The 102,874-nt window shown below is 34.7% G+C and overlaps 4 protein-coding genes and 2 long non-coding RNA genes across 8 annotated transcripts; 2 read left to right on the top strand and 4 right to left on the bottom strand.

Moving 5' to 3' along the window:
• Positions 1-23,627: 23,627 nt before the first annotated feature.
• LOC128559925 (uncharacterized) lies at positions 23,628-26,436 on the bottom strand. The gene is made up of 3 exons (XR_008372770.1): positions 26,240-26,436; positions 25,466-25,633; positions 23,628-24,973 (listed from the first exon to the last, which is right to left on the bottom strand). It is a non-coding gene; the product is annotated as an uncharacterized LOC128559925 (long non-coding RNA).
• A 1,138-nt stretch (positions 26,437-27,574) lies between these two features.
• Positions 27,575-38,050, bottom strand: LOC123561609 (uncharacterized). Its single transcript, XR_006688464.2, has 7 exons — positions 35,312-38,050; positions 31,942-32,077; positions 31,407-31,517; positions 30,712-30,914; positions 30,100-30,304; positions 29,282-29,624; positions 27,575-28,846 (listed from the first exon to the last, which is right to left on the bottom strand). It is a non-coding gene; the product is annotated as an uncharacterized LOC123561609 (long non-coding RNA).
• A 241-nt stretch (positions 38,051-38,291) lies between these two features.
• Positions 38,292-41,020, bottom strand: LOC123561608 (uncharacterized). The gene is made up of 4 exons (XM_045354099.2): positions 40,883-41,020; positions 39,903-39,992; positions 38,957-39,058; positions 38,292-38,521 (listed from the first exon to the last, which is right to left on the bottom strand). The coding sequence occupies exons 1-4, from the start codon at positions 40,913-40,915 to the stop codon at positions 38,345-38,347; spliced, it is 402 nt and encodes a 133-aa protein (XP_045210034.2). The 5' UTR covers positions 40,916-41,020; the 3' UTR covers positions 38,292-38,344.
• A 4,093-nt stretch (positions 41,021-45,113) lies between these two features.
• LOC123561612 (toll-like receptor 4) lies at positions 45,114-77,631 on the bottom strand. 2 transcript variants are annotated; one of them, XM_053553059.1, is made up of 5 exons: positions 77,522-77,631; positions 49,744-54,276; positions 47,792-47,881; positions 45,940-46,041; positions 45,114-45,335 (listed from the first exon to the last, which is right to left on the bottom strand). In XM_053553059.1, the coding sequence occupies exon 2, from the start codon at positions 54,258-54,260 to the stop codon at positions 51,471-51,473; it is 2,790 nt and encodes a 929-aa protein (XP_053409034.1). In that variant the 5' UTR covers positions 54,261-54,276; positions 77,522-77,631; the 3' UTR covers positions 45,114-45,335; positions 45,940-46,041; positions 47,792-47,881; positions 49,744-51,470. The 2 variants fall into 2 exon arrangements, with proteins under 2 accessions (XP_053409034.1, XP_053409032.1); XM_053553057.1 differs by lacking the exon at positions 77,522-77,631 and adding an exon at positions 57,185-57,342.
• A 431-nt stretch (positions 77,632-78,062) lies between these two features.
• LOC123560315 (toll-like receptor 4) lies at positions 78,063-81,242 on the top strand. The gene has a single exon (XM_045352527.2). The coding sequence runs from the start codon at positions 78,077-78,079 to the stop codon at positions 80,846-80,848; it is 2,772 nt and encodes a 923-aa protein (XP_045208462.2). The 5' UTR covers positions 78,063-78,076; the 3' UTR covers positions 80,849-81,242.
• Positions 81,243-84,809: 3,567 nt separating this feature from the next.
• Positions 84,810-96,357, top strand: LOC123561613 (protein Flattop homolog). Of its 2 annotated transcripts, XM_045354106.2 has the most exons (6): positions 84,810-84,966; positions 86,961-87,023; positions 87,822-87,851; positions 90,051-90,186; positions 91,309-91,418; positions 93,359-96,357. In XM_045354106.2, the coding sequence occupies exons 1-6, from the start codon at positions 84,940-84,942 to the stop codon at positions 93,728-93,730; spliced, it is 738 nt and encodes a 245-aa protein (XP_045210041.2). In that variant the 5' UTR covers positions 84,810-84,939; the 3' UTR covers positions 93,731-96,357. The 2 variants fall into 2 exon arrangements, with proteins under 2 accessions (XP_045210041.2, XP_045210042.2); XM_045354107.2 differs by lacking the exon at positions 87,822-87,851.
• The last annotated feature ends 6,517 nt before the right edge of the window (positions 96,358-102,874 follow it).

Below are 102,874 nucleotides of genomic sequence, written 5' to 3'. Positions count from 1 at the left end.
CTATTTCATACAAGAAATATTCAGTTAAATATCAATTAATTGATATTCCTAAATAAACTGGTTAAAGACCCACCACAACCTAGAGACCTACTTTTTCCTCCAACATGAACTTCGTGAAAATCATTCTGACAATTCTGGTATAACACAGCTGTACTGCAAGGTGGTAGTTTGAAAATTTAGGACCTCCATGGATTAATATGTTTTCACAAATTAATTTGCAAACTTATTCAGTCAATCTCCTTTCAGCATACATGTAGTTTTAAAAGCAAAGAAAAATAACTATCTTACCATGTAGAAACAAAATGTGAGTTAATCGTAGCTTCATACATGAAGTTCTGTGCATAATACTACATTCGTCCGATAAAATATTTACGACACTGGCCTAATATATGTTACTGTCAGATTGTTAGTAGATATTTTTATTTTTTCATTCTTATTGCAAATCGTGTATTATTACCATCTTGGAAATACAAAACTTATGAATTTGACCTTGTTAGTTGTCGAATATGATGATGGGACGATTACTGAAATAACACCCGAGAGTCAAAATTGCTATGACATATTAGAATGGGCACGGTCGCGTCAATCAAACCTGAGTTATGACCTTGGAATTACTCAAATTCACCCAATTTCACATGTTTAACAAAATGGTGACATCATTTCGTTACTTATCTTCACGAAACTAACACAGACTAGAAAACCACAGACACTTTTGATAATTAGCAAATCCCTTAATACCGCACCGAGTTATGTCCCTTGAATTAGTCAAGATCGCCATATTATAGATATTCTCACGAAGAATGCGTATGGACAAGTTCAATAATTGGCTCAAATAAGAATAGGTTAACGGCCAATGTTTAGAAATTTTACAGCGGGCGAGAACGGGCTTTTACGGCCCTCTTTTTTTAATTTCAGGACACCGCAATATTTACAGTAAACAGTCTTCTTCGGTGTCGGTCGTTGTAGACCGATATGAAGATGGATGAGCGACAAAAATGGGGGATTCCTCATAGATTTTATTAAATGCAGTGTCTGACACTTAAACATTAGATCACGTTTTCATTTCTTTCATTGTTTTAGCTCCCATGTGATTGCCCTTTGTCCTTTTGATCGCCCATCGTCGGCCGTCAGAAAAAAATTAGATTCTTAACACTTTAGAGGTCATATTTTGACCCGTTCTTAATCAATGCCACCTGATCCAGGCGCGTAGCTAGGGCATTCTTCATAGTATGCAGAGGTAATGCTTAGGGGTCTTGGTATCCTCCCCATGATTTTTTTTTATCTGAGAACCGCAAATGGTGCATTTTGGCGTGTATTTGAAGCTAAGAATTGCACGAAAACCTTATTCGTTCTTAATCTTTTATATAAAATGTATTATTTTACTAGGTATACGTGTAATATTGCACGTGCAATTTGTGGTTCATTGATCCATGTTATATGTGTGCAGTATTCAAAACAGATGGTTGGTGGTAACACACTTTCAAAACATCATTATGACTGGATAACAAGAGATGTTTGTATAAGTATATATTAGAGAGTTGTTAAAAGGAATTTTTCCATAACTCCAAGCTAAATACTAGTCAACAAAGACATGCTAAGTTTCATGATATTGTTACAAATGTACCAAATAAGAAACTGATGCCTTGCATAGGGAAAATATTTCGGCGAATGTCATCGACGTCTGCATTATGTCAACTTCGTTAAAATGTATTATTATCTCTTCTTCAACTAAAACAGTATTCTGTAAAATGTTTCCTACTCCTTTTAAATTATTTTGCAGTTTGCCATCGTGATCTTGCGCTTAGCGCTTCATGCATCTCTGTAAAGCGCGAGATAGCGATGGTGAAGCCATTGTGATTTCGCGCTGTGAACACTTCGCGTTGTGAAGCGTGAAGTGCGAAATCACGATGGTGAAGCTAAACACCACGGTGGTGAAGCGGAAACTTTCGAGAAAAAAAAATCTCCATTTCGTGCTTTGTCATTTTGATCTCGCGCTTGGGGTATCGCCTTCCCATGACAGAGAAGCGTGAAAGACGAAGCGCGAGATCACAACGGCGAAGTGCGAAACTATGAAAATTTCAGGCTTAAACATTAGCATTGGGCAGATTTCGTACCAACAATATTGAATCATAAAACAAGTATTTAAACGTAGCGGGATTGTTGATATAATATTATCTAAACGACATCTAAAACCAAGTATTACACTGAAATCTTGTTTTGATGATTTTAAAAAATGTTGTTTAAGGTCTTTCGAAATATTATACATATAATTTAGTTACGTAATACGCATTGAAAATATTAAATCACCAATTATATAGAAAGAGCAAATTTACCTCACTGTGAATTGGTTGTTAAATACTGTAATACCGTATCTATGACCTGTACCGGTGTCAATAGCGTAAGATTTAACTAGGTGTAATGAATGGATTTCTATTGAATTTTATTTTCTATGGAATAATAGTTGATAATTTCATACACAAGTACAATTATAAGATATATCTATGATATCAAAAGCTGAGCATGAAGCTATTATATCTTATTTTTTTATTTATATACCATTACAATAGTTTCGCGCTCAGCTCAAGATAAAGTAAATATTATGCGAGACAAATTACGTCTGCAGTGTTATACAAAAAAGCCATATTCAAAAGCTTTTAACCTTGAAAATGTAATTTTTTCCGATTTCTCAACCAACATTTTATTAATTGTTAACTCTGCATTATAATTTTGTTATAGAAATTTCCTCCTAGACAGCGTATGATTATATTTCACATGGTCATGATTATTACAAAAGTAGGATTATGAGATAAATTGCAAAACTGTACCTAAATTGTTATAAAACTACAAAGACAATTGGTGAATTTCAATGCACGTTAAATCAATTAATCATATAAATCAGCTTGCTATTCAAATAATGTCTATAAGAAACAGGTCCGCTTTATTTTTATTACAAACTCGGGTTATAACGAAAACGCACTTGCTTGTCCCGATGAGTTCGCTAAAACCGGAGTTTACTGTACTTCAAACACAATATGAAGTAAGCAATGATAGTGTATGAATCCATCTCCGTTGCATGACACTAGCCAATTTATTGTGGATGTTTGCCAGATTTTCACTACGCAGCTACGTATTTGCGTAAAGGTAGCTACGCGCTTGTGATCAGAATGTTTTCTTCAATAAAATCTCAGAAGAAAACAATATATATATATATATGCAATGTGCAGTATTGTAGGCAATATGCCTGAAGATAAACTGGTTTAGTCATATTTTTATGCAATGTACGCAATATGCAATTGTGGAGGCAATATGCCCCAATGTTAAAACTGGTTAAGTCAATATGACTAACAGTAGTAAGGCAATATGCTCCAATTTAAACTAGTTTAGTTAATAGACTAAACACAAAAAGGGTACTTTGCCCAACATTCAATGTTTGTAGTCCATATGACAACAATAAGGCAATATACCCAAAGTTGAATACTGCTTAGTCAAGTACTAGTAACAATAAAGCAATATGCTCCAAATTCAAAGTTTGAAACCATTGAGTCAATATGATCAACAAAATGCAATATGACAAAATTTATAAAGTAAATAATTAGACTGTTGTGTCTATGCATAGGCAATATGACTTAAACAATAATGAAAGTAGGGCAATATGCCCACATATCAGCAGTACATAATAAAAGTACTTTGATCACTGGACCTGTAGTCGAAATACTTAAGCTTTTTTTTGCCCAGCTGATGATCATTCCAATATTTTATCATCACTAAGCTCAAACACTAATTATTTTAGTCCGTATGACTAAATGACTTTACAGACAGCATGTCTGACATATAGTATACCATTGTTGAAAGTTTTTATTTTACTTTGCCGTAAAATACTAAATGGACTATGTGTAAGCAAGTCAGTTGTATTGCATTAAGTCCAAATTTAAAAAGGTGGCAAATATTACCTGATTGTACTTTGAAAATGGTTAAGTACTGGTATACCGTCAATGTTTATTCATGAAATCCACTATCCTTACCAATAGTAGTATCAAACTTTTTGTTGCCAGTAGATGTGGATTATCAACTTCACAATGTTCAGCAGCAGTTTTACTGAAAGTCAACAACACATATAAATTATTTATAATTGTACTAAGCCTTTCAAAACTATTCCTCTAACATTTCGTCTCAATTTTTCAAATCCAATGTCAGTGAAATGCAACCCATCTGGTTTTAACTGTTCATGATCTGAATGTTTCATCCCTTTAAAGTTCCAGTAATGAATATAGTCATATCTCAACAGTATATTATAGCACTCTGGAGTGACATGCCGGGTGCATTTTCTTGGGGTTAATTGGCAGAAATATATATTGTTTACTTTAAAACGCTGTACCCACAAGTCACAAATTGTTACAATACGTAACGCAATTGCTTCTGCATTTAATGAATCACAACCCTTTGTATCAATATCATTGCCACCAATTAACATGACAATACATGAAGGATTACACTTTGATATTCTCTCTTCAAACAAAGCAACATGGTTCGATCTGGTTATGCAACCACCATTTATTCCGTAAAATTCATTAGGAACCTTGGAATCCACATCAAACGGGTCGCAATTACCAAGGTAAGTTTCAAATCGGACAATGTTCGAATCTCCGAGAAATAACACAGTAATATTAGACTATTTCAACTAATTTTACACTTGGTCGAATTTGACCGAGTACGAATGTGAAATATTTAACAAACGATACTTATACAAATCCAAAGACTGTGGAATGTTTCACTGCACGCATCCTTCAACTAGATATGATTCTGCATCATAGTGTCTTATAAACTATGAAAGTAAAGCATCACAACGTCTGTAATCACAGATTTATTCGACGAAAACAAAGGAATAATTTTTCTAACGCATGTTTCAGAGTTGGCTATAACTTATCTAAATGCCGTATCGTTCCGGACTACTACCTCTTGAAATAAACCCAATATATATATTACTCTTCGCGACTTACATAAAACTATTTATTTTACAATAAATGTATATTTAAAAACAATTAACGTAACATCTTGCTTTAACATTTATCTAAAAGCAAACAAGTGATCACCAATTAGGTCAAATGAAAACAATGAAATTAAAGAACCAAAGACAAATATTGATTTTTTTTTCGTAAATCATTTCATTTTGAAGCTGTAATTTGGAACAGCACCTTAACATATACGCTCATTAGATACGTGAGAAAAAAAAATCACCAAAGACCCTGCCTTCAGCGCACTTTTCTAATATATAAATTTAGTAGTAAGAATATACTACCAGTACTATTCGGTCCTCATTGTACATAGCAATATCATTGTGGCATGTTGTCAAATTTTGAGTTTAACTTAACTTGGTATATTTTACATCTTAAGCTTAAACATATTTACATAAAATTATTTCATTGTCGTTTTTTTTTTGTTTTTTGTTTTTTTTCTATATCGTAATGTCAAATCGAACAAAGGCAATCACTAAAAGATCCATGAGGCGAGCTAACTTTTTTCATTGATCAGATTTTAGAATGCCTCGCTTGCAAGATATCGAATGAGTAGAATTTGCAGTATCTAGTAACTGAACTGAAGTACAGAGCCACGAACGATAACGTGAGTACAAAGTTCACATCTTGTACATGTGCTCCGTTGTAATAGCTTTCAATCGACGTATTAACTATACATGTAGACACAATATCTTGCTCACAATTCACATTTGCACAAACCCTACTTGTAGGCGGTTAGGCAAAGCGGTGGGTAAAAGTGTAAAAAATACGAACGAAATTAGGTCTTACATTAAGACTTGCGCTTACTCTATGCTGCCATGTTTATGTTAGTAATGAAATGTCCTTTTCCACAGTTTGCAGATGTGTTAGAACATTTTGTCAGGCGTGAATTCTGTAAAAATGCGCCTAAAACTGGTCGAGTCTGCAAGTAGTCCAAGGATTGTTGAAAAAATCTAACAGATAGTACTTTCTGATGAGTACCTACTTCCACATAAGCCCAAGTTCACTTTCAGACATCTGAAAAAAGAAATCCAAGAATTTCATTCTAAATATGTTTTAGTTCCAGCAGACAAGGCGGCTAAAAACATTATCGTCATTTGACGCTTACATTATATAAATGTTTTACGAAACGAACTTAACAGAACTAAAACTTACGCATCGAGTAATTCTGATGAACAACGATTGATCAATGTTCACATCACTGAAGTTTCTATTTTAAAAGTTCGTATAGATGACAAGCAAATTAAACTTCCTACTATGTACTGGATTCCAAAATTACATAAACAACCATATAATGCTCGTTTTATCGCTAATTCAAGCTCCATTATCACCACAAATATTTCCAAGTTATTAACATCATGCCTTACTGCTGTTAAAGCCCATATGAAAAGATATTGTGACAAAGTATACGAAAACACTGGTAAAAACTTATTTTGGTCGGTAAAAAATTCTGGCGAAATCCTGGATAAATTCAGAATTAAAAATTACAGGGTGTCTTCAGTCAGTACTTACGATTTTTCCACTCTTTATACGACTTTACCTCATAACTTAATTTAGGAAAAACTTACTGCCCTTATTCAAAAAACTTTTGCCAGGGAAAATGCTACTTTCCTCGCTTGCAATTTCGATAAAGTATTTTTTACTAGTTGCATTGTAAGGAATTTTACTATGTGGACCTGTGACGGAGTTTGTAAAGCCCTTTTTTTTTATTGAACAATATTTACGTCAGGTTTGGGAATGCAATTTTCAGACAAGTAATTGGTATTCCCATGGGAACAAATTGTGCACCCCTTGTTGCAGATCTGTTTTTATATTGTTATGAAAGAGATTTTATGTTAAGCCTTTCTCAAGATACACATGCAGACATTATTACTGCATTTGATAATACATCATGCTATCTGGATGATATACTTAATATGGACAATCCGTTTTTTGATCAGTTAGTGGAAAATATATATCCCAGAGAGCTGCAGTTAAAAAAAAACTAACAACTCGGAAAATACTACTTCATTTCTAGATTTACATCTCTCTATTACGGAAATTTCATACATACCAAAATTTATGACAAGAGGGATGATTTTAATTTCAGTATTGTAAATTTCCCACATTTGGATGGAGATGTACCATACTGGCAATTTTCCATTTGTATTTAGTAAAGTTATTAAACGTTTTATGAAAAGAGGTTATGACCCAACTGTTTTGAGACACACCGCATGTTTGGTGTTCAACCCTTTTACAGTTGGACGCTACACTTTCCTCTTTGATTATGTCTGACGGATCAGGTGGGGGACTCTATGATTAATAGTTCTTAAATGCCACCAGGACTGAGCTATTTTGATTTCCGTCTTTTGGCCTGTTTCGTCGGGCCCTTAAGGGTGTTTTTCTTGTTGCTCTGTCTTCTGCAAAGGCATTGAGTACATGCGTATTAGGTTCTTAAGGACTGCATTTTTAGATTATATTTACAAGGGCATCTTTGTGTTTTACATATCATACCTTCTGTTGCCTTTACGTATGTTAGGATTTCACCTGGCGGGGATTATTTTTGTTTACACTGGCTTGTAACTTTGGAACATGGTGGGGGTAAGAGTGAGGTTAGGTGCACCATAAACCGGTTTAAACTCCCCAGTGGTGGTTTTGCCACTGACCGTTCCAAGGCGGTGCCCCACTGTGTTCCTATATTTGTTTGTTTTATCCTTTGGTGTTTCATTTTCTGTGTTGTGTGCGAAGGTTGTTCGTGTGTGTCTTTGGGGAGGCTGCGTGTTTTGAACTTGGCTTTCCCTGTTGGATATTCTTCCTTGTTGTTTTTTTTCTGACGCAAGACATACTTCTCAGCACATTGCGGACATGATTGGCATTTCAAAAGCATCTGTGATGCGCATTCTGCGAAATATTTTGAAATTGAAGAAGAAAAGTGCTAGGTGGGTCCCGCATTTGCTCACTGATGAGCAAAAACGCACTGGCGTTAAGATGGCGCGCAAGCTTTTGAAAAGTTTTCCAAGGTACGATAAAAAAACATTTATGAATGTAGTATCAGGTGATGAGTCTTGGATACATTTCATCAAAAACTTAGTTACCGAGCATGGCTCACCAAAAATGCCAGAAGGCCTTGCATTGCCAAAAGGATTGCAAGAGTGAAAACGGTTATGTATGCCATATTTTTCACTACTAAATGTCACGCCATCCAGGTTCCTGTACTTAAAGGCAAGTCAAAGAATCTATAACGGAAGCTACAAAGTCTGTTGTTGCATCTGTTTCAAAAGTGTACGAGGACAGGGTTAGAACTTTAGAGGCTGAAAATCGTACTTTGAGAACTGAGCTAGACGAGGTAACGGAACGAGTTGGGGAGCTAGATGCCCAAATGGACGAGTCCGAACAATATAATAGACGGGATAACGTCAGAATGTCTGGCTTCCCTGTCGTGCCAGGTGAAAATACTGATGATATAGTACTGCAGATGGCAAAAGAGATGGCAGTTGAGCTCGATATTGAAGACATTGACAGATCACATCGAGTCGGTAAAAAAAAGCGATGGGAGAAGGGATACTCTGGTAAAATGTTCCAGTTGCCGCTATCGCAGACAATTTCTTCAAAGTAGGAAAAAGTTAAGAAAAAGTCGTTCATTTAAAATGTCTACATAAACGAAGATTTAACCAAGAGGCGTGCAAACATTATGAAGGAGGCCAGACAGATGGTGAAGACAAACTGTCTTAAATCAGCTTGGACTTATGATGGGAGGATGCTAGTGAAAGACCGTGATGATAAAACTCATGTAATTGTTTCCTTAACGCAATTAAGACGTATTTAATGCGTACATAGTTTCCATTGGTTTTAAACATATTTCCATGTTTTGAAATATTTATGTATTGATGCTGCATAAAAGGCTCAAGGAAATTTCCAGGTTGTATCAATGATCAGTCGGTCTTAAACATATTACCATGTTTTAATAAACATTAATTCTATTTATCAATGCTGTGACAGGCCGTAATATTTGCTTTTCGTTTAAAATATAAAAGAAAATTAGTATGATGCATTCGGCAAAACTACGTACATGTAAACATGAAAAGTAATATGTATTACCTTCATGATGTAGATGATTGTGTGAAATCTATATACTTTCACATGTTTTCATAAATCGTTTTTTTTTCTTTATGTTATTATCATGTACGCGTTACTATAATCTTTGCACATATTTTTGATATGCGTTAAATTTAATAGTACAGTAGTAGTAAAACTTCGTGGGAGATTTATTTCAGGTATCCAATCAAATCTCGATATTAGTATTACCTGAGTTAGCCGTCACGTGATCACATGACTAGATTACTTACCTGTATGAATAAAACACGCGGCAATTGAGGTTATTAGCAATTAGGAGTGACCTGTCGCTTTTATTTTTAGATTTGGATTTTCCAGACTGTTCCATTTATTAAATAATGGTTTGAAAGATATTTGACTTATTTAAAACTATAAATACATTTCCAATACCGAGTAGATTGAAACTGCATTGATAGCTCAGTTGGTACAATTGAGGAATCTTGCTAGTGATCTAACTTTTGCGATTAGGAGGCTGTGGGTTCGAATCCCACACAGGGTGATTTGTTTTATGATTAAATTTGTTTTATTTATATCTTTCATGTTTTTTTTATTTCATTTTTAATTTCATTCATACAATTTCAATACATTTCAAACACACGCCCCCCATGGAGCATCCTCACACTCGCTGGCGTCGTCGGTTTCCTCTGAATCAATCAGTGTCTCAGCTAGTTGAATGACCAAATTGTCAAGAGCTATGTCAACCATGTTGAATAATTCACAATCAAAAATATATTTGAAAAACCTATGTTATATGCGAAAATAGCAAAATGATACAAGTAATGCAATTCAAATTCATCTTTAACATTATTATCATTTTAAATATATGTTACCAAAATATAAATAAAAAAAATATATAAAATGAAAAAAAAAAATATTGATCTCCGTTGGAATTCGAACTCACAAAAGTTAGATTCTAGAGAAGTCACACTTACCACTGCACCACGGTGTCTAATTGTCGAAGAGGCAGTCATTTAAATATTTATTATAAAAATAAGTTATAAAAAGGTAGGATACCCCTTTACTGAAGTGGTTTATTCCAGTAACCTTTCAAATCTATTAATAAAAGCGACAGGTCACTCCTAAATGCTAGTAAGTTATTACGTGTAAACTTATTATTATTTTGTATTAACATAAATTTGTAAATGCGACACCGTGTTTGAGATTCTATGTAAATACACATTTTTTATGCGTCACTATACGGAGATATACATAATGATTTCACACGACTGCATTGATTATTTTTGATATGCGCGTGTTTGCGTAGTTGTAGTAAAACATCCTTAAAATATCTTACAGGTAGCCAATGAAAGCTCCAAAGTCGTTTTACCTGAGTAAGTAATCACGTGATTACATATGACTCGTATATTTACCTGTATGAATAAAATATGAGGCAAATGAGTTTAAGCTCATATGTGAAAACTTTTTATTATTTTGTTTATTACATAGATTTGAAAATGCGGAAATTCTATGCAAATATGTCGTAGATACCAGACATTTCAAAAAGACATTTCACTATATCTTGTAATGTCTAATGATATCTACTACAGTTATTTTACTCAGTTTGGATTATTTTTTTTAAGTAACGTTTATCAACTACAGTTAGTTTACTCTGTTTGGATTTTCTTTAAGTAATGGTTATCGCAATATTTATTATAGGCATATTACTTTATTTGGATTTCTTCAAGTAATGTCTTGTATGATATCTGCTACAGTTATTCCAACTTGTCTGATTTTCCTTAAGTGATATCTAATATAATGTATTACATTACATACTAGTATATCATCTGTTCACATTATACAAAATTGACATGAGAAGTTTTATATTATTGTAACTTGTGTTAAGAATGTTATTTTCAAGTCAGAGTTTTACTATTTCTGTATTAATTAATGCAGTGCATTGGCCACAAACTATAATATCTAGATTTACTACTATTACTTCAATAAGATGTTATTTCTTCTTCTGTCTATCCTTTCTCTTATCACTAATATTAGTTATTCTAGCATTATAGTACAACAGTATACGTCAGCTTTTTGCGCATTCCATGATTTAAACTTGTTGCATAGCCAATGCACCCTAAACTACAGCATTGATTTAATGATATTTCAACCTAACGGGTAATGACATAGTATCACACAGGGTGTCCATTGGAATATTTTATAATAAAACCCACAGGACACAAGTGAAGGAATATTTTAAATATTACCGAATGAACATTGGCCATTTTCTTGTTTACTGTGTACTAACGTCATTTAAAATATGACTCTGAGCATTTAAGTTTTTTAATTTTAATTTTGTCAACTTTGGTATGATTGTATTAATGCTAGTGATAATGGCCGGGGATGTAGAAACAAATCCAGGACCAGACAGTTCTGAATCCAATAGTATACCGGAGCAGTCAAATTCACTTTCGATTTGCCATTTAAATATTAGGAGCATTAGAAATAAAATGAATTATGTAAATGACAATCTTTTAGATTTTGATATTCTCTGTTTTACAGAAACACACTTAAATGATAATGTACCAAATGAAGTGATAAGTTTGGAGCATTTCACATGTCACAGATGTAATATATGTCTGCGCACTCAGGTGGAATTCTTACATTTGCCTCAAATAATCTGTGGTCGAAACGTCGTTATGATTTAGAAAAGCCATCAATTCAGGCGATTTGGCTAGAAATTCGCTGTAAATCCTTTAAAGGTCTACTTTGTAGTGTATACCGCCCGCCTGGTACTCCAGTTATTTTCTGGAATGATTTTAATATTTGTATAGAAAATGCATACAACGTTATGTCTAATTTAACAATAGTCGGGGACTTAAATGAGGACCTATTAAATGCTAATCTAAACAATTTAAAACAACTGGTTATAGTTAATAGTCTTGAAAATGTTATACAAGAACCGACTAGGGTTACTGACAGTTCATCAACTCTCATTGATCCCATATAAATATCTGATGGAATTGAACATGTTTAAAGCGGGGTAATTGATGTAGAGAGTGAAATAAGTGATCATAAATTAACGTTTTTATATATAAGAATATGCAATAAAAATATTACATGTACTCGTAGAAAAGTTTGGTATTATAAAAGAGCAAATTTCGAGTTATTAAATAATTTGATCAGTTCAGAAAATTGGGACTTTATACAAGTCAAATACGGTATCTGTTCACGAAGCATGTTCTTGTTTTAATGAGGTTTTTCTTTCACTTATGGCACGTTGTGTTCCATCCAAAGAAATAGTGATTCGTCCGCGTGATAAACCGTGGTATTACTCGAAAATAAGAAAGTACTCTAAACTCAGAGATCGACATAGATCTAAAGCAATAAAAAGTAAAAAACATACAGATTGGACTAAATTTAAATCACTTAGAAATAAAGTTAATAATCTCAAAAAGTCTGCAAAGGAAAAGTTTTTTAGTAAAATTGAAGAAAATATTGCTGAGGCCAGGATAAATAATCAAAACAAATACTGGAAACACTTACGTTATTTAGTAAAAACAAATAAAAAATCGGAAATAATACCCCCACTGAAAAGGGTTAATGATGACAATTCAGAACAATTCTACTTTATTGATGTTGGTAAAGCGACATGTCATAATGATTACTTCGTATCTGTTTCGAGTATTGATGATAGAAATGTAAACCTTCCAGAAATGCGAAAAAGAACAGAAAATTCATTATCCAATATAATTATTACAGAAAATGACATTATAGATATAATATCTAATCTTGAGGTTAATAAAGCAGTAGGTTTAGATTTAATTAGTCATAAAGTTTTGAAAAATACTAAACATTCGATAACCAAACCTTTATGTTTACTCTTTAATAGGTCTTTAAACGAAGGTATTTTTCCCAATATTTGGAAAAAAGCCATGGTAATGCCACTCTATAAGAAAGGCGATATTCATTTGGTTAGCAATTTCTCTTAAGTTGTGTAGGTAAATTGATGGAAAGAACGGTGTATAAATACGTATACAATTATCTCCACGAAAATAAGTTACTTTATTCGTATCAGTCAGGTTTTTTGAAAGGTCATTCAACAGTTTATCAATTAGTTGACATATATCACCAAATTACTCAATCATTAGACTCGAAAACGAATACTTGCATAGTATTTTGTGATGTTTCTAAGGCTTTCGACCGTGTCTGGCACAAAGGTTTATCATTTAAATTACAAGAAAATGGAATAATCGGAAATGTTCTTAATTGGATTGAAAATTATTTATCAGATCGCTGTCAGAATGTCTTTGTAAGGACGTCTCAATCAGATTTCAAGACGGTGATGGCCGGAGTTCCACAGGGGTCAGTGTTAGGTCCTTTGTTATTTCTCATTTATGTAAATGATATTGTTGACACTTTATTGAGTATTTCCCGTCTATTTGCTGACGATACATCTTTGGCATGTACAGCAGCAAATATTGCTGATTTAGAAGGTATTTTAAACCATGACCTGTTAATTGTGTCTCAATGGGCTCACCAGTGGCTAGTCGATTTTAATCAAAATAAAAGAGAAGCAATTCTTTTTTCAAATGTAATGCCACACAGTGTTAATCTTACTTTTGATAATGTTCCAGTTAAATTTGTTAGTGATCACAAACATCCTGGTGTGACTTTAAGTAGCAATGGTAAATGGCATAAACACATTGAATATATATTATTGTCCGCTTCAAAAATGTTAGGCATTATGCGCAAACTGAAATTTTCATTGCGCAGGAAATCTTTAAATCAAATTTATATATCGTTTCTCCCACCATTGCTAGAATATGCAGCTGTCGTATGGGATAATTGTACAAATTTTGAAAAAGATAATCTTGAAAAACTACAGAACGAAGCTGCAAGAATTGTAACTGGTACAACGCGATCAGTATCGCTAGAAAATCTCTACAAGGAAATAGGATGGATATCTCTGTCCGAAAGACGGATATATCAAAAATTAATATTAATGTATAAAATAAAACGTAATATGGTGGTCCCAGAATATTTAAGTAATTTATTTCCTAATGTAGTCGGTGACAATAATCCCTATAACTTAAGAAATAATGAAGATTATGAAATCTTAAGAAGACGTACCGAAATATTTTCTAGTTCAATTATTCCATCTTCTATCTCACTGTGGAACGAATTACCCATTGAAACAGGACAACTAGAAAGCCTATCAGCTTTCAAAAAGTTATTATTGACCGAACGGTTTAAAGAGCCAGAAGTACCGGAGATATATTCCTTTGGAGACCGAAAATATTCAATTTATCATTCTCGACTAAGAAACAAATGCAGCAACTTATGTTTTGATCTTTTTAATAATCATTTAGCTAACGATTTCAGTTGTAATTGTGGATATCATACTGAAGATTGTGAGCACTATCTTTTTCAATGTCCTAACTTTATAAATTAAAGAATAGTTATGTTCCAGTCAACCAATTTTAAGTACAGATACATTACTTTTTGGAAACCCTTCTTTATCAGTAAACGATAATATTAATATTTTCAGAAGTGTTCAAAAATTTATCAAAGATACTAAACGATTTGAGAATTGACTTTTGTGTCCAAATTCATCTAGATTTAGTTTTGCAACAACAAAACCAACAATAAAAATATACAAAGCAAAAACTAAATTATTTGTATCAAACGAAAAATAAACATTTTGTTGTACTTGATCTAACTAGACTTCCTCTTACTATTCTTTCTTCCCTCTTTCTTTATTCTTTAAGATCATTTATATAAAATTTTGCATATCTTTTTCAAAACACAATTTGTAGCCAAATCTCATGTAAGTGAATTTTGTTAAGGGGAGGGTATGTAATAATGTTGAGAGAACTTGTTACCCAACCCTTTTGCATATATTATTGTTAAGTTTTGTATTTGAGATGTAGTTATTTTGTATATTGATATGCAATAAAATATGTTTAAACAAACATACAATATCTACAATAAACTACAATACTACAGTACCCACTATGAACATATATGCTTAATTCTCACAATTAAATTTTTTAGAAAACAGAATTTCTTGTGAAAAGAATTTATCTCCAACAATTTTACTTATAAATACTGAGTTGCATTTGAAATTAGTTCCCTTCAGTAAGATTCAATAAAACAGGATCACATAATGCAAAAACAATTTGAAATAACATATCGAAAGACTTTGTAGAATTTATGCTGTTGCTGTTATGCGCCATCTTCAGCAGTAATTTAACTTATGCTGAAAATAAAGGTAGATAACCAAATTATGCATAACAGACATAAATGTTGGATTAATGTACTTGTAACATAAATTGATAACTCCATGAAATTAATAAGTACATTAAAGGCGGATACTCAATTTTTCTAAAATTAAAGGTACTGTTTCATTTAAAAACATATCCCTTAAAAGTGCTGTACAAATTTTTTTGGAACAAAGATAATGGACAAATAAATGAAACTGGCTGTAAAAGAAGGTTAAAACAAGATGATAATTGCTACATATATTGAATTATGTGCAACACTATTAACTATTCACAATCTGTAACTTGGTAACACCTGCTCTCGTGTTACATATAAACATTCCTCTTAGATGCCTGAAAATGAATAATCAGAAGAAATGCAAATTTCACTGAAACAAAATATGTAGTTAGTCTGAAACTTAATTATTTAAAGATCAGTACTACAAACTAAGACATCTGAAAAATCAATTTTCAATTACACAGTTTGCACTGAAAATTGAACCCGTGACATTCTCCCCTGTTACACAAAATAGACTTCACCCTGTTGTTGGAGAATATCAACATTTGCATTTATGGGATAAACCCATTCTCCATATCTCATTGGTGCTTTCCTATCTCTCCTTGGTCTCTGAGGTGAATGAGGTTCTGTGGACTGTTGCGAAACATGCCGGCTGGCGTCTGAACCAAGAGTCTCGGACCTATGACCTAAAGATGAAAATTGACTGTGGTTCTGGGCTCGTATTCATAAAGAATCTTAGAATCAACTCTAAGATATTTCTTATCTTATTTTTTGAGACTTAGCTAAGAGAAATTCTTAAGTTCTTATTCATAAAGCGACTTAGAAAAATCTTAGCGAAAAAAGTATAAGAAAATGTTTTTCTTAGTTTCATTGCTATGCCTATATTTAATATGAAATTAGGCGCTACCTATGACGCGGAAAGCCCGTCACAAGTTAAATTAAGCTTGATAAAGTCTATACAGTAAAGATGCAATTCATGAAAAACTGTTAACTGCGGTCATTGGCGTCCATTTTATTTTTACTTTTCTAAGATAATTCTTAAAAGCTAAGATAAGTGGCTACCTGTCTTAAATTTTAAGAGAAAAATCACCTACTTAAGATAATTTCTAAGCCAGATTTCGTTCTTAGAACAATTCTTAGGCAAAAATGTTTCTAAGACACATTTTAAGTCAAAAATGAGAAATACTTAGAAAATGATGACTTCTAAGATATATTTCTATCTAAGATTCTTTATGAATACGGGCCCTGATTAAACAAATCTGAATGTGAAATCCAGTATTATCATGAGACATAGACCTAGAAAAACTTGAGTTATTAAAACTAGGTGTATCCCGCTGAATATCAGAAACAAGGTTGGACCTACCAGTAGAATTATTACTAGGATCATTATTACACACTATATCTGTATCGATATCAACATTTAACAAAGAACAAAAGTCAGATTTCCACTTATCAAGAATTTTATATGGATCCTTTAAGACATTACCGTGCTCATCCTCAACCTCATTAGGGATTGGATTATGTCTGTTATCCCTCACGCCCAATCTACCAATGTTTCTCCAGAAATCAGGTTTATTATTTTCTGCACCAGAGACAAGCTAAGATCGTTTTGCAATTTTACCCAATATTGGCGTTTACATTTTTGTACCTGTTTGTCAAATTTACGCCTTTCTAAAACAAACAAATTCTTAAAATACATTTTTCTTGACCCTTTACTTGCCACCCATGTTTTTTCCGCAATACATATATTATTCCAAAGCATTTGCAGTTGGTCATTCCACCACGGTTTTAAGACACGATGACGTTTTTTGCTATTACTAAAAACAATATGTATAACATTTTTGTTAAGCTTACTTGACATTTCGTGTTTAATACTGTTACATAGTAAGTCATAAAAGCTATCAACCACATTTTGATGGCCAACTTCAGACTCAGATATACATATCTTATCATTTATGGAGGATAAAAATACATTATTGTTAAAACAATCTTCTGGTAAAACAGTTGTGTCATATTTGACAATTTTCCTTTTAGGTAATGGAATAACATGCTCATTTATCTTGTAATCAGTACTACAAAATTTGAAGGTATACAAACATGTTAATAAAGAATGGTCTGGTACAAATCTATTTTCTGAACCATTACTAGCCAAGCTTAGAGCTCTTTTAACATCAAATTCTGAGTACATTTCAAGGTCTTCATATGGAACAATAATATAATCTACCACCGACATTCCTTTGATTGAAATACATGTATAGTCATTCTGTTTACACTGTCTCCCATTCAGTACACCACAATTACTATTAATTAAAAACTCACAAAATAAGTCACCATATTGTGTTTTTACTAAAATCTAAAACTTCCCTATGTGGAATCTGAGCTACGCCTTCAATAAAATCTGGCATATCAGAAATTCGTGCATTAAAGTCTCCGAGAATGCAAAATTTGCCAAGTCTTTGATATTCATACACATTACATAATAAATGATCAAAGAAGTCATGCGCATTTACATATCTTGATGAACCCATTGGCGGCAAATAACAGCAGCATACACTAAAACATTCATTACTTTTCTTACATGTAAAAGACAGCCATAAAATGGCTTCATAATTATTTTCTAAAATCTTTATATCAAAGAGGTCAAACAAAAATTTCTTGACTAATATACCTACCTCCCCCCCCCCCCCCCCCCCCCCCCCGGACCCTGTCCGAGTGTTGACATGTAGATTATTTCTATTATTTCCAAAAAACAAATAATTTTCCAAAAATACATAATTGTTAAAACAATCTTCTGGTAAAACAGTTGTGTCATATTTGACAATTTTCCTTTTATTGTACTACCATAAAACTGGAACCTGACCGAATAAGGTATTGTATCGTATTCCTTTTATTACCCTACCGCTATGTATTGTATACAGACATGGTCATATAGAGGAAAAGTGCTACACCATTCCAATGACATGTTCACAATACCATTCTTTACTGATATTTTTCCTGGTGCCTGTTCGCAATTTATCTTCGCGTCGTTGTGTCGTCTTATAGATGTGTTATACCGCACCTTCGTGTTTTCAGCATGAGTTTGAGGTTTAAAACGGTAACATTTGCATATAGCTTCAACAGGAACATTTAAACGTAACTTTAACCTCACAAAATCACTTTAAGGAAAATGTTCTCTTTGCGTATATGTGTAATTCAACACTTGAATAGGGGGAAATAGTGTTGGATATGATGGAAGTGTTTTCAATATGACTTTCAGATCTCAAACAAAACAAAAACAAACAGAATACTTGCTAAACGCGATAACACGTGTTTACCAATATCACACCTATGTTTTGGAAGAGTGACCATGATATAAATTTTTGTAAAATCAAAACAAATTCATTCGATACAAACGAGTGATTTGTTTTTGTTACTTGTTGTTTAAGCCCTATATTTTCTTGTTTTCAAAGGTATGCGTCATACTTTGGATGAACTGGAATAAGATCCACTTTTCAGTTATTTATACATAAATAAATTTCACAGTTCACGTTTATGCTCCGTGTAAATGCACTTCACAGAAGTAAGCATTGAAAGGGCCAACTCCTGTATTATTCTGAACAAACAGAAGCATCGATAAAAGTATATATTTCAAATAAGGAACCAATCCATTGGAACGTTTTTCACTAACATTCCTTCCAATATTTTTTTCTGATTGTAGTGTGAGGGAGGAATAGTGTGTGGATAAGTAAGTTAAAATAACATATCTAAACATGAGTGTAAAACATAAAATATATTTGAATATAATATAATAGCATTCGATATGTTATTTCTTAGATACTGTGTCATATAGCAGGAGTAAATGGGAATAAAGAAACGAAAGAGCAGGAGGATGCTCGCATGGTATATTTGATTAACAATAAATGCAGTTGATATATGCTCAATAGTTAAGATACAATAGAAGTTTCTTTAGTATTCAAGATACAACTGACATTTCTTTCATAGCTATGATACAATCGACATTTCATCAATTGCTGAGACAGAAAAGACATTTTCTCAGCAGCTAAAACGTGCACTTAGCATCTGTAAATGTCGCGCATTACCCCCTCCAATTCCTATTAAAATAAATTATTAAAATAAATTTTGTATAATAATGACATAAAGGGATTGTAGTACCAGAACGATTATTTGTGTAGCTACAGAAAATTAAAATAACATGTCACAATATGTAAACTTACTTTTCTCGCATTCTGGTGCATTTATATTGTTTGTTTGTTTGTTTGTTTTTGGTTTAACGCCGTTTTTCAACAGTATTTCAGTCATGTAACGGCGGGCAGTTAACCTAACCAGTATTCCTGGATTCTGTACCAGTACAAACCTGTCCTCCGCAAGTAACTGCCAACTTCCCCACATGAATCAGAGGTGGAGGACTAATGATTTCAGACACAATGTCGTTTATCAAATAGTCACGGAGAACATACGCCCCGCCCGAGGATCGAACTCGCGACCCCGAGATCCGTAGACCAACGCTCTTACCTACTGAGCTAAGCGGGCGGGCTGGTGCATTTATAATTGTTCCTTTAACACATTCTCTTATCACCGGCTTGTTACTAGGTCGACCATTAGAGTAATACTCATATCCGTTTTGATATGAAAGGGACAGGTCATCTGGATCACAACGTTCTGTAGAAATTAATAAGAATGATATTAGGTTTCGAGATTACATGGAAGCATTATTTCTTATGACTTAATTATAGATTGCGTTGTATGTCTAAAGTTATGATGCGTGTTGTATTTCAGTATTCACTAGTAAACTAGTAAATAAAGCCTTTGAAAACATACACCAGAAATGGTTTTAAACGCATAATTTGATGTTATAGTGCAGTCTAACCTACTTTGTATTATGCGGTTTTTCACTATCGGTCTTCAATACTCAGAAGAAATAAGCTAAGATCAGTAACGGACAAACAGATGTTTAATTCTAATATGACTTTTTCAGCAGTACAAAGGTCGAAATGAACCTCGTATTCTATTAAAATGTTAGGTAAACTATTAATTTAGTAGTAACTTTTCTTGTAAAAAGGAAAATAACATTAGTTCTAGGCGAACTAAATGGCTACTAACAAGAAGAACATTTCGTCAAACGTTCACTGAGGTAAAATGTCATACAGATACTTTTTACGTTAAGCTGACAAAGAAATGTGTACCAAACAAAGGAATACAAACAAAAATGTACATCAAATATGAAAACAAACTGTACGTGCACGTGGTACGAACGAATGCCCTTTACTAGGAAATATGTATATGTGACCATGACTGAGAAAATGGGTCCAGATGAGGAATTTTGACATTTTCAGGTTTTTGCATATTTAGAAAGTATATTCATTCAGAAATAAATCCTGAAAATTTCAGATGAAAATCTTCAAAATTGTCAATTTTATGACAGATTTTGTAACATAGATATTAACAAGAGGACCATGATGGTCCTGAATCGCTCACCTCTTCCCACATGACCCAGATGATAAACATTCAGACCAACTTTCATACAGATCCCATGAAAAATATGGCCTCTAGAGAGGTCACAACGTTTTTACATTATTTGACCTACTGACCTAGTTTTTTATGGCACGTGACCCAGTTTCAAATTTGACCTAGATATCATCAAGATGAACATTCTGACCAATTTTTATGGAGATCCATTCATAAGTATGGCCTCTAGAGAGGTCATAATTTTTTTCTATTTTTAGACCTATTGACCTAGTTTTTGACCGCACATGATCCTGTTTCGAACTTGACCTAGATATCATCAAGATGAACATTCAGACCAACTTTCATACAGATCTCATGAAAAATATGGCCTTTAGAGAGGTCTCAAGGTTTTTCTATTATTTGACCTACTGACCTAGTTTTTGATGGCATGTGACCCACTTTCAAACTTGACCTCGATATCATCAGGATGAACATTCAGACTAACTTTCATACAGATCCCATGAAAAATATGGCCTCTAGAGAGGTCACAAGGTTTTTCTATTATTGACCTACTGACCTAGTTTTTGATGGCACGTGACCTAGTTTCGAAAATGACCTAGATATCATCAAGGAGAACATTCTGACCAATTTTCATGAAGATCTCATGAAATATATGGCCTCTAGAGAGGTCACAAGGTTTTTCTATTTTTAGACCTACTGACCTAGTTTTTGACCGCACGTGACCCAGTTTCAAACCTGACCTAGCTATCATCAAGATGAACATTCAGACCAACTTTCATACAGATCCCATGAAAATATGGCCTTTAGAGAGGTCACAAGGTTTTTCTATTATTTGACCTACTGACCTAGTTTTTGAAGGCACGTGACCCAGTTTCGAACTTGACCTAGATATCATCAAGGTGAACATTCTCACCGATTTTCATGAAGATCTTTGAAATATATGACCTCTAGAGAGGTCACAAGGTTTTTCTATTTTTTGACCTACTGACCTAGTTTTTGATGGCACGTGACCCAGTTTCGAATTTGGCCTAGATATCATCATGATGAACATTCAGACCAACTTTCATACAGATCCCATGAAAAATATGGCCTTTAAAGAGGTCACAAGGTTTTTCTATTATTTGACCTACTGACCTAGTTTTTGATGGCACGTGACCCAGTTTCGAACCTGACCTAGATATCATCAAGATGAACATTCTGACCAATTTTAATGAAGATCTTGTAAAATATTTGGCGTCTAGAGAGGTCACAAGGTTTTTCTATTTTTAGACCTACTGACCTAGTTTTTGACGACACGTAACCCAGTTTCGAACTTGACCTAGATATCATCAAGATGAATATTCTGACCAATTTTCATAAAGATCCCATGAAAAATGTGACCTCTAGAGTGGTCACAAACAAAAGTTTACAGACGGACGGACGCACGCACAGACGGACGGACGACGGACACCGCGCGATCACAAAAGCTCACCTTGTCACTTTGTGACAGGTGAGCTAAAAACAGTTCATTTCAGTTATCCTTTCTTTCTAGTTTATTTCTCACATACTGGTAATGGCTAACAATTCTGAAATAAATTTATCTTTTGTTACAATTGCAATTGATATAAGTAAGATCCCTTTTTAATACACAAAATGATAATCAATTAAAATCTACAACAATTTCTATAAAAATATTTCTAAAATTGTGTTACCATGGCAACAAATATATTAAAATCCCTTTTCTATGATAAAACTTAAAAAAAAACATGTTAGCTTGAAATAAGGATTTTAAAAATTAAAATATTTTAAGGCATATGTATTTACAAAAATAAACTGAAAATTTCCCATGAAAATATTAAGAATGTTTTGTTTTATGACAGTTTTTGTAACATGGGTAATAACCATAAGAATAAGGTAGATTTGTCATTGTTTCTTCATAACTTGTCTTTTACATGCTGATAATAAATGACTACTTTGGAAAAAAAGAAGCTTCTATTACTATGAAATTTTATTTTTGTGATGCTTACTTAAAACAGAAAAATACAGCTAATTTAAATCTTTCATATTTTCTTTGAAAGCATTATTCAAATTGCGTTACCATGGCAACATATGCAATAAATTGCTTTTTCTACAATAGTACTTAAAAATAAAAGCTTAATTTAAAATAATGTTTCTTGTATTTTTTTTTTTTTGTTGGATTTAACGTCGCACCGACACATGATAGGTCATATGGCGACTTTCCAGCTTTAATGGTGGAGGAAGACCCCAGGTGCCCCTCCGTGCATTATTTCATCACGAGCGGGCACCCGGGTAGAACCACCGACCTTCCGTAAGCCAGCTGGATGGCAATGTTTCTTGTAAGTTGAATATAATGAAGTATATATATTCGAAAGTAAAAGTTAAAAATTATATGTGAAAAGATGTAAAATGTTTGGTTTTATGACAGATTTCGTAACACGGGTAATAACCACAAGAATAAACTATTTCAGTCGTTGTTTCTTCAGTTTGTGTTTTCACTTATTGGTAATCACTGGCTATTTTTAAATAAATGAATCTTCTTTTACAAAGAATATTTAGATATTCACTTAAAGTGCAAAAATCTAGCTGGCTAAAGTCCTTCACACTTTCTATAAAAACATTATTAAATTATGTTACCATGACAACATATGCATTTGATTCTGTTTTCTACAGTAGTATTTTAAAAAAAGAGCTAAATTTGGAAAAGTGTTTCAAATAACTTGAATATTATAAAGTGGTATGTATTCAAAAATATTATCTAAAAATTTCATGTTAAAAAATTAGAATGTTTTGTTTTATGACAGTGTTTGTAACATGAGTAATAACTATAAGAATAAAACCTTTCTGTCATTGATTCTTCATAACTTGCCTTTTACCTGCTGGTAATAAATAACTTTTTTGAAATAAATGAAACATATATTACTATTGATTTTTTTATTGTTTATGCTTATTTTAAAGTAGAATACCAGAAAGTACAGCTAATTAAAAATTTTCCATATTTTCTAGGAAAATTGTGTTATTATGGCGACATATGTTTTAAATTCCCTTTTCCTACAATAATACTTAAAAACAAGAGCTTATTTTAAAAAAAGTATTTCTAATAAGTTAAATATTTGAAAGTATAAGTATTCAGGAAAGAATTCTGAAAATTTCACATAAAAGCTTTAAAACAGCCATGTTCTGTAACAAAAGTAGTTATGTAAGAATAAACATTTCAGTCATCCCTTTCCTCATAATCTGTTTTTTTTACTGGCTAGTTATAACTGACAATACAAGAAAGTGAACATTTTTTTACCATTACATTATATACTGTAGATCCCTTATTGAAATACAAATCCATAATTTCAATGAAATATAATTTGAATTATGTTACCATGGCAACATACATACTAAATTCCTTTTTCTAAAAATACTTTAATAATTAACACAACAGCTTAACTTTTGATGAAGGTTACACTGCTACAAGCTCTGGTGAAAAGTAAATATTTATTTCCAGCCAATACTTTAATGTAGGTAACTGAAATTACAATCTTTACTTGATGTTTAACCTTAACAGCTAAACACATCTATATGAACAGCAAAACAGGCTAAAGTGTTGTGTATTAAAACGTTTGAATTCAACAACAATTTCTATCTTTTACATTCACTTCCTTTTTTTCAGTTCTCAGAAAAATCCTCGCCAATCACAATTTCAGTTTTCAGTTGAAGTGGTTTGGGACAAACAGAATCCTTTGACCTTTCAGACAAATACTATTCTCTTATGAGTTCATACAGGTACCATTGTCAGGCTTGTGTCATTCCATGTCAATAATATTCGTTTGGCAAGGGGGAGTAGATTTTAGTAAGTTAACTGGACTGTCACTTTTAACACTAACAATCCAGGTGTTTCTGCAGACATGATAAAGTGGTAATACTTGGTTATCTTCTTCAAAAGTTTAAAATATTGTGATAAGATATTTCTCCACTGGTAGAGTGTGACAGGATTTAAATCATTGTTGACCAACTGTGCAGTGCTATGACCTTTCTTTGATGACTGACACACTGTCTGTGTCAGCAATATCATGTATTATTAAAGGTCTCAGCATTCACCCTCCTCCACAGATTCTTCTAAATTCAAAAGTGCAAGTCAGATTCAAACTTTGCATGGTCTGTGATCATTGTTGAATATTCAATCGATTTGTGATATCCTGTAACAAATAAGTAAAACATATTATTTTAAATGATTAACTAGGTGTCTCTTTATTTGATAAAAGCAGAGTTATCACTATTTGATAATAGATGATTCTTTAATTTCTTCAACCAATGCTCTAAAATACTGACAAACAGACTGACAACAGCGTGCTGTCAGTATATAAAATGTACTTTGTTTGTAGATTTTGATTACTGCAAATAGAATGTTCTAAAAAAACATTTTTTGCATTTATTGGGTTAACCCTTAACCTGCTAAATTTGTAAAATTGACTACTCCATCTTTAAATAGAGACAGTACCATTTATAGCTTATAGGGGGTTTTCATAGAAAATTTGCTAAGTATCAAGCACTGCAGATCATGATCAGACTGCACAGATGTGCAGGTTGATCTTGATCTGCACTGGTTGCAAAGACAGACATAGATGCCTCATGCAGCCTAAGGGTTAAAAGTATACACTGTTTTAACAGCTATCAAAAATGGTTGTTACCTAGTAAAAGTCTCCACAGACCGTACCACAGCAAGATGTTATTTCTATTCTAGCTAGCAGCATTGTCAAAATGGAATACCAATACAGGTAGTGATGTACCATGCTCACAAGTTGTCTGCCCCTTAACCAACTGAGTTGCTTCATAAACAAGAGGAAACACTTGCCTTCCTGAAAAAAGATTTAAAAGTCTTTGGTAAAAGTATCTGTTATCTTCATGTATCTCAGGAACCTTTACAGTCTTCATTCTAATCTATATTCTTAGTGCAATAAAACTAGTAAAAATTCAATCACATCACAATTTCTAAGTCAGGAATGGGTTAATTAAATTTGAAAATAATCACATTACAATTAAACTAAATTACAATTAATTGATTTACTTCGAATACTTAATTAAAATTCCTATTATTTAGAGCTATATTCTACAAGTTAATGAGATATCAATTTATACACATGTACATGTTGTGTTAAGCATTCAAATTATCCATGTACTTATTTAGTGCCACAGACTTTTCTCAGGCTAATAGCCAATGTAATGAAGACTTTACACCAACTGATCCTCCTCAAAACCATATTGTTGAAATTAAATTTCAATAACGCCAGTTTTGTCAGTTTAAGCCATTTAATAGTCATAGTACATGTACATACATTGTACAAATCATTAGTGTAGAATTAGACTAATTTTGAATTGGCTCCAACAAAACCTAGACAGAGGTATAAATAAATAATATATTGCATTAAAATTTTAATCAGAGCCATTAGCTGCATGTTACTTACCTGATTCCTAAAAGCACATCCAAAATATGTTACATTTTCTTGGGATCTTAAAGTAAACAGACCAATTTCCTGGCTGTTGTAGGGTATATGAACCAGCTGTATAGTGGAATGAACCATCAAAGGAACAAGGAATATTATCTGAAAGATGATACATTACATGTACTGTAAACATCACTAAAAATCAAAAACTTCATGAATACTAAATTAATAATGTGTCTGTGAAAGGTTTCATTAACTTACCACAAAATACTATAAAAGTTATTATACTATGAATCTATTTTTTAAAGGATCATAAATTGTTTTACACACAGCAAGGCTCAAAAATTTCAAAATTAAAAATATTTTCATTATATGGCATAAATTCCCACTATCCAAAAAAAATTATCCTGTTACAAAACATTCTGTATCAACAATAATGGAAAGAAAGTAGTCACCTGACAGAAATAACATGACTTATGAGACCCACAGCAAAAACAGTTACCATTTTATAAATGGAAGTGTCTAGACATCCGATAACCAGAAACCTAGCCGGTGTTCTAGCCAACCAGTAACAGGACGCCTAGCCTATCCAAATTTCTATCCTATAGGGGTTTTCTAGGTGTCCGGTAAACAATTTTAAAATATTGTATACGCCTTAAAGGTGAATATTCAAACCTATGCCAAAAAAATGATACAATAAATTTATTTCCTTACAGTATTCATATATAAAAAGATCGCCGAACAACTAGAAAAACATTCGCGGAGAGGCTAGTCGTATTGTTGCCGGACAGCTAGAATGCAGGGTAGGCGTCCGGTTACCGGACATCTGCATATTTCCTTTTAAAATACCTTGGCTACTACTTGAGAGGGGACTTTTCGAGAAATGATGTGACACAGGCAGGCATCTATAAGTCTGCATCAAATTTATTAATTATCATTGCTACATGTATAATGTATTTTTCCATAATAATGCTTACTATGGACAATGAACTAATTTGATGAATCCTGGTCACCTCGAGTAAGAAGCTGCCTGCCTTCAATAATCTTTGTGATAACCCAACTGGACATTTTATATTAAATACACAGGCATAGTGAAATCATCTGTGTTTAGTGGCCACAAGATAAATTTCATAAATTTCCCTCGGTATGTTCTGGATGGTGACGGGTCAAAACGGCCCAAATCCATGACGTTCCGTAACCAAAACGGTCCAAAACCAAGACGGCCCATACCATGACGGACCAGTTTTCATTAATAACCAAGAATAACCAAGAATTTCAAATAATTCTTTTTATTTATGTTTTATTTATTTACATAGCAAAAATGACAACAAATTTTATTATACATATAACTGGACAACAGGGCAGGACACGAAAAAAACATCTATAACATGAACATTAATTAATTTTTAAAGCAATTTTTAAAGCAATTAAAGCAATTAAATGCCCATAAAAGATAAATAAATATGGATAGGAAGTACGAAAATAGCCATATTTTTTTTTTAACTTTTGTATCGTAATATAGATACGATCATTAGACACTTAAAAAGCAAAATGAATTATTTTATTCTAGCAATTAAGAAGTGAATAGCGATTATTATTAACATTTGTCAAAATTGCTTAAAGAATATAACTTTTTATATGCGAAAATAAGCTCTTTTTTCATTTATATCTAAATTAAATTTATTTCATACCATCATACAGAAACGAGCATTATACACTTATACAGCAAAAATTAATGATTTTAGTCCAACAATTAGGATTAATACTGTACTTTATGTTACTTTAAAGATTTCTTTTTGCCCATACTCGTATAGAAAAATGATTGATATTGTACCAAAAATGATTAAATGAATAGCCATTATTTATTATGTGAGCGTCAAAATCGCTAAAGAAGTAAAGAATTTCAAATAATTTCAAATAATTATTTTTATTTATTTACAGAGCAAAAATGACAATAAATTTTATTATATACAATGACAACAAATTTTATTATACAAATAATTTGATAATTGGACAGGACACGAAAACATACTTAAACATAAAATGAACATGAACATTAAATATTATCAGTATGACTGAATACGATAATACATATATATTGGAAATGCTGATAATCAATAATATACAAAACTGAATATGTAAAACGAAACAGGACACAAACACACTTTATACAAGAACAGATAAAACAACACAATAATTTAAACATATTCAAAGTAACTTCAAGATAATCAGAATAAAGACAAGAAACGAACAACATACAAGAAAACACTTAATATAATAAAAAACAAAAACAGAAGTATTTACACTATAATAACATATATAATCACACATTCATTTTTCAGTCTAGTTTTTAAGTCTTTGTAGTACACTTCAGTTACACTCTGACTCCGTAGAGCTCGCCACATCTTTTGAGGAATTTAGATGTTGTGATGTTACCCTCTTCATATTGGTCCCAGATGGAGCTTAGACTTTTCTCCAACCTCTTGGACCGTCCTCTCATGTTTCTTCCCAGATCACCTGCGCGGATCGCCATTTTCACATCGTCTGCCTCGGTTTGTAGTAGCGGCACCAGTCTGTAGAATTGCAGCCCCATGTTCCCCGCTTTACTGTTTAGACGGTAATGCCAGCCTGAAATTAAACATGTGGAATTAGATAACCGTACATAACAATGTAATCATAATCAAGACAATAAACGCTTATTACACAACAAAACACGTATTTTTTTTTTACAAAACAAAAACGGAACTATTTATAGTATAATAACATATATAACATATAAATGCACTTTTCTTTGTTATCTTTTATACAGACATATACTATTTTACTAGCACTTTTATCAGTGACAAGTTTGACGTCGCGGGAGTGAAATAAAGCCATTAAATAAAAATGATAATACACTAGTGTAATAAAGCTTTGACGTCGACGTCATTTATAGTGAAGGAGACATCGGCAGAGCCCCGTATTTTATTATTTTATTCAATTCGTTTAAGAAATTCAATATGAAAAGACACTCATGTAATATTCTCTATTTAATTATGTTATATTTGCATGTTTTCTACCTACCCTCAACGTCGTTGTTGGTTCTCACAGTCTGTCTGAAGACAGACCAAGACTCAACGGGGAACACAGAGCTGTGTATCCACTGGCGTTCGACATATTCCACTAAACGCTGCGTTGCATCTGTAGTTGCCTGTCCTTGAAGAGCGTCGAATGCCCGACGGATATGCGATGACGGCAAGCTGAAGGGACAGGATCTGGCGTATAAATGAGTGGACACCTGTTCTACGCTGGTATGTTTCGGACAGACCGACATCTACGACCCGACGCCAAACCGCTTGGGACCAATGGAAAGCACATCCCTTGATCTCCACACCAGGAAACGCTTCCCGTACCGCTAACCATGCCGCTGAAAGTTTAAATAGTTAGGTAATTGAAATCCGTATTAGTTAAATGAACATAAGGTGAAAGGTATTTATTAAGAAATATGTACTGAAACAGTAACAGAAATTAATGAATTATTATTTGTTTGCTGAATAGTTTGTACATTTGATTTTCACTTTATGTGTTTACATAAGTGTTCAGGTGTTTCAAAACTGTAACAAAAGAAGTGTTCTGCTTTGAAACACGTGACATGTTTAACGTTGGAACATAAGTATTTTTTAACCACAGCAACACTGTGTATTTCTAATGTAAACACGTGAAAAGTGTTTCAAAAAGTGTTTAAAAGTGAAACGCCCGTTTTTACAGTGAAGTGTTTTCTTACAACCTGGTTAATCACTGACTGTTAATGACATGTGGAAATCTGGACAGCTTCAAAATTCTGAGGTTCTATAATTATAACTTTAACTGCACTTTAGTAAGCTTTTAAGTTAATGTCTTACCTGTCTCAAAGTCAAGTACAAAGCCCTCCACCCGAACCTGACCAACGCTTCATTTCAGAGCCTCGAAGACCTGTAGGTAATCGTCTTTGGTTTTCCTAGACATAAGGACGAATGCTAGCGGAAATTGTTGTGTATCCCCGTCCTTCTCCACGAAAGCTTGGATTGACATCAGCGGGCCCTGTCTTTTGAAAGGTGCGCCCAAGACCTGAATGAAAACACATTTTCACATATCATGCAAAAGGAACTCTCTAACATGAATTGTCGACATTTCGTCGTGTTAATCAAATATCTGGTATTTTTTATTTTGTATTGAATGGACTTGTAATTGAAATCCACAAATGTGCGTCCAGTGTGTACAAGAACTCTTTTGTTACCACTTAAGCGACGAACTTACAAGAAGTCTACTCTAACAGTTTATCTTTAATACATGTTACATACTTTGTTGATAAATCTAAATATGATATAATATTAATGTTCAAGCACGATGGCACGTGCACGCGTACAAAAATGTTATTGTTGTACAGGTTGTACTTCATTTCAATACATATTTTTTTATATTGAACTTATTATTACAAAAAAGAAAACTACCATATTAATTGTTGATTAACTTACTGTTCCTGAATTGGACGAACCGAATCTATAAAGCGCCTGTTAGATATGTCGAATGATATACTGGAATCACTGTTGTCGTCACTGTCTGCATCCATGAAGATCGGTTCGGGATCTGGTTCTGTTGGTAAGGTGTTGTCGTCATCTATTTCGAGGGCTGTAGACTCTGCGACTGGCACCGGAAATAACTCATGGCCTTCTGGAATCTACATAAATATGAAAAAATATAATAATTATTTTTACGGATGCATATATCAAACTTTGAATTATTGTTGTATTCCAGATTTTTATCAAGAAACGACTTCTGACCGGAACCTTCAATATCACTAATGCAGACAGTTGTCGATATTTATATGTATCATTTATAAAAAGAACAAGAGCTAATTTGCTAAAAGTACATGTCAGAGTTATGGGACTTGACCCAGAGAGGTTGGTAATTGACCTAGAAAAAGAAAAAATAAGTTTCAAAGCTATATGCCTTTAATTGATGGTTGTATGTACTTGCATGCAAAAACTTAACCAAGGTGTGACGCCGACGCCGACGCCAGGGTGAGTAGAATAGCTAGACTATTCTTCGAATAGTCGATCTAAAAATGTTAACATACCGTATCTTAAACTAGCTTTATGACATTAGGAAATAAAAATGTAGTAAGAAAAGTTTTATTCATCGGCCTAGCAAATTAATAGGCAACACTTACACTACGTTCTAAGATAGGTGGCTCATCAGACTGCTGGATATCAATAGGAGTACTCAGTTCAAGAACGGAAGGTTGGTCGTCTACCATAGTTTCCATCTCATACACAGGTACCTGGTAAAATAGAAAAAAAGATGTCGGCATGCATTTTACATTTAACTTTAACAAAAGTAAACATCACATGCTTCCCAGATAAAATCCGAAACCGGAAACATAGCGAAGGGGAAACAACTGATTTTGAACGAAATATTTTGCCTCAGGCGTAATACCACTATTTTTTTACAGGTCTGATGTCTAAATATTTTTTCTGTAGTAGGCTGTTATCAATTATGTAACAAGCAGTCGTACATTAACGGTCAAACTTTTGCTAATTAAAACATGTGTAAGAAAGCTGCGCGCGTAAACTTGGCGCAACTTTAAACGTCGTTTCTCGATATCACGTCATGCCGCATCTGGACCGGTTTTCAAAGACAACGTCACATATGAGTACTGTGAAGATTAGCGATTTTCCTTTTCGATCAGATAACACCTCACTTACTTTCCAGACAAATCGGAAACTTTTCCTTCGTCTCACTAAATTGACCATATCTACATTCCGAGGTAAACTCCTGATGCCAGTAGGACTTTGATGAATCTATGTACAACTCATATCTTTTTTTTGCAAACACTTCAATCTAAAAGAAGAAAATGCATAACAGGAAATTGTTTTCAAATATTTACAAGATACAATGTATGTCTAAAATTTTCGTCGGTAGACAGCCCTTGTTTTCCCGCCGCAACCCAAACTGAAGCCAATGTTTAGACCTAAGCAGTTTCAGCTAAATGTCAGATAATCCAATAACTTATTAGACGGACTGCCCTACAAAGCAATTCTCCATAGCTATATCAAAGTAAAACTGAACTATCTACAATGGTCCTAACTGAGCTCCATGCCATTACTATCTTATTCCGTCAAGTTAAAATTATATTTCAATATGTTTTAACAATAGTTTAATTAAAATGTACTGCTTTTCAAACTATCATATCAATAACATTTATAAAACATGACGACAAGAAAGGTGACCCAGAAAACCTAGAAAACTGGCGCCCTATTTCTTTATTAAATATCGATTATAAAATGCTTGCAAGAGTTTTGGCAATGCGTCTACAGAAAGTATTGCCAAAAATTGTTAACTTAGATCAACAAGGTTTTATAAAAAATCGTTTTATTGGTTACAATATTCGCCAAATTCAAGATGTTATTGATTATGTGGAGTTTTTAAATGAAGAGGGCATTGTTTTATTTCTCGACTTCAAGAAGGCTTTTGATACAATAAAATGGAATTTTATGTTTGACGTTTTGCGTAAATTTGGCTTTAAGAATACTTTTGTTACATGGGTTAAAATACTTTACAATGATATTTATTCTTCCGTAATTAACAATGGCTGGAAGTCTCGCTTCTTCTCAGTTACACGTGGTATTAGACAAGGATGTCCATTATCTGCTCTATTGTTTATTTTAATTGCTGAAATTCTGGCGACTAGAATTAGATCATCAGTTTGTTTATCTGGCATTAAAATCGAAACAGGCACACAGATTAAAAGACTTTTAATCAGCCAGTTAGCTGACGATACAACATTATTTTTACACAATACAGATGAAATACCAGTTGCACTGAAAATTCTGGATACCTTTGGAAAACATTCTGGCCTTAAGCTAAATGTGTTAAAAACATAATTAATTCTTATCGGAAAATGCAAAAATGACAACAAAACTGAAATTTATGGAATAACAATTAAGAAATATGTAAAAGCACTGGGTGTCTATTTTAGTACAAATAAGACTGAATGTGAAAAATATAATTGGGATAATAAATTAGAAGACTGTCAGCTTATGATAAACAAATGGAATAGTAGAAACTTAACATTTTATGGAAAGACAACTGTAATAAAATCGTTGTTTTTGCCAAAACTAACATATCTAGTTCAATCGTTACCGACACCAAAATACGTTATTTCAAAAATTAACACAATGATTTTTCAGTTCATTTGGTTAAAATAAAAAAGAAAAAATCAGAAGATCTGTCTTAATTGGGCCTAAAGTTAATGAGGGTTTAGATATACCTAATATTGCATCCTATAACAAATCTCTGAAAATGAAATGGATCCAAGCATTGAAACAAAACAACAATGCTAACTGGAAAGTTATCCCTAATGTAATTCTTAACCAATTTGGCAAAAATTTACTGATTTTATATATGAATATTGACTCTATAAAATCCCTTCCAAAAACTAGATTACTATTGTTGCCATTTTATAACGAACTGTTAGAGTATTACATAGAATTTAATAATACTCTCAATTCTCAAAAGCCAAAGACATATTATGATATTAGAAAAGAAATCATATGGGAAAATAAATACATCAAATATGCAGGAAAACCACTATATTTTGAAAGCTGGATTAATTCCAATATTGTATTTATTAATGATATTGTAAAAGATGGGAAAATAGACGAAAATGTTATTTTAAATAAATTGCAAAATAAAGTGAACTGGGCAGCTGAAACTTTCAAAATAAAGAAAGCAATACCTAGAACATGGCAAACAATAATAAATACTGATGAATCATTAAAGACAAAGATCAGAACAAATTTATCGTGCATAAACTCTAAAATAGATGCAATGACTAATAAAACTATACGTGCAATTTTCCTGGAGAATAAAATAGAGAAACCCTACCAACATAATTACTGGGAGCAGTATTTTAAAACAAAAATATACCGGCAAAGTGTTTACTATATAATAAACAATGTAATCGCCGATAATAGGGTCAAACAACTACGAATGAAAATAATCCATAGAATAGTACCAATAAATGAAAATCTTTATATCTGGAAAATTCTCGATAATCCTTACTGTAACTGTTGTAACAACATAGAAACTGCAGAGCATTTTTTTTTACTGCCAGCATGTAAAACTTCTATGGGAAAATATTCAAAACACTTTCCAAAGGCTACACATCAATCACTCATTTAAATGTATGAAATATCTTGTCATTGGTTATAAACCGACATATCATAAATACGCAGCTATTAATATCATACTCAGTCAGTTAACCTATAGTATTTACAAGTCGTACTTTTTAAGTAACAGGCGTTCAAATTTTATTAATGAGACTAAAATATTTTATGATGACCTCCTTGTATTAGAACAATATTACAAAAACAAAATGTCACGTAATTATCTGTTGTCCAAATATTTGCATCTTTTTAAAGATATTGTTTGAGTATCCACAAAATATAAATACATCAAACAGACCCTTTTTTTTTCGCTTTCAACAATAGGTATGTTATATGATGTCTTTTTATATAGAGTTATTTTTAATTTTATGAATAATCGTCGCATAAAGACAACTTCAAAATTATTTTGAGGCTGTCCAGATAGTGTGCGCAATTTAAAGATACAAACTACATACCGGTTTTGATAATGTTATGTTTATTTTTTCTTTAAATAGTTTGACAAGTATGAGAATATCTTAGAAATTCAAATGTATTATGAAACAATAACGATTGTTAATGATATATATTAGCATACTTTTTTATTTGTAACTATTATTATTGTACATTATTGATGTTTTAAAGAAAATAAACGGACTGCTTCAGTAGTTCCAAAAAGAAAAAAAAACATGACGACAGCGATCAAATATTGTGTGGGATATAGGAGAATTTTTTTTCTGAAAATGAAGTGATTTTATGAAAACCTCGCTTATATTTCCTGTGTCTTATAACTTCGAATCATAACACTGATAGATATGTACAGTGCTTCCAGAAAAAAATAAATGTTTGTTTAATTAATATGTATTGTTGCTATTGCTTTTATATAATAAGTGGGACAGACTTCGAGAGGAATAAAAAAATGGTATAATACCGTTTTCCTTGGATATATGTACTGATCTTCAGCGACTACGCGTTCATCAGCACGGTATACACGATGGAAGGTGTCTTCGTTGCTTGGATATCCAGAAAACAAACACTGAGCTGTAAAATAATTTTAAAATCCTATGTTGGTTTTAATATGCCTCCCAAGGAAGTGTGTACAGACTGCTTTTTTAAAACATTGTCTACAAAAATAATTACTAACATTGTTTAAAAGTTTTGATTATTTCTGTTTAGGTATGCACAACTTATTTAACTTTCAATGTGTTGTTATTATTATAAATGTTGCTCGCAGAACAGAATTTAAGTTACATGATAAAGACATTTACATTTCTTGTAACTCCTACAGTATAAAATCGCCGCTATATAAATTACGTCTTTAAAGTCGAAATTCATATTGGAGAACAATAAATTGTTCGTTTTTGAAGCGGTATCGTCGTTAGGTCTAATTGTTCGAAAATTACTTAATATAGGGTGATGCAAAATAACTAAATATTATAAGATAACATGTTTGATACTTAGAGGAAAAATCGTATTGTTCAGATGTTGTAACAAGTACACTTGCCTTCCTGGCATTTCGGGAGCGTTTTTAATGTTTTCTTTCCTAACAAGTACTACATAGTTTTCCAATAGACGCCATTGCATATGTATATATATATATATATACTGGATGATCAAGCGACATAAATGAGACCACAAGGCTACATGGTATAATAGAAAGCCTTGGCCATATATTTTATGAATGACAAAATGGTCAGGATGTATTTTTTATGAGACCTAAGACAAGAAGTTCGAAACTGGGTCATCTGTATTAGAAAATCAGACCACTACACCAGTTTATAGAAAAAAGTATACATAAAAATTGTGAGAATGTTTCCCTTTATGAAATCTAGGTTGAGTTGTATGGACTCAAAAAATAGGTCGTTATGCAAATAATATAAAACCCTTTAACACATCAAAGGCCACAGCGTCTACCTGAGTTACATGAACCTTGTCAGAATGTTTTACTTTATGCAGTATAGATAAAGTTTGAAACTTTGTTATCTGAGTCTAAAGTAGATTACTAGGTCAAATAACAATAAAAAATATAAAACATTTTCATTCTTATTTTCATGAAATCTAAATCAAAATATTGTCGTTTTTAAAACTAGGTGAATTTCGAAAATAAGCTATATAGGGTCATAAATCATGTTATTAGGCCACAAATCATAGATAAATATTATTTAAACACTAATGGCTACATTTTCTCTCGTCCATTTACAAGAAATCCTGGCAGAATGTGTGCTTTGATAAAACATATGTGATCATTTGTTAAATACTATGTCATTATGTCATTATTTCAAATTTCAAATGTAGATTTAACATAAGAGAAGCAACATTTTCCATTTGATTTACATTAAAGCTGGACAGAATGTATGTCTTCATGAAATCTCGAACAAGTTTTCAAAAGTTTGTCATTTAAGTAAAAAATAATGTCATTTGGTAAAATCATAAATACTTCGCAAACACTTTTGATGCTTCATTTTCTACATGAAAATAAGTTAGAATATTGTCTTGCTCAAATGCGAATTTGACTTCTCCTGAACAAAGGTTAGTAGACAAGGTCAAATCATAGAACAGAAGCATTGTAAACATAAATGGAGACCACATTATCTACCTGATCTAAATGAAACCTAGCCAAAATATTTGTTCTTATGTAATGAATGCCAATTTCAGAATTGGCCAATACGAGGTTAAAACCTGTGTCACCATGTCTTATCACTCTGACCAGGTTTCATATGCAGATGCTCTAGAGATTCAACCAGTTTTCTTCTCTGATTTGACCTATTGTTCCAATACTTTTAATTGCATATAACCCAGTTTCTATCTTTAGCTGCTAGAGTTTCATTAAAGGTTCCATGTAAACCATCGTACGAACACATTTGCGTACTGTTACGTGTGCAAATGTGTTCTGCTGAAGGGGCATGGACGGTAGTATATGCTTTTCCGCTACCGTCCATGAACAATTTCAATCAAACCGAGCTTGCATTTTCTTTTTTGTCGTGTTGGACAACCTGTGGAGTTTCTACTTTTTCTGTTTTATTAAGAAACACATTGTGATCAATTTTCATGCAGTGCACGTCAACACTGTAACATCTATAGTGTTTACAAGGTTTACTGTAATTAGATCAAGTGAACACCTTAAACATTTCGTCTGGTTGGTTCCAATACTCCCACTTTAACAGCTTTAGGTATAGGTTAATCACCCCTTGGATGTGGTGCCTGCTCTTTGATTTTTGTGATATGCAGGCTTTATAACCATAGATTCCACCTCTGAATTCCAGTTTGTTTAGTTCTGTCTATTGTTTTCTCGTTTAGGGCAAACCCTCTATTCTAACTTGGGACCAAAAGCCGCTTTTCATGAAATTGCACTCTGTGTATCATTAAAGGTTCAATGTGCACCGCCGTATGAATACATCTGTGGGTGTCTGGTACTTGTAACATGTGTAAATGTTGAGTTCTGCTTAACTCGGGGCTAGAGGATGTGGACGGTAGCTTGCATTTCCACTACCGTCCTTGAACAGGCTTGATCAAACCGAGCCTGCAACACTGTTTGGAAACCTGTGGTTTTCTATTTTTTTCTATTTAGGTAATTTTGATTAATTGAAGGGTCCGTATAACTGTTGTTGAAGTGGTGCATGTGACCAAATACATTATTTGTGAGTTTCACGGTGATTGTTGAGGAAAAGTTACCTTTAACGTTGACACACTTATTAGTCATTACTCTGATGTTACTGAAAAAATATTGTATCACAAAACCTGACCGAAATCTAATTGTCATGTATATGCAATGTAAATTTCATGAAATGCATCAAAGTGTTTAACAATACAATTGTTACAGATGGACGGGACGGACGAAGGGTGATGATGACAGCCAACTCTTCAGCACTTAGTGCTCATATGAAAGTTAGTTAAAATAACAAACGCATACATAGCTAGCCAATAGAGATGTATTCTTTATCAAATACTAGCACAATTACGATTTTCATGGCCCAATGGAAGCCAGCGGTGAGACCGGTGTGGCTGCTGCAGTCACGTTACGTTCCAGAAGGTAAATGTCCTTGGTTGCGCACCAGCGTTTGATGTTTTCTGTAAGGTTGATGTCATCATGATAAACCTTGACCTCATTAAGTTTACCAAGCCACTGCCTCATCATCATCAGCTGAAGTGAAAAAAATATACAATCGTACACTGTAAAGGTAGGAAATTGTACTCATTCGTTGCTTATATATTGCTTGGCAAACTTTGTGGTTGAATTCTGCTATGTCTTCTTTTTGTGCTGTCGAACCGGAAAGTTGCGAGCACAAAGTCACTAGAACACGACCCTCGCATCGAAAACAGAATTGCCACGTATGCAAAAGGTGCGACAATACAACCATGGTGCGACAGTGAACGCAACTGTCTTGCGTGAAAAATCCAAAACATATTAGCATACAATTCATTAATTTTCTGACTGAAATTGTTAACCCAAACCTCATAAATTGAAAAATGAGACCCATTCAGGAAGTTCAACCTTAAAAATAGATGTTCAAAAAATCATTAAACTTTTTAATGTAAAATGTTGGTCACAACAAGTTACATTAAATGACAAAAGTACCTCTAAATCCTCTACACCTTGCGTAGTGTGCACGTGGTCTTGTTCTATACGTGTCAAGGATACCATGAAACACGTGCTTGATGTTGCGGCAATGAAATGATGCTGGAAACAAAGCAAAACTTTCAATAAGGTCAAAGTTTTAACATCAAGTGGCAATTAAATTAGTGTAATAGTTGTAACATTTTTGCACGTGTCGTCTTTCTTCGACGGTATTTCAACTACTGACGTACCACCGTATGTACTTTTTATTCGTCTAATGCGAATGTCGCATGATGCATTTGTACTGTCGTGGTGTCGCACCATACCGGTATTTCTTGGCACTGTTCCGTCTTGTCGTCTTTTCGATGTTTCATATCGTACCGTTGTGTTTTTGACATGACTTTTCATGGTTTGGTCTGGTACTGTAAGGCATGAAGTACTGTCAATTTTTATTTTAATAGAATTCTGCTTAAGCAAGTGATAGGATGCGTAAGTGAAGTCGAACATTTCATAACCTCTAAAAACAGACTCAGTCAAACCTAGTATGCTATTATATTGCTGAGTTGCGTTCTATGCTTTTTGTGGATTTTATGAAAAAGGCGGATTTGCATAATATATCTAACACGAACGTATATCACGTTTTTATGGATACAGATCTGAAATATAGTTTTGACAAAATAAATCTGTGTTTAGGAATTAATGGGATTTTGTACTAACATTCACTGTGACATTGGCCTTTGACCCACGGACTTAAAAATCAAAAGAGATCGTCTACTGCTGATCAGCCATGCGCCTGCTAAGTTTGAGCATCGCAAGTCAAAGATCAGAAACGAACAGACTAATCATCACATTATGAAACGCATTCCGATTTTAAACATCGTTTACACCTTTTACATTTTCACGTGTTAAAACCGACGGCTTTCGTGGATAAGACATAAGAAGGTAAAATAGGTTATGAAATATTTACCTTTGCCGGATCATAGTAAAATGACATACCACCCTGAATTGGACGTGGATGAGTGTTGGCACAGAACACAAGACACGTGAAACACGTGCTCTGAAATATTTGAAAACGAACTTGTGAAAAGTAATTTTTACTACGGGATGCTTTCAATACAAATAAAGTAACATATGTGGAAATATAGAGTCTTTACCACAGATGATGTTGATCAAATTTTATCCAATAGGCCAATTTTATCGCTTCTGTCAAACAGCATGTTGTCACATAACTAATTTCGTGGCCAAAAGTCGATTTTGACCATCCAACAACAGGTGAAATAGTAGGCAAGATTATATTGAACGGGAAATGCGCAAGAAATAATTGATTCACTCAATTTCGACAATAAATGAGTACGTGTAGAAATTTCATAACATTGTTCAGTAAGAACAGGTTCATAGCAGTTTGGTGCAGCGAACCACTTGATTAACATGTTGTCTAATTTTTAGTATCACGTTTTTTATTATAGGGATCCCTTCTATTTTGTTTTACAAATGTGGCTTCAATTTGTTTCTGGTACAACTTTCAACCTGTTTATCATCTGCATGGTTACTATATCGCCCTGATCATTTATATTAACAACAATTCTTAAGGGCCGATCCAGGATTGGAGGAGCGGGTTTTATATAAAAAGTCCTTGTTATACTCTTTCAGCTGCCCAAGTATTGGTTGACTGCGCGCAACCATGTTACATTACATGTACATGAATTTTACGACCCACGAGCAAGGCGTACAAAACCTTTCAGAATCACGAAAAACTTTTACATGACTTTCTGAATGAGCACTTTGAATCATGTCGCTTCTGGATCAGCGGACAACACAGCCTAGACCAGTTTCTTTTTATTAATTAATCTCTTTAGATAATTAACTCTGTGTCCATTTCTTAACACCGGCATGTGTTCTAAAGTGGTTGCTGTTTACCTAGTTTATAATATTAAAAAAAAATCTTACCAGTAGAGCAAGTACTGCTAGGGAGCTTGCCATCGTTGCAAGTGTTATGGGCAGAAATCTTTATCTACACACGAATATATACATGTATTATGCACCGACCTCCATTTAGGAAAGTACAGATAAGGTATTACGGTTTTGGCTAAAAGTTGGTCAAGTGATATTCTTAAACTGGGGACTAACTGGGCTTTTTTCACAGTTTTAACAACATGAAGATGAAGTTTTTTGTTCAACAGAAACTGTGACATGTTTTATATATACAGCACTGTACTGTTAAGTTGGCATGCATTTGGAAACTGCTGCAAAATGTAGGTCTGCAAACCGAACTGCAAACTGAAATTTTATTTTGCAGTTCATTCTATAAATTTTACATTTCAAACTTCATAAAAATGTTGACAAAATATTATTTTGCAGTTCACAATTCAGATTCGCTCGAATCGTATGACCTGTAGCTATTCGTTTGTTTCGACACCGAAAGTTTAGTTTCCCATTTTTTTCCCAGAATTTAATTTAGTACTTGCTTCTTTGCTATTCAGTTTTCGTAAAATGTGCTTCGAATTTAAATTTTTGTCAAACAAAGTTGAACAACATTAACAAAGAGTCAGTCAATAAAGATTATTCAAATTATTTTGAACTAAAGAAGGCGCACGCCTCCCAGTATATCTTCAGTTAAATGGCAGGATATGGATGTGCAATATCTATGAAAAGCACAAACAAATATTGGGAGATATACAAACAGAAATGTAAAGCAGTAAATTCTTGTGATACAAGTAAATTTTGGGGTAAAATAAAATGGGAAATGGCTAAAGGTGAATAGTATAGTGTATGAAGCCATAACTAATCCACGATAGCAAAGCAGAGCTTCGCATTTTATCATTTTATTCAACTCGTTTAATAAATTCAGTATGAAAAGCCACTCATGTAATATCCTCTATATAACGTATGTGCAGTAATGCAAGAGTTACATTGCAATTAAATCTATGATGGCACCATAGGGTGATGGCGTCTTACTATGGAACAGTCTGTTGTGAGGCAAGTATTGGCAAGCTAGATAAGTATTGACAAGGCTGTAGCGTCCAGTCATCATGCAGCCTATCTCGAGGCATGCTACCCAAAGTGACGCCAGAGGGCTGTTGCGTCCAAGCAATGGGCAGTCTGTCGTGGGCGTGCTACCTATGGTGGCATCATACGGCTGAAGCGTATCGCCATCATGCAGTCTTTTGCGAAGCATGCTACCTATGATAACCCTTTACAGTTGTAGAACCCAACCCATAGGACAGTCTGTCACGAGGTATCTACCTATGGTTGCGTCATAGGGGTTGTATAGCGTCCAATCATACAGGCAGTCTATCGCGAGGCATGATACCTTTATGGCTGCGTCACAGAAGTTGTAGCGTCAATCTACGGGCAGTGTATCGCGGGCATGATAGATTGTAGGCTTGCGAGCTGCTACAGAAGTTGTAGGTACAATATACAGGCAGGGTAATCGAGGGACTGACAATCGTGACGGTTAGCGTCAATTGGAGTTGAGGCAGTGATATCCGGAGCACAGCCTATACCCATGGTTTCGTTCACAGAGCGTGTACGTCCAATCATAGAGGCAGGTCAATCTGAGGCTTGATTATCACTATTAATTGGTGCTGGCGGTCTCAGGGTTTGCTAATTCTGATTGGCAGTACTATCCAGTTTTATATACCTATTATCTGCGTCACTTACTTTAGGTAAATGTACGGTGCTGTGACATCGCTGGTGCATGTAACACTAGATTGCTTCTTGGGGATTAATGTATCCGGGAGAAGCTACCTAATAGGAATTGCGTAATCAAAGGTTTTACTGTGCCGAATATACGGGCAGTTTCGCTAGCATATCCATAGGTTTCCGTGTTGATATCAATCGCAAGCAGTGTATTGAGATACAGCACAGTTTGCGTCATTGGGGTTGTAGGCGCAGAGATCGGATGCGCATATGCATACTATGGTTGCGTCACAAGGGTTGTAGCGTCCAATCATACGGGCAGTCTATCGTGAGGCATGATACCTATATGGCTGCGTCACTGGGGTTGTAGCCCCTGCTATAATTACGTATACAAACATCTCTTGTGTTCAATTAGTGTATCGACGGGAATACTACCTATGGTTGCTTCAAAGTAGTTGTACATAGCGTTCAATCATATGACAGTCTATCGCGAGGCATACAACATATGGTTGTACATAGCGTTCAATCATCGGACAGTTTATCGCGAGGCATACAACCTATGGTTGCGTCATAGGGGTTGTAGCGTCCAATCATCGTAGATTTTATCACGAGGCATGCTACCTATGGTGGCAGCACAGAGCTGTAGGTTCCAGTTATACGTGCAGTCTATTGCTAAAAACGGTTTGCTATCATCCGAAAATAGAGCAAGGAGTAATAGCAATCTCGGAATACTACTACTACTAGTTCACGTACGTTTTCTTTCCAGTTACATGCAATGTTATATAAGTTTTTTTGCATTGTTTTCTTTGAAAACATGCATGTAAATAACTTCTTAGCATCCCAAAATCTGTAAAATCCACCCGAACACCCCTACCCTCCGCTTAATTCGACCAAGGCGAACAAAGTTCCCCCTTCGATTTTGCTGAATAAAAACTGCAAAAAAAATGGAGAGAAAAAGTGAGCAGTGGGAATATATCCGGGGATGGTGCGTGGATTTTTTGCGTATCCCCCTACCCTCTTCTCCCACGCTGGTGGCTGATTTTCAACATACTAAATTCAAACATTTCTGACAATAATGCCAAACCGTTGATTAGTATTCTACTTGTGGTCTAACATTAGTCTAACAAGGTTATTATTTGACCTTAAAGTGAATTTTTTTACATCTCTGTTTTATAGGAATCATTTGCTTTAGCAGTTGTATTGTTTGCCAGGTGGAGATAACCTTAGTGGAATCTGCTGATAAATTCTCCCAAAGATAGGATTTCTGACAATGTTTTCCCCTAATTTGTCGTGTTGTAGTCATGTTCAGTTCTATTCAGGTATTTTATGAGTGAATTGAAACTGATGTATATACATGTCTTACTATTAATGTAGTCTTTCATTACTAAAAGCACAATGTATAAATGTTTTCGCGTCATTTTGCTATTAAGAAAGTGATAGAAGCCCAGCTCAATTTTAAAGGGGAAGGTTTCGTTCATAAATGATTTCTTAAGCTCTACCCAAACTTTATGTATGAATATGCATGCCCGGAATAAATACTGCGAAATCACAAGTTGATATGGCAAGTTTTTATCTTGGCGTTAAGTTCATTTGCCGCTATCACTCGGTGCAGATATTTATAACTGATGTTTAACTATTTCCATAGTATGGTGGCTGATTTCTGCCATTTCGTGTGTTTGTGCCGGCGAGGCGAAATGTCGAAGTAACGAAAACACGAAAGGTCGACATAATGCTTATTTATCGTGTGCCTTTCGACTTTCGAGGCGAATACACGAAGTAACGAAATATTGAAGGCAAAATAACGAAATTTCAGAGGCGAACACACGAACTTTTGTATTAATCACTTTTCGTGTCGGCGGGTATTATTTTAGCTTCGTGTTTTCGCCCTTCTTTTGTCGTATCTTCAGGTATTTGTTTTGGTGAATGGTCCGATGTCTGTCGTCCATTGCCCTTCGTCAGGTGCCCTGCGGCGTCAACATTTTTACCTAAACGTATTATCCTCTGAAACTTCTAGTCTGAATTATACCAAACTCGGTGCCTAGCATCCTGACATGGACCTCGGTCAAGTCTGTTTAAATGATTCAACTTGACCCTTCTTGGGACCGACAGGGATACAAGTAGAAAAACAACTTTAAACAACTTATTCTCATGATTTTGGTCTGTCGCGTGAATATAAGATCATCTTCCAGATTTGTTAAAATTGCGACAATCGGTCCGTTTTAGGGGCCGCAAAAACTTTAAAATAAAATACGGTGAACCACTGGATGGATCTTCATGCAATTTGATCTGTTGCATCAATATAAGATTCTAGAGAAAGACTGACAATGTATATAACTCTCACACTACAGATTAATGATCCTTACCAAAATCTTGTGGTCATATATATTTTTTGTAAGTTTCACGAAGATTACTCCAGAAATAAGACCCACAATTTGTTAACAGGAGACTTGTTCACGGGGGCGGATGAGCATTGAGCGACGGTTACTGCTCACGCTTAAACACTTTGAACACAGGCGAATTAAAAAGAAAACAAACAACATATAAACATCTTTTTTATCGCAAATAGTTTTTACAATTGCTGTCCTCATGGCATGGTTGAAGCCAGCGGTGAGATCTGCGTGCCTGACACAGTCATATTTCTTTCAAGAAGGAAAATATCTTTGTTTGAGCACCAGTGTTTGATGTTTTGTGGAAGATGGGTGTCATCGTGATAAACTTTGACCTCATTAAGTTTACCAAGCCACTCTCTCATCATCTTCAGCTAAAATGAGAAAATATACACACAAGTTTATTCAAAGGTTAGTATGAACATATCTGAGTGTACACACATGCTTTTTATTGATTTTTATTTGTGTCGACCCTTTCACACATATCCGGCAGACCGAAATAGCTTCCAAACGATGCCGGTTTTTCTTCAGTTCGGAACTGACTAGGGCTTTCGTATATATATACGCTGAATATTAATCCGAATTATTTTGGTCAAAAACGTTAGCAGAGAAAAAGTCGTCCCGAAGTGTTTACGGAATAAATTCTAAATGCTTAATTCGAAGTATTTTCTTTTCGGTTTCGTTTTACTTTTCAGTTCAGTTTCGGTGTATATGTGAAATAGCCCACAAATTATATTGCATTCTAACTTTCTCAGTGCTGTTTCGTTTCAGTACGATATTATATACAAAACGGCCTTCAAACTGATTGTAAAACAGTGGCGCATTTTGTAGTGTCACATAAAGAATTCTAACCGACAGATTAGATTTATAGATAAAGAATGAAATTTAGTCAGGAAGTTTGCACTTAAAAAAGTAAATAAAATTCATTCAAATGTTAAATTGTGGTCTATTCAAAACACGTAAATGAAAATAAAGTACCTCTAAATCTTCTATTCCCTGAGTAGTGTGCACATGGTCTTGTTCTAAATGTGTCAAGTAAACCATGAAACACGTGTTTGATGTTGCAGCAATGAAGTGGTGCTGAAAAAATACCATCATACGTTCAATTATAAAATCTATTAATATTTAGAAAATCCTTTTGGAGTATATAGTTCAATCAAGCAATATGAAAGCAGACTCGGCTTGACTGAGTCTGTACATATGAGGAAGTCTCACGTCTCACATCACCTAGTTAATTCGTAGTACATACAGACAGATTAAACTAAAACATCCGAATTAAAAGAAAGAAAAAACAGCAACACTGACTCTAAATGTCATATGTATTTGTTACCTTGTTGCAACCATGAATGAACCAGCGACATGTCAGCTATATTGACGCACAATGCCATAGAAGTTTCATGTGAATCATGTATAATGCGGGTGTCACAAGATACATACCGGCGTGGAGCCGTACTGGCTTCGGCAGTACATACACTAAAATTGGAACAACACACACGCACACACCCAAACACACAAACACACACACAAGGCATGGTCATGTAGAGGAAAAGTGCTACACCATTCCAATGACATACTGTACTGATATTTTCTTTCTGTCGTCTTATAGATGTCTTGCATCATACCTTCGTGTTTTCAGCACGAGTTTGAGGTTTAAAAGGGTACCATTTGCATATAGCTCCAACAGGCACATAAAGTCGAAACTTCACAAAATCACTTAATGGAAAATGTTCTCTTTGCGTGTATGTGTAATTCAACACGCGAATGGTGGAACATAATGTTGGATATGATAGAAGTGTTTTCAATATGACTTTCAGATTATCGCCGCACACTATTCGTTCTAAAATAAGGCGTTATCATGCCATCGAAACAGGAAGTGAAACCAGGTACAGATAGAAGCTTGTTAAACAAAGGTTTCATCTGTACAAAAGATTCGAAACTTCCACCATTTATTTTAGATTGGAAGTCGCTAGACTTTATTTCCTCATCCAAATTGTTTGTAATCCCCTTTTCTTTATTCTCGTATTTTTGCAAGATATAAAAATATTGTAAGCATATGCTTTATTATTTATTCTACAGTAATGAGTCACTAAATCAATAACATTCTTTAGCGTATACGCTCTCGTTATAATGGAAAAATCGTTAGTAGTTAATAGATCTTACATGTTCTACAGGTCTTTGTAGATGAATTGTAAGTTTTTCTTAAATATATTAAGTGATATCTATTTTGAAGCAAAGTTGTACTTTTTAAGTGCACAAAAACATTATAACATCATGTAAGTTTTATAGGAATCAGATGAAGTTAATTTTTCCCGAACCATCTAAAACTTATAATGGAAGACAACATAACAAAATTTTGAAACTATGGGAACCTTGTTTAGATCTAATAATGAAAAAAGTGCTGTACCCTGCTAGTCACGCAAGCTTCTGCATGATAAATACAAAAATCAAATTAACCTTGCCCATTCCCACCCTCACCCACATATAAAAAATGAAGTAAGCATAAAATTCATCAGAACTGCATTACATCATTTCTCAACCTGTTAATGCTCTGATAGATGACATCATGTCACCTTTTAACATAAAACCAAGTATGACGAGTTTAGAGTAACACCGACACGATTTATATCTATATATAGACTTTTCTAGCTTTTAGCGGTGGAGGAAGATTCTAGCTATATTGTATACCGCCGGGCATTGTTTCAGGCATAGGTAAGCACGAGAAGAACCACCGACCTCTTGAAAGCCAGCTCGAAACCTACATCGCTGAAGAGCACTTTGTTACGGAGGCCCCGACTCAAGCAGGCGATAACAGCTAATGAAAAATATTCACCATTGTCGGATCATAGTAGAAGTGCATAGAATCGCTCACTTGATGTGGGTGATGGTTGGCACAGAAAACATGACACGCGAAATACGCACTCTGAAACAAAAGAAAACAAGCTTTAAGAAAAGTCAGATGGTGCTTTCAGTGAAATATTAAGGGTGGAAAATACGCAGTATAAATTTTCTAAAACTCTCTGTTCTGTCTTATTGAATGTCATTTTTACCGTAATCCTAGACAATAGAGATATTATTCTCCATCTTGACATTTTCAATTAACATGTTTACGTCATCAACACTGAGTCAATCTCTTCTGATACAAAGACAAAAGAACGTTCCTGAAATCATTTTATTTCGTGGGCATGAATTTTCGTGGCAAAAAAAAAAACCCTTTCGTTTGATTTCAACTGTTGAAGATAAAATGAACATGAATGTTAATTGTTAATTGGAACGTAATTTTGTGCATTATCCATAAAATCCACGAAAATTAGTCCCCAACGAAAACTAATAGTTTCTCAGCAGTTTATAAGAAGCATCTTACCAGAAGACAAAGTACTGCTACAGAGCTTCTCATCGTTGGAAATCTTGTGAGCATTGATACTTATCTATACACGAAGATGTTCATGTACTAAATGAACACATTTAGAAAATTTCAGTATGATAAGATATGAGATCGTACAAACTCGGTCAACTTAGTCCCATAATAGAGAGTAACTGTATTTGCTTTCAAAACACGAGAAAGTAAGATTGTTGCGGAATAAAATACACGTTTCCTGTTCATTATTGTGTTGTATATATCATACCTGTCCCAAGAAGAATCAGTCGTTAACTCTTTTGGCTGAGCACAAGACTGGATCGACCGGTCATAAGTTCAATTCCCGAGCGACACTAACGTTCTTAGAGGACAATATGCCAGTCAGAGTAGAAAGTATCTAGAATTAAACCTGATACACAGCTAATATAGCGACTGACTCTTCCACTCCATGAGGTGACTCCTTTCTAGCTAGAACGGTATCAAAAATATATGTAACAAAATGTCTCACCATATACAAGTATGTCTCTAAAGTAGTCTCAAAGCTACTGACTCTGTCATGCAACGAAAATGTAGTTCTAATGCGTATTGAGCTTGCGCTTGGAATACGGAAAGTTGCAAAACTACTGTTAAGTTAATGGCCAAGGTAGGCAGGCTTTTTGGTCGGCGAGCAGAGCTTGCTGGGCTTAAAACTGCAAAAATGCACATCTAGGTATCTATAAATCCCAGTGAAGATTCATATACGCATATCATTGAATTAGTAATATTTCTGAGAACAGGGCAATAAGAAAATCTAATGCTCAACGAAACAGGATAAAAGACAAACATTAAATTGATGTGAAGTGGGCAAAAGAAATAGCAGCAGTAGCAATATTCAAAGAATAAAAATACTATGCTGATGGAATGTGACCACACAAGCATGTCAAAACGTTCACGAAAAAACAACAACATTGGACAGTTGAAAAACAACAAAAATATCTGTACAACTTTATTTTGAAATATAACAAGTATTCAGCTAGAAACAAAACTAGGCAAGTGTGCAGTGAAGACGACTGAAAATATAAACTGGGTAAATAAACATCACCATGCTTAAAACAGAACTATTGGCAGTGCATTCTATACATTTTGTGACCAATCTGTAACAAAATAATCTCAGAAAAAAAAACAACAAATAATTATACCAGTTCAAAAGAGTCAAATATAAACACACAAGTAAAACGGAACACCATACAAAGCACCAAGCAGTATCGTTTAGATGCTAAGTCAGTAAGTCATTATTTCATTCATACGTTACCTTCACAACCATCTTAGAAAAGTATCTCATCTAACCTAAACTTTACAAAACATATACCATATTTCATTTCTTGATGTAAAATTGAAAAGAATTCAGCCATAAAAATAAGAACCAATATACATAACAATACACTCACATACTTGAACTGGTAAACCTTATCTTTAATCAGCATACTCATAATATCCTCACAAACACGCGCGCGCAAAACACACATAACGGCACGCCATGCACGTGCACACAGACACAATTTATGACAACCAGTTAACCTACACACATCATGATGATCATTACATCTTCTCTTTTTCCAAGTTTTCTTCTAGTTTTGGATCGCATGTTTAAAAGTATAAGATTTTGTATGCATACAAAGGGCATTCCTAATAAAATAGGAGTGACAATGTCATTTTTTACCATCATCACAGAAAGTCATAATATATACGCCATTTTTGTTAAGGAGCGGTACATTCTGTCAGAGCATCATAAACTTATTCCGGAATGATGAATGGAATGCGCCCATTATATTTATTTAATTGTCACTATAATAACATCCGACTTATTTAAACACATCAATGAGGAAGTATAATTTTGATCAACATCAACTTAAACTTGCGGTCGTTATGACCTTACATTATTTTAAGATACAATGGTGTAGGATTGATATTACATTTTGTTTTATAAAGCGTACGTGCGTGCGTTACATTATAACTTTACTTTAAAGATTTAAATAATAGAGTTTTATTTCAAGCAAAGTCAATGATAGTTTTGTACTTTAGCGACAGAGACTTGGTATGAGTACATTTTAAAAGGAAATCCACAGATGCTTGGGGTTGTGACAATTTGATCACCTCGGCCTTTGTGCTACGAAATACCCGATGTTCCATGATTTTCTTTTCAAATTTGGTGTGTGTGGGGGGGGGGGGGGGGGGGGGGGGGGGTCGGGAAGGCAGGCAGTCAGTCATTTTTTTGTTTCTAATACGTAACTGTATGTCAATGTTAACACAACTGCGGTTACTCCTAACTTTTACATATTCTTGTTAGTTCCAAAAGTAAATATACTTTGAATTTATGTTTAAACCATTTTTTTAGTTATATCATGGGTCCATATAAATAATTTGACAACAGTATATTACTGATTTGTTAAATAAACTTTCAAAAAGTATAAAGTCTCGACTCGCAAATCTTTGACTGTCACATTCAAATAATTGTGAATAAACTCTTTTAAACTATATTATTACAAAGGTACTTGTTTGCTGAAGTACGAACGACAGTAAATCAAATACGAAGCCGGGAAATCACAATACTGACTTATGTCTCTATGCTCATGGTATGATTGTAAAGAAAACAAATTGGAAATAATTTTCATATGGTTCAGAGCCGCTCACATGGCCTATCTGAGTGAAAAACCCTATCACGAAAGCCTACATTGTGGTGAAACGGATTGTTAGTATTTCACTTGTTAACGTAAATAAATCATATGGTTAGTTATTGCCGTGGGTAGAGCGGCTTTAGTTAGCGTGGAAAGTACCAGTTTGAAAGAATTATGGTTGTCATTTAGTCAAATTAAAATCCATGTCTTGACTGGTATTGATTAAATATCAACATATGCTACACAAAAACTGACTTCTTAAGCATTGCGATTGAAAATAAAAGTACAATCTGTGAGACAGACATAATGTTCCTGTCCAAGGACTTTCTTTCTTCACAAATCAGTACCAGGAACAAAGCATGCTAAAATGTACATATATATAACATTACATTTATAACAGCCACTGATTTGACAAGAATGTCTAGGTCAGGCCATTTTTGGCTAGACGGAAAATTCGCTAGACGCAGATCTTATCTTATGTTATCTTGTCTTATCTTATCTTAGTTTATCAAAGCACCATGAACTCTATCCCAAAACATATCCGAGTGCTGTATGTCTGTTGGTAGTTCAAGATAGGTCTGTTCTCGTATAATATCTAATATTTCCAAGGGCAACCCGGAAAGAGGTACTTCTTCCAACATTACTAAGCAGACGACATTTCTTCCGGTCTTTATTCCTTCCAGTCTTGCCATATTCATTTCAAATATACACCATTCGCTCTTTAGAAAGTTTTTACTCATTAAAATCAGCGTCTTACGTGAGGATTTTATTGCTTGCATGATGTTGTCATAGACATACTCGCCTAACTCGAAATCTCGATCATGCACCAAAAGCGGAAGTTGGCGTGTGTCTTCAAGTTCAGGAACTAAGGCATTCTTTACAAATAAAGCATTTTCATTTGCATATGAGATGAATGCACCATACTTGTATTTTTTCTCTTCCCTCTGACTGATCGATAGTTTATTTCCATTCATTTTCAGTTTAATGGAATAATAGAAATACCTCATATCCCATCTGTATCGGTATATAATACCACCAAGAGAAACATTTAGGAATACAATAATCCCCAAACACGAGCATACAATCACCGCTGTATAATCTGCACAGTCCTTCAGCAATTCCTGATGTAACTCGGATGCTAAAGCCAACCTTTTTAACTTACCATTTTTGTACGTACACGTATAATCATTTAAACCTCGTAAATTAACGTTTGTGCGTGAAACCCATGCAACAAAATCGATGTCCTTGCAGACACATGAAAGATTATTGTTTGAAAGGTCAAGGTAACAATACGGTGAATAGAATTTCATTTTTCTGTCGTAATCAAATTTTTCAATTATGTTTGATCCAATGTTGTTTAAGAGGTTGTTGCTAAGGTCTAAGAATCGTAGTGGACTTGTATGTCCAAATTCCACGTTTATTTGCGTTAGAAAATTGTAAGAGAGGTCAAGGACCGATAACGATGTTAAACCTTGAAACAATTTCCGCGGAAGAGATGTAATTTTATTGTCAATTAACACTAAAGAACGGAGATTTTTCAAATATTTAAAAATACGCCCTTCTGTATCTTCTCTTAAGAAGCGTTCAATGAAATTTCGTGTCAAATTAAGCTGTATCAAACTTGTCATCTGATCAAAGACATCATGTGACAAGTTGTCGCAAGAATTCCAGGCAAGATTGAGGCTCAACAAATTGGAAAGTCCGCCAATGGGTCCTTGCCAACTCCAGAATACATTCCTTTCTAAATTGAGTCTCTCTAGTGAGTTATGTTCACAAATGCAAATATTTTTCAGCTCGTTTCTAATTTGTAATCCGCTGAAATCTAAATCCTTTAAGTCTTTGGGAATATATAATATTATGTCATAACTTATTCCTTGTAAATAACAGTTGCCACAAAATGGAAGAGAATCTTTGTCTAACATGGTAGATGGTGCATCAGTTTGATGTTCTTTTTCATATCTGAAATTTTCTTTGTCTTTACGCACTGCTTGTCCTAAATTTACTGAGTAATTGGATGTACTAGCTATAGATTTCAACATGTGTCTTGTTTTGTTATTAAAGAACTTGAGAGCGTCAAATTTCATTGTTTGCTCAGCCATGGTGAGGTACTTCAGGTTCCGAAACACCGCCTGTTTGAACATTTCGTGTATATATTCGCCAGCTAGAAGCATGTTATTTGTTACAGAAAGTTTGTGTATGCTTCTAGGGATATACTGCACGGCGTCCTCGCTCACGTAAGCTAGGCGATTATTGTCTAGATATACATTATCTACTTGTACATCTTTAAAATAGGCAAGATGGTCAGCTTCTATTCGAGTACAGTCCCCGTAAGTTTCGTGTATTTTCACCAGTTTCAGTTCTGTAATGTTCTTTCCTTGTAAGCCATATGTTATATTAGCCAAGCTTTTGAAATGCAGTTTCTCGTTGTATGACAAGTCGAGGTTGGTTAAACTTTCCATTCCAGAAAAACTTCCGTTCTCAATATAGTTTAGGCTACAGTTACTGATTTTTAAATCAGTGATATTATTTAAACCCTTAAACATGTTGGCCGTTATTTTTTTCAAACTGCATCTACCATATTCACTACTCAAGTCAAGTGTCGTTAAATTCGTCATAAATGAAAAAGTGGTAGCTATATTTTCAGTTTCTATACCGTCGATCAAAAGTTGTTCCAAGTGTTTAAGTTCCAACAATGCCTTTGCCGGATACTTTTCATTTTCATCAACGCTGTTCAATTTCTGGTGCAGGTTTAAGCGTACAAGTTTTTTTAGCGGTTTGAAAACTGAATCAGGTAGTGAAGATGTATTGTACCGGATGTTGTTCCCACTTAATTCAAGTGTCCTAAGATTTTCGAGTCCTTCAAACAGACCTTCGCTCAGTGTGTCCACAAAATTATCTGAAAGATCGAGATATTTTAGATAGACTAAGTTCTTGAAGGCTCCCGGTTTGATATTTTGTATCGAGTTACCATCCAGTGTGAGAACAGTTGTTGTACTAGGAATGGTCTCTGGAACTTCACTTAGCCCGCTTTGTGTGCAGTTGACCATTGTCATGTATGTACCATTTGTGTACTCAGATTCGTTCCTACAAATACAAGCCGGTAACCAGCTACAAGGGTGTGGTTGTCCATTGTTCATTGTATATGTTGCTTGTTCAGGCAATGAAAGGAAATATTGATAGTCGGAAATCTCATATAACACATCATCCATGGCTTGAATGATCTCTGTTGGAATAGATTCTGTTCTGTGAATGACAGTGTAGATCAGTAGTAACTTTACAAACGTAAACATTTTGCCCGGTTTTGTCCTGTTGAAATAAAAGCATGGCAGATAAATATTTATTATGTACCTAGATAAAACAAAAAGGTGGAGGTACATAATAAAAGGGTCATTATAGCAGTAGTTCTGGGATTTTGTATTCGACTCTCGTTGATTTTTCAAGGTCGGATCACATTCGGCGCTTGCGCCCCGTTAGATCCAATCTGTCAAAAATCCACTCAAGTCGCCTTGAATGTAGGGATAACGCATGTTTTTTCGTGTTATAACATCTGCAGAATCCCAAGGGATTGGTTGGTGCCCGAGCCCGTTAGGGCGAGAGTACCAACGTAACCCGAGGGATTCTGCAAATGTTATAACACGAAATGAACATGCGCTAACGCTATTCTAGCATAAAACGCGTAAAAACTGATCAATGGATACAATGTGTCTCAACTTCATTAAATTTCCACGAAATGCGCGGGAATGTCTGGGGTTTTTTTTACGTTGACGTCATTTCGTTTTGAATTATCCGTTTTGGGGCCAAATGCCGTTTACGCTTTGCTAAGGAACGCGTATATAGGCCTATATATATATATATAAAAAAAGTGATATAACAGCACGTGAGCGCGAGAATCTCTACGTTAACATACGTTTTCTCTCCTGTTAAAACACCCCCGAAAAGTGACAAGAACAGCAGTTTTATGGTAGAATACAGCATCCCAGATCAAGCTACTATTATAATAAATGTCAATCCATAAATGATACCTAGCAGCGTATTTACTGTGCACCGGTGCCCAGGGCACGAGAGCCTTGCTGCGCAAAACAAACTGAAATCATGGGGTCCATTAGGAAAGAATCAATGAACAAGCGTCAAAAGATGTAAATATAATATATTAAGACTTTCAATGAACTCCTGATGTTTGATTTAAAATAATTTATAGCAAAACCGTCTTTTAACACTATTGATACACGATGGGCGGTTATACGTTGGGCGTAATAATTTAACGAGGTCGCAGACTTTTTTTCTAGCATTAAACTACTGTTCTTCTCACTTTTCTTGGGTGTTTTAACAGGAGCGAAAACGTGTGTTAACAGAGAGATTCTCGCGCTACGAATTAGCAAAAATCGTTTTTCGTTTTTTTTCTTAGTTATATTTCATGTCCACGAATAAGCAAAAATAGATTTTTTTGTTGTTTTTTTCTTAGTTATATTTCGTGGCCACGAATTAGCAAAATATCGTTTTTTGTTTTTTTCTTAGTTATATTCCGTGGCCACGAATTAGCAAAATATCGTTTTTTGTTTTTTTCTTAGTTATATTTCGTGGCCACGTATTAGCAAAAAAATCGTTTATTGTTTTATTCTGAGTAATATTTCGTGGCCACGAATTCGCAATAAAATCGTTTTTTTTTTTTTTTTGTTTGTTTTTTTTTTTTTTGTTTTGTTTTTCTTAGTTTTATTTCGTGGCCACGAATTAAGAAATTGTTGTTTTTTTTTTCTTAGTTATATCTCGTGGCAACGAGATAACATTTTTTGTTTTTCGATTTTTCTTAGTTATAACTCGTGGCCACGACATAAATTAAAATAAAAAAAATCCGATGTCCCCTCCATGCTTCCGTAAAAACTTCATCTTAAAAGGGGTAAATACAAAGTTTACAAAAAGCAACAAAACATGCATTTCTAAAGGAAGCAATTATTAAACATCTAATAGGTTTTTCGTTCCATAAAAAGATCTTTAATAGAATGTACGAATAAAGGTCGCCTTAATGTGATTTATCTAACCCGTATGTCAACCATAAGTCATATAAAGTAGATAAATCGAACACATTAAACGTGTGTGTAAAAGTTAAATATTATAGTTTAAAAATAACTTAGATGTAGGCCTTCGCTATTTATATCTGATCGATTGAAAAGAAAAGAATAAAACACAGCTATCAGAGTCTTGGATAAAATGACAATGACAGAGGTTATGCATGCCTGTTTGACATACAAAATGTATTTTTACATCTGCTCATATAATATACTGTCATAACTTTTATAAAAAGTTGTATATAAATCATGTCTTTTTTTTTAATTTTCAGATTTCGCCGTTGCTATAATATCTTTATCAGCCGTATATGTTCACACTTTGGCTCCCCTTATCATGCTGGGCACGATTGATTATGCCTTTGCGACCAGGTAGATCATGCTCAGCCTGCACATCCGTGCAGTCTGATCAAGATCTGCACTGTTCGCCATACAGTTAATGTCTTTTTGGTAAGCACATTTTCAGTCAGTCAATGGTACTGTCCAAATTAAAAGATGGACATGTTTATTATAGAAATTAGCGGGTTAAGGGTTAATAGAATTTAATGCTGTTAAAATAACATTGGACATTTCCTTCGACTTTTTCGAACATTGCGTACACACTTAAAGTGTCAATGGAGTGACAAAGAGGAGTGTTCCGGAATGTTTATAACGTGTGAGGACAGATGTGCAGACAAAACGGTCACGTATAAACCTTTACCCTACTAAATTTCTGAAATGGACTGGTCCATCATTCAGTTTGGGCAGTACCACTTGTTTATCAAAGGGGTGTTCATTGAAAATTTACAGACTGAACAGCGAACTCTTGGTATGCACTGGTCGCAAAGGCAGAATCACTTGCCGCCAGCAGGCTAAAGGTTAATATTTACGACAATGGAAGATAATCTCAATAATGCTGGGTACAGAGCAAAACCGTATTTTTATTTCTTTGAATTACCCTAGAAATTTTAGAACGCTGTTCTGGATTGTCAAAAGAATATTGTCATTGATTTCTTTCAGAGAAACGTAAATGTTTATAGCGAATGTTTATCTGATTTCTTGTAGGCCCTATACGAAGTTATATGTAACTAAGGGTGCATATCAAAATATTTTTATACACGAATAATTGTTTCTAATATTACAACCTTTATATTTAAAGTAAAATAATGTATTACCTGTAATACACAATGTATATTTAATGAAAGCCACAGTATATATCCATGCAGTTCGGCGGATTTAAAGCTAAAGTATTGAATACAACTTCTATTCTCAAGTTAATGTACATTTTGAAATTTTACTTCCTCTTTCGATCAAAGTCTTTTTACACAGATGTTAACTGCATAACTTAAATGTTTAAGCCCACTTGAGCATAAATTTGCTGAAGGATGCGTATGGTATCATGTAATATATATGGTTGCATATTTCTGCTACAAGATAGCCAGGAAGTTACAGTGAAACATGGCTTCTGGAGAGATCACATGTTTTCATATAACCGAATCATGTTACCCAGTTCCTCGTCACAGATGATTTAGTCTCAAACTTTACATTATTAAAACAAGCATTAGTACAAAACATTGCATGGCAGTTTTAAGTATTAAAGCGAAAGTTTGCGCTAAAACATTTTCAGGTAAAATATCTGGAAAAAATGATTTTTTGCTGAAATGTTTTCAGAAAAATTTCGATGGAAAGTTTTCAATACAACTTCTTGGCTATCTTGTGGCAGAAATATGGAACCATATATATAGAGAATAACAGGCTACTGTCTTTTGATATCAATGTTATCAGGTCGAGGTTGATATGGGCTGGAAGGGGTGAGGGAACCGAATTTTTTGAGATTACAGAATCTAGAGAAAAAATGTTGTGCAACATCGAAACTGGACTCTGTAATAAAATTCAATCTGGAATGATGTAAAAACTAGTCCGTCAATATGGGAGGGACTTAATTTTGATATCAGGTCAATGACCTGATAACAAAATAATCTAGAGCTATCACTAAAGGTGATGAATGTACCCCCTCCCCCCTCCCCCGCATGCACTGACACAGTACATTGCAATTTGGCACACACAAGACTGCATAATTATGTGGACTGTATGTATATAGACTGTATGTATACAGTATAGTAACAAAAACAAAGTCCCATAACTATGCAGAATATTTATCTAAAAGACTGTAACATGCACCATGTACAACTAGGGTTGGTACTGATCACTTGTGTAAAGTTTCATTAAATTGTGTGCAAGGGTTTGGTAGATTAGGCACGCACAAGATTGCATATGCAGACTGTATGTACATAGTATGTTAACAAGAAACAAAGTATTATAACTCTGCAATTTTTGTCGCTGAAAGAACCTAACATGCCCCATGCACAACTACTGTTGTTACTGATCACTTGTGTGAAGTTTCATTAAATTGTGTCAAGGGGATGAGTAGAGATGGTGCGCACAAGATTGTGTCTATGTATATAGTATAGTAACAAAAACACAAAGTCCCATAACTCTGCAATTTTTTTTCTGAAAGAACCTAACACGTCCCATGCAAAACTACTGTTGTTACTGATCACTTGTGTGAAGTTTCATTAAATTGTGTCAAGGGGATGAGGAGAGATGGTGCGCACAAGATTGTGTCTATGTATACAGTATAGTTACAAAATACAAAGTCCCATAACTCTGCCAAATTTTTTTCTAAAAGAACCTAACATCCCCCATGCACAACTACTGTTGGTACTTATCACTTGTGTGAAGTTTCATTAAATTGTGTCAAGGGGATGAGGAGAGATGGTGCACACAAGATTGTGTCTATGTATATAGTATAGTAACAAAAAAACAAAGTCCCATAACTCTGCAAAAATTTTTTCTAAAAGAACCTAACATGCTCCATGCACAGCTACTGTTGGTACTGATCACTTGTGTGAAGTTTCATTAAATTCTGTCAAGGGGATAAGGAGAGATGGTGCGCACAAGATTGCGTCTACGGACAGACAGACAGACGACCAGACGGACAGACAGACAGACGGACAGACAGACAGACAACCTGAAACCAGTATACCCCCTTACAACTTTGTTGTCCGGGGGTACAAATATCAGGCAAGTGATACCAGGCACTTTGCATAGTAGTTGCATGATAAATTATATAATATCATAAATCTACGCCGAATGTTTGGCTTCATTCGAATCTAGACGGAGTTTAAAAGGGTTAAAATTTATATCACCGATTTACGGTAATGGCGCCGGTTGCTTTAAATAGCGTTATTACATGGTGGAATCTTACCGTGGCACAGAGGTGACATGCACTACTCTTTTCTTTCAATTACACTTCTGTTTTTTATGTCGTTCCCACGAGATACTTACCCGAGAGAACGACTTAGTATGTCGTGGTAACGAGTTACTAAGTCGTAGGAACGACATAAAAAAAAGAGAAGTGCAATTTTAAAAAAGAAGTATTGCATTGAAAAAAGGAGTAGCGCAATAAGAAAAGTACTGTAATAAAAAAGAATAGTGCAATAAAAAAGAGCAGTGCATGCTAACTATGTCGAGGGAACGACTTACTAACTCATGGAAACGAGTTAGCTTTGTCGTGGGAAGGACTTACTATCTCGTTCCCACGGCACAGTAAGTCGTTCCCACGACATAGCTAGCTCGTTACCACGACATAGGTATCTCGTTCCCATGAGTTAGTCAGCCAATCAAATTGTTTGTTATATTTATTATACATGTGATCATCATGGACGACCGAGGAACAAACTTGGACACTGTCTGTGGTCCCAGATATGGCTGCTAAGTTTCGCTTTCTGAGTCAATCCGCATTAACTCTAATTGGCTGGACTCCCTATTGAGTGGTTGAAGCCTTTTTGGTATGCCAGTGACACTGTATGTCGGACAATATCCGGCTGGTTTTTGTCGGTTTCAGATTCAATTTGCCCGAACTTAACCTGGTGGGGGTTGGACCCCAAGTCGGTTGGTATGAGCCGTTCCGTAAGGGCTTGCTTTGGTATGCCGACGGTAGAGGTCCCATATACCCTCTGACACTGCATGTAGGCCAATCTCCGGCTGGTTTGTGTCGCCTTTGGTGTTAATCCACCCGTACTAGACCTAATGTGAGTTGGAGTGGGTTGGGCCCCCAGTCAGTTGGTACATGTATGAGTCGTTCCGTCTGGAATACTCTGGTATGGCAATGGAAGAGGTCTGAAATGTCACCTATACGTACGCCCATCTCCGGCTGATTGTTTTCACCTTATATTATATTGTCCAGATCCATTTTCGGACATCCGCCGTCGCTATACCGGAGTATCCCCGAGAGAACGACTCCATTCGACGAGGGATCCGACATTCTCCAACGCTCACCAGGTCAAGTCCGGAGGGAATGACTCGGCAAAACGCAGCCAGTAATTGACCCACAGACAGTGTCTGGGTCACGTTCTGTCCTCCGCCGTCGGTAATCACGAGTATTTCCGATGGAATGACTACCACCAGCCGACGAGTGATCAGAACCAACCGCAGGTTGACTGAAGGTGACAAAAACAGCCGGACACGAGTCCACATATATTGTCAGGGGGCTTTCAGACCTCTGCTGTCGGTATGCCAGAGCATTCCCGACGGAACAGTTCATGCCACCCGACTGGGGTTTGACCCACTCCTACCCTACTAGGTCGAGTTCAGGTTGACTGACTCTAAAGGTGACATGTCTGAGACCACAGACAGTGTCCAAGTTTATTCCTCGGTCGTCCATGATGATCACAGGTATAATAAATATAATAAACAATTTGATCGGCTGACTAACTCGTGGGAACGAGATAGCTATGTCGTGGTAACAAGTTAGCTATGTCGTGGGAACGACTTATTTTGTCATGGGAACGAGATAGTAAGTCGTTCCCACGACATAGCTAACTCGTTCCCTCGACATAGCTAGCATGCACTTCTTTTTTATTGCACTATTCTTTTTTTTATTACACTACTTTTTTTATTGCGCTACTCTTTTTTTTCAATGCAATACTTTTTTTTAAATTGCACTTCTCTTTTTTATGTCGTTCCCACGACTTAGTTACTCGTTACCACGACATACTAAGTCGTTCCCTCGAGTTAGTATCTCGTGGGAATGACATAAAAAAGAGAAGTGCAATTGAAAACAAGAGGAGTGCATGTCACCTCTGTGCCACCGTAGAATCCACACGGAATGAGAGTCAGTTAAGAAATCCTTCCAATATCGGAGCTACTTTACAGAATTGAAAAATAACCTTTGAATCTTCCCTTCCAATTCACATACCTCTGTTCAAAACGTTCTAAATTGGTGTGTATCATTCAGGGTGTGAGTTCATTTGTTTTGCAACTATTCTAAAAGAAATACAAAAGCTAACATATGTGAAAATGTCATTTATTTTTCCAAATGACGAATAACTAAATAGGACAATTATAATCCGTCTAAATTGACAAGATTAGCAATTACAGCAAAATTAATTACCATTCAAAATTGTTAATCGGTTGCTGAAAACATAGGTGGGCTACATTATCCGCCACAAGCAATATAATTGCGTACCCCCACTCCCCCCTCACCCCCCGAACACCACAAATGATAACACCAGAATTACAATGACAAATATATGTAACATGTTAAAATGTTTACATGAGATTTGACATATTATACAAAGATAAACGAACAACATAAAATTGAGAACATGTCAATGTATCTGAACACATAAGAAAAATATTGTGAGCAGCCTTATGCTGAACTGACGAAATAATCATGTATAATATATGTTAAGGTTTAGGAGTATATCACCAAAACACAGAAATATTTTATATACGAATAACATCGTTACCAATATTTTACTTAACCATTACATGTTCTGTCGTACTGTCCCGTACTGAAAATATTCTGAAAAAGTTGTCCCCCTTTGAAAATGAATGCCATTTGTAAAGAAATAAAAATAAACAATTGCTGAAAACTGTGTTCCACTTAATTATGTAAAATTTCAACACTCGCATGCGACTGCAAATGAATCAAAACTAACATGTGTAACAGTTCTTTGAAAATGGTGAGTTTTTGAAGGCGTTTGACTGCCCGGAAGTGGGTCCCATTTAGGAAGTCTTTTTTTCGGAATTCAATGTTTATTTTAGTATACTGACACTTGTTTTGTTGTTTTTGTAATGATAGCGTGTATATTACTTATATAACTCTACAAAACAAGTGTCAGTATACTGATATAAGCATTGAATTCCGAAAAAAGAACTGTTGAAACAGGCCCCACTTCCAGACAGTCAAGCGCTTTTAAAAACTCACCATTTTCAAGGAACTGTTACACATGTTTGTTTTGATGCATTTGTAATAGCGTGCGAGTGTTGAAATTTCACATAACTAGGTGAAACACAGTTTTCAGCGATTGTTTATTTTTATTTCTTTACAAATGGCATTCATTTTCAAAGGGGGACAACTTTTTCAGAATATTTTCAGTACGGAACAGTACGGCAGAACATGTAATGGTCGGGTTAAATATTGATAACGATGTTGTTCGTTTATAAAATATTTCTGTGTTTTGGTGATATACTCCTAAGCCTTAAGGTTTTGAAGTAGGCCTTTAGAAACAAAATTCAAACAACACCAAATCATAGAAAGAAAGAGTTGTTTAACATGAAAATTGAACAGCATGTAAAACATGTATATTACTTTACGAAACAAGTGTCAGTATACTGATATAAACATTGAATTCCGGAAAAGGACTGCCTAAAGGAGCTTCACTTCCGGACAGTTAAACGCCTTTAAAAACTCACCATTTTCAAAGAACAGTTACACAGGTTCGTTTTGATGCATTTGCAATAGCGTGCGAGTAGTGAAATTTCGCATAACAAGGTGGAACACAGTTTTCAGCAATTGTTTATCTTTATTTCTTTACAAATGGTATTTAATTTCAAAGGGAGACAACTTTTCCCGATTATTTTAAGTACAAATGGCATTCATTTTCAAAGGGAGGCAACTTTTTCCGATTATTTTAAGTAATCGTCGAGAAAAAGTTGTCTCCCTTTGAAAATGAATGCCATTTGTAAAGAAATAAAGATAAACAATGGCTGAAAACGGTGTTCCACCTTGTTATGTGAAATTTCACCACTCGCACGCTATTGTAAATGCATCAAAACGAGCATGTGTAACAGTTCTTTAAAATGGTGAGTTTTTAAAGGCGTTTGACTGTCCGGAAGTTGGGACCATATAGGCAGTCATTCTCTGGAATTCAAAGTTTATATCAGTATACTGACACTTGGTTCGTAAAGTAATAAACATGTTTTACATGCTGTTCAATTTTCATGTCAAACAACTCTTTCTTTCTACGATTTGGTGTTGTTTGATTTTTGTTTCTCAAGGCCTACTTCGAAACCTTAAAGACAATAAATGAATACAAATAAACTGAATAACCTTTAGTGCATACAGTGGAGAAAATATATCGCTACCATATGATGTGTCTGCAACTGTGAACATTGCAAGGATGATTTACGAGTTTCTTTGAATGTAAGTCATGTATGAACTGATAATCTCTGGTGAAACTAGTCAGTAGTAATACAAAATAATTTCACTTAGCCCCTTCTCAAATCTATTGCATATTACATTCCAATGCAGAACGAGCTTAATGTCAGATTATACATTATCTCAGATCAATATGCTACTTAGTGAGAATACTTTATCATCAATGAGAAAATTAACAAAAGCACATTACCATTGTTGTGTTCAAAGTGTAGTTCAATGGCAGATATGATTTCAATCTATAGCTTCATAAATTTCCAAAGATAAGGAATAAAAGGAATCGGTGTTAAAATCAGACGAATGTGGGTCCTAATTCCAGTATGGGACATATTGTTTATTATTATACATCTTTAATTCATTAAATGAAATTTTGCAGTCAAATAAAATTTAAATGAAAAAAAAGAATAAGATTTAATTTTAAAAGGTTATAGCCTAAAAAGGTAATTGTATTTTTTGAAATTTACATTTCCAACATAATTTTTTACCGTATTTATTCTTGATCCATGATTTCTTTTTATAGATCTCAAGTAACAGTTGTTGTCAAAACACTTTAAAAAGGAGACTATACAGGTGGACACCTTAAAAAGAGGCTTAAGAAGGATGCAGTACCTAGCATTTTCGAATGACAGATGACACAGAACAAGAAGAATTTTAAAAGAACACTAGTAACACCTCCAGACCTAAATCTAAAGGTACTATAATGAAAAATAATTAAATATTGCTTCACAATTTTCTTGTCATCCATCTGTTTGTATTGTACTCATGATTAAGCTTTCAGAATATAAATGAGAGTTTTTTTTTCAAATTCGTTAAAAAATCTTACATGTATCAATATTTTATTTTCAGACAAATGTGAAACAATGACAAGTCGACAGAACCATCTACGAGTGGAGAAGAAACATTGACTGCATTCCACTCATTAGAACAAGAGAAGAAAATATCAAAATTAAAGATCAGTTGAACAGAAAAATAGAATGTGCTGCTTTAGAAAGTCAACTGAAACTTGAACGCTTCAACTTAATCGATTTCAATGATGACACTATGATTCAGTTTTATACAGATTTCTTTTACATGATGTTCGTAAATTTTTCAGGTATTGAACCCTCAGCAAGGAATATGTTGAGTAAATACTATGAGCAGAGAAACCATTAGATCTTGCAGGAAGGAAAAGAACATGTTGTTAATGACGAATTTTTATGTTTTTGTGTAGTTGAGGGATGGGCTTTAGAACAAATTTGAGTGTACGTTTTAATTCTCGATTCAAACGTGAGTCGAAAATTGTTACATGGCAACTACTATATTTGACTCTGGACGAATACCATATATCTTTCAAGGAGTTATAAATCAAATATGCACAGTGTTTAAGATGATACCCCAAACTGATTATATAGACTGCACGAAATTAAACACAACACCACTTCTCTTGTACTAAATTCCAATGTATTCAACATATAAAATGCTTGCATCTTAAATGCTTCTTGGATTGCACCTCATGGAGCATAACATTGTGTCATCATTGTTTACAGGATGCATATCGATGTAGAACATCCTAGACTGTCTGGGTTACTGATCTCATCGAGCCCGAGATGAGTATGCCGACAAAGGATTTACAATTAAAATCTTTTGAATGAAAACAAGCAACTTTAAATATCCACATTTTAAGTTCGAAGAGGCAATTTACACAACTGAATAAAGGAACGGAACAAATTGCAAATTAGAATTCATATCGAACGAATGAATAGAGAATTAAAGAGTATCACTGTTGATTTCCTGTTCCATTGTCCTACTGGATCGGCAAACAGCTTTGGACTGTAGCTTGTCTCCTTTCTATTTTGAAAGCCAATTGTTAATGCTGAAATCGAACTGACTGTCAAATAAATGGTTGAAATAGAATTTGTCTACTTTTTTTCAACTGTATCCAGACATCCTGGTAAGTAACTGCTTCCATATGAATACTTTCTGTCCAAACAAAAAAGTCACACATTCTAGACCCGTACAAGCTAACTGTGCCAACACTTGATAGTAGTAATCATGATTTCTGTTTAAAGCATAATTGTCCTGTTACATCTTTTTAAACATGCGGGCCTCTAAACACTTGTAACTTGAGGCATTGATTTCCAACAGCCCAAATGGTGATTTCTGTCGGGTCATAGACTTCCGTGGACTGCAGCTAACCAGGGTGCCCAAAAACTCACTACAACACGCAAGTAAAAGTTACACGTTTCACACACTTCAGCATACCTTTTGGCTGCTGTGTTCACAAGCTATACCACTTTCATGCTGCTGTACTACCGCCTTGTTGAATTTTATTTCTTTGCAGCTTCATCATCTTTTCGCCTTATATACTCGACCAATATTGGAAGCTTTATTCGGTGTTCTCGAATTCTAACCAAAGAGGACTTTGGCTTTGTAAACCGTGTCTTTTCCTCGTTTATTTATTCTCCATAGCTCAACTGGTAGTCCCTTTTAATTTAATATCTTGTTCTTGACTTAGATTGAAATCATTATTTTGCATAAATTACCACAAGAAATTAGGAAACACACACCATCTACTACATTTATAATGAAGTCATTATCGCATTTTGCTGTAGCTAAGCACTGACCCATGAAGCACTTGTCCAAATTTGGATACAAGACAGTTTGGTGTCCTGTTGAGGCAGTAAAAACCAGCAAATGAGGACTGCTGCGCTAGAGTTGCACTTTTTTCAGCCCATTTGTAGGTTCCCCGAATACATTATACAGAGTAGACCTGATAGTTTATACCCTTCCGTTGCTTGAACTGGTTCTTGACTTTGAATACCTCTCACTTCAATATCTTGCACTGCTTTTACCTGCAATTTCTGTCTCGAGGAATGTGAATGTTTTGGCATAGACGTCTTTGCGATTCCTCTGGTAAAGCTTTAATGCCGAGCATTTTATGTTGGCAATCTGTACAGCATCTGTGATATGCCCGCAGCATGCATTCACACCTATTGCACAGTCACATTTAGCGCCATGAACTTAGGCCCAGCTCCAACCAAAACTCTACTAAAATAAAGAAAGTTTTATTACTGTATATTATATTTTCTATGCGTGAGTCTTACTATACAATAGAGTTTATTTTTGACAAATATTTCAGCGATTACTTTAATAATTCTATTTATAAATTTATTACTTGAATTCTGTAGGGTTCTCTGACTTTCGTTGTGATGTGCATCTCCCTTAATCTTGCAGCAGTCTTGTTGTGCCACTGAAGTATATAAAATAATGGTACAGAATGTTCTGACTAATCTTAACATTTTTTTTCATGGTAACAGTGTATCCAATTAGCAATAAAGTGCAATTTTCTGGCACTAATTATCAGTGTATGGATCAGTGCATATAATCAGAACTATTGACTGGTCACTTTACAGCTGTATGAATGACCAATTATTACAGTTTGTTAAAATAGATGTGTATTGATGATCAGGTTTAACAGGTATACTAGAATCATACAAAACGAAATAGAAATTTGTTCTTACCTTTTAAACAGTGTATGTAACTTCACTATATTTGTATCCCTTTGTAATTGACTTCGACCTGAGAAACTGTTGGTTCTTATATAATCTTCAACAAAAGAAAATGTTATATCGAATTAAACTAGTATCCGATCACTAAATGAAGCTGCCATTCTGTTATCAGAATCAGTGTAATTTTACAACTGACCCATCTAAGCCTCGTTCTGGAATCTATTCATATTCATGAATAATATTAAGAAGGGCCTATTCACATTTTACTGATCTTCAAGCGACTTGGTAATGTTTTTCTCTATAGAATCCGGGTCAAACAAACACAAATTAGGTAACCTTGGTGTGTACATTAACGGTCGCTACGCCAACTGTAAGAAAATCCTTCGTTTTCGATCTAAAAATTCGCTCGGATATTAGACATTGTAGCCAGTTCGGCGTGATATTTACCTCACATTCGGCGTAGCCGTTGCTAACTGAACACGGTGAGACAGCATTCGTAACCTCTGCATGTTTATAAAATGAGTTGCGCCATGAGAAAACCATCATAGTGCGTTTGCGACCAGCATGGGTCCAGACCAGCCTGCGTATCCGCGCAGTCTGGTCAAGATCCATGCTGTTCGCTAACGGTTTCTCTGATTGCTATAGGCTTAACAGCGAACAGCATGGGTGCATGGATGCGCAGGCTGGTCTGGATCCATGCTGGTCGTAAAGGCATACAGACACTAAATAGAAAAATGGCACCAAAAAATGGTAGTCGCATAATGGCGGATACAAATAGTCCTCAGTTTTTTTTTGCTCTGTAGAGCTATTTTCCTTATTTTCTTTGCAATGTTTTTGCTAAAATCACATGACAGATCTATGCTTGACATGTAGGTAGCATTTTCATAATGAAATAGCAACACGACAAAATTTTTCATGGAAACTTAGATCATACACCACCAGTATAATTTGGGGTCTCATCTTTAGCTGATTTTGCAGTTTGTGTGTTTGACTGAAATTATTTTTCTTGCATCAAACATGACCCCCACTTTTCTTTTGATTTTTAGTTAGCACCGACAATATTCTTCAAGAAAATGTAAGTTACAGACATTTAAAATGGGTCCTGATATGTGCTGCGGTCATTGGAAATAGGTCAATTTTATATAGAATAAAGAACAACAACTATTTAGTGTGTTATAACCTTTAATAAACGCACCATGTTGGTTTTCTCATAGCGCGGCTCAAGTATATAATGTTACCTTTCGTTACTTGACTGGGCTACTGGCAAATACAAGAAGAGTGAAACTAGTGGCTAATTTAACATGAATCTTTAAAGCAACAATATTATCTATGTTTCCTTCAGCTGATACCATTCACCATATCTTAAATCAGAATGTCTGAGGTAACTAATCTAAACATTTTAGTCTACAAAACAATTTCATAGAAAAAATGATGAAGAGGAACAAAAACTCATCTTTCATCGGTAACACTTACAAGTTCATCAAGTCTCATTTTGAAACGAGAGATCTGGACATCTGGAGAGCAGTCAGCTAAAGTAAATGTCACTCTGTCTCTCATAGATACAAATGTTTGAGGGACTCAGCGGCGAGTGGTCCCAAACAATAGAAACTCAAAAACTCCTATTTCAGAACAACAAACTGGGATGAAGTTAGCACCGTGTTTAGGAAAGTGTACTCATGTTGATCCAAGTTTAAAAGACTTGTCCGTAGATTGTGGTCATGTCTCCAGTAAAAGGATTAAATTATATTCTAAAGAGTTGGCAGCAATTAAATACTAAAGATGAAGGCGAAAAACTCGAAAACTCAAGGGGATTTTATTTTCCCACCCAAACCAGGCTGTTAAAGAATATATATTGACACATCTGTCGGACTTTGCGTTTAATTCAAATTTTATTTTTGTGCATATGCATTTACTGCAAAGTTCTTTACCACCCTTTCCGTAATGTCTAATTGTACATGTTCGCAATAAAAATGTGTACAAAAATCATGAAATTTAGTGTTCATTGATGCAGAACACATTTTTAGTTTAATGATAAGGATTGACACACAAAAAGTCAAAATGATTTATTTATTAACTTGTATAAAAATGTCAATAAATATTCAAAATTTCACAATCTTATTTCATTATTTGTCATCAAACAACACAGATAGGTCTTTTAACACATTACTTATATACCTCGTATGATAATATCAATTAGAACTTTGAACATTTAGTCACATTTCAAGCGGAAAAAAAGCCTTAAAAATCTATCATCATTTTTTTAATTGTTTCCAAACTACACAATTGGCTTTTTGTTTAAGCACAAGTTTCAACAAGTGCGTATGTTTATCAAATATGATTAATATAGCTTTTGTGTAAACTTAGACCTTATACATGTACTTTTAAATTTAAGATATACAGCAGTTATGAAAATATCACATAGCATTTCTCATGCGGTCACGGTTCCATATCTATCTTTATGAAATCTACAACGGTTAGTTATGTCAAACGAAACGTAAGCATTGCAAAGAAAAGTCTATTCACGTTGTATACGGAAAATCTCTGATGAATATCTGTGTTACTTTTCCTTTTTGTTGGCATTTTGAAGTTGGCGATAATAGAGAGAAATCAACTATTTCTCATGTCTTGCTAGATAAATAATTTACTTCTTTTGAGTAATTTCGAGACACTACAACATTTCACCATTAGCTATCTACTGTAATTAAATAGATCTAGATCAAGAAGGTGGAAAAGAATTTTTTTCAAAAATGCATAGGTACATAATTAACCTTTAGCCTACTGGTGGCAAGTGATTCTGCCTTTGCGATCTAGTCTGCACTGTTCGCTATTCTGTCATTTGATTTTCAGTGAACATCCTTTTAAATAATAAGTGGTGCCACGGATGTAACCAAAGACCATAATAAATCACACGAACCTGATAATAGTGGGAACCTGAATAAGACAGTGTTGATCAATAAGTACATCCAGTCGATGACAACTATGGAATGGAATCTCCGCCAGGACATGCATGCTGCTAAATGACATTGCTATGTTATTTACTTACATTTGCGTTCTGCAACATTGCAACTGCATTTTAGGGAATCTCCGCCAGGACATGCATGCTGCTAAATGACAAATGCATGTTGCCTTGTGTTATTCGTTTTAAACTAAATGCAACATCCATGCGTCTTTGTGTTACCTTCCATCCGTTAGTGGCACAAACCTTGCATCTTTCGGCACTGCATGTATGTAAAACGCATATTCTTGCGTGTAAATGACATGTTCATCCATTCTGTGGCATATTAAAATGTTTATGTGAACAAGTTCTAAGTGTGTTGTACGTTTTACTTTCTGAAATTGATTAAATCGTTCCTCCATTCTATAAAACTAACACATGCATGTTAACATTTAGTTGTTGCCCGTTGTTTTTTGTTTTTGATATATAGGTCCCTTTTGTAGACCTTTTCTCTGTAGGTCCCTACTTTAAATTCACGGATTCTAAATATTGCAATGATTGAAATTTATGCAAGGCGAAAACAGTGCTAAGTAAGCACTAAGCAGCACGAAGTTAATCAAATGCGACTATAAGAAATGTTTCTTTTCAAATATCACACAATTTTATTTCTGTTTTCAAGAAAGATGTAATACCAAACATATTGCCAAGTTTCATTGTGAAATTTCGAGATTTTAGATAAATATAGACATTTAATAGAAGCCACCCCCTACCAATTTACTGGGCTAAATTTTGGCCCTATGGCCTTTTTATTGTATGTTTTGGTAAAAGTTTCACTCGTTTGCATTATTTTTCACTTGGATTCTGAAATATCATTCATTCCGTCATGAATAAGACCCAAAAGGATGCATTTTGTGCATTTTCTGACATTCTGGAGACAAAATATTGGCTTTTTAATCCCAGAAATCGCTGCTGAATAGGCGCATCTATTCAAAATATGGTCAAAATTAAAAAAAATTCAAATTTCACTATTATTTTGCATTGAAAACACCCTTTTATATCATAAACAACCGATCTATGTCTATTAAGACTAAATGCGATGTGTTTCGAGAAAGTCTTATTTCAGCTCTTTAACATTTGTAATATGAAATTCGTAGAAAGCTGGGAACCAGAATATCCGGCAGTTTCCGCAAAATCAGTGAACCATGAACGGTGTTTTAGTAAAAAAGTACCCAACGAATTTGCCTCCCAAAACCGTACTGGTCAAAGCTGTCAGTAGATACATAACAGATTCAGGGAGATTTGAACAACTTCCTTCAAATTAAAATTAAGTCAAAATACTAGAAAACGTTTTTGTATAAAGCAACAGAGAATAAGCACAATAAGAGTAACAGTAACCAGAGATGACACCGATACAGCACAGAAGCGGTCATCGCTACAACAAAGAAAAGTGGAATACGATCTGCACACACACACATTCAATTTCTGTTGAAGACGTCTACAGTATTTAGGTAAAGGATTTCAGCTGGCTCTCTGTTCAAAAAGCATACAATTTGATTGTGACAATACTGTTAAGAACTTGTCAGGAATAGAAATATTTTCATTAAAGATAACACTATATATAGTATTAGTTACACCGAAAACAACACAAGTACACGGGTAAGTTTAGATTCTCTCACCGTTTAACCCACGGAAACTACCGAACACGTGAATTTGCTGTCGAGAGTGGTCTCCCGTGTATACTAATTTGCGCTCAATTTCTTGCTTTTTGTTGGTTCCCTGTAATGTTGTAATGCACTACCGTGCTTAAATTTTTAATTTTTGTTGTACTGCAAGTTTAAATATTTATTAAAGCCATGTGTTTTAGTATATTATTTTTGCCGGGAAACTGTAATATAAACAAGAACCATGTGGTTGCAAACATCACTAATGTCAGGAAGGTCTAATACGGGGAGTAGAAACTCCGTATAAATCAATACATTTATCTGTATTATTCTGTCGTCCATACCTGTAAATATCGACCAGTCGTTAGCGATCGATATTTTGTTTTCGCCACTATCGATTAGCGTGTAATTAGCATATTACCTCATGTTAATCATGGAGCTATAACACTTATTGTTCAAACGGTTTAAGTGGCGATAATTAGATGATCAGAGATTGATCTAAAGGGATCCTGAAGCAAAAACAGCATGCGACTGCATGTGGTGATATGCTTAATTATTATGAATTAACTTGAGCTCACTTCCCTGAAGAAATATTTTACCACGTAACTTCAAACTTTTATCAAAGGGCCGATTTTTGTTGGATTTGAATAAAAAAAAAGGAAAATAACAGACAGCTGACACTTTTCTTAATATTGTAGAGCTATAATTATAATTATTGTTTATAATGTCAGATTTCTACATACAGAAACAAACATTGTTCTTGAACGTAGGGCATGTTTCAAACGAAATTGTTGTTTAAACTCCAAAAATTAGTTTAATAAATTTAATCTTAAAACTGATGTGTGAAAAATACAATGTATTTAAATTAAAATAACATTATTTTTTTTAAAGGCGATAACGAAGTTAAATTTAGTATTCCGAACTTTTAGATAAAACTGCAGAAAATCATCTAGGTTTAACACGCATTTAAATGGTGAAGAACAGAGCAATATCATAAAAAAATATTTTCAGGCAACAGTTTACAGTTTTGACCCGCTATTTTCATTAAAATATGTCCTAATTTTTTTGTTCTAAATACTCTGAATCAACAAGGCAGTTATCATGTAAAAAACGACATCTTTCTGTCTGGGTAAGACAAGTCTAGATTTAGCCATTTTCACAGGGCGAAAAGTAACATTAAAGTAGATATTTTCCATTTAAAAACAGATGCAGGCAATAATTTCATGGCAGAACTTTTGTTTTCAACAAAAAATTCAACAAATGCTTTCCCAGATTTTCACTGAACTGAAGGACGAGTTAAGGATAACATGGTGTAATAGCCATATTTCGTATCTTGTAACTGGATGGTAATATTTAAACGAAATTTGGTCACTTTAAAGACTTTCAAAATTAAAAATGTTCCACCGAGAGATTTTTCAAATTTTATCATTTTTTTGGGGAGATAATCGGTATTGAAGTTAACATTGATGCCTATGGGAAATATATAATTTCTTTGATTATGAGAATCTGAACTTGAATATCGAGAAACTTCTGCGGAAGAAAGCTGCATTATATGATTCTGGTACAAATATCAAAAAGAAATCTAAAATTCCCTGTAGGGGAAAGGGAGAAAATCATTTTTTCTAGTTTTCAGGGGAGATAGTTCATGAAAACCCAAAATTATCAGGGGAGGTAATGTACAGAAAATTTTTGATAACTTCTGTCACTACATATCTTGTCAATTATGCACCTTTTTTCTATCGTTTGACATTTTTAAAGCTTACATTATCAAGTTGTATGTATGCTTTTGGTGAAATTGTGGCCTATTACACCATGTTATCCTTAAACTGTAAGGCGTAACTGTTTGAGTAATAGCAGAATAACCTACGGCATACGCTTTGATTGGACGACAGCAAAAGATAAGATAAATGCCGGTTTCCAGTCCCCGTATCAGTTGTTCCAGCTAATGTTAAATCCAAAAAGCAGTAACAATCAAGTTATGAAAATTTCGGAATATTAACAAGTCACAACCTTGTTAATAGCTCGTTACATTCAGCAGCAATAAAGTCAAATACGCGTAAGAAAACATAGAATATACAGTTAGTAATAGCATGAGTATACATTTCAATATTGCAGTAAGCAAACAAAAAAGGTTGAACGCACTTGTCAATTACATGGAAGAATAACCGATATTCATGAAAGGACTGTTTTCTAAGCATTAAGAAGCATTAAAGATGAATTTCTTGTAAGGCAAATGTAAGAAACTAAAATGCAGTTGCAATGTTGCAGAACGCATATGTAAGTAAATAACATAGCAATGTCATTTAGCAACATGCATGTCCTGGCGGAGATTCCCTTCCATAGACAACAACCTTGCAAACGTGCATTTGTGATTTAATGTGACAGCTATACACCAACATGGTTACCCTCTGGAACAGACCTTTCTGAGAGTTGAACATGGATTAATACATGTCGGTGTAATCCCTTTTATTTACACTGACCGTCAGGGGAGATAATATATATATAGAGTCACGAATTGAGACCAAGAGACCCAAAGCTAAATGATCCGTCTTCTGACAAATCGAGTTTCATAAACAAACTGATCAAAGTCACCACTGAAACTCAATTTCAAATGACATTGGTTATTAAAGCCTTTGATGAGATATTCAGTAGGGCCAGAATAGTGTTTAAATCAAGAAAGTCGAAGTATTTGGCTACAAACAAGAAGCTCACCTGACTCAAATGGGTATATGATTTCTAGGTAGATGACCTTTACACAAATATCTAAGCTTAAGGCGTTGAGCTTTTAGACAGGAAGACACGTGACCTCATGGGTGGGGCCAATTTTAATCCCAAGGCAAGATTTAAAAAATGCATTGCAGATCACCACTATATAATGCTACATGCCAATTATTTAAAGTCTGGGCCTTGTGGTTTTTAAAAAAGATTTTTAATGATTTACTTATATTTTTCTATGTAAAACAGGTGAACCTCGGGATGGGGTCAATTTTGACCCAAGGGACCTAATTGTAACAGTATGGTAGAGGACAACTAGACAAAGCTACATGTCTCGGTCTTGCAGGTTTGGAAAACAAGATTGTCATAATGTTTCCTTTCGGTTACAATGGCATCCATAATGCTGCATGGAATGGAATTCTTGAAAAATATTCGTAGATGACCATGTAAGGAAGATCCAGGCTAAGGTTCATCAGCTTCCACTAAACGGTATCGGAGGAGATGGGGTCTGAAGAAAAGACGGACGGTGAGTTATCACAATAGCTTACCCTTCGCATATTTGGATACGCTAACAACAAGGAGGGAAGATAATAATTTTCAGATTTCATTATGTATTATTATTCTATACCTATTTTATCTATCCAATCGCGAACGTTCATTTGCAACACGTGACCGTACAATATATTACGGTATTTGGATGCACGTGCGTACAAAAATCCTATATTTTCTGTACTTGGACACACGCGCGTACAAAAAATCCTGTATTTTCTGTATTTGGACGGTTCAGCAGTCCCATGTTAAACATACGATAAAGCCCGAAACGCGTTAAAATGTTCCGAATGTAAATCGGATGAAGTAGGCGCTCTATGTACAGAGTTTGATTATGCGTCTTGAAATCTTGATTTAATTTGAGTTTTTTTGTTTACAACACACAAAAACGATTCAAGGGATAACAATGCTATCTGATGTAGATATTAAAACGTTCGTTAATAATCAAAAACTTAATAATACAGTAAAAAGGATCATCAGATGTTGGAATATTTGAAAAGTCGCTTAAAGAAGACGTTCCGGACGAAACCTAGAAATTGGTATCAGTCCTGACTGTCTGAATAGCTACCTCAGCAGTTTTTATTTAACGGTTAAGAAACAAAATGGAGAAGATTATGAATGGCAACGGACGGGCGGTCAGCATCCAAAACATGTCTGCTCTGTCATTCAGTTTTCCTCGGATCTTCAACAAACTTGCTGACAATGTTTGTGGGCATTACATCTCGGCCAGTTTCGATAACCACCCAAATTGTACCAGACACTCTTTGATTATAGTCCTTTAATTACTCGAAAAACGGGGAATTTAGTCTTGTCCGCGCTTTTAATTCGAACAGTTTTCATCAGATCTTCACCAAACTTGCTGACAGTATTTGTGGGCATAATATCTCGGCCAAGCATTATTATCACCCAAATCGCCAAATGGCTGTTGTAGGGAGGTTGCACCATATACTTTTTTTAATGATGATACGCAGAAAAAAACAACATTCAATGAATTACGTATGAAGTGAAATAAATATAGAATAAAAGGGTTATTTAAGATCTAACATTGTTCTGTATAATATATATTTGCACTCGTACCAAGCTGGGAGAAACTAGAAAAGGCAGGAATACAATATTCAGTGAAACATTTTTAATTTAAACTATTATTATAGTAAGATAAAATAGATATAGAATAAAAAAGGTTATTTAACATTGCACTGTACAATACGAGATATATTTGGACTCGTACCCAGCTGAGAAAACCATATTCGTCCAAATATATCTCCGTATTGTACAGAACAATGTTAAATAACCTAATAGTGTCTCGCCACTGTTTATACATTCAGTATCAATATCATAAATTCTATTAAGGGTTGCAAGACGCAACAAATGCCACGTACTTCATTCAATATAAAGCCAAATCACATATGTTACTCACATACATGAAATGATACCAAATATTGAATTTATAATTAAGGTACTTGTGGTACAAATGGAATTGATATACAGAAGACCGTAATTCACCCACGTAATACAATCTTTGCAGTGCTTTAGCAAATAAAATACTGCATTTAAGATTACCACTGCACTATGCAATTGCATAGCAACTAAAACATTGTCATATATCGAACCAATATGGGCAAACAGATATCTGTTTTTGATACTGGGCTCCTCCACCACTAAAAAGCTGGAATGTCGCCATATAAGCTATTAATATGTTGGTGTGATAAAAAAAATATTATATATTAAGGACGCATGCGGTTTGGGTAAAAAATTCCCAATAATAGAATTTGTTCAAACTTTGTATATGAACACAGTGTCATGTTAGAAACAGAATTATGAAAAAAAATCGAAGGTCACCATGCTTGTTCAGGAGTTATCTGCCCTTGAATATGCAAATTTGAAGAAAAATCGAGTTTGATTTGATTCATTAATTTTCTCTAATATCTTGATGATTTCACCTGCAGAAATTAATTTCCTAGTCAAAGGGGTATGCCTGCAGATTTTGTCATTTATTTTCGAAATTAAGAGGTTCTTTTATATCACGTTTGACGTCGTGGGAGTAAAATAAAGCTATAACATATTTTTTTTGTGTTGCACTAATTGTCTAATTAGCAAATAATCAAGGCCTTCGAGTTGTTTATCGTCTGATTTACCACGGTTCAGAGTTCAGATGCGTAGGAATTGAACCACGAGGGTGTTAGCCCGAGTGGTTAAATACTGAAGCATCTGAACGATGAACCGTAGTAAATTAGACGATAAATAACAAGAAGGCCTTGATTGTTTTCATTCTGACATGCTCATTGATATATTTTAATAATTGACGTCATAATGCTCTCTTACCGGTCCGCGTGTCAACCGTTGTTTATCGCAGAATATATAGAGCTTGATTTTCTTCTTTGTTTAATCATATTTAGATATTTGACGTTGACGTCGTTTTATGTATATGAGACCTTGGTCGAATCACAGGCGCTTGAAGCTCTATCAATAAATATATGCATTACCATATATCCCACCCACCTAATATACTATGAACTAATGAGTTCTAGACAGTATTTATGCCTTATTAGAACACTTCATACAGTAAAATATCATGCATATAGCTATATTACATTATATTAATAAAAATTTCAACTTTGATTGTATTGTTTGATATTTGAAAAAAAGACAATTCGACATACGTCTTGAGGTATATCCCTTTAAAACATTCTGCAGTACAAAGAATATCTCCTAGACAAATCTAATCTTTCATTTTAATTTATTTGGGTAATCCGTGACTTCTGGTATTTTAATCAGATAAATGACAGCACGACAGATATCAATTCAACACGAGTTTTTTAATGATTTAATTCCGGTTGCAAAAGCTGAGATAAGTCATGTTGAACAGCAATATCAAAGGTCATTTAGACCGGCTAAATTAATAATTAAACACACTAACACTTTAGATGGAGTAACAAACGTTTGCATTGCAGGGACTGAGTAAAAAATTTAAAAGTTAGAACTTTTGGTAATTATTGTATCTATCGAGTAAAAATTCAACTGTCAGCTATTTCATTTCATGATTTGCGATACGGACGCACATAATACTTTGACCAATTTTATTTATAATTTTATTAGGTTTATATGTTAAGGTGTTGTTTTAGTAGCTGTATCTATTACAACAGCTATGACAGTATTTTAGAACGCTATTTATGTAATTACTCCTTACCTTTGACAGGATGGTGCAGTGGGACAAAATGGTGGCAATTACAGACTTTCTGCTGGTTGGTCTCGCAATTTTATCGACAAATGGTATATCAGGTTGGCATACACCTGAGCCAGGTACGCAGGAGATCTTCAACTACGAGTTCTTTCCTAAAATGCAACATAGATTCACTATGTCAGACATACATAGCCAGAAAGATCGTTGTTATTGGTTACAAGCTTGCATATGTCGAGACGAATCTGGATACACAAATGGTTCGTACAAATTAATGGTTAATTGCACACAAAGTGGTCTAAAGGACGTTCCTTGGTTCATTCCTAACACAACAACTGTTCTCACACTTGATGGAAACTTGATACAAAAAATCAAACCGGGAGTTTTCAAGAACTTAATCCATCTAAAATACCTCGATTTATCAGATAACATTGTGGACACACTCAGCAAAGGTGTGTTTGAAGGACTTAAAAATCTTCTTACACTTGAAATTAGTGGGAACAAAATACGTTACGATAACCCTTCTTTATCACGTGCCGTTTTCAAACCGCTTAAAAAACTTGTACGTTTAAATCTGCACCAAAATTTAAACAGCGTTGATAAAAATGAAAAATATCCGACAAAGGCATTATCTCATCTAGTGTATTTGAAGCATCTTTTGATTGATGGTATAGAATCTGAAAATATTTCAAATGCTTTTTCGTTTATGACGAATTTAAAGACACTTGAACTGAGCAGCGAATATGGTAGGTGCAATTTGAAAGAAATAACTGCCACTATGTTTAAGAACTTAAAAGATATTACTGATTTAAGAATCAGTAACTGTAGCCTAAACTATGTTGAGAAAGGAAGTTTTTCTGGAATGAAAAGTTTAACCAACCTTGACTTGTCATACAACGAGATATTGCATTTTAAAAGCTTAGCTAATGTAACATATGGCTTACAAGGAAAGAACATTACAGACCTGAAACTGGTGAAAATACACGAAACGTACGGGGACTGTACTCGAATAGAAGCTGACCATCTTGCCTATTTTAAAGATGTACAAGTAGATAATGTATACCTAGACAACAACCGCCTAGCTTATGTGAGCGAGGACGCCGTGCAGAATATCCCTAGAAGCATACACAAACTTTCTGTAACAAATAATATGCTTCTAGCTGGCGAATACATACACAAGATATTTGAGAAATCGGTTTTTCAGAACCTGAGGTACCTTACCATGGCTGAGCAAAACATGAACTATGACGCCCTTAAGTTTTTTAATAATAAATCAAGACACATGTTGAAATCAATAACTGGTGCATCTAGTTACTCTGAATCAGCGTCCGAAGACAATGCAGTTAGAAAATATGAACAAGTACGTCAAAGTATTTTACCAAATAACACGTTAGACAAGGAGACGCTTCCTTTTTGTGCCAACTGTTACTTACAGGATATCCGTTATGACATTATTCTATATTTTCCTGCAGACTTGAAGGACCTGGATTTCAGTGGACTACGAATTAGAAACGAACTGAAAAACATTTGCATTTGTGAACCGAACTCACTGATGAGAATCAATTTAGAAAGGAATATATTCTGGAATTGGCAAGGGCCAATCGGTGGACTTTCAAATTTGTTAAACCTAAAACTTTCCTGGAATTCATGTGACAACTTGTCTAAGGATGTTTTCGATCAGATGACAAGTTTGATTGAATTGAATCTAACGCGAAATTTTATTGAGCGCTTTTTAAGAGAAGACACTGAAGGACGTATTTTCAAATACTTGAAAAATCTCAGTTATTTGTTGTTAGCTGATAACAAGCTTCGATACCTTCCACCAAAATTATTTCAAGGTTTAGTTTCACTGAAGGGTCTTGATTTGTCTTACAACTTCTTAACGCATATAAACGTAAAGTTTGATCCTTCCGCACCTCTGCACTACATAGACTTAAACAACAATCTATTATCCAAAATTGGTCCAAACATTAGGCAGAAATATGACGATGTCGCAAAACTGAACATTTCCTTCAAAATCTTCTATCTTGACCTTTCTAACAATAAGCTTTCCTGTACATGCAACGACACTGAATTTATAGCATGGGTTTCACGCACAAATACCTTTTTCATAGATTTCAATGCATATACTTGTACATATAAAAATGGTAAGCGGAAAAAGTTGGCGTTGGCATCGATGTTATATCAGGAGTTGCTGAAGGACTGTGCTGATTATACTGTGTTGATTATACTTGCCTGTTCAGGACTTTTTTTGTTCCTAATCGTTATCACTGGTGGTATCATATACCGATATAGATGGGATCTGAGGTATTTCTATTACTCCATCAAACTTAGAATGAACGGACATACTCTATTGATCAATCAAAATGATGAGAGAGCATACAAATATGACGCGTTCGTTTCATATGCAAGTGAAAATGCTAGATTTGTGAAGAACGATGTAGTGCCTGAACTTGAAGATACACGTCAACTTCAGCTTTTGGTGCATGATCGAGATTTTAGAGCGGGCGAATTTGTCAATGACAACATCATGCAAGCGATAACAACCTCACGTAAGACACTGATTCTAATGAGTAAGGACTTTCTAAAGAGCGAATGGTGTATCTTTGAAATGAATATGGCAAGAATGGAAGCTATAAAGACTGGAAGAAATGTCGTCTGCTTGGTAATGTTAGAAGAAGTACCTGTTGCAGGGTTACCCTTGGAGATCATGGACATTATACGACAACAAACATACCTTGAACTACCAGCAAACGCAGATCACATGGACATGTTTTGGGACAGAGTGCAAAATGCTTTGATAAACTGAATATTATACAATTAGTTTTTGTCAGCATATACTGAAGAAAAACAAACATTTGTTTTAAAATTGAATCGGTAATCAGCGATATTTATAAGATTTATGCATAAGTTATATATCAAACCACATCAAACAAAAAGTCACGTGAAAGAAACACGTGGCATTACGAGACTATTTGGGATGCAAATCAATACCACATAAAAACACATAAGATACATAACAATTAAACGAAACGATTTAAAACAGCACAAAGAACACGCATCAGCTGGTAAATAGTAAATAAGAATTGTAGAACTTTGTAATTGTAAGAATTTTCCTACATTTTTCAGAATTTTCCTTTAGTTGTTTTGTTCAACTAAAATTGTATTTATTTTTTTTTTCTGTAAAAATCCTATCAATGTGTATCTATATAAAATAAACTCTGGTTATAAAATTGTTTGGTTTATTTAGTAACTTTAACTACATGACAGTATATTTCTTAACCCTTACCATGCTGGACACGACTGATTCTGCCTTTGCGACCAGTGTAGAACAAGATCAGCCTGCACATCCGTGCTGTCTGATCATGGTCTACACTGTTCGCTATTCAGTCAGTAAATTTTCAGTAAACACCCCTTCAAATGATAAATGGTACTGCCCAAATTGGAAGATGGACCAGTCTATTATAGAAATTTAGCATGGTAAGGGTTAACAACGATACAAACATCTGTAGTGCACTGTCTCGGGTCGATGTGGATTATGACTGGGATGTGTTTGTCTTGTAACTGGCGCATATTATATAGAAATCCGAGGAGACAGTTATAAGAACATGGTTAGAAAGAATTTGATTGGAATAAGAAAGCGTGGAACCAGGCAATTCGGGTTCCTTGTAGGTATGAGATGGTTACTAACAAAGGCAACAAGATTAAACCTATATTTACAGAATATTTGGCCATGGTGGTTTAGATGCGGCGTTGAGACGTTACACACAGTCTATATTTCAAATCATGCTCTTTGCAGCGATTTTTAAGTAAAAAAAATGTGTTTTGTTGTTAGAATTACACGTATGTCAACCGTTTCTTTTCTACATATTGTAATCCGTGCTCTAAAAGTAAGAGTAATAGATTCCTTTTCGCTTCCTTCCAAATACAACGGATCTTACACAAATATTATTTAATAAAACAAAAAATGGATAAAATATAACATCTAAAAAATAAAACGAAAAGGGCGCATTAACGTGCGTAACGTATAAGCTAGTGTTTGTTTGGCATAGATGCTGCAGACCTATCAAGCTGCTGATCTTTGAACTCCTTTAATTCCGTATGTAAGGGATTTTTGTATTAGATGCCAGATGATGGATCAGTATTCGAGCTGAGGGCGGACACTGTGATTATATGTTGTTCAGTGTTATGACATTTCTCATGGTGAATCTGAGTCAATTATTTGCTTCTGCTGTTACATTTTTTATGTATTTGGTCACCTGAAATGAGATTTTACTTCAAGTGACGCCTAGATAGTTTTAGGCTTCTGTTGTTTTAACGGATATAAGTGTATGATTGTAAACGATTGTTTCTTATTTCGAGTTTTCCTTAATACATACAATTATCTGCGTTGATATCCGTTGACTAGTCCTTTTCTCAGACGTCCATGGAATGGAGATAATTTTGTAGATCTACATCAAGGAAAGATTTAGCCGTAAGATGCAAAATGATGTCATCTGCAAACAATGTAACTTTCAGTGGAATCAGAAAGATTATTTATACATTATATGTATTAGCTACGGCTGGACAGGGCAGAAAGCTAAGCCTTGTGGAACCCCAGAGAGAACGGATAGGTTGTCTCGGTGCAGCGATATCAACTACATGTCGAATTGGTCCTTGAGATACTTATCGTTGGACTCGTGGGGTATTAAGCTTGTATATCAATTTATGATGACCAAGCTTGTCGAAAACTTTACTGAAGTTCATAACTAGTATATCAGTGGTACACATATGGCCGTTTTCAAGATTGTCTAAAACCAGCAAAGTGACACTTATAAGTGTTCAAGTGTTCCACAACTATATTTTGACACGAATCCATTTTTGGTACATGATTTTTGAAATCAGAATACGTTGTACACATCATTTGACAGGCAATACATGTTATATGTGTAGGTTTTTTGTTGCTAGTCTTGCATTTGATTCTTTTCTCGTACACTGGCGGAACTTTTCTCTTTCAATCATTAATTTTGGGACTTAGCTAGTTTCAATAGATATATATGTAGTTTGAATATTTGTCATGACTGGGGCAATTTCATAGTGAAGATCCTTAATCAGAAATTTCATTACGACCACATGCTTTCTTTTTTTAACTTTTCCATGCCCTTAGCATATAAGAGAATTATTGGCATTTCTGATTCTGACTGGGTATTACTTAGAACATTTATTGGGACGGTGGGTGCGTGGGGGAATTGATTGGGAGCTGGGGGAATTAATGAAACCGATTCAAATTGTAATTTATTTATAATTCGGTCATACTTCTATGGGACCACACCACAATTCTCAGCGTTTCAATGTAAGATTTTTGTTTCAGTCCGATTTGTAGTCGCCAGTACAGACAACCTATTCTAAATAAATCTTTTTCGATCCTATATTAAACGTCCTTAAAATAATTGGATGAAGGTTAATATATGACCGAATTTTTCATTTTTTCGAACGATATCTTAGCGGATAACCGGGAGGGATCCGTATGCGACTTCTATTGAGTAACTAGAAATAATCGTAAATGCATTTTTAATTTTAATAACAACATTTTGATCATCATATTGGTCTCCTAGCATTGTGTTAGCTAAAAAGAAATCGTACATCGTATACTGCACGCATTTTCTATTCTGTTGCTTAGTAACAAAGTCCTGTTTAAGAATATCAAGTTTTAATTTCTAAAAAATTCTTCCGTTGCTAGGTGACACTTATTGCAGACATGTCGCTAAGTGAAAGCAAAACTTCACGAAATATTTATAAAGAAATATAGCGCAATATCTTACAAATAATTAAAGATATGTTGCAGTTGAATGATGTCCAACAGAACTCGACCGTTCTGTGTGAAATGAGTTGTCTTTGTGGTTTTCTAACACGTGATTTTACTGGTTTCAAATTGTGACTTTCAAAATGTTCTTGTTAAGAAAACGTGACAAATGTTTTGATATCCACATCTTCAAAATTATACTTGGATCAAAACAAATCTCTTGTGAAGACAGTCCATTGATGTTAACCCTTACCATGCTAAATTTCTATAATGAACTTGGCCATCTTTCAATTTGGACAGTACCATTAACTGTTAAAAAGGTTGCTTACCAAAAAGTAACTGACTGAATAACGAACAGTGCATATCTTGATCAGACTGTACGGATATGCAGGCTGATCATGATCAACGCTGGTCGCAAAGGTAGAATCAATTGTGTCCAGCATGGTAAGGGATAAAATCACTTCTCCCAGACGTTCACAGTAAAAAGACCACGTAACTGAGGTAAAATCCGGGAAGCACCTCTATGTACATTTTCAAGAATTCGTTTGCTTTCAATAATAACAGTATAATAGCCTACATTAAATTTCCATAATCTAGGTGTTATCTCAGTGACTAAAGACTTGTGCAGCGTTAAAAAAATATTTTTTATATTTTTTATGAGCTTCCTTTGTACTAAAGTTAACCTGTTGGTTTTGTTCACAGTGTAACTGATGATCGAAGTGTAGATTTTCAGTGAAAAATATTCACAGGACTTTTTGAGAGTCTTCTGTGCGTGCAAGTTATTGTTTTCATCGTAGGCCAACGTCTGGTAGGCTACTCATTACGCAATAACTAACGTCTGTACATCTCTTATATTTAAATTCGCTTCACTTGCAGAGATAAATATAACTTAGACCAAGCATGAAGTGTTAGAAGAAAATGCCCAAGAGACCGTTATATTTATGTGACGACAACGATATGACTGCGAGACTCAATATTCGATATTATCTATACTATACCAAAATAGCACTTCCTTAGAAACGGCAAGTGATTATGACAACATTGTCTGCATGTAAAGAATCCTATTGTTGTTGGATATAGGCCATTAACTGTGCAATTTAAACCTCCCCGGTAGAAAAATGTCTCTGCACTTCAGTGCCAATCAGGTGAGTAATAGAGTCCACGAAGAAACGTTAATAAAAGAGGAGATTTACGTACAACATGGCGAAATGTTTTATCATGTTGATGATGTTTATCTGATGAAATATGCGTCAAAGCAGAAAATTGTCACCCACTGTTAGCCAGTTTAGGAGGGGAAACAATGGCATTCTATGGTCATTATTGCCGCTGTTTTGAATGATTTACTTACTCCTTTATCTTTATTCTACTTCTTTTGTAATCTTACTTGTGTAACCACAGGGATCCGTCACATGCTATGATAGAGGGGTAAAATTTCTTTTAGATTTAATTCAAAAACATTTAAAAGAAATTTTACCCCTGTGTGTGTAACAGTCTCAGGAAAAATGTGCAGCCTCGACTGTGATTCGAACCTCGGACCTTAGGCTTACCGTGCCAACGCTCTACCAATTGACCTACGGAGGCCACCCGATACGAGAACCGCTACACTTGTATCATTTGTTCACATTCTTTATATTTTTATTGCTTTTAGTTTTACATTCTGACTTTAGCTAATGTTGGAACAATCTTACTTTCAGAATTGTTTTCAGGCCATGCACATTACCAGTATGCACTTCCTGCTAGGATTTTAAAAGGCAGGGTGTGCTTGTTACAATCACTTAGGTAAATTGTAACAATAATCTATTCAATAAACAAAAAAGAAAAATGAGGATGTGGGGCAGTAGCCTCCATAAGAATAAAGAGAGAGTATTTATTGAAAGTGTGTACAGGTAAAGTGTAGGTGTCCCCTTAGCTTAAACGTTGGCATGCACTGAATAATTTTAACATCCAGAGAGGAGTTGACATTTAGTCACATTATAACATTGATAGATATATTCCCTCTGTGACTCTGTCCCAATAACTTTCAAGAGCAATCTTAAACTTTCACTGTAAATTTGTATTATATGACAGCCCAGATTTGAATCAGAACTCAAGTCTCTAAGTGGAACCACTCAGGAGTATAGGAACATTTTTAAAGTGGCATTATGCGCATCTTACAGCACGTAGTGTGTTTTTGGTGAATGTTTTATAAAAGCTAGTTCTCGGTTGCTGTGCATTTAAATGTGTTTAATTAACAGTAATGGCACATAAGTATTTGAAAGTGATGCTTTAGAAATGAAGAAATCGGACTTATAAAAAATAGTTAATTTCTTCAGTCTTGTACGCAATGATCTCCCTTACCTATAAGCAGAGATTTCTGAGGTTGAAGGGAAGCAACTCCTGCAAGCAGTTTGACTTTTCTTAAAAAGACTGCCCCAGTCAAAATAAGAAAAGTCATATTTAAAAAGTTATTATTTCGTAATGGTAACAGGAAGAGTTTGGTATACTGGGTTAAAAACTATAATTTCCTCCACCCTTTTTACACATATCTATTTGTGCTGTATTTTTACATGAAAAATGCGTATAATTCCACTTTAACAAACCAGCCAAAATACATTAGATGGTAGTAAGAGAACTGCTGCAGAAACATTTCTAAAATTGACTTGATGCTATTTAGGCAGCAGTAAGGGAAAAAATGGATAAAAGATAGAATTAGCTATTATTTCTTATTTTCTTATTAAATCGTTTCTTTGCAAATATCATTTCAAACAGAAAAAAACAGCATTTTCCTAGGCCATTTTTACGTTTTCCAATTACATGTGACCTTCACCTTTGCTGAGTGAGTTAATTCTAATTTCTGGATACTGCATCTTACATGATACAGCACTTCCTATCAAAGTATAAAATTTATCAGACATTCATAATTTCACGAGAAAGATGTTAACAGTTACTCAAACATTATTGTAAATTTAAGACTGTGACATGTTACTTCATCTAATTACATCACACCCATGCATGACTGCATGCGAGGCTTTAAACATTGTCCGTGTCTTCATAAACAACTGGTATGTAAGTCACATAAGCTGATATTGGGAAAAAGTATTAGTGAAGCTGAAAAATGTACATGAAATATCCTTCATACTGTGTCACATTTCTTTTTCAGTATGACAAACCGTTCAAGCCTAATCTCCTCCAAAACTGGGAGGTACCTAGGCAATACAGAGAGGTATGTAAACTATGGCAGATTTATTGTCTTTTGATGTGCATATTTTGAAGGATCTTTTCTGTGTCACTTCGATTATTTTATCAGTATATTTGTTTTAATGACTGGAATCTATTTATTGTTATTTAATGTGAATTTTCTGTTTTGACAAATAGGAAATTTATTGAATTTAAGTTCTAAAAAAGCTTTTGTAGATGTGTTAAATAAGGAGTTTTCCATATAGTATTTATACGAGTGATATTGTGCTTAAGTTGTGCACCAGTCATTTGCAAACACTAGTCAACTGGCAAGGATAATTAATCTAAAATAATCTTTTTTTGACAGTCTATGGTACTAAAAATTTGTTTAGATTTCTCCAAAATGAATTGGGACACACATGGTTATGAAATAGTATATAGTATACAAGCAGTGGCGAATCCAGTTGGGTCTAAAATCCAGAAAGCGTGTGTTTTTGATAGCCTTAAATCAAGACGTCATTTTAGTCAAGTATTGAAATAGGAAATTGTTTTAAATATTCATTCTCAAACTGTGTCAAATATTTGTCAGATTTATGAAGGGCTTGCCCATGGATCCCCATTGAAACTGCACACTCCCGCTTAACCAAAATCCTGCATCCACTGTCATGTTGTTCAAACCTGTACCAGGGTTTTAATGGGATGATGAACAGACTTTGCTAAATTCAAAGCCTATACCTGTTATTGCCTTATATGGACTGTTTTTTGCAAATGATAAGTACATGAAAGATTTTAAATTATTTCCTTATGCCACCTATAGTATTAGATATTATCATTTGTTATTTAGAAAATGATTATCAAGGGAATGAGCGACTGTGTAAGTGTATTTTGAATTGTAAATGTATATTCTACTCAAGGATTTAAAATTGACAGTATACATTCTGGTATTTTATAAGGAATATTTGCTAGCAAGTTGTTTATATTTCAAAAGCAGTCATTGTGTATTAGAAAGTAACTTCATATGCAGAGAAGTTATTGCACTGACTTTTTTGAGAGCAGTATATAAACTACTTTTAAATTAGTATATATTATATTATGTAGATGATATATTTTCAAGTCCTTGAGTATATACATAACAATGACATTGCTGTCCTACTAGCTGTCACATATATCATCATCATTGTACTAATAAAATAATACTATGTACCTAATATTTCTTTCTAAACTAAAAATGTAATGCTGATGATATATGTGGCAGAGCATCCTTGATAAAAAATATTTAACTGTCAGTTTCTTTTTGCTTTGCATGGTGTGTGCAACCTTTCTAATATGTTTGACTACCTTTAAATATGGCCTAACACTGAATCATGAGGTCATATGATGTTCAATTCTTGTATAAGTGAGTTTGACATTCAATACCAAACATTAACAAATATGAAACCTGCCTAGAAGCTATTAAATAGCAGACCTGGGGTAATTGTAATCGATAAACGTAATCAGCTGTAATTAATTGAGTTCATATACTAAAGTAATTACAAATCACACACTCAATTTTAGTTACATGTACATGTAATCCTGATGTAAATGATTACATCAGAAAATCATATGACTTGTGGTAACTTTCTGATAACATTTTTATTACATGAATCATTTCATGCATATAATTTGAAAAATTTAACATGCTGGTCTGACTGGCCTTACACAATTGTGAAGTCTTTCCTTTTTTATCATTTTGATGGAATGAAAATAGGTAGGTTGATCCGCTATTGAGTTCATCTTGTATAGAGGCATTTGCCCTACTGTCTACAGTGGTGTTGTTAAAAGTAAAATTTATGTTGAAAATAGATATAAAAAGCTTGTTCAGGCTGGTCCTCAAGCATAGAATTACATCTGAAAATATGAGATTTAAATAAAAGAAATACAAGTATACAACTGTTTTCTTATCAAAGGATGTTACAGCTATCATTTATTGTGATATTTTATTCATTGTGATATTTTAGGCATAATGAGGAAATCTCTAATTTTAGTTAATTTCAGTTAGAGGAATTTTATTGTATATTATATATACTAAGCAAGCCTAGGCATAAATGTGAAAAAAGGCCAAAGTATATATCCTTCTGTTTGCATCTGTCTCATTTTACTGCTATTAATTAGAGATCACAGCTTAAGCAAAAAAAAAAAAAAATAAATGTTCATTTGCAATGATTTTTATGTAAAATGTTTAGCATTTAGAAATAACAAAAGATATGAAAACTGGGGTTTCAGATAACATGTATTTTGATCAATAACTTTACACCAAAGGCCTCTTTTACCAAACACAGTTGTGAACTTGATCAAATTTTGTGAGGAATTTGTTATAACAAATAATTGCATTTGTGAACATTTATGAATAATTCATTTTCCTCTGTCCGTCATGTTTCAGTTTGCACAGGCATGAAAACCTATATGCCAGTTTGTAAACTTCTTTGTCAACATTAATTTTTCAAATAAGTTTAACCCTTAAAATGTCATAGACTTTCCTACTAGCAGCTGTTTTCTTTTTCAGTGAGCGAATACAAGTTACTGATTGTGCTTACATTCTAATTCATTTGTGTGCTAGCGTTTTTTTGAAAAATTACTTCTTCATAGGAATTTGACTAAGTATATATTTGAACATATTTGAAGTTACAATTTAATTATGTATTTAGTTTCAGAAATTTATTTAGGATTATGGTATGAATAGCCAATGCCTGTTTCTAAACAATCATCTAGTTAGTTGTAAAGAGTGTCATACACACCTAACTTATAATGCATTGCCTTTCAACAGTTTGAACCTTTTTTGTATAAATTTTAAAAGTGGTCCTTAAGTGCAGATGATCTGTATTTAGTAATACTATTTACTGATTTGAATAAGCTTGAAAGCTAGATGGTCTTTAATACAGGTTTTACTGTATTTTCAGTTTAAGAACAAAAGATAGTAAAACAATCAGAGACTGCCAACCCATAGTTACTCTGAAGTTGAGATGTGTATCATTGGCTCAGTAAAGGATTATGGGAAGCTGTACTGTATAATAATATATGACTTTTTTTTCTTCAGAGACCAAGAGCATTTGTAGGATTCACACAGATTATTGCAAATGATAAAGGTCATCTGATGCCAGGGGTGAAAAGGTCAAGGGAGTCACCGTGGGGTACTTTTGTTGGTACATGGGATATGCCTTTGAAGATTCCAGGTATGCAAAAACAATTGTTATGCTTAATTAGAGCTAAACACTAATTACTATTCCCTACACATACAGTAGTTATAGCCATGTAAAACTTGTTAGGTCATGCCAGGTGACAGTCATGCTAGGTAACAGTCATGCCAGGTAACAGTCATGCTAGGTAACAGTCATGCCTGGTAACAGTCATGCCAGGTAACAGTCATGCCAGGTTAACAGTCATGTCTGGTAACAGTCGTGCTAGATAACAGTCATGCCAGATAACCGTCATGTTAAGTAAGTCATGCCAAGTAACAGTCATGCCAGATGACAGTTATGCCAGGTGAAATATGTCAGATCATGCTAGGTAAATTTTGTTTCATCATGTCAGGTAAATTCTTTTAAAAATCATAAATGCTGTTAATTCATGCCAGGTAAAATATATTGGTCATGTAAAGTAAAATCTGATACAATGATTCATGCCAGATAAAGACCATGTTAGGTAAATTCTTAGATAGTCAGGTAAAATCTGTTAGATTGTGCTAGGTAAAATTCATGCCAGGTAAAATGTGTAAGGTTGTGCCAGGTGAAGGTCATGCAAGGTAAAATATGTAAGGTTGTGCCAGGTGAAGGTCATGCAAGGTAAAATATGTAAGGTTGTGCCAGGTGATGGTCATGCAAGGTAAAATGTGTAAGGTTGTGCCAGGTGAAGGTCATGCAAGGTAAAATATGTAAGGTTGTGCCAGGTGAAGGTCATGCAAGATAAACTGTGTAAGATTGTGCCAGGTGAAGGTCATGCAAGGTAAAATGTGTAAGGTTGTGCCAGGTGAAGGTCATGCAAGGTAAAATATGTAAGGTTGTGCCAGGTGAAGGTCATGCAAGATAAAATATGTAAGGCTGTGCCAGGTGAACGTCATGCAAGGTAAAATATGTAAGGTTGTGCCAGGTGAAGTTTATGCCAGGTAAAATATATAATGTTGTGCCAGGTGAAGGTCATGCAAGGTAAAATATGTAAGGTTGTGCCAGGTGAAGGTCATGTCAGTTATATCTGTTAGATCATGCTAGCTAAAACTGATAGATAAGTGCTGTTGTTACTGATACAGCAAACATTTTTTTCTTTCAAAATGACTATTCAGCTTTTTCCTTTTCTTTCAGGAAACACCATGACAAATTCCACAGCTCGTACAGAAAATGCAATGATGAGATTAGATAGAATTAAAACAGATGGAGATATAGTACTTAAAGGAAAATTAAAACAGTGCAAGGTATGCTCTTTCATTATTTTAAAACAGTACGTCTTAGTTTTACAGTTTTTACTTTTGGGTATGGCAGTAACATTTTATTAGCTCACATGTCACATAGTGACAAGGTGAGCTTTCGTGATCACCCTTCGTCCGTCGTCAGTCCGTCCGTCCGTGCATGCGTCAACAATTTCTTGTCTGCACGATAGTGGTTTAATTTATGATTTTATTTTAACCAAACTTGCACACAAGTTGTATCACCATAAGATCTCGGTTCCTTTCTTGAAATGGCCAAATCCCATGATGGGTTCCAGAGTTATGGCCCCTAAAAGGGCCAGAATTAGCTATTTTGACCTTGCCTGCACAGTAGCAGCTTTATTTATGATTTGATTTTTACCAAACTGGCGCAAAACTTGTATCACCATAAGATCTTGGCTCCTTTCTTGAATTTGACAGATTCCATTATGGGTTCCAGAGTTATGGCCCCTGAAAGGGCCAGAATTAGCTATTTTGACCTTGTCTGCACAATAGCAGCTTCATTTATGATTTGATTTTAACTAAACTGGCATACAACTTGTATCACCATAAGATCTTGGTTCCTGTCTTGAACTGGCGAGATTCCGTTATGGGTTCCAGAGTTATGGCCCCTGAAAGGGCCAAAATTAGCTATTTTGACCTTGTCTGCACAATAGCAGCTTCATTTATGATTTGAATTTAATCAAACTTGCACAAAACTTGTGTCGCCATAAGATCTTGATTCCTTAATTGAACCAGCCAGATCCCTTAATGGGTTCCAAAGTTATGGCCCCTGAAAGGGCCAAAATTAGCTATCTTGACCTTGTCTGCACAATAGCAGCTTCATTTATGATTTGATTTTAACCAAACTTGCAAACAACATGTATCACCACAAGATCTTGGTTCCTTTCTTAAACTGGCCAGATTTCTTCATGAGTTCCAGAGTTATGGCCCCTTAAAGGTCCAAAATTGGCTATTTAGGCTTTTGCAGCCATATAAAGACTTCATTTATGGTTTTATTTGATACAAACTTCCAAAATAACTTCAACAATAATAATTCTTGGATTCCATGACAAATCAGATCCAAGCGTAGGTTAAGAGTAATTTTATATCTGATTACCTCCCCTGATTGTAATCAAAATGGATTTATATCTGTAAGTTAACTTATAGGACTTATTTGAAATTTCATTATTGTCATTAGTTGGACTGAGCCAATCAGGGTAGATAACTATGGACTGATTTTATGTCAAATTACCTCACTTTATTTCAAATTAAAATGGGTATATCTCCGTAACTAATGAAGATACTGATCTGAAATTTCATTTATGTCAACAGATTTATTTGGCAGATCCTTCTTTTGTTCACTTTCAATAATTTGTTTTTAATTACTTCCCTTTTGCATTACTATAAATAGCTTATTTTTAGTAACTTTTTTATTATTGGCTGTAGGGAAAAACCGAGACCACTTTTCTGTGGTACAACATGGATGGTACCTCCAATTTTTAGGTGTATTTTGACATATCTGTACCTTGTAAGAATTTTTTTTCTTTTTGGTTAAATTTCTTCCCTTTGTTGTTACTGACTCCTTTTGACTTAGATATTTTTTCTGAGGACCTTCTTGTCCTCAAGTGCAATGATAACAGGTGAGCGATATAGGGCCATCATGGCCCTCTTGTTATGTTATTGTGATTTGATGTTTTCTGTTCACATATAATTTACAAGACAGATACTAGTAGATGCACAGATGTCTTTTTTCTTAAATTTAGAAAAATATACTTGATTTATGTTGAATATCACCAATACAAAACCAAAAACAGTTCACTAATATTTTATAATATTTACTGATACTTTTTTATCTAAAGGATTAAAATGTTAATATTAAAAAAACAACAGCATAGTTTTGCTTTGGGAGTAGTAAGATTGTAACTTAAAGCCCATTTCATTTCTAGGTACCCTCGCCTTTACCTGTAAAACAGGACAAAGAAGCAGACAAAAATCTTCCACCAAAGGCAGCGGTAGCTGAAATAAAGTTGGGTGGCAGCGGAAATGGTGTACGTTCTGGTGCCATGAACCCAGAACCCATATCTACAGTCGGGATTCCTGCCTCACCCGGTATAAAAACACCCGTAAAACCCTGCACACCAAATATTGACTGGCCGAGACCAGCTTCACAAGGAAGTCGTGCAAAATCTGCAAGTCCAAACTTGGCCCCCCACAAATCTCCACTTCCTGCAATTCAACCTATGGCTCCAGGCACACCGTCCAAAGCAGAGTTTAAATGGCCCTCACCTCGTGCAGAGCAGGAACCAGTGCCTGCATAAAATGTTATTTGTTATTGTTGTTGTGTTTAGATATTATGCTCTGTTCATTGGGACTGGTTCAAAATCATGATTGTTGCAATGGGTTTGGTAGTATGCTACAATAATGATTCAATTTATATGTGTTATGCTAATATCAATTGTTTTATGATAAAATAAAAAAATTGGATTACAAATGGACAATATTTGTTCAATTTCACATAGCTTATATTGAAAATAGTTCCGCAGTGAGCAAAAATTCATAGTTTTGTAATAACTTTTTATTATACATGTATTTGACTTTAAATCAAACCTGAAATACAGGTACTGGTAATTTGTGGGTTTTGAATATATATTTTATAAATTAAGCCTTCTTTCAGAGAAATATTGCTTTTTACTTGAAATTTGTTTTCACCTCTTAAACCAGGTTTTATAAAATCCGGTACTTGGCAGGCAAGTAAAACTCACCGTGTTATGCGCAGAGGGAGATAAGAATTCCTGAAGTATAACCCTCCAATTTTCTATGCAGGCTGGTGTTCACATTTTAATTTGGGTAGACTGATCCTCTGTTCTTTTGAGGTCTAGAAGTTTTGAATGCACAGTTTTCACTAGCTGTTTGATGCTGGATTTATATCAAGATTGTAAATGTTTGTCAACTGTAAATGTTTTATTTTGTTGCACATTCGCAGCCAGCTGCATATTAGGTTTGTAATTGCACTTAAAATCCATTTTTATGCCTGTGATGTCGAAGGTGTGGGAGGTATATTAAGTATTTGAGCTGCCTGTCTGTCTATCACACCTATTGGTGTACTCTATTCCTAGACAAATAAAAATTGGCAAACATCAACAGTATCAAGAGGACATGCATTTATGGTATTGTTTGAAGGTTTTTGTCAAACAGTTATTTTTAGTATATATCCTTTTTTAGGCGATGTAGTATTTATTCTTTAAAGCATTTTCAGCGGAGGTATGTGTCATACAATGTTGATACCACTCTTGTTTATGTAATTTTGAACACCATAATTACATTCATATTTTAACATTTTCCAACTTTCTTCATACTGCCACTTTTGATGTGACAATGTAACTGCCAGAATAGGTGCAGCTTGACAGTTTCTCTGTTTCCATGGAAAAAACGTTTTTCGTAAGCGAACTGTGATACTTTGTTATTTGCTACTGTGTTTTATATTGCATTATCTTATCTGTTATATGCTAAAAGGCTAGCGAATTTTGTCAGTCAGCAACATTGCAACTATTGGTTATAATATAGACATTTTATGTATTTTCCACATATTGAAGTGACTGTACAACAATTAAAAGGAAATTTAATGATATATTAGTGAACTTTGTACTGTCTTTAAAAATACATCTTATTTTCATAAATTTTAATACAGACCAGATATGTATCACTAATTATGTTTGAACAATTTACGTTTTCTTTTATCATTTTGTTTATTGGCTTTTTATGTTAAACGGTTGATGGTTTGTTAATACTTTCATGTGTGCTCAAGATACTAAGTCAGTTGCAAGATTGAGAAATTTTATTTCAGAAAATGTTACATTTTTATCCATTTGAATTTTATTTCTACATTGAAACTAAGTTAATTTTGCTCAAAGAGTCACAAACTGCTGTATTCCTTAAGACGTTTTATGAAATATATAATTTTACTGATATACCTAAAAGTTCAGTGAAAGATTTGTTTTTTTGTGGGTGATCTTGCTAGTCTTGTGTGGTTATTTTTACCATAATGCATACTTTTACCAAAGCCACTACTGTAGAAATTGAAATACAAAATGTACCATCTATTTAATGAGACTTAAATTTTACTGAACAGCTCTTTGTATTTTTCAATGTTTTTTTTTTTTTTTTTGTAAAGTTGTATGGTAATACATGTACGTAATGAAATTCTGCTTAAATACTATCTAGGTAGAACATGTAATAATAATACCATTTTTCATACCTATAATTTTTATTAGCCATTAATAGTACAATTACACACGTGTAATACAGTAACGTTCTTCTATTTTCCCCACCCTCTGAATCAAGAGAAAGTTCAATAAGGTGTTTTCTGTTTTAAGAGTTATTTTCAATAGAAGAACTTATTCCAGCGGGGTTTTCCCTTTTCCCATTTAGAGGGGTTTCACAGTATAGGTCTTACCTAAATATTTCATTATATATGATCATTTTGATTATGCCTCAAGAAAATACAGATTAAATATGAGTTCAATTTAGTCTACTGTTGGATTAAAAAATGTATGTTAATTTTAGACTGACAAGTGAAATACTGAATTATATGTGGGAAATCTCTCAAGGTTTACTGGGAAATTCACCAGGCTTACTTTCTGGCTACATTAAAATACCCTGGGTTTTAGTAGGAACACCCATTACCAAGTTGTTTTATTGTACTTCTCTTTACATTTACTAGTGCACAGGTTTTACAAGGATCACTTATGTCAGAAAATTGCTTGCTCTAAACATTTATTACAAGCATGTGTGCTATGATTGTTATTTCGTATGTTAAAATCTTTAGTCTTTATCATTCTAAATCACTGATGAAATTTGAAGTTTTCACTTTTATATTTACATGAAAATGATTTTGTATACTACCTAATTGTTTATGATAATGTGATAATAAAATCTGTAAAAAACATGTAGGCCTACAGTTATTGCTTTCGTCCCCATCAGAAGAATCTGTAAAGTATATTACTGTGTTCTTTCAATAATTTCCACTAAGAAAATTCGCTTTGCAGAGTGTCGTTTCTCATGCACTAAATTGAGCCAGATCATTCATAGCTTTGTATCAGTCTGCAACTGACATTGATTTGAATTAATTCAATTGAAGCACAAGGTTGTTTCAGACTCTTCTTTAAATAATCGTGCATGATTTAAATTGTTTCTAATGATGCTTTTTTCAGCAGCCTAATGGCTGCCTGCATGCTTTTACTAGTCTTGTGCTTTCTCTACGGGGCCTATTGAATAAGGTGGAATGAAACTGCTGAATAAAGTTTTGAAAAGATGAAAGCGGACAAAGAGCTAGTTTCCCTTAAAGTTCAAAGACTATTAACCTACCATGAAATAATTCAGTTGCTTTCTTATAATTTTAGAGTCGATGTGAAAAACTGGGCGACAGAGGCAGCAAATGTCCAAGTATTTTATGTCATGGAATTGCCCAGCAAATTATTTTTTTCCATATTATTTATGAACAATGTTTTTATAAAGAAAGGCATTGTTTTTTTAAACTAATGAGCCCTATATCATGCTTTGAACTTCAGTGGCTGTTGGCGTAAGGGTTCTTTAGCTATGGACCCTCTGCTGACCGTGTATAATGATTTATCATGCTTTCAAGTTTGAGAGCCATTGACTTATTTCCTGCTATTGATTCGAAGTCAATTTAAGTATTAAGGTCACTGTGACTTACGATTTGATCTACTGACAACTTCAACAATGAGGGTCACCTACTGACCATAGGTAATCATATTAATATAATAAATCAAAAGGCCTAAACATTCATCTATTGTTACAGGGGATTATTTTTGGTGGTAGGTTTACCCGCTACCAGAGTTAATAAGTGTACTTTTGAGAATCGCACAACATTTATTTCATTCCTCATAACATTAAAAAGATGTTCATGCTCTACACAAAATAGTTCCATTTATGAATGTTGCAGATGAATTATCAATGATCAGGCAGTCCTAATTTAGCTTGTCTCCTTTCACACAGACCATTCAGATTATATAAGATATATCGATGATAAGGTATTCAAGTCCATGGTTACATCACTGCATTCGAGCAACCATGAGAGGGTCACATAGAGTTCATCTTAGATTTGAGGCACATTAAATGTGTTTGTTTCCTGTACATGTATTTTAATAGCTCGGCATTTGTTTTGTTACAAATAGATCAGATTTAAATTATTAATAGCGCAATTATAATTTTTATTCCCCGGAAGGGAGGCATATTAGTTTTCAACTGTCCATCCGTTCGTTCGTTAGTTCGTTGGTTCGTCACAACGTTAACTTTTTGCATGAAGGCACTTTACTCGCGAACCACTGCACCCAGGACCTTCAAACTTCACATGCTGATAGTACTTATTGAGTACACATCCCCTACTGACTTTGGGGTCACCAGGTCAAAGGTCAAGGTCACAGGGGCCAATGTTAACTTTTTGCATGAAGGCACTTTACTCGCAAATCACTGCACCCAGGACCTTCAAACTTCACATGCTGATAGTACTTATTGAGTACACGACCCCTACTGACTTTGGGGTCACCAGGTCAAAGGTCAAGGTCACAGGGGCCAATGTTAACTTTTTGCATGAAGGCACTTTACTCGCGAACCACTGCATCCAGGACCTTCAAACTTCACATGCTGATAGTACTTATTGAGTACACGACCCCTACTGACTTTGGGGTCACCAGGTCAAAGGTCAAGCTCACAGGGGCTAATGTTAACTTTTTGCATGAAGGCACTTTACTCGTGAACCACTGCACCCAGGACCTTCAAACTTCACATGCTTATTGTACTACTCGACCCCTATTGACTTTGGGGTCAAAGGTCAAGGTCACCAGGTCAAAGGTCAAGGCGCTGCAGGGGGCATTTGTCACCATTAGTGACAACTCTTGTTATTATTATTATTATGTGAGATCTTAGATATTTATAAAGTAAAGTAGTGCATGTTAATATATGGAATATGCTAAGGCCCTTGTCCCTGTTGAACACATCTGGGACAGCACATTAACATTGCTCACCCTTCTGGGCTGTGTTAATCAACAATAGAAGATCAGAAGATGCTTTTGTAGAAAAGCGCATGTCTCCCCCAAAGCATAGTTGTAATAGGCAAGAAGTCAATAGGGGACAGAAGCGAAAGTCAAAGAGACACTGATGGTTGGCTGCATGTCCAATCTTCATACGAAGTTTCAACATTCTGGGCCTAGTGGTTCTCAAGTTATGGATTGGAAACGGTTTTCCATCTTCTGGCCTCTGTGACCTTGACCTTTAGCGGAGTGACCCCAAAATCACTAGGGGTCATCTACTCTGCATGTCCAATTATCCTATGAAGTTTCAACATTCTGGGTCAAGTGGTTCTCAAGTTATTGATGGGAAAGAAGTTTCCATGTTCAGGCCCCTGTGACCTTGACCTTTGCTCAAGTGACCCCAAAAACAATAAGGGTCATCTACTCTGTAAGTCCTATCATCCTATGAAGTTTTAAGGTTCTGGGTATTGATCGGAAACCATTTTCCATGTTTTGGTCCCTGTGACCTTGACCTTTGATCTAGTTAAGTAGGTCAAAAAATAAAAGGGTTCATCCAATCTGTAAGCCCTACCACACTATGAAGTTTGAAGGTTCTAGGTCAAATAGTTCTCCAGTTATTGATAGAAAATGAAAAGTGAAGAACGCATAGCGCGTGTGCCCTTGATCTTTGACGGAGTGACTCCAAAATCAATAAGGGTCATCTACTCTGTAAGTCCTATGAAGTTCTCAGGTTCTAAGTCAAATGGTTCTCAGGTTACTGATTGAAAACGGATTTCCATGTTCTGGCCCCTGTGACCTTGACCTTTAATAGAGTGACCCGAAAATCAATAGGGGTCATCTACTCTGCATGTCCAATCATCCTATGAAGTTTCAAGATTCTGGGTCAAGTGGTTCTCAAGTTATTGATCGGAAATGGTTTTCCATGTTCAGGCCCCTGTGGCCTTGACCTTTGATCTGGTAGGTCAAAAAATAAAAGGGGTCATCCAATCTGTAAGCCCTACCACCCTATCAAGTTTGAAGGTTGTAGGTCAAAATAGTTCTCCAGTTATTGATAGAAAATGAAAAGTGAAGAACACATGGCTCGTGTGCCCTTGACCTTTGATGGAGTGACTCCAGAATCAATAAGGGTCATCTACTCTGTAAGTCCTATGACGTTTGAAGGTTCTAAGTCAAATGGTTTTCAGGTTACTGATTGAAAACGGATTTCCATGTTCTGGCCCCTGTGACCTTGACCTTTAATAGAGTGACCCGAAAATCAATAGGGGTCATCTACTCTGCATGTCCAATCATCCTATGAAGTTTCAAGATTCTGGGTCAAGTGGTTCTCAAGTTATTGATCGGAAATGGTTTTCCATGTTCAGGCCCCTGTGACCTTGACATTCAGCAGTGACCCCAAAATAAATAGGGGTTATCTACTCTGCATGTCCAATCATACTATGAAGTTTCAACATTCTGGGTCAAGTGGTTCTCTGTTATTGATCGGAAATGGTTTTCAATGTTCAGGCTTCTGTGACCTTGACCTTTGATGGAGTGACCCCAAAATCAATAGGGGTCGTCTACTTCATAAGCCCTGCCATCCTATGAAGTTTGAAGGTTCTAGGTCAAATTGTTCTCCAGTTATTGATTGGAAATGAAGTGTGATGGACGAACAGAAGGACGGGCGGACAGGGCAAAAACAAAATGTCTCCCACAGTGGGGGAAGACAATTAGTTGGCTGATGAAGTCTGTAGTTCATCAGTAGTACACAGACGAAAGCTTCCAGGTATAGTACACAGCCATATTTTTCAACTAATCAGAATGAACTGAACAATCTTCATGAAGGAGTCATGCAACAAACATTTCTGCCAATTACTTAGAAATCTGACATGTTGTTTTTGAGCTTTCTGAAGTATTTTTCACTGCTTGAGTAACCAGAGTTCTACATGAAATAAAATTCTTTGAACAACTTTTGAGGACAATGCAAGGAACATTCAGACCAAGTTTCACCAAATGGTTTTAGAGGCCATGTCATTTGAAGAGATGTGGATGAACATACGGACAAGAGATGAACACAAGAACTATGGCAAGTGTGACAGCTATAGTTCATCCAGAGCACTTTGTACCAGGCTAGCTAAAAATGGCTAAGTATAAAAAGGGGCATAATTTCATCAAAATTAAAGTAAGAGTTATGAGACCTACATTATTCGGTTGGTACTACTTAGGCAAAGAAGTGTGTGAAGCTTGATTAAGTTCTGATGTGTAGTTACTGAGATACAAACATACTGACAATTGTAAACAAAACTAGTTGAAAACAAGAGCTGTCACTAATGGTGACAAATACCCCCCCACAACCCCCCGCAGCGCCTTGACCTCTGATGTGGCAACCCCAAAGTGAATAGGGGTCGTGTTACTCAATAAGTACTATTAGCATGTGAAGTTTGAAGGTCCTGGGTGCAGTGGTTCACGAGTAAAGTGCCTTCATGCAAAAAGTTAACATTGGCCCCTGTGACCTTGACCTGTTGACCCCCAAGGTCAGTAGGGGTCGTGTACTCAGTGAGTACTATCAGCAAGTGAAGTTTGAAGGTCCTGGTCAGCATGTAAAGTTTGAAGGTCCTGGGTGCAGTGGTTCGCAAGTAAAGTGCCTTCATGCAAAAAGTTAACATTGGCCCTTGTGACCTTGACCTTTGACCTGGTGACCCTAAAGTCAGTAGGGGTCGTGTACTCGATGAGTACTATCAGCACGTGAAGTTTGAAGGTCCTAGGTGAAGTGGTTCGCGAGTAAAGTGCCTTCATGCAAAAAGTTAACGCTGACCCCTGTGACCTTGACCTTTGAACCCAGACAGTAGGGTTCATGTACACAACAAGTACTATCAGAATGTGAAGTTTGAAGGTCCTGGGTGCAGTGGTTCGTGAGTAAAGTGCCTTCATGCAAAAAATTAACGTTGTGACTAACGAACGAACGAACAGTTGAAAACTAATATGCCTCCCTTCGGGGGCATAAAAATGCTAGAGTATGAAGAGACATAATTTAATTAAAATGAAAGTCAGAGTTATGAAACTTATGTCATTTGCTTGGTATTATCACAAGGAAGGCTTGTAAGAAATTTCGTTCAGATATGACGAGTAATGACTGAGAATGAGCTTGCTAAGAAATGTTGACAGTTGATACCATGGGTATTTGATAGTTCTGGCGACTTGTCACAGCTACTTAAAATTAAAATGGTTCACTGATGGACATGAGCAAAGCAGAAATTATATTGTTTTATCATTGAGACTGACACAAAACTCAGAGAAACATTTTTAGTAAATATATTTTATTTTTGTTCTTTGAACAATGTCAAATTATTAACTTGAATAGTATTTACATCATAAATATACACAAACAAGAGGACCATGATGGTCCTGAATCGCTCCCCTCTTCCCACATGACCCAGTTTTGAGTATGACGTCGTTTTTTCTATTATTTGACATAGTGACCTAGTTTTTGAGCTCATGTGACCCAGTTTTAAACTTGACCTAGATATTATCAAGATAAAAATTCTGACCAATTTTCATGAAGATCCATTAAAAAATATGGTCTCTAGAGAGGTCACAAGGTTTTTCTATTATTTGACCTATTGACCTAGTTTTCGAAGGTACGTGACCCTGTTTTGAACTTTACCTAGATATTATCAAGGTGAACATTCTCACTAATTTTCATGAAGATCACATGAAAAATATGGCCTCTAGAGAGGTCACAAGGTTTTTCTATTTTTATACCTACTGGCCTAGTTTTTGATCGCACGTGACCAGTTTTGAAACTGACCTAGATATCATCAAGGTGAACATTCTGACCAATTTTCATGAAGATCCATTGAAAAATATGGCCTCTAGAGAGGTCAAAAGATTTTAATAATTTTAGACCTACTGACCTAGTTTTTGATCGCAGTTGACCCAGTTTCAAACTTGACCTAGATATCATCAAGCCGAACACTCAGACCAACTTTCATACAGATCCCATGAAAAGTATGGCCTCTAGAGAGGTCACAAGGTTTTTTTATTATTTGACCTACTGACCTAGTTTTTAAGGCACGTGACCCAGTTTCAAACTTGACCTAGCTGTCATCAAGGTGAACATTCTGACCAATTTTTATGGAGATCCATTCACAAGTATGGCCTCTAGAGAGGTCACAAGGTTTTTCTATTTTTAGACCTACTGACCTAGTTTTGACCGCACATGACCCTGTTTCGAATCTGACCTAGATATCATCAAGATGAACATTCAGACCAATTTTCATACAGATCCATGAAAAATATGGCCTTTAGAGAGGTCACAAGATTTTTCTATTATTTGACCTACTGACCTAGTTTTTGATGGCATGTGACCCACTTTCGAACTTGACCTAGATATCATCAAGGTGAACATTCTGACCAATTTTCATGAAGATCTTGTGA

This window comes from Mercenaria mercenaria, chromosome 10, assembly GCF_021730395.1.
Source record: "Mercenaria mercenaria strain notata chromosome 10, MADL_Memer_1, whole genome shotgun sequence".
Lineage (NCBI taxonomy): Eukaryota > Metazoa > Mollusca > Bivalvia > Venerida > Veneridae > Mercenaria > Mercenaria mercenaria.
This window is presented reverse-complemented; position numbering and strand designations above follow the sequence as displayed.

Coding starts and splice junctions, on each gene's coding strand:
- LOC123561608 (XM_045354099.2), bottom strand. CDS start 40,915: ATGGCAAGCTCCCTAGCAGTACTTGCTCTACTG. Junction 39,993..40,882: donor TAGCAGTACTTGCTCTACTG/GTAAGATTTTTT, acceptor CAAATATTTCAG/AGCACGTGTTTCACGTGTCT. Junction 38,522..38,956: donor AAGGTGTAGAGGATTTAGAG/GTACTTTTGTCA, acceptor TTTTCACTTCAG/CTGATGATGATGAGGCAGTG.
- LOC123561612 (XM_053553059.1), bottom strand. CDS start 54,260: ATGTTTACGTTTGTAAAGTTACTACTGATCTACACTGTCATTCACAGA.
- LOC123560315 (XM_045352527.2), top strand. CDS start 78,077: ATGGTGGCAATTACAGACTTTCTGCTGGTTGGTCTCGCAATTTTATCG.
- LOC123561613 (XM_045354106.2), top strand. CDS start 84,940: ATGTCTCTGCACTTCAGTGCCAATCAG. Junction 90,187..91,308: donor TATGCCTTTGAAGATTCCAG/GTATGCAAAAAC, acceptor CTTTTCTTTCAG/GAAACACCATGACAAATTCC. Junction 91,419..93,358: donor GAAAATTAAAACAGTGCAAG/GTATGCTCTTTC, acceptor TTTCATTTCTAG/GTACCCTCGCCTTTACCTGT.